At 41.6% G+C, this 144179-nt stretch overlaps 2 protein-coding genes and 1 pseudogene across 2 annotated transcripts; 1 reads left to right on the top strand and 2 right to left on the bottom strand.

Moving 5' to 3' along the window:
* Positions 1-50062: 50062 nt before the first annotated feature.
* Positions 50063-50834, bottom strand: LOC118835851 (annotated as a pseudogene).
* A 16506-nt stretch (positions 50835-67340) lies between these two features.
* LOC118836172 (zinc finger protein 2-like) lies at positions 67341-87350 on the bottom strand. The gene is made up of 5 exons (XM_036743533.1): positions 87272-87350; positions 86654-86724; positions 73342-73468; positions 72611-72706; positions 67341-69358 (listed from the first exon to the last, which is right to left on the bottom strand). The coding sequence occupies exons 2-5, from the start codon at positions 86684-86686 to the stop codon at positions 67707-67709; spliced, it is 1908 nt and encodes a 635-aa protein (XP_036599428.1). The 5' UTR covers positions 86687-86724; positions 87272-87350; the 3' UTR covers positions 67341-67706.
* A 28715-nt stretch (positions 87351-116065) lies between these two features.
* On the top strand, positions 116066-139256 carry LOC118835849 (zinc finger protein 2 homolog). The gene is made up of 5 exons (XM_036743131.1): positions 116066-116509; positions 117044-117188; positions 122096-122222; positions 123366-123461; positions 134325-139256. The coding sequence occupies exons 2-5, from the start codon at positions 117156-117158 to the stop codon at positions 136487-136489; spliced, it is 2421 nt and encodes an 806-aa protein (XP_036599026.1). The 5' UTR covers positions 116066-116509; positions 117044-117155; the 3' UTR covers positions 136490-139256.
* The last annotated feature ends 4923 nt before the right edge of the window (positions 139257-144179 follow it).

Raw genomic sequence — 144179 nt, 5'->3', positions numbered from 1 at the left:
ATGGTTCAAGTCATTATTATCCCCTGTGAAAAAATACCCTTTGTGAAAACTGACCCTCCTCCCAAAATAACTACTAGAGGGGCAAAAGGGTCTTGCTCCATTGATAGAATAAAGTCAGGAGCTAAGGTATGGGTAAAACGGAAGCCAGATGATATTCCAAAGGCTGCAGAAGTTATAGCCCATGGGAAGGACAACACTGTAACAGTTGTCTATTCAGGGGAAAATAATTACCAAATCGTACCCCTGAACCATATATTTTACCGTGAATAGGTTATAATAATAGATTCACAGACTCCACACGTATGGCTGATGCTGGTAAATGCCATAAGCCACTCAGAGGAAAGGTAACTTTGTGTGATTAACGGATGAAAACTTGTACATTTGGGGAAAGGCTGGGAGGACAATCTTAGTCTCTATCTAGAGTGGGATCCTCTTGGCTTCCTCATTATGTTCCTTTTGAAAAGAAACATTTCCCACCTGAGTTTGGCTCTGATGTTGGATCTTTGCATAACTGAAATCTCAACCAAACTTGAGATGATTTTATTTGAAGAATTATAGTCCATACTTGTCTATTCTTTTTGTCCTTTGTTTTGGCTAACCTTGTTGCTAGTTTTGTTTCCTTCAGGCTTAAGCACCCTGCACTTTCCGGTGACTGCCTAAGCATGTAGTATTCTTGGAATTCCTGCCAGCTTGTTAAAGAAATGACCTCTGGAATGGGACTTTTTGGGGGCAGGGCCATCTCTACATCCAATTTCAGCATGAAGAAGCTATGGAAAATGAGACCTTCACCCCTCACCCCAAGATTTTGAGCCCCAATCGTTCAAGGGGGGTGGAAATGATGATAGTGTTCTGTTTACTTATTTTGTGTTATCCTTGCTGTGTTGTTTTATTGTTATGATATTATTGATCCTATGTAATGGATACAAGTATTTAGGGGTGGACATTTGAATTATTAATAATTATTTTGGGGATGATTGATTGAAGAGATTATCTTGCTGGGATCTAGGGGTGGATCACATTTGAATCGTAAACCAATATTTAGGAATGTCACCAAATGATATGTTTTGCTTTATTGTGAATGATATGTTTTAGTTTCCTGCATAATTGGATCACAACGTTCTAGGATATATAATTTAATTTGAATTATGATTGAATTGTGCATCCTAGAACATTGTGAGGGGTGGAGTGTAGCCAGAATGGCCTTTGTTTTCTTTGAATGACTCAGCTTACCTCATTGAGCCTCTGGACACTGTGGCTTGCTCTTCCGGGGCAGGACCAGAACTTCCTGTGTGATGAGTCATGGGGCTGGCTGAGGGGAGGTGTTAACGGCTACACTAGGGGGAGGGGCCAAGTCAAGAACCAATCGGCCCTGGTCGTTCAGGCGGTGCTTGATGATGTCAAAAACTCTATAAGAGGGGAGAGGACAACTTGAAGATCCTCTTTTCCTTTTCCGGTTGGAGCCAGAGACAGTTACAGCGACAGTTACAGCGACAGTTACAGCTACAGTTACAGCCACAGCCACAGCTGAAGCAGGAGCTGCCAGTAGCAGAGCTGACCTACGGGAGGAAGCTGAACAAAGACTTCAGGCCAGTGGGTAATCTTATTACCATAGAGGGGGAAACATGATTTTGCTTTACGCAATCATGCTTCTCTGTAGCCTCCTGGTTACTCTTTCAAGGCGTACTTATTGGGCCTGGAAGCTTTTGATCAATATATCAAAATGGGGTTGCTGGTTCATGGGTTGGTTACTGTGGAGCCTAAATAAATGTTTTGATTCTTCTGCCTTCTACTTTGAGAGTTTCTTATATCCGGCGGTTCCGAACGTTTCAGACATGTTTATGATCCTCTTTGAGATTATAAACTCTGCCCTCCTAATACACCCCCATGTATGCTTAACCATGATACAAGAAGAGGATTTTCCTTAATGGAATAGAGTTGTAAAGGATGTTGACAAAAGTCAGTTGAAACTACAGCCCAGCGTCTCTGTGTCTCATTACATTCCATAACATAGTATATACCTGTAGAATATTAAGCAAGGTAATCTCTCTTGGGGTTAGGGTAGTGTCCTTAATGGCTAACAGGTAAGAATGTCTTGTTGACAGAGATAAGGGTATTTCTTGAGCAAACTTTTAGAGAGAACAAAGAAACCCAGGTCCTGGATCTTCATCCAGTTACTCATCAAATCAGGCTCTGGGTCTGATTGAAATTAGAAATGATATAAAATAGTATAATATTTTCCACAGAATTGTCTGTCATAGTTGATCGTTGTACAAGGCTGTTGTTACTATATACAATATTCCCCTAGTTCTGCTCACCTCACTCAGCATCAGTTCATGCAGTTCTTTCTAAGGTTTTCTGAAATCTGCTGCTCATCATAGTATACTCCATTACATTCATATACTATAATTTGTTTGGCCATTTGCTAATTGATAGGCATTCCCTCAATTTAATATTCTTGATTTCCTAGACTGCTCTTATTTTTTCCCATAATTTTAAATTCTTCCAAGAACTTGTTTTAGGTTTGTGACCATTTGAAATTTCTCTTTGAAGTGGGAGTGTTTTTTTTTTTAACTTCACTTCTTTCCTCTGAGAATGAACCTAGATCTTTTAACTCCAGCTACCTAACTGATGGTAAGCTATTTAACTTGAAAATGTTGAAAGCCAAGTACAAAGTAATTGGAGAACTGGTGTACACAGATGGCTATGCAGTCAATGCAACTTCTGAGGCTGAGATGTGACAGAGTGTGGATCCATTCTGCCACTTGTGCTAATTTTGACCTGACAGTTGACACCAAGAAAAGAAAGGAAATGGTCCTTACCCAGAGACAGCAGATTCTGGATATTCTGCAGCATGACCTCCTTGTACAGCTCTTTTTAAGAACGGTCCAAGAGGTACCACTCCTCCTCAGTGAAGTCCACAACCACATCCTTGAATGTCACCAACTCCTAAAACATCAAAAGTCACATGGTTTATAGCTGAAAGAGATCCCAGAATTCACATAGTCCAAACCTCATTAACTTAGAAGAGGAAACTGAAGCACAGAGAAAGGATTTGCCTCCAATTCATATAACTTTATCAGTGTCAGAGCCAATACTTGAAACCCAGTCATTAAGGCCCTAAAGAAAAGCATTGTCTATGTGAAGTGAGAATCATGATGGAATAATAAAAGATGGAAAAAATGTCTTACTATATAATGCTTACCCCAGTGGAATTAGGAAGAAGGCAAGTGCTCCATCAGTGAGGTATAAAAAGTTGAGGGCAGATTCTTGGTTGAGCCAAGATGGTGGAATGAAAGCAAGCATTTGCCTGACTACCCCCAAACCTTTCAAATACCTTTAAAAAAGTGACTCTGAACAAATTCTAGACTGGCAGAACTGAGAAAGAGAGAGAGAGAAAGAGAGAGAGAGAGAGAGAGAGAGAGAGGGAGAGAAGAGGAGAGAGAGAGGGAGAGAGGCAGATTTCCAGCCCAAAATAACCTGGAAGATCAACAGAAAGATCACTTGGATGAGAGAGGAGCAGAGTCAAGCACCAGCCATGGCAACAAAGACCTGACCCCAGAAAAGCTGGTGCAGGCCTCAGAGGATTGAATCACTAACAGCAGTGGTGGTGAAGAGGTTATTGTAAAAATGATGATTGTTAGGGAACCATATGTTTCTAGAGGAGACCGCTGCGGCCCCAAAATACCAACACGCCGGGTCCTGCCGAAAGAATTCGACTCAAGCCTTCTCAGCCAAGGGAAAAGAGAAAGTTTATTAGGGATTCACCATAATGGGCTGTCTTAAGAAATTCCCCCCCCCCCCTTGTGATGCCTGTTTCCACAAGCGGGCCAGATTCAACGTACTGAATTAGATTGAATCTGAGCACCTTCATGGAGGCAAGATGGAGATTATATACACAAAGATTGTAGGAGGGATGGAGGGGTGGTCTGGGGTGACTAGAGGAAGGGTTTAGGGAGGGTCTTGAGGGGAAGTCTAAGGAGGATAAGGTGGGGTCAGAGTCCAGGAACCAAGAGAATGGGATTAAGGGCAGGAAGTTCCTGAAGGAATATCAATAGTGTCAAGGTTGGGAAGTAACTGAAGGCATGCGTATCTATAGTAACAATAGAAGGCAAGGTTTAGGTAGAGATTTGGGCCTAATGATAATGTGAGGCTTATGGCCTTAGGGAAAGGCCAGATCTAGTTGGAAGATTCAAGGACAGTTCAAGGGGGCTCCCAGAGACTGTATTCCAGATTCAAGGGGGTTCCCAGAGACTGTGCCCTCATCATTCCCCCCTCAAACAAATAGGACCCAAATTCTTTTGGGGTCAGGGACAAAGATCTCAGCTTCTGAAACTGCTTCCTGCTGGCAAGGGGTGTAGATCTGTCCCCGGCTCGATGGGTCCAGTTCAAGGGGTACAAGGTCTGAGCGGTCATCTGGAAGTTGATGGCTTGGAGCCTGGAGGACACAAACCTGGCAAGGAGGTTAAGCAAACAAAACAGACAGCACAGGAGTACAGAGAAAGGACAATATCCCTGGTGGGAATTAAAGATGACTATTTCATACCTAGCTCCCCTAATCACTTGTTCTGTGTACCACACTGCTTCGGGGTTCAGGAGTGTGTAGCACATCCAAATTAGGTCAGGGGTGTCTAAGAGCAAGTCCTCAATTGGAGTGGCTGTAGCAGCCAGAGAATCTAATTGTTTTGAAAAACAGGGTTGTGGTCAAGTCCTAAGGACTGGGTTAGGATTCCCAAAGCCTGTCCTCTCCTTTCATCAGCAGAGTGAGTGAAAGGTTTTTCTAGATTAGGTAAAGCTAATGCTGGAGTGGTGGTCAGTTTGGTTTTCAAAGTCCCAAAAGCTTGTGTTGGGTAGGGGCCCCACTCTAGAGGGAGTGAGTCAGGGCCCTGAGTGCCAATTAATGGTGGTAGTCCCTCCCAAGCCTTGGGCTTAATTGGATATTGAAGGTGTGGAAAATATTATACTATTTTATATCATTTTTAATTTCAACTAGACCCAGAGCCTGAATTAATGAGTAACTGGATGAAGATCCAGGACCTGGGCTTCTTTGTTCTCTCTAAAAGTTTGCTCAGGAAATGCCCTTACCACTGTCAACAAAGCTTACCCCTGTTAGCCATTAAGGGATGAGACCCTAAACCCAAGAGAGACTACCTTGCTTAATATTAACTGACCTTTGTCAACATTCTTTCCATTAAGGAAAATTCTCTTCTTGTATCATGGTTAAACATACATGGGGGCCATAAACGTGAGGTAGTACAGGCTTGCTAAGTCTGCTAAAATAACGTATATAAGTTTTCTCATTCCTTTGTTCAGACAGCCAGAGCCTATGCTCTGACTCCTTGTACATACAAGTAAGCTAGCTTAGCTATGCTTTAAGGGAAAATAATAAACAACATGGATTTTTCTATCACCTAGCTCTGTTGTTTCCTACAACCAAATTTTCAGGTTTAACAGAGGCAATGGAGGGGAACTATGGCTGGGGTGGCAGAAGTAGCTTGCCCAGGAATTCCCTGATCCCAAACAATTGGCTCAACCCTCTCCCACACTTCTGGGGGAACATGGGGAGGTCTGGTAAACAGAAGGAAAAGGGAGTTATGAGGTTTAACTAGAGAAAATTGGCTTCCCAATTTCACCATCAGGTCCCTTCCCAACAAGGGGGCAGGGCCAGAGAAGGAGGGTTCAAATAACAGATCCTTGATGCCCATGACCTGATGGGTTGAGGGCCATGTGGGGCCAGAGCAATTAGTTAAAACAAGAGAACATAGCTGTGATAAAGTGGGTAACTTTATCTTCTGCCTCGATTTTGCCCACGGCTCGGTGAGAGAGGTGGATAAAGTGGGAGCACTGCCAAGCCCCAGGCTTTCCCCTCCTTCCGAGTCTTGAGAAGACTGGAGGACAGGGTACTGGGAGGAGGCTCTACCACTTTTCCAACCTCGGGGACAATCCTTCCTCCAATGTCCCTCCTGGTTACATGCTTGCACGGTCCTGGAGGCATGGATCCTGGAGGCTTCTTCCAGGGGGGCGCCCTAGAGGGGCACTCCTTAGACCAGTGACCCTCCTTGTGGCATTGAAAGCAGGTTTCCCCACTGCCCAAGCCAATGGGCTTCCAAGGGGGCTCCCTGGAGGGGCACTCCTTGGGTCTTTTCCTGGCTGTGGCAGCAGCCAAGAATTGAGCGTGTTCTCTGTCTCTAGCTCTTTCCCTGCGTTTTCTTTCCTCTGCTGCAACCAGGTCTCTATTGTTGAAGACTCCAAGGGCCAAACCCAGTAATTGGGCCTGAGGTGTTTGGGGTCCCATTGCCAATTTCTGCAGTTTCCTCCTAATATCTGGGGCAGACTGATTAATGGAATACATGTTAAGTATTGCCGCCCCTTCAATAGAATCAGGATCCAAATTTGTATACTTCTTAATAGCTTCTACTAGCCGGGCCTGGAAAAGAGCAGGGTTTTCCTTTTCTCCATGAGTAACTTCCCTGATTTTTTGAAAATTTATTTGCTTTTGAAATGCAGTTCTTAGGCCTTCTAACAGGCAAATTACCATATGATCTCTCTTTTCTCTATCCTCACTCCTTTGATAATTCCATCCTGGGTCACTAGTGGGAACAGCAGCTGTACCTGGGGGGTATTTTATGGGGTTATTGCTAGCCAAACTGTCCCCAAATTTTTGAGCATGTTCCCAGATTCTCCTCTTCTCCTCAGTGGTACAACAGGTAGAGAAAAGGATATGCAAATCACACCAAGAAAGTTCAAATTACAGGGACAGATCCCTAAAACCTTCAGTAAACTTAGTGGGATCTTCTGAGTATCTCCCCAGTTTTTCTTTAATTTGAATGAGATCTGAAACAGAGAATGGAACATGCACTCTCCTTGTCCCAGCAGGGGAGACAGGCACTTCCCTCAGGGGAAAAAGCCTTGAAGGCACTATGGGACCTGGAGCTTGGGGAGGGATATAGGAAGTCTTGCTTCTGGTGAGAGAGGGGCTGGGAGCTGCCGGCTGACCTAGATTAGACTGCAAGATCAGGGCATCTGCCTGGCAAGGGAGATCAGCTAGTACCCAAGGAGGGGTAGCAGTCAGAGAGGGAGATACCAAAGAGACCTGAGTGGGAGCCACCTCAGAGAGAGGGGCCAGGGGAGGAGGTACCACCTTGGGGGCAGGGCCCGAAGCTGGAACCTGAGTAGGGGTTGCCTTGGGGATAGGGCCCATAGTGGTAAATACTGCAGGGCCTGAAATAGGGGCAGGCCATGAGGCCAGAACCTGAGTAGGGGTCCCTTCAGGGGAAGGGGCCACAGAAGGAGGCACCTGAACAACACCCTTGGCTGGGACCTGAGCAGGGGTCACCAAGGGGAGTGGGGCCATGGGAGGAGATGCAGGGCAGGAGACTTGGACCATGAAGGAGGCAGGAAAAGAGGGTTGCACTACAGGAAACCAAGAGAACGAGGGGATGGCCATGGAAGGGGGAGCACAGGAAACAAAGGTGCTCCGAGGAGGTTGGGGAGCAGGAGGAAGGGCTGGGGCTGAAGCCCTGGGGGCCATAAGGAGGGGGTTATCCAAAATGTCCTATTGACCCCCATTGCCCCTGTGTGGGGGGGCTCTAGCTATGAGCATCTTACAATCTTTTCTGAGAACGGGGCTCCGAGAGAGCTCCACGAAGGTCATTATGTAAGGAATTTCTGTCCATTTTCTTTCTTGCTGACAATATAATTTTAACTGTAAAAGAGTATTATATTGTAAAGTCCAAAATAAGGCCACTCTTCATGGCCTTCTAGGCAATATTGTGGCCAAGAAGTATTGCAAAGGTATACCAGCTTTTTCTTTTTAAGTTCTTCAGAGAACTTAAATTTTTTCCAATTTTGTAAAAGACAGCCTAAGGGAAAATTTTTTGGGAATTGAGGAGGTTTGACTCATTGTGGCCTGGGGCGGGGGGCTGGAAGACCCTTCTTCTGCAAGGAGGATCTGGGGGTAAGCCTCAAAAAGGAACAAAGCAAGACAGGGAAAAATTAAACCCAAAAAGGTACCTGGGGTTTTCCCATTCCCTAGCGTTGAGAGAATTGAGAAAATTGGGGTGCACTTCCAGATAGGGCGTCCCTCCTTGTCCTCTATGCTTCAGAAGGTGTGCCTAGGTCCATGGCCTCGAACATAAACCACTGGACCGAGAATCTGAGAGTGTCAGGCTGAGTCTGAGACAGCGAGCAGCTGTCTAACCTACTGGGGACCTGGGAAGTCAGGCCCGAAAAGCACTTCCAAAATGCTTGGAGAGCGAGAAGGGGTTTGGGTTAGGGAGAGGCTTACCTTCCAGTCTTGGCTGGAGAAAAACTTGAGATGAGCAGTATTCCCGGTGCCAGGGAACCAAAAATGAAGAGGTTTTTGGTAAAAAATGATGATTGTTAGGGGAACCATATGTTTCTAGGGGTGACTGCTGCGGCCCCAAAATACCTACACACCGGGTCCTGCCAAAAGAATTTGACTCAAGCCTTCTCAGCCAAGGGAAAAGAGAAAGTTTATTAGGGATTCACCAGACTTCTCAGCCCACAGACTCCAGAGACCACTTAGAAGGTCAGTGGGAAGGGCCTGTAGGAACTGGGTAAGAGAGAAATGCAGTCCAGTACAGGGTGTGTCAATACAGCCCAGGCCCCAGCAAACTAGAAGCAGACCTTTAGAGTGACTGGAGTAGTAGAGCCAGGAGGAAGGTGAAGTGTAGCAGTCTTTTAACTTGGGAGGCTAGGGGGATTAATGGGGAAAGTCCCTGTTGCCGTGGCTGAAGGGGACCAGTACAGGATGGGAGGTGTCCCAGCAAGCCAGTGGCAAGCCTCACTTCAGCAAACTAGGGGGAGATCCTGAGCCTCAGAGTGGTGGAGCAGGGAAGCACCAACCCTAGGCACACACCAGCCACCACCAGTTCAGCTCAGCACCAGGTAAACTATCAGATCACTACAGCCTCGAGCTGCCAGCATCTGAGCCCACAGCACACAAAACCAGTAACCAAGCCCCTATCCCACAGGCAAAAAAAGCCTGAGACAGTGCCCCCTATGCCCCAAGAGCAAAGATCAACTTTAAAAGCCAGAAAAAAGGCAAATAAACATGAGCAAAAAGCAACAAAGAAAAACAATGACCATAGAAAAGTATCTTGGTGAGAGGGAAGGTCAAAATAAATTCAGGAGAGGATAACATTGACAATACCCACATCTGAAATGTCAAAGTGAAATATAAACTGCCCAAAAAGCCCAAAAAGCCTTGGAAGAGCTCAAGAAGCATTTTAATAGTCAAATAAGAGAGGTAGAAGAGAAATTGAACAATTCCTTTAAAAATACAATTGACAAAGTGGGGGGGAAAGTACACTGAAGAAAACAACTCCTTAAAAAGTAGAATTGGCCAAATGGCCAAAAGCAAGTACAAACACTAACTGAAGAAAACAATTCATTAAAAATTAAAATTGGGCGCATTTAGGGTTAGGAAGGTAATGACTCCATGAGACATCAAGAATTAGTGAAACAAAATCAAAAGGATAAAAAAAAAATGTAGAAGAAAATGTAAAATACCTCATTGGAAAAACAACTGACCTGGGAAATAGTTCCAGGAGACATAATATGAGAAATATTGGGCATTCTGAAATCCATGATCAAAATAAGAGCCTGGACAGCATCTTTCAAGAAATCATCAAGTAAAACTGCCTGGAGGTCCTAGGACCAGAGGGTAAAATAGTCATAAAAAAATCCACCAGTCACCACCAGAATGAGATCCCAAACTGAAAACACCAAAGAATATTGTAGCCAAATTACAGAATTATCAGGTCAAGGAAAATATACTGCAAGCAGTCAGAAAGAAACAATTCAAATATTGTGGAACCACAATCAGGATTACGCAGGACCTTGCAGCTTCTACATTAAAAGATCAGAGGGCGTGAAATATGATATTCTGTAAGTCAAAGGAGCTTGGATTACAGCCAAGGATCAACTCCAGCAAAATTGAGTATAATCTTTCAGGGGAGGAGATGGACATTGAATAAAATGGGGAAATTTCAGACTTCCCTGAGGAAAAGACCAGAGCTGAATGTAAAATATGGTATTCAAATACAAGACTGAAGGGAAGCATAAAAAGGTAAACAAAAAAGGGGGGGGAATCACCTTATTCAATAAGGGGAAACTGTTTACAGCCCTACATGGGAAGATGATACTTGAAAACTGTATATTCATTATGACATTTAGAAGGGATATACATAGACAGAGTGGGTGGTTTTAAGTTGACTTTGATGTGATGATAAAAAAAAACCTAATTAAAAGGTGAAAAGAGATTGTAATGGGAGAAGAGGAAGGGAGGAGGAAGAAAGGGGTAAATTACATCAGATGAAGAGGCAGGAATACCTATTATAATAGAGGGAAAGAAGGGAGAGAGATGAGCATTGTTTGAACCTTACTCTCATCAGATTTGGCTCAAGGAAGGAATAACATACTTAGTTAGGTATAGAAATCCAACTTGTCCTATAGGCAGTAGGAGAGGAAAAGGGAAAGATAAGGGAAGGGGGAATAGAAGGTAGGAAAGAAGTAGTGAAGGAAAAGGGAAAGAAAAAGGAGGGGGGCTGATAGAAAGGAGGGCAGATTGAAGAAAGTGGTGCTCACAAGCAAAACTACTGAGGAGGGAAAGGGAGAAAAGAGAAAGAAAAGCATAAATGGGGGGAGGGGAATAGGATTGAGAGAAGGACACAAATAGTAATCATAACTGAATGTGAATGAGATGAATTCTCCCATAAAATGGCAGGGGATAGCAGAATGGATAAAAACCATAATCCTACAATGTGTTGTTTACAAGAAACACATTTGAAACAGAGGGATACATAAATGGTAAAGATAAAAGGCTGGAGTAGAATTATATTATGTTTCAGCTGAAGTAAAAAAGAAGTAGAGATAGCAATCCTGATCTCAGACAAAGGAAAAGCAAAACCAGATGTAATTAAAATGTATAAGGAAGAAAACTACATCCTGCCAAAAGGCACCATAGATGATGAAGTAATATAATTACTAAATGTATATGCACCAAGTGGTATAGCATCCAGATTCTTAGAGAAGTTGAGGGAATTACAGGAAGAAACAGACAGCAAAAAAAATACTAGCGGTGGACCTCAACCTCCCCCATTCTGAACTAGAGCAATCTAATCACAAAATAAACAAGAAAGAAGTTAAGGAGGTGAATAGAAGTTAAATATGGTAGACCTCTGGAGAAAATTTATTGGAGATAAAAAGGAATATGCCTTTTTCTCAGGAGCACACAGCACCTACACAAAAATTGACCGTGTTCAAGTGTATAAAAGCCTCACAATCCAATGCAGAAAGGCAGAAATATGAAATGCATCCTTTTCAGGTCATGATGCAATAAAAGTTATATGTAATAAAGGACCACGGAAAGATAAGCTAAAAATTAATTGGAGACTAACTAATCTAATCCTAAAGAATGAGTGGGTCAAACAACAAATCATAGAACCAATAAATAATTTCATCCAAGAGAATGATTTTAATGAGACAACATACCAAAACTTAAGGGATACAGCAAAAGTGTTTCATAGGAGAAGTTTTATATCTTTAAATGCTTGCAGGAATAAACAGACAAGGAGGAGATGAATGAATTGGGTGTGCAAATAAAAAAAACTAGAAAAGGAACATATTAAAAATCCCCAATTAAATACCACATTAGAAATACTGAAAAACAAAGGAGAGATTAATAAAATAGAAATTAAGTAAACTATTGAACTAATAAATAAAAGTAAGACCTATTTTTATGGGGGAAAAACAATAACATAGATAAATCCTTGGTTAAGTTGATTTAAAAAAAGAAAGAAGAAAACCAAATTGCCAGTGTCTAAAATGAAAAGGGTGAATTCACCAACAATTAAGAGGAAATTAAAACAATAATTAGGAACTATTTTGCCCAACTGTATGCCCAAAAATTTGACAATTTTAGTGAAATGAATATTTACAAAGCTATAAATTGCCCAGATTAACAGAAAAGGAAGTAAAATACTTAAATAACCCCATCTCAGAAAAAGAAATTGAACAAACCATCAATGAATTCCCTATGAAAACATCTCCAGAACCAGATGGATTTGCAAGTAAATTCTATCAAACATTTAAAGGATAATTAATTCCAATACTATATGTACTATTTGGGAAAATAGCTGAAGAAGGGAGTCCTACCAAATTCTTTTTATGATACAAATATGGTACTGATACCTAAACTAGGAGGAGTCAAAAACAGGAAGAAAATTTTATGGCAATTTCTCTAGCAAATATAGGTGTAAAATTTTTAATAAAATATTATTAAAAAGTTTACAGTATTTTTCATGAGAATTACACTATAACCAGGTAGAATTTATACCAGGAATGCAGGGCTGGTTCAATATTAGGAAAACTATCAGCATAACTGATCATATCATAAACAAAACTAACAGAAACCATATGATTATCTAAATAGATGTAGAAAAAACTTTTGAAAAAATAGAACACCCATTCCTAATAAAAACACTAGACAGCATAGGAATAAATGGAGTCTTCCTTAAAATAATAAGTAGCATCTACCTAAAACCATCAGGAAGCATTATATGTAATGGGGGTAAGCTAGAACCATTTTCAATAAGTTCAGGAGTGAAACAAGGATATCCATTGTCACCATTGTTATTCGATATAGTGCTAGAAATGTTAGCTTTAGCAATAAGAGTAAAAAAGGAAATTGAAGGATTGAGAATAGGCAAAGAAGGTTATGAATATGAAGGATATGAACAGGCAGTTTCCAGAGGAAGAAATTAAAGATATCTATGGGCATATGAAAAAATGCTCTAAATCACTACTGATTAGAGAAATGCAAATCAAAACAACTCAGGTACCACATATCTCCTGTCAGATTGGCTAAGATGACAAAACAGGAAAATGATAAATGCTGGAGAGGATGTGGGAAAATTGGCACACTGTTACATTGTTGGTGTAGTTGTGAACTGATACAGCCATTCTGGAGAGCAAGATTGACCTATGCCCAAAGGGCTATAAAAATGTGCATTCCCTTTGACCCAGCAATACCACTTCTAGGGTTGTATCCCAAAGAGATCACACAAGAGGGAAATGGACCTGTATGTACAAAAATATTTATAGCAGCTCTTTTTGTGCTGGCAAAGAACTGGAAATCAAGGGGATGCCCATCAATTGGGGAATGGCTAAACAAGTTGTGGTATATGAATGTGGTGGAATACTACTGTGCTATAAGAAATGGGGAAGATACAGACTTCATAATAATCTGGAAAGACCTACATGATATGATGCTGAGTGAGAGGAAAAGAACCAGGAGAACATTGTACACACCCACAGACATAATGATTCTGTGATGACTAACTCTGATAGACTTGGCTCTTCTCAGCAATACAAGGTTCAAAGACAACTCCAAAGGACTCATGATGGAAAGAGTTATCTACATCCAGAAAAAGAACTATGGAGTCTAAATGCAGATTGAGGCAAACTACTTGCTCTTTTTTTTGTTTTTTCTTTTTCATGATTCATTCCATTGGTCATAATTCCTCTTTACAACTTGACTATTGTGTAAATAAATTTAATGTGAAGGTATATGTAGAAGATATATCAGATTCCATGACATTTTGGGAGGGAGGGGGACGGGGAAGGAGGGGAAGAATATCTGGAACTCAAAAACATGCAAAACTGCGTATTATAAACTAAAATTTTTTAAAAAAATCTTTAAAAAATAGGCAAAGAAGAAAGCTATCACTCTACACATGATATGATGGTATACCTAGAGAATCCTAGAGAATCAAGTAAAAAAATACTTGAAATAAACAATTTTAGCAAAGTTTCAGGATATAAATTAAACCTACATAAATCATCAGCATTTCTATATATTCCTAACAAAGCCCGACAACAAGAAATAGAAAGAGAAATTTCATTTAAAGTTAATGTATACATTATAAAATAGTTGAGAGTCTACCTGCCAAAACAAACCCAGGAACTATATGAACACAACTACAAAACACTTTCCACATAAATAAAGTCAGATGTAAATAATTGGGAAAATATCAGTTGCTCATGGGTAGGCTTAGCTAATATAATAAAAAAGACAATTCTACCTAAATTAATTTACTTATTCAGTGCCATAACAATCAAACTACCAAAAATTATTTCATGGTGCTACAAAAATAATAACAAAATTCATCTGGAAGAACAAAATGTCCAGAATATCAAGGGAATTAATGAAAAAAAATGCTAAGGAAGGTGGCCTAGCCTTATCAGATCTTCAGCTGTATTATAAAGCAGCAATCATCAATACTACTTGGTACCAGCTAAGAAACATCAGTGGAATAGGTTAGGTATACAAGACAAAGAAGTCAATGACTATGGTAATCTACTATTTGATAAATCCAAAGACCCCAGCTTCTGGGATAAGAACTCACTATTTGACAAAAACTGCTGGGAAAACTGGAAAACAGCATGGCAGAAACTGGTCACAGGCCAACATTTTTTATAGTATACCAAAATAAAGTCCCCATTTAGGTATAAAGGCTGATACTACAAGTAAACTGGGAGAGCAAGGAATACTTTGCCTGTCAGATTTATGGAGAATGGAAGAATTTATGACCAAATAAGAGAGAGAGAACATTATGAAGTACAAAGTGGATAATTTTTATTACATTTAATGAAAAGGTTTTGCACAAATAAAACCAATGCAACAAAGATTAGGAGGGAAGTAGAACACTGGGAAACAATTTTTATAACCAGTATCACTGCTAAGGACCTCATTTCTCAAATATATAGAGAACTGAGTCAAATTTATAAGAATATGAATCATAACCCAATTGATAAATGGACAAAGCACATGAACAGCCAATTCTCAGATGAAAAAATTAAAGCTATTTATAGTCATATGAAAAAAATGCTCTAAATCACCATTGATTAGAGGGATGCAAATCAAAACAACTCTCACATACCACATCATACCTGTCAGGTTGGCTAACATGACACAACAGAAAAATTATAAATGCTGAAGAATATGTGAGAAAATTGGAAGACTAATGCATTGTTGGTGGAGTTGTGAACTGATCCAACCATTCTGGAGAGCAATTTTGAAGTATGCCCAAAGAGCTATAAAAATGTACATTTTGACCCAGCCGTATCACTTCTAGGGGTGTATCCCAAAGAAATAAGACAGATGGGAAAAGGATCCACATGTTCAAAAATATTTATAGCAGTTCTTTTTGTGGTGGCCAAGAACTAAAAATTGAGGGGATGCCCATCAATTGGGGAATAGATGAACAAGTTGTGGTTTATGAATGTAATGAAATACTATTGTGTTATAAGAAATGATGAACAGGTGAACAAGCTGGCCTCAACTGAGTGGAATGAGACTGTTTCCAGCCAAGTAAAGAAAAGTTCTCTATTCTTATACTGAGATGTTGTGATGACACTGGCTATGATTTGTCATGGTCAAAAAGCATCTCCTGTTATTGCTTTATGATTGCTTGAATTGTTCAAGGAAGATATTTATTAATTGTATCATTTAATTATAGAAAAACAAAAGTAACTAAGCAGGGAAAGGAGGGTTCCTTCATTCAGTAAAAATATATTTTATGAACTGGGGTTTTCACTTTTTTATCACTTTGATTCTATTTAAAATGTCTTATCTTCTATTTATAACCTATATTTTACTTTTACCTTCCTTTATTTCTATTATTGAACTTTTGAGCAACTAAAGAATTTATTAGACTTTTCCTGATTTTTTAAATTCCCAAGAATTTACAAAATTTTCCTTTTCTCTTGGTGTTCTGAGTCATGATTCTACATTGCGTTATATTTATTCATAGTATGAACAATCATTTTAGGAGTGCCATGCTTTTATTCATTGATAACTCGTCTCTTCAATCACTTACTTGCCCTTAACAGAAGCACTCCCATACCTTTTTCCTTCCCCATCCTCCCACATTCTCTCTTCCCCACCATAGGATGAGCTCATGTTCTCCAGCATTCCACATAAGGAGAGGGTCAGCTCACACATCTCCATATTTTGCGCCTGGCTACACTACTTTGGAACTTCTCACTGACTTTGCTACCCTGTACCAGTGTCTGATGTCTTTAGCCAAAAATTTCTTCCTTTGATGTGTCGTCTTCCCCTGGAAAGTGTAAACTCCATGGGGACAGGACAGTCTTTCTTCTTTTCTATTTGAATACCCAGGCCTTAACACAGTTCATGTCATATAGAGGGCCCTTAACAAACACTTACTGACTACTGACTATCCAAACACTTTCATCTGAATATCTTGCTTTTTGTTTTGCTTTAAAAGCTCACCATGACCTAGACATCACTTATTTCTGCATTCTTCTTAAACCTTATTTACTTCTACCTTCTCTGATCCAATGACACTGGCCTCCTTTACGTACCAGGAAGAAGACACTCCATCTCTAGGCTCTGGCTATTTCCTCTGGCTCTCCAAAATGGCTGGAATTCTCTGCCTTGTCATTTAGGCATTCTGGAGTCCTTCAAGTCTCAATCAAAATCCCACCATCTATTTTTGACAGCTCCCCTTCCTTCTACTGCCTTCATTCTATTAACTATATCTAATGACTTGTCTATATCTTGTGGGTACCTACCTGTGTGTTTGTTGTCACCTCCTTAGGCTGTGAGTTCCTGTAGCAACAATTTTGCTAGCAGCTGTTGTGGAGTGTAAGACCCAACAAGACCAGCAATAAGAGCTGCGAGCATAAGTTCTTTTGATCTGCTTTACTAAGGAAAGTGACATTCTTACTTTAATCAAATACACAAATATCATTCACTTAGTTCAGGAGGAAAAGCCAGCACCCTGAACTTCAGGGCAAATGTAAACAAATTATAAACATACATTATAAACAGACCAAATACAAACCAACATTTGGGTTAGCAAAGCTGGGGGTGGGGGGCAGTTACAATGACTTGCCCAGAGTTACTTGCCACTCTTCCAGTGAGTAAGAGGCCCAATGGAAGACACCAACCTCTTGAATTTATATGTTCTGTTCAGGGTCAAAGGGCATCACAACATGCTACTCATCCATGTGACCTAAAAGTGTCACAAACATGTGACTTAAATCCACTTGGCCTAGGCTTTCCCTTGAGGCAAGGAGGTCATCAAAGACTCCTCATTTAATCATAGAAACAAAGGCCAGACTCTTCAAGGGCATTTCATTAAATAAGTGCTAAAAGAGAAAACAGTAAAAGAAAGTCCCACCTTAATTGCCAATACAGCTCCTTTAGGGCAGACACTGCTGTTTGTCTCTTTTTGCATGGTGCCTACTAAGCACGGTACCTGGCACATAGTAGGCACTTAATAAGTGGAGAGTGAATAAGTGTTTGCATTCTCTCCTTACTAGAACCTCTTCATGGGATCTTAGAGTGCCTTCTTTCCTCCATTCTCTAAGGAAGTGGGAGTCTTGGTTTTGCAAAGGCCAGCTACCTACATGGCCATTTACTCCACCCCTCCCCATCCTATCCTCCCCAGTAGTTAGCACACTCAGTCATTCCCCACACCTAGTTTCCTCACATTTTTAACCTTTCTGAATTAGCTGATCCCTTTCCTAATGACTTCAAACATACCCATCTTCCCCTTCTTTAAGGAAACCTTCCCTAAACCCTCATTGCCTTTTGAACAATCATTCTATGTCACCTCATATTCTCCACCAAACTCCTTGAAACATCTGCCTCAACTTTCTACTTTCCTCTCTCACTCACTCCTTAGTTATTCTTCAGTTATATTTCAATTGTGTCTGACTCTTCTAGATCCCATTTGAGGTTTTTTGAGCAAAGATACAAGAGTGTATTCCATTTCCTGCTTGTGGTCATTTTAGAGAGGATGAACTGAGGCAAATAGAGTTAAGTAATTTAAGTGACTCAGGAGTACACAGCTAATGAGTATCTGAGGCCAGATCTGAATTCATGAGGTTGAGTCTTCCTGATTCCAAGCCTAGTGCTCTAACACTGGGCTACCCCCTTGCTCCATAAGCCTTTACAACTACAAATTTTTCTTTTCCTGAAAGTGCTCTCTTCCAAGGTAGCATTGATGCTTTAATTACCAAATCTGATGTTCTTTTCTCAGTGTGCTTCCTAACTGACCTCTACTCCATTCAATATTCTTGACCACCCAAATTCTATAAGAAGCCCTTCTTGGTCCACTTCCTGTCTTTGATTTCCAGAAATTTATCTTATACAATGTGCCTACTGCATGCTAGGCACAAGCACTTTACAAACCTTATCTCATCTGATCCTCACACTAACTCTGTTATATAGGTCTTACTGCCACCATTTTACAGTAGAGAAAACTGAGACCAGCTCTCCAGGAAGTGCCTGAGGTAAGATGTGACCTCAGCTTTTCCAGAATCCAGGCCCAGAACTGTATCCACTGTACCTCCTAGCTTCTGATCATGGAAGTAGATATGTATGTATCTATGTATGTATCTATGTATCTATGTGTGTATGTTTGTAATTATGTACAAATTGTCTCCAGTTTTCCTTTTCATTCTTGGAATCCAAAGAGCCTAAGAGTTGCTTGGATCAGAGTAGATGCTTAACAAAATCTCATTGACTTGTTGACTTGACTAAAGCCATTGGAAAGTGAGTTCCTTGAGGGAAGGGGCTGCTCACTCTGCTTTGTATCCCCAGCACTTAGCAGAGTGCCTGGCACATAATCAATGCTTCTTGACTTATCATGAGTGAGTCCCCCAAATCATGGGGACTGGAGCCATTCTCTTATTTTCTGCATTCCAAGATCTGACAATTTCAACTGTATTCAAGGAAGGGGTCCCATTCTCAATCAAAGTTCGGGGCTATTGAAACTGTCTCAAACATAAATGCCATGTGATATTCCAGGTGAAATTTTGTAATTTTCCTAAACCACTTCATTACTTTCATTAGGCACCTTATGTCCAAGGCTGGGAAGAGTTGAGGAACTTGATGAAAAGAAAGTCCCAAAGTGTCTATCTGCTGAGTCCCCAAAGACCTGCCCAGAGAGAGAGAGAATTTACAGGCTCCTTTGTCCATTTGGAATTGTTTTTTCAAATTATCAAAACTCACAGCAACCACCAAAAAACCATGAGATTCATAATAATATAAATAATGTAAACTTATTGTGGATCAAATAAAACCAATTAAGTTGAAAGCATTTCTGAATTTTCATACATAGAAAAATCACTTTATTCATTTATCTATTTGACACTCTAAACTGATTGCATTCAAGTACCACGTTAGAGTCATTTTGATGCTCTTAATTCTTCTCTAAACATACTGCCTTAATGCCACATTTTAAGAGTATTTTTCATTAAGTTATAATCCAGGGTTAGACATCACAAGCATCCTAAGAGGAGAACACATGTGACATTAAAAGAGACCATCATATAACTTACTTTAGGACAAAAGCAGTTCCATTTGCAACCAAAATGTCAAAATATAGGGCCCACTCCTTTGAGTTGGTCTACTGCCAAAATTTTATTGTGGCAGTCTTTCTATACAGAAGCAGAAGGGTCTAAGTCCCAAAATTGTAAGCAGGGAGAATGAGAGTTGATGGACAGATGAGGGATGAGGGTCTCTCAAAGGGAAACAGTCTTTTGCGTTTTGGCCCAGGTAGAATTTGAGCCTGGGGTGGAAGTTGGTGGACTACAAGAAGGTCAAGGCAGAATAGGGGCCATTCCAATGGCCCTGGCATTATAGCTGATGGAGATCAGGAAAAGGGACAAAGAGGAAGGCAGAGGCCTGAGTTTCTGGCCCTGAGTATTAGAGGGAGGAAGAGAATGATCCTGGGGCCTCAGAACCCAGGCAGAGAGGACCTCTTAGACCCTCCCAGAAAGAGCTTGGCCCATTGAGGCCCATGGGGTTTCTTCTGTTTTGCACATGGCCTACCTTTCTAGGCAGTCTCTGCCTTGAAATTCTCCTCCTGCCAGTCCCCCTGGTAGGAAGAAGCAGCCTTTGAGTTGAGATAAGTGTCTGCTAGAAATCCAGTGCTGGACTTGGAGTTCCCAATTAGGTCTTAAGTCAAGAGGTTCAAGAGATCAGATTGCCTATCTGTACTCTAATTGACTAGCCTTCTAGGAACAAGAAGTGGCCTTTGATGGCACATTCATGCTATGACTCCTGCTTTATTCAGCCCTCTGGTGCTGACCTAGAGGCCCTGCTTTCCTGCCTGGGGAGGCCTCTCAAACAGTCCAACCCTTATCCCCTGACTGCTGCTCTCTGGCCATCTTGTTGCCACCCCTTTCCCATCTCTTTCTTCCTCTAACTCTAGGAAACACTCACACCTCTGGCACTCACATCCAGCTCTTATCACTGAGTCTTTGATATAGCAGGTGGATAAAGGTTTTCCAAAGTGCATTTTTGAGGTAACATGACTGACTCCATTGCATGCCTTACTGGCTGTTCTTATATCAATGTATCAATATACTTCTCTCAAGCTGTCAGAGAAAACTCAGGACTGACTTACTCTAATGATTTTCTGTCTAAGCCATGAAGGGCTTAGCAAATGTGAATCAACTACCTGCCTAATCAAGCAGACAGTGTTTTCTTTGGACTGGCATAAGTAGCTATGCTAAAGACCTTTCTACTGTTGTGCTGAAAAAAAGTGAGCGAGACCTGGATATAAATTTGGATGTGGATTTATTCAAGTGCACAACTGTTCAGAGTAAAGACTCAAATTGAACAGCCCCGAGCAAGGGTAGGGACAGGGTACTTAAAGGGAAAGAACACAATTTGATTTCCATGGAGATGGGAACACCAACAGTAGGACAAACTGAGGCAGGATTATTTCCATGGAGAAGGTAACACAAACAGTGGGGTCCGTGGAGATGGGAGTAAAAACAGTGGGGTGAGCTGGGGCAAGATAGAGAAACTGAGGGGGGGCAGGGCATAACATTCCCCACTTTTTTTTAAGTGTGTCAATTGCTTGACACATTCTCAGGGGATCTGTCACAGGAATCAGGGGGACTAGGATTTGCAAATCGGTAATAGAGATCCCTGATCAATAGCAGTTTAACAGAGTTTATGCGGGACTTGACAAATTGCAGAAAACGATTAATGAGGCAGGGGCCCACAACCAGAGCTATAATGAAGAGGAGGAGGGGGCCAGCCAGGGCAGACACCAGAGTAGTGAGCCAAGGGGATCTACAGAACAGGGACTGATACCAGTTCTCAGAGTTTTCCAGCTCCCTTTGTCTATTGGCAATATTTTGGCATACCAACCTCAGGCTTTCCCGCACCACCCCAGAGTTGTTAGCATTAGAAACAACAAGCCTCTCCCGGGGCCACACCCTGCTTGAGAAAAAGAAGGTCAAGGCCTCTGCAGTTCTGGAGGGCCACCTCCGCCAACGAGTCCACTTATTTTTCTAGGACTGAGACTGACTGCTCTATGTGGGAGAGGTCAGTGTTTACCTGTGCACTTAAGGCCTTATAGTTGAGATTCCCTTTGACTAGGGCTGCCATCCCAGTGGTGGCAGAGCCCACAAGCCAAAGGCCCACTAAGATGGGGGTGAGGAGCAGTATTGCTCATCTTCGATGGTAACTTATTTGCCCTTTGGGGGAAAAATAGCTCCAGCCTTCCTCACCCGGGAGGAGGGAGACTCGGGGAATTATGGCCACTGAGATGCACAGGGGGGCCCTCCAGGTGTTGTTGGTGTGTGAGGAACACAGTAGCAGAGACACACTGGGTAAGGCCATCATGACACGCCCACCAGGCTCCTGGAGGGGCCAGGAAGTAGTCTGAGCTGGAGGCCTGAATCTCCTGAGTTTGTTTGCAAATGGAGCCATAATGAGAACTGGATAAAGTGGTGTTAGATGATGTAAGGCAAAGGCCTGTTCCCTGCACATCCCCAAGGGTGAGCCGTGGTTGGTTCCACTTGCAGTTCTCCGTGTTGGAGGTAGGGGTGATGGAGGCATTTAGTGCCACCACTACATAGTAAGGAGGCTGGGGCTTAACAAAGATCCAACAATTTTTGCCCAGTATGTGGTTAGAACTGTTAAGTGTCTTATGAACAGCCGATAAAAGGGCAAGCAAGGAAATCTGATAGGTGTGGGGTTCCTGAGTAATAGGTGTTGGGGCAGGGATGGCTAGGTTCCCTACTGGGCCAATGAGATGGGGACCTGGTAAAGGCTTCTTGGTCACAGTCAGGGTCACTGTCTCTCCCAGAAACCATATGTGATCCCAAGGCATAACGATGAGACCCAGGACCCGAGAGTGCACACCTCTCCAGGCAGGGTTGAAAGGGTTTTGGACAATGAGATTGAATTTGGGGTTCCAGGGGTCAGACCTGATTGTACAGATACATAGTAATGGGTCTGAGCCCCCAATGCTGCCCCCTGGAACACACAGGGAGTCACTAGGGTCAGTTGAGTGGAGGTTGTAGGCCGTGACACAAGGGCAGGCACATGTGGTTGGGCATCCTGAAGTAGAACAGAGCAGGTAGCCTGTGTCTGCTGGTGGGTCCTCAAATGGGCTTGGCTGGGGAAAAAGGGTATTGAGGGGGTAGATGTATGACTTCAGGATTTTGGAAAGTCCAGGACTGTTTGCTCCCTGTAGTGATTACCCAAGTAGAGCTTGGTGTAAGGGGATAATAGGAGGATCAAGAAGGGGATTGGGACAGTCTTAGCTTTAGGGGGTTCTCGAGGGGCTCTGCCTTCCATCGTGCAGATGTAGCTGCTTTTGCACAGCTGTGGTGGAGCCAGACAGGAATGGACCAGAGGTTGTGTGTTTCTGGATTAGGACAGAGTCTCCAGGCTGGAAGCAGTGGAGGTGGTCAGAAGCTGGAGTAGATGGAGCTTCCTGGACAGATTTATGAAGCTGAGACTGGGTATGTTGCAGACCCTGTAGGAACTTAATGAGGGAAGCATTAATAGGAGGGGGCCGCCCAAAAAGAATTTCAAAGGGGTCAAACATAGTTTATTAGGGGTGTATTGGCTGCAGAGCAGGGCCAGAGGAAGCAGAGTGACCCAGTTCTCCTGAAACTCTTTAAGGGTGAGGTTTGCTCATTCAACCTGACCGGAGCTCTGGGGCCGTAGGCACAATACAGTTTCCATTCTGTCCCTAAAGCTGTGGCCACACCCTTAGAAACTTTGGCAACAAAGCTAGGGCCATTATCTACTTTACCTCTTGTTGTAGAAGTTCTGGGAAATTTTCCTTAATACTACTGCCTTAAAATACTGTATCTAGATTCTTATTTTTTTTTTTTGGATCATAACTTTCAAGTAGCACAACAGCACTTGTATTGGGTGTCCTTGAGTTTTTCACCACATTGTTTGCTTTTCTAATGAAATGTTTCACATTCTCTTCTGCTTTTTCATTTTTTTAGTTTTTAGTATTTCTTGGTATCTTATAACATCATTAGCTTCCTCTTGCCGAATTTTAGATTTTAAGAAGATATTTTCTTTCTTAAGCTTTTTGCTCTCTTTTTCCAATTAGTTGACTTTTTTTCAAATTTTTCTTCATTTCCTGGACTGCTCATTTTCCCCTAATTTTTCCTCAGTCACTTGTTTAATTTTCGAAGTCCTTTTTAAATTCTTCCATGAACTTTTTGGGCTTGTAACCACTTGAAATTTCTCTTTGAAGTAGGAGTGATTTATTTTAACTTCTTTCTTCCTCTGAGAATGAACCCAGATCTTTATCGCCAGCTACCTGAATAATGGCAGGTTATTTAACTTGAAAAGGCTGAAAGCCAAGACCAAAGTGGATGGAGAGGTGGTGCAGGTAGATAAGTATGAACTCAACACACCTTCTGAGGCTGAGATACAACAGAGTATTGATCCATCCTCTGCAACTTGTGCAAATTTTGGCCTGACGATTAACACCAAGAAAAGAGAGGAAATGATCCTTGCCCAGAGACAGCAGGTTCTGGACATTCTCCAGCATGACCTCCTTGTACAGTTCTTTCTGAGAATGGTCCAAGGGGCACCACTCCTCCTCAGTGAAGTCCACAACCACATCCTTGAATGTCACCAACTCCTAAACCATCAAAATCACATGATTTAGAGCTGAGAGACTCCAGAATTCATCTAGCCCAACCCTCATCAACTTAGAAGAGAAAAATGAAGCACAGAAAACTCATATAGTCTTTATGAGTGTCAGAGCCAACACTTGAAACTAGTCAGTCAGAGCCCAGTGGAGTATTGGGAAAAGCATTGTATATTTGAAATGAGAATCATGTTGAAGTAATAAAACCTGGAAAAAATGTCTTACTATAAAACGATTCTCTCAATGGAATTAGGGGGAAGATATATACTCTGTCAGTGAGGTATAAGAATCTGTGGAGAAAGAAAGTGATGTGACATACCTGTCCTAAGTGACAAATGATGAAAATTCTATAAAGAATTTGTGACAACCTACTGAGTACTGTGTATTCTTGGGGGTGGGAGAAATTGAACAGTGATCACTGAGGAAAGGATGAAGAAAAAGTAGTGTTCTGGTAAATATCCTAAAAGTCTGAAATAAATTCTTAACTAGATGAAAGTATGAAAAGAATTCCAAAGAGAGATTACTTACAATCTGACCTCAAATGAGTGGCATGAAACTGTTTCTAGCCAAGTGAAGAAATGTTCTTTATTCTTTACTAAAGGGTTCAGATGTCACTGGCTATGAAGTGTCTAGTTCAGAAACATCTGCTGTCATTTTTTTATGATTTCTTGTAATTGTTCATTGAATGTATTCATTCATTTTTACTGTTAACTACAGATCATATGGGTAAAGGATGGTTACTTCACCCAGTAAAAAATATATTTTATGAGCTGAGGTCAGAGATTGAACTAATGCATGAGAAAGATACTGACACTATGAAAAATAAATTATTTCAACATGCTGCAAGAACTCTAGAACACTGAGGATCAAGAATCAAGAGAATGAGTCAAGAAACAGACTGATGGATATCATATAAGAGAGCGGCAACATCTGTAAATCCTTTGATACTTGGGAGGGCTCATCTATTTATCCAACCTGCTACACGAAGAAAACATCTTTGGCCAATTTACTTGGCATTTGATGCTTTATCATTTAATTTTCTTCTATTTCTAGCAGAATAATTTGATTCACTCTTTTAGAAGTTCTAGTATTTTAGAGCAATTGTCTTTCATGTAGATAAAGATATCTTCACTTTTTGGTCATTTTCCATTTTATTTAAAACATCTGATTTATATTCTATTTGTAATCTGTGTTTTATTTTAGCTTCCTTTTTTCTATTATTGAACTTCTGAGCAATTAAAGAATTTATTAGAGTTTTCCTGATTTTTTTGGATTCCCAAGAATTTACAGAAGTTCCCTTTTTGCTTGGTTCTCTGACTTTTCATTGCGTTGTAATTATTTATAGGATGCACACTCACTATAGTAAGGCCATGGTTCTCATTTTTAAAATTAATCTCTTGAATTCCTAACTTGTTCTTAACAGAAGCCCTTCCATATCTCTTTCCTTGCCCATCCTCCCACATTCTCTCTTCCCCACCATGGGGTGAGCTCATGTGCTTCCAAACTTCCACATAAGGAGAGGGTCAACTCACACATCTCCATATTTTGCACCTGGCTGAACTACTTTGGAACTTCTCATGTCTCAGTGTCTGGTGTCTTTTGCCCAAAATCTCTTCTTTTGGTATGTTGTCTTCCCCTTGAAAGTGAAAACTCCATGGAGATGGGACAGTTTTCTTTTTTCTTTTAGTCCCCAAGCCTTAACACAGTGCATGGCACATAGAAGGTGCCTCATAAATGCTAATTGACTAGTGACTAAGCAAACACTTTCATATGAGTATCTTGCTTTTTATTTTGCTTTACAAGCCCATCATGACCTAGACCTCATTTACTGTATATATGTAGGCATGTTTGTATTTACCAACTGTCTCCTCTTTTCCTTTTCCATTGGTGGAATTCTAAGACCCTATAAGTTGTTTGGATCACACCAGATGCCCAATAAAGTTCATTGACTTGTTGACTTGACTAGACCCACTAGAACGTGAGCTCCTTGAAGGGAGGGACTGCCTCACCTTGCTTTGCACCCCCAGAACTTAGCACAGTGCCTGGCATACAATCAGTATGACCACCAATGAGTCCCCAGATCCTGAAGATTGGAGCCATTCTCTTATTTTTGCATTTTAAGACCTACTAATGTCAATGTTATTCAAGGAATTGAATCAAGGCTGGGAGCTCTTCAGAGTGCCTTGGCTCAAATGGGTAAATGCTATGCAGGATATTCCAGGTGGAATTTTATAATTTTTGTAAAGCACTTCATTATTCTCTTAAGGTAACTCCTTTCCAGGGCTGATAAGATATTATGACCTTGCCCAAAATAAAGTCCTGAGATATCTACCTGCTAAATCCCCAAAGAACTTCCCACATAAGGAGAATTTAAAGACTCCTTTGTAATTTTCTGAAATAGAAACTTGTTATTATCATTAATTTTAAACCATGCCATGATTCTTGCTTCACTTGGCTCTCTAGAGCCCATATAGATGCTGCCTATCAATCTTGGGGAGACCACTTAACCAGCCCAACCCTTGTCCCCCTACTGCTGCTCTCTGGTCACTTCCTCTCAATCTCTTTCTTCCTTTAACTTTGAGACATACAGTCACATCTTTTCCATTCATATACCCCAACTCTGACCACTGAGCCTCTTATATAGAAAGTAGGTAATGATTTTCAAAAGAGAATTTTTTAAAAACCATAAGTGATTCTATTTGATGCTATACTGGATATTATGTAAACGTACTCAATGTCACCTTCAGTACTTTTTTCCCCCTTTCTTGAAGAAAATTCCTAGACTCACTGTCCAGTTAGTCTGTTGGAGAAAGCACAAAGGGCTTGCCCAATGTTAACTACCTGAATAATCAAAGAGCCACTGTTTTCTTTGGACTGGTGTAAGTAGCAGTGCTAAAGACCTTTGTAACAGATCTTTCTAACTCTAAATTTTCATTTTTTTTCCTTTTGCTAAAAATGTATCTTTTCCTATCTCTGTGCCCTAACAGGATCTGGGTTGTATGGGAAAGTTTCAGGGTCCCTGTCCCATGACCCCATCATTTACCCCCTCAAACAAATGGGACCCAAAATCTTTTGGGGGAAGGGGCGAAGGTCTCAGTTTCTGAAATTGCTTGTTGCTGGTAAGAGCCAAGTCCCTGCCTGGAGGGGTTCCCAAAGACGAGTTTGACTGAAACTGAGCATAAGACCTCAGAGCTGAGGAATTCCTCAACACTAGACATTGCTTCTCCTTTGCACCCCAGTGCAGGATCTGGAACATACAGATGAGGAAACTGAGGCTAAGAGATCAAGTGACCTGACAGCTAATGGGTATCTGAGGCAGGGTTTGAACTCAGGTCTAGCTGACTGAGGGCCAGAACTACCCACTGCACCACCCAGCTACTTCCCTTCATGGAGATGATGGAGTTAGCTACAAAAAAGCTGGCCCAGGACTAAGGGAAAGTCACCCCCTGGGGGACGGAGGTGGGCAGGGAGAAAAGGAGGCCAGAGCAGATCAGAGGAAGGACTTTCTAAGGACTTATAGATCCCCTGGTTATGAGTCCAACAGGCAGGAGAAGAACCAGGACAGAAGATAATCTCCAAGGACAAGTGTTTATCCAATAGATGGGGAAGGTTGACTATAACAATTGCTATACAGAAGTCATGGAAAAGCCAATGAAAAGGCTATGGCAGGGATGGGAGAACACTTTCATGTTATTAATTTAGCTATTATCAAATAAGGCCACATTCAAGAAACTTCAATTAAATATACTTAATATATATATTATTTTGTAAATATCTAGCTGTTATGTACTTAATAATTTCAAAAAATGGAAACTATTTATTAATTTTAAAGCTAACTAAGGCTAATTTTAAAGCTAACTAAGTTCCCCACCCTTAGCCTAGGATCTTTAGAAATAAGAAGACCATTGCTTTTAGCTGTCCAAAAGATTTGCAGGAGGTAGAGAAGGGAGCAGGAGATGGGAAAAGGAGAGACCATCCAGTACAGGGAGTGGGAAAAATGATTTTTCTTAGTAATCATTATCTTGCAGACTCAGTTTCCCCTTTCCCCTTCTCCCAAAGTTTAGTTTCTTTTTTAGAAAGACATTAAGAGCTAATGTAAAGGGTCTATTCTAAAAGCCAGTGAAAGGGCTAGGGGATGGGAAAAGGAGAGATCATGCAGTACAGAGAATGTGAAAAATTGTTGGTTTTAGGGGTGCTCAGGACCCCAAAATCCTGACATGCCAGATCTTGCCTGAATGAATTCGACCTAAGCCTTCTTATAGCCAAAGAAAAACAAAGTTTATCAAAGATCCACCATATTGAGCAGACTCTTAGGAAATCTCCCCATTGGCTAGACTTAAGAAATCTCAGAATTGGCTAGACTCTTATGGAATCTGAGCCTTTGTGACTCTCATATTGATAAGCTGCCAGATGGAATCTGAGCATCTTTATGGAGGCAAGACGGATCTTTTACACAGAAAGATTGTGAGAGGGATCGAGGGGTGGTTCTGGGGTGATGGGAGGAGGGGTTTAGGGTGAGTCTTGAGGAGGAGGAGTCTAAGGAGGATCTCAATGGGACTGGGGTGACTGGAGGGAATGGGGTGAGGTCAGACTCCAGTAACCAAGAGAATGGGATTAAGGGTGGGAAGTAGCTAAAGGCTACCTGGGATAACAGACAATGGAGGGCTAGGCTAGCTTATGGGTTAACAGATCTGGGCATGAAAAGCCAGATCAAATGGGCAGATTCAGGGAGAATTCAAGGTGGAGGGTTCCCAGGACTTATGGACAAATGGGACTCATTCTTTTGGGGTAAGGAGAAAAGGTCTGTGCTTGGGCCTGTACCCACCAAAATGATTTTTCTTAGTAATCATTATCTTGGAGACTCAGAGCCTCCCCCTTTCTTGCAAAGTTCAGTTTCTTCTTCAGAAGGACATTTAAGATCTAATGTAAAGAGTCTATTCCTGCTCATTGTGTTACCCAGACAGGTTGGGGGATAAGGTTGATTCCTCCCTATTGTCAAGGCAGGTGATATGGAAATTCATGTCTCTTTGACCAAGATTAAGTGACCTAAGTAAAGTACCCCAAGACACTCATTTTAATATAACCCACCTTCCAGTGTGTTAACCAATCGGAGTTGATTGGTACCCCTTGGGAACAGCTATGCTTCCAAGTATACATAAACTCTGTACCTCCAACCTCAAATCAAGCCACTTATGGATTGGCTCCCTTAGAGAAGCCCAGTTCTGGACTACAACTCCCATGCAATGTACATTGTCAGGTTTGAGAGAAATTTAAAAAAAGGACCCAACCCAATTTTGTTTGTCTTTTTTTTGTTACAATTTTTTTTGGAGGGGGGAAGGTAGGACAATTGAGGTTAAATGACTTGCCCAAGGTCACACAGCTATTGTGTCAAGTGTCTGAGGCCAGATTGGAACTCAGGTCCTCCTGACTCTAGAGCCAGTGCTCTACTCACTGCACCACCTAGCTGCCCCTTGCTTGTCTTTCTTAGATCAAACTCTGCCAGGTTGAAATGAACTTTTTCTAGGAAATTACCCGTGAAAAGGGGGAAAGAGGATAGTTTGAAGACGAGAAGGTTAAGTGAAGGTCTTTTAAAAGTGGGGGAGATCTGGGCATTTCATGATTTCAGTTAGCAGTACAGTGCATTGAGGGCTGAAAGGAAGTTGTGGTTAAGTTATTTTGCAGTCTGATCTGCCTCTTCCTAACTCCATTTGGGGCTTTCTTGGCAAAGGTACTGGAGTGGTTTGCCATTTCCTTCTCCAATTTGTTTGACAGATGAGGAAACTGAGGCAAACAGTGTTAAGTCATTAATTATAGTGTCTGAGGCCAGATCTGACCTCAGGAAAATGAATCTTCCAGTCTCTAGGCCTGGTGCTCTATCCACCCTGACACCTGCCTGCCCTGCACCATGGAAGATCTGAGTTCAGTCTCCATCAAGACAGTTATGTTCACTCTGGGTAAGTTACTTGACATTCCTCTGTAATAACATGGCCTTTGTCACAAAAAATGGTGCTTTTAAAAAAAACCTGTGCCCAGAATAAATGGGATATTGCATCATCTAATCCAACCCCCTAATTCCACTAATTGGAAAATGAGGCTATAAGACTGAATACAAATGTGTCGCAGACCTCTCCATGCTTCTTTGATTATTCCCCCTTCCAGGCACAGGCTCCACTCACTGGCCTTTCTGTCCCATCCCCACCCTCCAGCAAACAGTTCCCAAGCTCTGCTCCCTTCAGCCTGGAAGGCTCTTCCCTTCTCCCATGGGCCTTAGTGTCCTTCAAGATGGTGCTCAAATACCCACTTCTGCAGGCCTGCCCTGGATTCTTCCTCCATCCCCAGCAGTTAGTGCCTTCCTCTCAGAGGTTACCTTCCATGTGCCTCCTCTCTCTACTAGGAGCTTGACCTAAGGAATTATTTACAGGTTATGAATGGAGAGCCAGACTGACAAATCAGGAAGACCTGAGTCCAAGCCCTGCCTCAGACCAGACTGGCAGAGACACCTTCAGCAAGTCACTGAGAAGAGACTAATGACCTGGAATATTTCTAAGATCGAGGCCAGTTCTGATATTCAGAGATCTGGGATCATCTCCCAGGAGACAGGGCACTCCACCCCAGAAATCTCTCCAATATTTATAACTTATGTGGCAACCCCCACATCAACCTATTAGAGTATAAACTCCCTGAGGGCAAGGAGAGGTTTTTTATTTTTGGCAATAAATATAAAGCTCAGTGTCCACACAGATGAAGTTGTAGGGCCCCTCTTGTGAAATTTTCCACACAGAGGACTTGACAACTTAAAGGTTGCTGACATAGGGTCTGTGACAGTCTTGTGAAATAAGTTTCTGCACAGATGGAGCCATAGAGCCTCTCTGTGAAACAAGTTTCCATAGAGAGGGCCCTGACCTTGTGACAGTGCAAGGGTTGCTGAGATAAGAAAAAGACCTTAAAAAGAACCTGACCACTCAAAGGGAGGCTCAGAAGCCTTGCCTTGGTCAGCAACATAATAATTAACATGGCATATAGGGAATGATGTAACCACGGACCAATCCTGACCAAGAGGGGAAGGGGTTGGCTAGGTGGGGCACTAGTCCCATAAAAGCTCAATTTTTGCTTCTGTAAGACACATTTTTCCTTTCTGAGGATTTGTGCCTGCTTCTTGAGAACTGAAAGGGGAAACCCTTCAGCCTCTTGAATAAAATGCTTGAGATGCCAACTTCAGAATTGAGTCAGGGGTCTTCTATATATTAGGCAGAAACTGGAAGTTGCTAACCATCTGGCTGGAGGAACAGATCAGTTGACCAGTTGACCAGAAACAAAAGGAAACTCAGAAAAGACTCAGAGTGGGAGAAAGTGAGGGGGTAGGTTTGGGACTGGACAAATTCTGGGTAGTACCATTAGTTTTCTAAAGGTTTTAAAAGTCATTATCCTATCAAATCCCCCAACCAAGAGCAGAAGGGAAAAGGGAGGGGCTCCTTTGTATTTTACTGGAGAAAACTGGGCTTTCTGGACTGGGCAGAACTTGGGTGAATGCTACGGGGAACCAAAGGAATACCTGGGGACAGCCTTTAGGGGCCTTCCTTAGTTTCCAGTCTCTTTTGGTCACTCTACCAAGAAGAGAAGCAGGGGTAGGAATGAAGGCCCAGAAAAGGGCAGGGGAAATGGAATTCCAGAATCCTTGAGCTGGTGGGTAGGGGTGAGGAATAACAAATGCTAATCCAGTTGAGTGGAGGAAAGGTCAGAGGTGGGAGAAGGGGTGATAGCCCAACCCCCATACTCCTATTCCATCTGCCTTATGGGGGTCAGCAATCAAAATGAGTTGGAGTTTCTGGAAGTCTGTGCCTCTAGTTAGGTAGGAGGGCAGATCTGTACTCTGGATCTCAAATCCCTAGTGACCACTGTGAGCCCAAGCCAAGACCTTTGCCCTTTACCCAAAAAATGTGGTTCCCATTTGCTTATGGGCCTTGGAATCTCTCCTTTGAACTTTCCCCTGAACTTTCTTTGAATTTTTCCACGCAGTCAAGTCTCCAGCATTTCCCCTGGTCATCTACCCACTGCAGTAATCTTTTTATTGGAGCCAAAGCTCACAATCTCTCAATTCTCTGGTTAACTTTAACCTAGACCAGCCCTTGGTTGTCTGTTACCTCCAGGTCATTCCAGCTACTTCCCACCCTTGATCCTATCTAGACCCCATTCTCCCTTGGCCACATGATCCAATTCCTAGCCTTTCTTTGTTACCTCTCAGTCATCCCAGACTACTTGGCCACTCCTAAATCCTTCCCATAGTCTTTCTGTATATAAGATACATCTTGCCTCCATTACAGTGCTCAGATTCCATAAGTGTTTGACCAATGCACAGATTCCTTAAGAGTCTGGCCAATACGATGGATTTTTCAAATCTCATCCACCCTCTCCAGTGTTCTAATAAACCTTGTCATTAGCTGAAAGATTGCTTGGGTCAAATTCAATCAAGATAGGATCCGCATGCTACTTTGGGGTCCCAGCACCCCTAAACCTCAACTCTAGTTCTTCTTACAAATCCTAACATCTAATAATTAGACTTGAATAAATGACCTTTCATTCATTCATTCACTGGGAGAGGTATAAGGAAGTGAGAACCAAGTTCCAGGTCCCCAGTCATTGAAGAAGTAGCCACAGATTCTCTGCCTCTGGGGACCCCAGTCCCTGCCCACTGGAAGCTTAGAAGTAAAGCTGAGCAGGGACAGAAAGGGGACATAGCACCAAGGTTCTTAGATTGTTAGATTAAGAAAGAACTTCAGAGATCATCCACTTCCATGCCCCCCTCAGCCAATAAGGCTGAACAGGCCAATCAAATAATAAACATTAATTAAGCACCTACCAACTAGGTGGTAGAGTAGACAAGAGTGCTTGGCCTGGAGTCAGGAAGACCCAAGTTCAAATACAACTTCTGACACTATCTGTGTGACCCTGGGTGAGTCACTTAACCCTATTTGCCTCAGTTTCCCCATCAGTAAAATGAGATGGAGATAGCAAACCATTCTAGTATTTTTTCCAAGAAGGCCCAAAAAAAGGCCAAAGAGTCAGACATGACTGAAAACCTCTAAAATTACAACAACAAAAAGCATCTATTAAGTGCTAGGCCAACAAGGCTTCTTAGAGCAGTTTTTGACAATGGGCCATGGATGAGGGAGGGGAGGAGGGGATTTTATGTTTGTTCATTTAAAGATTCTATGAGAAAATGACTAGGGGGCCAGAGCCTGTCCCTGAGAGAAGGGCAGAGCATAGAAGAGTGGAGAATGAAAAGTTCCCACAGGAATCTAGTTAGCCTGGTGAAATTGGAGCAGGGAAGAAAGTCAGTGGTTGGATGAGGATTCATTCAGGTCCCCAAAATATGTTGGAAGGATCCTCCCAATTGAGCCTGGGCCCCAGCATGGGCTATGGTGCTGTCCAAGGTAGGAGAGCAGCAGGGAACCAGGAAACTGAGTGGGGACTGATGGTCATTTAATTATTTTATTGCATTTTTGCAACTTCAGTCAGGGCCAGAGCCTGAACTAATGATCAACTAGAAGAAGAGTCTGGCCCTAACAGCATCTTTGTTCCCTGAGTTTGCCCAGGGAATACCTCTTCCTATGTCAACAAGGCCACATCGGGCTGACTTAAGAGCATTCTTTCCTCTGTCTAAGGCCATTAAGGATGAGACCTTTTACCTGAGAAAACTATCTTGAATAATGTGACTTTTTCTTATCTTAATATTTTATGGGCATATACTATGTTATGGAATGTTAATGGTAAATTAAACACAGAGATCCTGGGTTGTAATTCCAGTTGACACTTTGTCAACTCTCTTATCTTATTGTATTTACAGCCTATTCCATTAAGGAAAATCCTTGTCTTGTGTCATGGTTGAACATACATGGGGATCATAAAATTGAGTAATGCAGACATGCTGAATTGTGACTGTTCTAAAACTATTTAAACCTTCTCATTTTTCTGTTCAGGCAGTCAGACTTTGTCTGGCTCCATACATGTATGTCTGCTAATTTTAAGGGAATAAGTGAATAAGCAATATAAAATTTCTATCATCTAGCTTGTTTGCCTTCATGAACCAAACTTTAAGGTCAACAGTTATGGTGCTGTGGACTCAGATGGAAATGATGGAACCGGGACAAAGAACTGCAGCCCAAACTCGCCAATGCTAGACTTAGGTGCCTCAGGATTCATTTTTCCTGGAGTCTTAACCTTGACGAGGTGGGGTAAGTTGTCCTTATTCCCAGCTTCCAAAAACACTTCCACTAGTTTGGTTGAAGTCTGAAATTGCCTTTAAGCTAGATCTGGGGGCAGGGATCTGCAGTAAAACACTCTGTCCAGATCCCCTGGAAATACTGATCAATCTAGGAACTTAGCTATGGGTCAATCAAAAACTAAAATTAGAAATCCAGTTAGTCAAACAGGTGATATAAAAATCACCCCCCCCCCCCAGAATGGCAGTCTAAACACCCACAATTCATAGCCGAACTTGCCTCTCAGCTCGCCCAGACCCTGGCAACACAGGCTGAAGAAGACCTAGTAGCAAAGAGGGAAATCTGAACTAAAAGGGATCAGGTTTACACTATGCAGCTCCAGCATCCAACAGCTCCTATCCCAACCCCACACACCAATTCTAGCAAGGTAAGAGACCATAAACTGGTATCTGTCATTATTGCAAGAAACCGGAGCATTGGAAATCTGAATGTAAAATCCATCTCAAGGTTTCAGAAAACTGGAAACACCAGAGGCATCAACTCCCCCCACCATACCCCAAAGACCATAGACCTGCTCTGAGCAAAAGTTGCAGAATCTGACCCCCATCCACTCCATCCCCATCAGATCTTAGATCCTTGCAAAGTCCCCAAAACCCCCTTTCCTCGGAATAATGATAGCCAATTCATGATGAGGAGTTTCTAGAAAACCTCTAATTCCCTTTCTGTTGTTAAATTCTGAGCCCAATTTGTGTCTTGTCCTGCTAATTGTCAATTTGTCTTTCAGTATGTGTGTGTGTGTGTGTGTGTGTGTGTGTGTGTGTGTGCTGTGAAATGAGTCTATTACCTTGTAAAATTTGAAATTCATGCAGCCAGAGACTTCAATGGCTCTAGCTAGGGAAACAAAGACTCTTTTCCTTGTAATTTCTGGTCTGGTCAACCTGGAATTGCAATGGAAATAGAGCTAAAACATTTCAGCAGATTCTGGGATTAATCATTAAAAATTTTTGGAAACTGATTAGTTGGAATTTGGGAGAGAACTCCTGAGACTGTAGATCACTCCAGGAGCTCATTTGTGCTAAAACACCTCCTCCCAATCCTGATCACTTATCATTCCCCACTCTCTCCCCAGAGTTGAGGGAATCTTTTCCTTTAGATTTAAATGCAAAAAAAGTTTTTCAGGAGTGAACACAAAAGTGAAGTTTACTTGGGTAAAAGTTAGAATCTAATATTAAGATCTTTCACCCTGTTGTCCTGTCTCTGACCAAACCAGGGCTGCAATAAACATTAGAGCAGCTAAAACAAACTCCTTTCATCCCAGATCAGATTAAGAGAAGAGAATGCAGGAAAAATGTAGGGAAAACTTAAATCACCCTTCCCCACCTGACAAAAGGAGAGGGGTAGAAATTCACAGACTGGCAGTACCTTGATAGTCCTGTGCCCCTGAGTACCTTGTGACCCATCCTTTTTGGCAAAGCTTGGAGATGTCACCCAGGTCCTATGCATTTCACCCATTCTGTCCCCAGCAGCTGCAAACTGCCCTAGGCTCAGTACATTCTGCAGTTGTGGGGAAAGGGCAAGATAGATGAATTTGAACTATGGCTAGCAATCCCTAAGCTCTGCCTCCAAGAATTGTCATCACTGAGAAACCAGCCTCTGCTCTAGGTAAACTCCACACTTCTCTGTTCCAATTGCAAAACTGTATTTTATCTCTGTTTGACCTGTTTCCTGACTTACAAAGGGAAAAATAAAAATGGTTGTTGTTATGGGATGAAAATGATGCAATGATTTCAAAATGCTTAAAATCGTAACTGGCGTATGTTAGAAACTACATTTTTTTTTTTGTAATTTTTAACTTTGAAGTGGCTTTTAAATACCCAAAGTAATAAGTTGAATAATTTCTATATGTGGTAATCTGGAAATGCAACTGAAGTTTATTGTTTCTGTATTTCTAAAATTGCATTGTATTGCTAAAATTCTCTTAGATTGTGAAATTTGAGAAGCAAATTTAATCTGATTTTGATATATATATATATATAAATTGGGCTTTTTAAAAGGGATGTGATAAAAATTTGATGATTTGGAAATGTTATAATTGTTTATAACAAGTAATAATTAATAATACTGATATGTACTATGAGAACAGACTTTCCATGTGAAATCTTGTCTATTATGAGAATATATGTGGTGGTTTAAAGTTATAGTTTCAAATGATGAGATTAAAGATTCTCTGTGCAAGGAGATTTAGAAATGCATTTACCTAAATTGGTAATGGGTTGTTTCAACTTTTGAATACATAATAATATTTTGGGCATTGTTACATCTCTAAATTGTGTAATTTGGCAAACAGATGTATCAGCAATATTGAAAAAAAGAAAAAAGGCAACTCTTCTTGTGTTATATTAAGATGTTAGATTAAGAAAAAATGGGGATGTGATTTTCAAGCCTGTTTCATCTAAGAAAAGGCTTGGTAAACTTTGTTATTGTGATAAGGCTAATTTAATTGGGTATGTTCCTTTTAACTTATAGAAACTAAGTGTCCTCCCCATTACAACATCTTTTTGACTAAGGAAATTTGTAATACCTAGGAATTCTGTATAACACTTTGAGAATGTGGACATTTTGCACCAACTTAGTTAATGAATTCCAGTGTTTAAAGGTTTATTTTGCTTTAAGGAGAAAGAGATTTCTATCATTTTAAAACTTTCCAAATAATTTTCTTCAGAAAAGTTTAATAATGTTCCTTTTCACATCAGGATAAATTTTAAACCATTTTCAAGGAAGGGGAAATGATTCTAGAAATGTTTTGAAAAATCTCTTGTGGAACTTTTAGAAGGCCTGCTCTGAATTTGTAATCATTCCATGGCCTAAGCAAGAGTTCAAAATTAGGGTTTGAGCTTATCATATGTGTATAAGATTTAATTCCTGGAATGTCCCTTTCCTTCAGAATGAGTAAACAAGGCCATCAATCCATCAATCTGTGAAGTTAGTCATTAACCTCTTTGCTTTCTTTAAGCTGGAATGGGATTTCAATACAGACAGTTATGTCAGTAAAAAGTACTAATTTATGAGCAATTTTGTCTTATGGTTGAAACATAAAGGAAGGCTGAATAATGGGTTTGAGAGATTTCGAAAGGTAAATAAAGGTTTGATTGGAAATATGAAAGGCAGATAAGAAGGTTTAGGGACAAATGGAGATTAGCCCCTCCTGTCTCCCTAGAAAGTTGTTCTGGATCCACTTGGAGATGGCTTAAGTAAGTTGAGAGAGTGTGAGAAAGTATTTTAGAAGACAGAAAAATTATGTAGCTTGATTTGATAATTTATGCTCAATGAAATTTGAGATAGTCTTTGTTGGCAATCAAAATGGGCTCTTAGCACTCAGTTCAAACAAGTGCCCTTGAAGAGTTTGGCCTTTATTTCCTTCATTAAATTAGGAGTCCTTGATGACCCCCTTGCCTCAAGGGAAAGCCTAGTTTACATGGGTTTGAGTGACATGTTTGGGACATCAGACCACGTGGGTTTAAGTCACATCTTTGTGACAATTTTAGGTCACGTGGGTGAGTCGTATGTGTGACTCACTCTTGATGCTGAAAATGATATAAAACCAGGGGTTGGCTTTCTCTTTTTTGGAGCTCTGACCCACAGCCATGGTGGCATGCATGACTCTGGGCCAGCCCTTGCTGTGAGTTCCTGGGCTGAGCTTAGATGTTGGTAACTATGAATTGTATTTGGCTTGTCTGTCGATGCTCGTAAATTGTTTGTATTTGTGCTGAAGTTCAGGGTGCTGGCTTTTCCCCCTGAACTAAGTGAATGATATTTGTATGCTGGATTAATGCAAACTTGTTAACCCCTTAACATTGCTTTCCTTAGTAAAGCAGATCAAAAGAACCTGAGCTTGCAGCATTCTGTGAGCTGGTTGTTGTTGATTTTACACTCCCCACAGCAGCTGCTAGTCAAATTGTTGCAACTCAGTCCTATCTGAAGGATATTTACTTGCTGTTTAAGATATTATGGGACTACAATTTAATATTGTTTTAAGCTCTGATTACAGGAATAGGTCTCATAAAGCCAATAGTAGAATGGCATACACTACAGGCTGAGAACTTCTAAAGGGGTGTCTGTGCCTGGGAAAACTTTTGAAGACGACCTTGGACATGGCCTACGTAGGGTCTTCTTGACTCTATTTTCCAATTTTTCTTTTTCCTTTCTGAAAAGGAAAATTACTCCTAAGCCCTGCTTTCAGCACCTGGTGACTATATGATTGGCTATCAGATATGACTCATGTCTGGAATCAAACAGAGCTAAGGAAGTTCTTTCCTTCTGTTAAGATATATGACATTGTCCCTCTTTTCTTTCACAGCAAATTTATATTATCAAGAAAATTTGTAAATACAATGCTAAATCTATTAGATAATAAATAGATATTGGAATATCTCTGAGTTATTATAATAGGATACAGGAATGAATAGCTTACAGTTTTAACCTGTGTTCATGGCCAAATAAAAATTAAAATAATATAGAGATAACATCCTCCAAAAGGAGGAAATGATTAGACAAAGTAATAAGGCAAAGATGCAATGTGACTGATGTTTAATAAAAAAAGGATAGCAAATTTTGAGGAAAAGCAATAGGATCAGATTGATTTTTCTAAGAATTATATACAGATGTATATGACTGACCTCCAAAATTTATCATATTTTGGTAATAAGATCTCAAATGTGGATTTTTGCACAAAATTGTATAAGATAGTAGTACAAGTTAAATTATTTCTCCTTGATTAAAGTATCTGTCTGATAATTTTAAAAGGAAGATGAGCTAATTTTATGGTTGGACCTCCACATTTTAAAGGATTCTTATACCAGGTACAAGATTTAGGTAAGGATAGAAACAGCAGATAATAAAATATAAACTGAAATACTCTGAAGTTTCAAAAATGGAGAACCAAATTTAAGTGATTGTACTAAGTTATATTATGTAAAAATTATCTGGGAATTTCTAGATCTGAACCAGAGAAGCAGAACTCTCTTTTAGAACTGTCCTAAGAAAAAAGCCTTTTTGTCAAAGAAATGATATCTAGGGACCAGATAACTACAAACAGGCATCTGGAATTCAAAAAAAGTGCTGCTTAAATGGACGTTGGGAATAGGTAACTGGGATACAAGGTATTTAATGTTGGTTAACATTGTTAATAATGATTGCATTACTTTGTATGGTTCATGTTTAAGTTTTCTTGGTTATCTAATGTGTAAGTGTAAAACATGTGACATGCAAATTTCCCCCTCTCAATACCAGTCTATTGCAAACCATCTAAGTGGTTTGGTCTGTACCTGACTCAATGTCATTGAGCAATTTTGTGAATTGTGAGAAAAACTTTATTGTATTTGTTTAAACTCAGTCCTGTGTGCCTGGGATTATCAAATTTGTAGGGAAGAAGGGGGTCTGGGTAAGTGGGGAGTATAGTAGGCTAAAATGCTTTGTCTCCTAACAGGCATAGAATAAGATCTCTGGGGAGTCCCAAATCTGATTCAGTCTAGGGCAGGGGCGCATCTTGCATCAGATCCCCAGCTCAAAGGAAGGAGGGGTCTTTGCTTAAAGACATCTCTGTATTATTGGGGCAGGGGCAGCAGCACTGACCCCAGGACACCTAACTAACCCAGTCTGGGTAAAGGGAACTTTGGACACTTGGCCCTCCTCCCACCTCACCTCCACACACCTGGGCTGGGAGGTGGGGCAATTATCAAAATCATATGTGTTCTGGGAGCCCCTGTCAGGTCTGACTACTCCTATAGCTGCCAACTTGTGGATATGGACTCCTTGATCCCTCAGTCACATCTAAAGATTGCCCTTGCTCCTGAGGGGACATCTGAGCCCATAGGAGACCTTGCCCTCTGGTTTCAAGGGGGCCTGAAAAAGATGACATCAGATGTAGACAGCTTTTTTTCCCAAGAGTCTGGAACAGACCTGAACGAAGAACTGCTACCTATATCTTTGATATCTTTAGCTTATTTTACTTAGTTGCTCTATTTTTTCCCATTATTCTCCCTACCCTGATCCCCCTTGCAACTTGCTCCCTCTGCTTGTTTATAATTAGTTTATAATTACTGCCCATCTCTGGGGATGTCCAACCACAGGAAGAAAAAAACCAAACCTGAAATGACCTAGATAAGGATTTTTTAGAACTGTGCTCCTGAGGAAGATAGAGGTGTTTCCATATCTTCTTTGGTCTATAGGTGAAGTTTTCAGCTTGCCTTTGACCAAAAGGAGGAAATGATAATCATTTAATTATTTAATATCATTTTTGTAACTTCGGTCAGGGCCAGAACCTGAACTAATGATCAACTAGAAGAAGAGCCTGGCCCTAACAGCATCTTTGTTCCCTGAGTTTGCCCAGAGAATGCCTCTTCCTATGTCAACAAGGCCACATCAGGCTGACTTAAGAGCATTCTTTCCTCTGTCTAAGGCCATTAAGGATGAGACCTTTTACCTGAGAAAACTATCTTGAATAATGTGACTTTTTCTTATCTTAATATTTTATGGGCATATACTATGTTATGGAATGTTGATGGTAAATTAAACACAGAGATCCTGGGTTGTAATTCCAGTTGACACTTCATCAACTCTCTTATCTTATTGTATTTACAACCTGTTCCATTAAGGAAAATCCTTGTCTTGTGTCATGGTTGAACATACATGGGGATCATAAAATTGAGTAACACAGACATGCTGAATTGAGGCTGTTCTAAAACTATTTAAACCTTCTCATTTCTCTGTTCAGGCAGTCAGACTTTGTCTGGCTCCATACATGTATGTCTGCTAACTTTAAGGGAATAAATTAATAAATAATATTAAATATCTATCACCTAGCTTGTTTGCCTTCTTCAACCAAACTTTAAGGTCAACAGGACAGAGATGGTTTCCCAGGCTGGAGTCCATTCTTCAAGTGCCTAGCTCTCAAAGGACCCTGGCTAGAGCCAGAAGGGGCCTCAGAGCTGCAGGCCCTCATTTTGCCTGCAGGAAAAAGGCTCAGAATGATCAGTGACTGGCCTAGGGTCACAGGAGCATTAAGGAACAGCCAGGATTCCAGCCTGGGTCAGAGATTTGCACCAGTAGGGAATTCCAAGATCATTTTTTGACATCCTTCCAAAGCTAAACTCCCTGATTTTTTTTTCCGAGCTGATTTCCACATCACAGGAATATGGGTATATTGGAAACCTAAAAAGGGCTTGGTTCAAGGTCACCAAGTCCAGCTCCCCCCCATTTTACAGAGGAGAACACTAAGGTACAGTGACTCGGGACTTGAGACAAAAAGTATTCTGAAAAATGCTTCTTCATTTCCTGGTCCTGAGGTGGTCTATCTACCAAAGGAGGTGGGGGGAGGGCAGATAGCTGTGGGGCTACCCAGAGGGTTTGGGAGGGCATTGGGGGGTCACCAGAGACCCAAACACTTACTTTCCCTGGCCAAAGATCTGAGTCCTTTGATGTCTTCTCCATCTGGCTAGAGAGCTGAATGAAGACAGAATGACTGCTCCCTGGAATCTGTCCTACAGCCTTCCATAGCTCCAACTATTTGTATCTCTTCTCCCTCTACCCCTTGCCTTACTAGCCAGACAAGGTTAAATTTGGCTCTTCCCTGCCCAACCTCCTCCCGGCCCAGGTATGTGGGGGTGAGGTGGGGGGGAGGGCCAAGTGTCCAAAGTTCCCTTTACCCAGCCTGGGTTAGTTAGGTGTCCCGGGGTCAGTGCTGCCACCCCTGCCACAATAATACAGAGATGTCTCTAAGCAAAGACCCCTCCTTCCTTTGAGCTGGGGATCTGATCCAAGACCCACCCCTGCCCCAGACTGAATCAGATTTGGGACTACCCAGAGATCTTATTTATTCTATGCCTGTTAGGAGACAAAGGATTTTAGCCTGCTACACTCCCCACTTACCCAGACCCCCTTCTTCCCTACAAAATAATATGAATTATAATCATTCACATCTATACTCCACATTAAGATTTCTCAATCAACTTTCAACACAACACCATCACCTCACACTGGACTATTAAAATAGCTTGGGGGGTAGGGTGCGGTGGGGTGGGAGAGGGGATCTGCCTGCCTCAAGTCTCTCCCCATTCTGCTCCTGCCCCAAAGTCATTTTCCTGAAGTGCAGGTCTGACCATGTCACCCCCCTCTCCCACTCAATGAATTCCAGTGGCATAACTTAGCCCTCTCCTGCCTTTCCCAGTTTTTCTCCCTGGTATTAAGAAATATAGCACAGCAGAGAATGAAAGAAAACTTGCAAGGAAGCAAAGAACAGATGGACAGCTCTGAACACAATGTATAGTATTTATCATATAGACTTTCTTGAAATGGAAATCTATTGTATATTTTAAATCTGAAGGGGTGGTGAGACCTGGGCCCTTAAAAGGAAAGGACAAGAAAGCGCCCCGGTCCCTGAATTTTCCCATACATTTTGGCAGTCCAGATCACTGGCACCTCCTCCAAAGGCCACTGGCCCACCCCAGCCCAGCTAGATCACCCACTTAGCCTACTTGACGTTCCTTTCACTGTTGCACCTGGCCCAGCCCACACTACTTACCACATCTTAATCCCATCCAGATCCTTTCACTGTCCTTTTTGTGTATAAACATCAGCACCACCCTCATCAAATTACAGGTTCACTAGGAACCCAGCCCACTTCTATTGGTGTTACAATAAGTCCTAATACTTTGACTGGAAGACAGTTTGAGTGCTTGAATTCATTCCAAGCAGACCCTCCTATACCCTGACATATCAGGGTTCCCAGCACCCCAAACCCAGTCAAATCCTCTCTCGTGTTCTCCTGTGCACATGATAATGGTTTTTTTTCTTTTCTTATTTAGAATTTTTTTAATATTTAATATTTAAGTTTATAATTTTTTTTCTTTCCTTACTGTGTATTTCAATTTTGGTATTTAAGTATATAAAAATATTTTTTAAAAAAGAAAAGGAAGCAAGTTTCCCTTGGGTAAAATCTGGGACTCTCTGTCTCGCTCTATCTCTCTGATTGTGTCTCTGTTTTTCTTTCTCCCTCTCACTTTTTCTGTTGAATTATCCATAGTTTTGGCCAAATGAATTTTTTTATCATGATTTGTGTTATGTCATTTGTTTAAGTTATCCTCAGCCTTGGGCAATCTATTCAAAAAATTTATCCCCACCCAAATCTGAGTGAGCACAACGGCTATCCCACCTGGGTAGAGTCTAAGGAAGAAAGTTCAATCTCAGTGTTGGTATTGTCCTTCAAGAGACTGAACTTTTAAAATCAGGACTTTAGAAAAAGGAGGTGGGTCTGGATCTCCTGAAATCATTGGTTACTGTATTAGGAGGGCAGAGTTTATAATCTCAAAGAGGATCATAAACATGTCTGAAACGTTCGGAACCGCCGGATATAAGAAACTCTCAAAGTAGAAGGCAAAAGAATCAAAACATATATTTAGGCTCCACAGTAACCAACCCATGAACCAGCAACCCCATTTTGATATATTGATCAAAAGCTTCCAGGCCCAATAAGTACGCCTTGAAAGAGTAACCAGGAGGCTACAGAGAAGCATGATTGCATAAAGCAAAATCATGCTTCCCCCTCTATGGTAAAAAGATTACCCACTGGCCTGAAGTCTTTGTTCAGCTTCCTCCCGTAGGTCAGCTCTGCTACTGGCAGCTCCTGCTTCGGCTGTGGCTGTGGCTATAGCAGCCTCTGGCTCCAACGGGAGCTGCTTTTAACCATCCAGCTTCTGCGGGGGTGTAAGGTACGCCGGGGAAAGCACAGGTTCTTTCAATCTGCTTAAGCAAGGTGAAGGGGTTGACCGGGAAAGCACAGGTTCTTTCCATCAGCTTAAGCAAGGGAAGCAAGGTTAAGGGGCCGACAAGCTTACTCCAGTCCAACATACAAACAGCATTCAGTTCAGAGGAAAAAGCCAAACTAGTCAAGGGCACTTGTTGACTAAGTGCTAAGGAGCCCATTTTTGGTTGCCAATACACTCCACCCCTTGTTATAGGATACATAATCTAATCAGCCATGTATCCTAGAACATACATCGTGATCCAATTACAAAGGAAACTAAAACATATCATTCATTATAAAGCAAAACATATCATTTGGTGACATTCCTAAATATTGGTTTACGATTCAAATGTGATCCACCCCTAGGTCCCAGCAAGATAATCTCTTCAATCAATCATCCCCAAAATAATTATTAATAATTCAAATGTCCACCCCTAGATCCTTGTATCCATTACATAGGATCAATAATATAATAATAAAACAACATAGCAAAGATAACACAAAATAAGTAAACATAGAACACTATCATCATTCCCACCCCCCCTTGAATGATTGGGGCTCGAAATCTTGGGGTAAGGGGTGAAGGTCTCATTTTCTATAGCTTCTTCTTGCTGAAATTGGATGTAGAGATGGCCCTGCCCCCAAAAAGTCCCATTCCAGAGGTCAGTTCTTTCAGCGAGCTGGCAGGAATTCCAAGAACACTACATGCTTAGGCAGTTACTGGAAAGTGCAGGGTACTTAAGCCTAAAGGAGACAGAACTAGCAACAAAATTAACCAAAACAAAGAACAAAAAGAGTAGGCAAGTATGGGCTATTATCCTTCAGATAAAATCATCCAATATCAGAAGCCAAACTCAGGTGGGAAATGTTTCTTTTCAAAAGGAACATAATGAGGAAGCCAAGAGGATCCCACCCTAGATAGAGACTAAGATTGTCCTCTCAGCCTTTCCCCAGATGTACAAGGAAACACAATGGGAAAACTAAACTAAGAGGATCCCATCCTAGGTAGAGACTAGGATTGTCCTCCCAGCCTTTCCCCAGATGTACAAGTTTTCATCCGTTAATCACACAAGGTCACCTTCAGTCTGAGTGGCTTGTGGGCTTGCAGGAGCAGTTCTTATTTCCCTATTTCTCCTGTTATCAAGTCCTCTATACATTCTGTATAATTCATTGGTTGGAATGCCATCTATCATTTCAAAACCTACCCCTGCTCTCAATAGAGCAGTAAACATTTCTTTCCTTGTTACTCTCCTTTGGCGCCAAGTTTGCTGGTTATTCACCCTTCTCTCTCGAGGAGATCTATCCCTTCCCCAGTCACCTAAGTCATGTAACTGTAAAATCTTATTTATCACTGTTGTAAGACGGCTCCCTACTTCTCCAAGTAATAAATTCAAAATTAGTTGTTTATAAGCAGGGGGAGCAGTCCTAATTATTAAATTCCTATGAGGCAGTCCCATTGGATCATTGTAATATTTGTCTGCGGTTCCTATCATAATGGCAGTCTTCATCACCTCCTCCTTTAGTCTCATGATACAATCTCTAAGTGAATACCAGGGTCTGTGCTCAGTGGGCCACATAGAATCAGTAGCATATCTCTTATTGCATCCCACAGCGGCTAATGCCAACAGAGTAGTCCTGCTATCACCATCTCCTTGCTGATGATGTTCCCTAAAAGCTTGTTGAACTAGAGGATCATGGCTGATACCTATGAATCTCATACAGTCTGTCCTATCTACTGATATTCCACTGGCACCTTGATCACTGAGTCTTACCATCCAAGATATCAATGGTTCTCCTATTCTTTGGCTGAATCTACTCAAAATATCTGTGACCTCTTGCGGTGAGAAATCTTCCTGAATTTCCCTTGTAAATGAATCTTCACCTCGGGTTTCTGTCTTCCTCCTTTGTATGGGTCGAGCCCTTGTCTGATCATTTAACCATCTCCTATTCTCTGTGTGAGGCACATCCTGAACCCCAGTAGTGTTTTGTGCCTCAGCCCCTAACATTGTCTCATTCTCCCCCCACTCACTTCCTCTGCCACCATGGCTAGGACGAAGCAGGCAGTCAGGCTCTTTCTGGGCTGGGTTGAAATGCACTCTGGGCTTTTTTGGTCTCCTGTTGCTCTTAGCCACATTAGTAGAAAAGTTCTCATTTGAGTCAGTTTGGTCTCCTGCTATCTGAGATTCCCCTTCTTCCTGTGGGGTAGGAGTGCCCCCATGTCTTTCACTTAATCTCAATCTTTCGTATACTAGCCGGTAGGCTGATAACACTATCCAGCTTTGCCTAGATAGTGATGCCCCTGACTGAATCCCAACTTCTCGTAAACACTTTTCCAAATCCCTAGGATCTCCTCTCCGTAGCCTTGGTTCCCAGTTTTCACAGGGTCCAGCTTTTTTAGCCAATTCTTTTGCTAGGGAGGAATAAAATGGATCCTCCCATCCTGGGATATTCATCTCTTCCTCTGGAATTGTTCTGCTTCTAAATAGAGATCTTATACCTAGCGATCCCATCCTCGTCGCCAAATGTATTAGGAGGGCAGAGTTTATAATCTCAAAGAGGATCATAAACATGTCTGAAACGTTCGGAACCGCCGGATATAAGAAACTCTCAAAGTAGAAGGCAAAAGAATCAAAACATATATTTAGGCTCCACAGTAACCAACCCATGAACCAGCAACCCCATTTTGATATATTGATCAAAAGCTTCCAGGCCCAATAAGTACGCCTTGAAAGAGTAACCAGGAGGCTACAGAGAAGCATGATTGCATAAAGCAAAATCATGCTTCCCCCTCTATGGTAAAAAGATTACCCACTGGCCTGAAGTCTTTGTTCAGCTTCCTCCCGTAGGTCAGCTCTGCTACTGGCAGCTCCTGCTTCAGCTGTGGCTGTGGCTATAGCAGCCTCTGGCTCCAACGGGAGCTGCTTTTAACCATCCAGCTTCTGCGGGGGTGTAAGGTACGCCGGGGAAAGCACAGGTTCTTTCAATCTGCTTAAGCAAGGTGAAGGGGTTGACCGGGAAAGCACAGGTTCTTTCCATCAGCTTAAGCAAGGGAAGCAAGGTGAAGGGGCCGACAAGCTTACTCCAGTCCAACATACAAACAGCATTCAGTTCAGAGGAAAAAGCCAAACTAGTCAAGGGCACTTGTTGACTAAGTGCTAAGGAGCCCATTTTTGGTTGCCAATACAGTTACTAATAATCATTTCTCTCATTTCACAGGTCCTTCGTAGTTGATTTGAGTACTTATATTATTCAGAATGACTTAGTTGTTCACAGTTCTTTGAACAATATTGCTGTTGCTGTACAGAGTGTTCTCTTAGTTTTCTGCTTTTCTTGTAATCTTGGCTACATTTGGCTTTATTTATACAAACTTTTTAAAATTTAATATAACCAAAATTATCCATTTTATACCTCACAATGTTCTCTATCTTTTGTTTATTCATAAATTGTTTTCCTATCCATATGTCTGGTGGGTAATACATTCCATGTTCTTCTGATTTTCATGATATCTTTTTAAATATATTTTATTTGCCCTCCAACCAAGTTAAATTTTTTTAACATTTTAAAAAGTTTGGAGTTCTAAATCCTATCCCTCCCTCTCTTCCTTCTCTCCCCACTCCCTGAGATGGGAAGCAATCAGATATAGCTTATACATGTGCAATCATGTAAAACATTTCCTTATTGGTCATGTTGTACAGGAGACTTGAATTAAAGAAAAAGAAAGAAAGTGTAAAATAGCATGCTTTCAGTCTATATTCAGACAATATATAGTCATAAATAGTTATGATTCATCATTAGGGATTGTCTTATATCATTGTATTGCTGAGAATAGCACAGTTCTTCATTGGAGAATATTGCTTTTACTGTGTACAGCATTCTCTCCATTCTGTTTACTTCACTCAACATTAGTTCCTACAAGTCTTTCCTGGGTTTTCTGAAATCATCCTGCTTGTCATTTCTTGTAGCACAGTAATATTCCATTACAGTCATATACCACAGCTCATTTAGCTATTCCCCAATTGATCGGCATCCTTTCAGTTTTCAACTCTTACCCACCACAAAAAGAGCTGCTATAAATATTTTTGTATAAATAGGACCTTCCCCCACACAACACAATTTTTTTTTATGTCTTTGGGATATAGACCTAGTACTGGCATTTCAGGATCAAAAGGTATGCACAGTTTTACAGCCCTTTGGGCATAGTTCCAAATTGCTCTCCAGAATGGTTGTTACATCAGTTCACAACTCCAGCAGCAGTGCGTTAGTGTCCCAGTTTTCCCCATATCACCTACAACATTCATCATTGTTCTTTTTTGTAATATTAGCCAATCTGATAGGTCTGAGGTGGTACCTCAGAGTTGTTTTATTTTGCATTTCTCTAATCAATAGTGATTTCGAGGATTTTTTCAAATGACTATAGATAGCTTCTATTTCTTTGTCTGAAAACTGCCTGTTCATATCCTTTGACTATTTATTAATTGAGGAAATGTTGTGCTGAAAAAAATTGAGCGAGACCTGGATATAAATTTAGATGTGGTTCATTGAAGCAGGTGACTGACTGTTCAGAGTAATTACTCAAATTGAACAGCCCCAGTGAAGGAAGAGAAAGTGTACTTAAAAGGAAAGAACACAATTAGATTTCCATGGAGATGGGGATACAAACAGTGGGACAAGCTGAGGCAGGATTATTTCCGTGGAGAAGGGAACACGAACAGTGGGGTCCATGGAGATGGGAGTACAAACAGTGGGGTGAGCTGGGACAAGGAGAAACTGGAGGGGCGGGGCAGGGCATAACAGAATGACATGGATTTTTTATGAATTAGACTTAGCTCTCTATATATTGGTATGAGATACTTGTTGCAAATTTTTTTCCTCAGCTTTCTATACCTTTATTTCTAGGTCATATATCCATTTTGACCATATCTTGGTAAATGGTCTAAGATATTGATCAATGCCCAATTTCTGCCAAACTGGTTACTATGATTTGTTCTTTGGCCTAATTAGAATTAAGTTAGTTTCAAATTAATTTTTAATTCTTTCTTCAAAGGATTTGAATACATGTTGAATATACATTTTATTGAATATATTTGAATATTGAATATATATTTTGAATATTTGTTGAACATATATTTATTGAATAATTGAATATAGTCCATATATATTCATTGAATTTATTGAAAATATATTGTTGCATTGCAGTTAGCAAAGGATGTGTTTAATATTTCTGCTTTAAGGTATTTGTGGGATTTTTAGGCCCAATACAATGTTAATTTTTGTAAATCTGTGTATTTAAAAATGTACTATTATCTTTTCTTTACTTCCCCCCCCCATCTCCATCACTACCTAATATATCCTTTCCAAGTCATCCCCTTTAAAAGAAAAGTATAGTCAAACAAAACATATTGACTCATAGGCCATGTCTGAAAATACATCCCATTCTACTCTTCCAGTCCATCACCTCTTTTTTTTTTTAACAGAAACATTATTTGTTTGTATAAAATTAACAAAAACCAGCTGGGCTACATATTACTTCTTTTCCTGAATGGATATCTGGGCAACAGCCTTCCGTCCTCCATCTGCAGCATCAGGGGAGGTTGGTGGATCCCATCTGATGATACATTCAACCAGTTCTTCTGCTCTGGTTGTACAGTAGTTACTTGGGAAAACTTGCACCTCTGCTTTTTTGGGCTTTTCACCACCTTCCTCTTGATTGAATAGATCTATTTTAATCTGAGTACCCAAAGGATCTCCATTGCTTGAATCCTCAATCCTTTCATCCCTATGAGGGCCCCCACAAACCAAGCCTCAACCAGGAACAACAGAGGGCCTTTTTGGGGGGGCTTGGATCTAGGTCTCCAAGGACAGGACTGGTTACAGTCTTCTCAAACAAGCTGGTTACTTATGGTGTCCTCAGGATGTAGGTGAGGCAGGCCAAGAGTGGAGAAAAGACCACCATCACCTCTTTACCAAGAGATAGGAGGTACTCTTCACCATCACCTTGGTTTTTGATTTTCTTTTACCTCAGACAGTCTCTAGTCCTCTTCCCTTAGGCCTGTAGCAACTCAAAGATTGGAGAAGTCTTCTTGCCCAGGAACCATCTCTGTTAACATCTCAGACAAGACTTTTGTGTTTCCTCCGACAACATCAAGTTCACTCCGCAGCCTGGCAATGTGTTCTAAGTTGGCAGTGATTGGCCCAGTCACATTCAAAGATGGGGCCTGAGGAAGTGCGTATGGTATAAGAGAAGGTGCAGAAGAGGATGTTGAGCTCATTCTTTGCTGGGAATTGTGACCTATGCATAAGTCGCTGCTGGATCCACTTTAGGGATACTCTGCTATGGTGTATGTATTAGAGACAGGGAGTCTAAGTCTGCCATGGGAAATTCAATCCCTTTTCTTTTCAGTTCTTCATAAATATGTACCACTCCAGTGAGATCAGGACTACTCTGGAATGCATCAGCCCAAGCCTGAATCAAACCTACTGCTTTGCCCTGGACAATAGTATGAGGATTGTTCTTAGCAGGAGATGATTTTCACAAGGACATCATCTGTGAAATCATGGTTTGTCACAAGGCTGTGAAATCAATGGCTGCAGTTCTTGACACAAGTCTCTAGCAGTGTTAATGCCAACATCACTTCTCTGTAGTTTCTGTTTCTCTTCAACCTACTCTTCAGGGCCTGTACATCATCCTTGGGATTGTCTTCTGTCTCACTGATGATATCACAGATCTTTATATTAAATGTCCAGTCCTTGCTCTGTAGGGATTCATCTGTAGCCTTTTTGAAGGCACTGTTCCACCAGGGTGCTGAATGGGTTCCCCAGGAGAAACTCCATCTTGTGATGACAGCACCATAGGCAGTGGAGGCTCCAACTAACCTGCTGGCTGCCACAATTGCAACCACCCCCTACAGCTCTCTTGGCCTGAGATTTTACTATTTTCCTTCTCAGCCTCTTTTTACCCTATCCCTGTCCCTTTTCCTCTCATTCCTTATTTTATCTGCCCATCTAAAATTCCCTCCATTTATTCAGCCCAGGCTTCTAATCTTAGTCTATACCCTCTTCTAAAAGTCTTTCCCCCACCATATTCACCCATTTTCTTACCTCTCTAGAAGTTCAGAAGACTTTTAAACCTCTTTAGAGGTTTATGTATATTGTGTATATATATATATACACACATATATATATATATATACATACATACATATATTTATGTATGTGGGTGTGGGTATATGTGTGTGTGTGTTGTTTCCTCCTTGATCCAGATGAGATCTCCACCTCCACCTGCTTCCTCTATATTAGTTTTAAAAATTTTTAAATTTTTTTAAAGGGTCCAGAGCCAATACTGGAAACCATAGTCATTAAGGACCCAATGCACTATTGAGAAAAGCACTTTATTTTTGAAGTTAAAATCATGTTGGAATAAGTTGTACAAATGGCTTACTATGGAATGCTTCTCCACATGAAAGCAGGGAGGCATTATGTACTTTATCACTCAGGTATGAGAATCTGTGGCATGAAAGAGAGAATATGATGTGAAAGTCCTCTTCATCAGAAGTGTTGTGAGTGATATGTTAAGAAAATTCTATGATGAGTGTGTGAGAAGCTGGCAAGAACTCTGTATTCTGGAGGAAAGTGTTAAGTGTGATCACTGAAGGGAAAAAAAAGAAAAAGCAGCCATCTAATTAATTTCCTAAAAGGTGGAAATAAAATGTTATTTAGGTGAAAACATTATTAAAATCCATCACTTTCCTTCTTTATTTGGGGGGTGGGGTGGAGAGTGCGAAGGTGAACAATCCTATTCTTCATCTCCCACACATTTCTATTCTCTCTTACCCAAAATCTAAAAAGATTGTAACAAAAGTACATAGTCAAGAAAAATAAATTTCCACACTCTCTACTTCCCAAAATGTACTTTTAAATGTACATTTCATATCCATCACTTCTTGGTCAGGAGGCAGGTTACACAGATCATTGTAACTCCCCTACTATTGTTGATCACAATAATCAGAAGTGTGACATCTTCCAAACATGTTGGCCTTCACGATGTCGTGATCATCATCAATAACTCCCTGCAGTCTTCAGGAGTTCATCCAACTCTTCCAAGTTCCACTAAAGCTGCCAATGTCTTTTCATGACATTAGTGGTTCATCACTCACATACTAAAATTTGTTTAGCTGTTCTTTATATAGATGCATACAATCAAGCTCTATTTTTTTCTATACCTTGGACGTGAGGCCTTTCTGAGGCAAACTTGCTGCAAATCATCTTCCCAGTTAATTGCTTCCCTTTAAATTTTAGATACATTGGTGGGGGGTTAGGTTGTGATTTTTAAAAATGGCTGTTTTCTTTTCTGTGATCCTCTCTGTCCCTTGTTTGGTGATGAACTCTTTCACTATTCAGAAATGTCTCTTTTTCTTGGGAGGAAGAGAGTCAGAAAAAAGCAACAGCAATGATCAGTTATTACTGAAAATTTGTGTATCTCATGACTGTCTGTTTACCCAAACACAATAAAACTTCATGGATGTGCCCTCCACGCAAACACTTGTATTTAATAGACTATGTCACTGCAAGGAGAAGAAACAGAGAGGATACGACTGTGATGAAGGTGATGTGTGGCTCAGAGTGTTGAACTGATCATAGCTCTAAAGCTTCTCTAACCTAAATATTTGCAATCTACAAAAGTGGTTGCCCCAAGACAAAATGACTGCCAGAAGACTTAATGTCAAGAGATTAGAGTGCTTCTCTGAGCAGGAACAGTTCTTGCTAACTTGGAGGGAAAGCTGAGCCAACACATCTTTGGCAACAGAAGAGCTGAAAGGGAGTGGGTAGCTTTCAGAGATTAGGTATATAGCACTGTAATTACTCATCTGGGTCAGAGCACTCACAAACATAAAGATTGGTTGATAAATGATGGAGAAATTCAGAAGCCAAAAAATGAAAAATGAGAACTCGACAGAGTTTACCAGAAGAATAGTTCATCCATCTCTAAAAAGGGAATGTTTAACTCCATCAAAAGTGCAGTGCTAGCAAAGCTTAGAGAGTTGCAGGATTCTTGGGTCAGTAAGAAGGCAGATGAAATTCAGTTTTACACTGATAGTGACAATCCAAAGTGCTTTTAAGATGCCCTGAAAAGTTATTTGTGGGCTGAAGATCTGTGGCATATCTCAACTACCCAATACTGATAGAGCCCACTGATTAATGGTAAGGACATGATTCTAAAGAGATGGTCTGAACACTTCCATAGTGTTCTCAAGAGATCGTTATCAATCAATGCTGAAGCCATTAACTGTATACCTCAAATGGAAGTCAATTCCTCTCTAGCTGAATTTACAACTGAAGAAGAGATTTTGAATGCCATTAGGCTCATTTCATATGGCAAAGCACCTGGTACTGATTCTATTCCAACTGAGATTTACAAAGTAAGGGGGTCCACTGCTCATACAAAAGCTCATTGAAATCTTCTGGGTTATATAGCAAGAGGAGGTTATCCCCCAAGAGTTCAAGTATGCCTCCATTGTCTATCTCTATAAGGGTAAAGGAAATAGATTGTCCTGTGACAATCACAGGGAGATCTCTCTCTTAGTCACTGCTGGCAAGATTCTTGCCAGAGTCCTCCTTAATGGGGTAATCCTTCACCTGGAAGATGGTCATCTACCTGAGAGCCACTGTGCTTTAGAAAGGACCCAAGAAACAGTTGATACGGTGTTTGCTGTCCAACAATTCCAGGAGAAATACCAAGAGCAGAACAGAGATCTATATACAAAAACCATCATTTTGATTGAGGTCCTTGATACTGTCAGTTGTAAGGGTTTGTGGAAAATTATGGCAAAATTTGGTTGCCCAGAGAAGTTCATCAGTATTGCATGTCAATTTTGTGATGGCGTGCTTGCCTGGGTTCTGGTTAACGGACAATGCACTTACGCTTTCCCAATCACCAATGGAATGAAGCAGGGCTGTATAATTGACCCCATGTTTTTTAGCATGATGTTTTCAACAATGTTGTCAGATGCCTATAATGAGGACAAAAATAGCATCAAAGTCAGCTACCACACAAATGGTAAAGTATTTAACTTGACAAGGCTACAAGCCAAGACTAAAGTGGAGGGAAAGTTGGTGCATGATTTATTTGTTTGCAGATGAGTGTTCACTCAATGAAACCTCTGAAGCTGAGATGCAACAAAGTATTGATCAGTTGTCTGCTGCTTGTGCTAATTTTGGCCTAACAATTAACACCAAGAAAACATAGGTTCTCCACCAGTGAGCACTGGGTCATCCATATGCAGAGCCATCAGTTCTAGCAAATGGAGAAATTTTGAATACTGTGGATAAGTTCGCTTACTTTGGCAGTATGCTTTCCAGGGATGTACACGTTGATAATGAGGTTGATGCACACATTGCCAGAGCTAGCTCAGTGTCTGGGAGGTTCTGAAGGAAAATGTGGAGGAGAAGATGCATTAGACTGATTGCCAAACTGAAAGTCTAGAGGGTGGTGGTGCTGACCTCATTGTTGTATACCTGTGAAACCTGGATCTCCTTTTCCATTTGGCTAATTCTGCCTTTTAAGGCATTCTTCTCCTCATTCGCTTTTTGGAGGTCCTTTGCCATTTGGGTTGGTCTATTTTTAAGGTGTTATTTTCTTCAGTATTTTTTGGGTTTCCTTAGCAGGTTGTTGACTTGTTTTTCATGATTTTCTTCCATCACTCTCATTTCTCTTCCTAATTTTTTCTCTGTGGGGAGCCAGCTATGTCCTGTTGAGGCCTCTTAGACCTCTGCAAGGCAGGGTCAATTGAAAATGGGTCTATTCATGGCAAGGCCAGTTTTAGGATAAGAAGACTTGGCAAAGAAAACCTGCCTTTGTAGCTGACTGCCCACATGGGTGATGACAGAAATGTTTCAGTCTGGTTATCTACATGCGAGAGAACATAAATGTTTCAGTTTGGTTAGCCTTGAGGAAAAATAGTGCCCCACTCCTAGGAACAAGGAGATAAAAAACTTAACCAATGCTTCATTGTGCTCTTCTTTGAAGCCTAGATGACTCAGCAATTAACCTGTATAAAATACTGTCAGTAACTCCATTAAAGTCAGTCTATAGCATGACTATATGACTCGCCTAGCTCCATGTCTTTGTCTTTTTGTGTTCATTACTCCATCATGTATTTCTGCCACTGCTGGCACATTCCTCTACTTCTTTTATATGCTTTTCCAAATCTTTTTGAGCTCTTCCATGGCCTGAGACCATTTTCTTGGAGGCTTTTGATGTAGGATATTTGCCTTTGTTGACTTCTTTTGGCTGTATGTTTTGATCTTCTTTGTCACCACAGAAAGATTCTATAGTCTTAGTCCTTTTTCACTGCTTGCTCATGTTCCCAGACAATTACTTGACTTTTGAGCTTTTTCTCAGGGTATGACTGCTTTCAGATTGTAGAGTGCTTTGTTCCAAGCTTCAGGGGATTTACGCTGCTGTTTTCAGAGGTACTTCTATTCTGAGGTGGTAGGATGCACCACAAAGCTCTGCCATGCCAGTGCTCCTCCTCCCCCAAGAACCGCCAACCAGGACTGCAACCCAGATCCAAGCAGGGCAAACCAAGAGAACCTTGCCTCAGCACCAGCAAAGCAATCTCTGCACTCCCACTCTGATCAGCCACTTGATTCCTCCCACCGTGTGGGCCTGGGCCTGGAAACAGCCTCTGCTGCTGCTCCGTCAGCCACTGCTGCAGTCACAGCCACTGCTGTAGCCACCTCTGCAGCCAGACCATGCACTTCCCTCACCCAGATCCAGCAATCTTCCCACTGACCTGCTCTGCTGACTTTGGTGTTTGTGGGTTGAGAAGTCTGGTAACTGCCACAGTTCAGTGATTCAGGGCCCTAAGGCCTGCTCCACCCTCTATGCCATGCCTGGTCTGCCCTGGCACAGCCCACATTGGGCTTTGCTACACTCCCACCACGGTCTGATACACCCTTTCCAGCAACCATCCAGGCTATCTTGGGCTGGAGACTTGCTTCCCTCTGTTATTTCGTGGGTTCTGTAGCTCTAGAATTTGTTTAGAGTCATTTTTACAGGTGTTTGGAGGGATTTGGGGGAGAGCTTAAATGAGTCCCCCACCCCCTCCAAAGTAATTTTTTTAAAAACTTTACCTACTTTGATATCAGAGTCCCAGATTTTTCTCAAAATGAAGTCACCAGGACCGTCATTCTTCAATCTAAGGTGGCAAGACTCTCCCACAAAAATGTTCAGGTTTGCGGTAATCTCATATACTTCAAACCTGGTCACTGCATCTAAAGAAACAAACAAACATATACATACACATTCACACACACACACACACATACACACACGCACACACACACACACACACAAATATATCCTCTTCCCTCAGGTGGCACAAAGGAAACTGATTTTTTTCTTTTCTTTCTCCAGTTAAAGAGTTTTCAAACTTAAACAGGCAGAATCAATCATTTGAAAATGGCATTAGGTCACATTCGCAGTATGATTTAAGTTGCAACGAGCCACCAACACAGACACTTGCTGGCACTATGACCCTGGAACAGTTACAACTTCTGCCTGCCTCTGTTTCCTCAATGATAAAATGGAGCTAAAACAGTATCTTTAAGCACTGTTGAGAGAATCGAATGGGATCATGTCCATAAAGCACTTTCGCCAGTAACTGGTACATGGCAAGCACTGTATGAATACTACTTGTTATTGATTTTGTTAGTTTTGTTAAATCAACTTGTGCAGAAGCAAATCAAAGACAGGTTTTGTCCGGTGCTGAAACAAATACACACAAACCTTTGTTCAGAGAAAAAAGTCCAGTTTTGAATCAATTTTATATATTATGTTTTGTTCAACATCTTCCAAGTTGCAACTTATTTGATTAGAAAATGCTATTCCTAATCCACAAGATGGGGCAGGGGGTGGGAAGAGAGAGAAACTAAGAAAGAAAAAAATTTCCATTGAAGTCCTGCATGTAATAGTAAACATGAGGCTTTATTGGATTTAAAAAAAATTCTTCCAGAGAGCCCCATATTAAATTTTTGATTCTAATATAAGATAAAATTTTATGTTATATAATTATACAGTGGAATGAAAGTATTAAATTGAAACTTTGGGTACAAAAATCATCTAGGTCATTCTTGAATGTATGTAATGCATAAATTTAAAAGAATATTATGAGTAGAAGATTAAATGGTTTGGGGCTTTACAACACAAATTTGTTCATGAAACAAGTTCTAAGAACAAAAGATTTAGGGAACTACTGCTCTGAAGTCTTGATTCATTGCATTGATCAGTGTTGCTATAATATGAACTCTTCTCCTGGTTCTGCTCACTTCTTTCAACACCAGTTCAGACAATTCTTCCCAGGTTTCTCTGACACTATGCCTTTCATCATTTCTTATGGCTCCATAATCTTCCATTCTATTTTCAGACCATCATTTGTTCAGTCTTTTCCCAACACATTCGCACCATATTTGGTTCCAGATCTTTGCAACAACAAAAACCAGCAACCAATCCTCATTCCTCTTGATCTTTCTGCAGCCTTTTACACCATCACCTCCTTTTCCTCTCTAGGTTTTGGTGACAATACTTTCTCCTGCTTCCCATCCTAGGATGTCCAAAACCAAACTCATTATCTTTCCCCCAACCTTCCCATCTTCTTACTTTTGTATTACTATCCTGAGCACCACCTTCCCCATTGTCCAGGCTCATAACCTAGAAGCTACCTACTCCTTGTCATCTTTCACTCTCATATGCTCCTATCTTATATTCAATGTTGTGTCCCAATAGTGCCACTTTCTTGGTTCAGATTCTCCAATCATTCACATCTGAGCTATTGCAAGAATCTTCTGGTTGGCATCACTGCTTCAATTCTCTTCCCCTTCCATTCAATCCTCCACCCAGCAGTAAATTCATCTTTCTAAAATGCACTTCTTTTCATGTCACTGTCTAATCAATAAACTACATTGGCTACCACCAGGATCAAATATAAAACCATTTGTTTCACTGTTAAAACTCTTCACCATCTGCCCTCACCCTAATTTTCTAGCCTTCTTTCATCTTATTCACCTTCCATATGTGCAACAATCCAATGATACAAGCCTATTTTTTTCTTTCTTGAATAGGACAATCCATCTACTTCTTATTTTTTTTTTCTGGTTGCCCCTCATGCCTCAATTGCTCACTCTGGCTTCCCTGAAGTCCTATCTAAAACCCCACATTTGACAATAAATCTCTGGTCCTCCTTAACCTTTGGGCTTCCCTCTCTTGATTAGCTCCAATTTTTCATGGATATAATGGGTTGCTACCTAGTTATTTGGATGTTGTCTTCCCCATTGTAAACTCCTTGAGAGCAGATATTGTCCTTTGCTTTTCTGTGTATCACTGCTGTTTAGCATTGGGTCTGGCACCTAGTAGGTACTTAATAAATGCCTGTTGAGTTGAAGAAAATCTAGGAAAGTGTTCATATTGGACAGCCTCAGACTTTTTTGAAAAAAAATTATTTCCAGAAGTTCTATGTCCCAAAGTTCCAAATAATGGTTTCTTACTGGATCGTACATTTATCACTGGAAGAGATCTGAAAGGTCATGGAGTCCAACAATCCCATTTTACAGATGGGTGAAAGAATTGAGGGTATTAGAACAGCAAGAGGGAGAGGAAATTGAGTGAACCACACTGACTTCATCTTGTGACTCAATTCTAGATCTAGCAAGGTTCCCTTTTGATTCAATTATGTGTCTAGTCCAATTTCTGACTTGTGAGAAAACATTTTTCAATTGTGAGAAAAGCTTATTGCATCGTTTGAACCTAGTCCTATGTGGCTGGGAAGCTGGACCACCTCTACCCGCTGCCTAGAGAACTTTTACTAAGGACCTAAATTATGCAGAGGGTACTACCTGGCACAGTGGATAGAATGCCAGCCCTGGAGTCAGGAGGACCTGAGTCCAAATCTGACCTCAGATATTTACTAGCTGTGTGACCCCAGGCAAGTCACATAATACTATTTGCCTCAGTTTCCTCATCTGTAAAAATGAGCTAGAGAAGAAAATGGCAAACCAATCCAGTATCTTTGGTACAAAAATCCTAAATGGGGTCACAGAGAGTCAGACATGACTAAAATCACACAACAAGAAACCTGACGATAAACTTGGCAAGATCCAAAGATTGATGTGAGGGGTTTCCTCACAATTATACATCTCAAACAACCCATATACCTTATCTAAAAACTGGCCTCATTGTGGTCAGTCAGTTATTGTTTCCATGTTTCTTTAATTGTATAAAGACACACTTAGGAGAAAAATGACATCTCTTCCTGATTTCAGGGAATAGCACCTGTTTGTTCTCTCCTTCCCAACTTAGAAAGTCTCTAATCTTTCCTTTAATTAGAAATCAGATTATCTAATTATGTAGGTTCATTAATTGTTTTCTTTTAATTAAGTGGTCTTATTAGGTTAATTTTTTAATGCATAAAAACCATCTGTTCTGTCATCAGGGTCTACTGCCAAGCTGAAGAGGCCTGGTTCCAATTTGTTATGCAATTGACAAGCACTGTTTAATAATTTGATATGCTCAGAAGGAACCTTTGTTTCCTTAATTATTTCAGATTTCAGATGAGGAAACAGAGGCTCAGACTCATGACTTAATGAGTATCACATTGCTAAAAAGTATCTAAAAAGGAATTCCAAGTCAAGTCTTCCTGTCCCCATGTCTAGCATTCCCTTCACTGAAACACATAAATGCCTCAGGATAAAAGGCCTCATACATCTGCTTTCATCTCACTCACCTGGACATGAGTTCCTTTGGCTGTTTTGCTCCAAAATCCATAGTGCTTCCTCTTCCTGAAAGTAGGAGGTCAGATTTTCTCTGGCCACTGGAAGCCCTAGGCATGGGGAATATGAAAGAGATGAGGATGGAAAGAAATTTAAATTTGGTTCTCTTTAAGGAAAAGGGACATGCAATTGAGGACCACAGGATGGTTCCCAGAATTCTTCAAGGATGATTTCCATGGTTGGGATCTTTGGAAAAGGGGATAATGGGATCATGCAGTCAATTAGCAATCAGAAAATTCCATCTTTGTTCGCCTCTTTCATAGAAAGATGAACTTCCATAAGTTCTGTTACATTGAAATAAGAGGTAGCTGGTAGTATAGTGGTAAGAGCCCTGGGTCAGATGTCAGCAAGTCTTGACTTCAAATCCAGTCTCAAACACTCAGTAGCTATGTGCCCCTGGGCAAATGACTTCACCCTCTCTGCCTCAGTTTCCTTAAACATAAAATAGGGGAAATGATAGTACCAAATTCACAGAGACGTTGTCAGGATCAAATGAGAAAACATGCATACATTCCCTAGTACAGTGCCTGAAACATAGTAGGTATGTATAAATGCTTATTCCATTTTCTTTTCTCACCAACTGTGCTGGAATTTGAGGGAACAATGAGGGATAAATAAGGACGAACTTGCTATACCTGGCAGCATATACTAGGCAGCACTAAGAGCAATGAACTACCAATTTAGTCTTGTTAACAAGAACTTTCTAAAGTCTAGCCCCATCCCAAAGAATAACAGAGTGCCTCAGCAAGTAGAGGATCCCCTACACTACCTATCTTCAAGGGAAATGTACATGAGCAATTGTCAGAGATTTTGTAGACAAAGTTAGACTAGATATAACTGCTAAGATTAGCTTCAAGTCTGAAATTCTGTAACACTGGTTTGATTTTTGACCTGAAGCTGATATTGGAAATTGGAAAGAGACAATTTCAGGAACAAGAAAAGAAAGTGTCAGCTTCTCGACACACAATTCAAAAATCTTTTATAAGAAAACCAGGCAACAGGAGGACCCTGTGGAGAGACCAGCACTTTTGCCTTTGGAATAATAGATAAAGGCTCAAACCCTGCAAGGTTGGCTGGTTGTTGTTCATTATCGAAGAAGACCAAAATAGCATCACCATGTTGGAGTCAAGATACAGTGTGTCCAACTGTGACTGATCAGACAAATATGAGTTCAGGAGGCTCTACCATAGTTCAGGCAGAAACAGTCCACATGAACATTTGAAGTAGAGATGTCTCTAAATTTGTGCATTTCATGTTTCTTTTGAACTACTTCAATTCTGCTTTGTTCATAGAGCATAGCACCCTCTTTGATATGGACATGCCATGCTGGGCAGACCTTTGCTAGTGTCTCCTATGTCATACAGTCAATTCCAAAGTTCTTCAGAGAGACCTTCTGTCACTTCTTCTGACCTCTATGTGAGTGCTTGCCTTGTGTGAGTTCTTCATAAAAGTCTCTTAGACAAATGTATGTTTGGCAATCGAACAACATGGCCAGCCCATTTGAGTTGTACCTTCTCAAGTAGAGTTTAAATCCTTGGCAGTTTAGCTCAAGAAAAGATTTCAAAACAACAGCAGAGGAAGAAAATAAATAAAGTGAAGCTTCTATCCACATTTAGACTCAATAAGTTCTTTCTCTAGCGGCAGATAGCATTTTTCATCATGAGTCCTTTGGAATGGTCTGGGGTCATTGTACTGCAGAAAATTGCTAAGTCATTCACAGTTGATCATTGTACAACATTGTTGTCACTGTGTACAATGTTCTCCTAGTTCTGTTCTCTTTATTTTGCATCAATTCATTTAAGGCTTTCCAGGTTTCTCTGAAATCATCCTGCTTGTTACAGAGAGACCATTTTGAACTCAAATTAAAAAAAAAAACTAAATGAAACAGAACTAAAACCAAACACTTCCTAACAATGAGGGCTGTGTGAAAGTGAAATGAGCTGTTACAAGTTTTAAGTAGAGGTTTAGCAAGGTATTAGGGGTATCAGCAGGACTAGGTTTGGGCTCCTGATTGGTGAAAGCCTTAACAAAGCCACAGTGACCAGGATAAGACCTTTTGTGTCTGGACATCTACTCAACAGCCCTGGCCTTGATGCCTGGGTTATCAATTCTTTCTTGGCCAACACAAATAGAGCTGCTGTAATTTTTTTTTGGAACAAGATATAATAGCAGTATCACTAGATCAAAGAATATGCAGTTTAATAGATTTGAAAGCATAGTTTCAACTGCTTTCCAGAATGGTATATTAGGAAGGCAGAATTTATGATTTCAAAGAGAATCTCATATGTGCCTAAAAGGTCTGGAACCGCAGGATATAAGGAATTCTCTAGGCAGAAGGCAGGAGAATTAAAGCGTGTATTTACACTCCACAATAACAAGCCCACAAACCAGCGTCCCCATTTTGATATTTTCATCAAAAGCTTCCAGGCCCAATAAGTCCGCCTTACAAGGGTAACCAGGAGGCCACAGAGAAGCGAGATGGTATAAGGCAAAATCGTATACATGCTTCCCCTCTACGGTAAGAAGATTACCCACTAGCCTCCAGTCAGCTCTGCTACCGGCAGCTCAGCTTCAGCTGTAGGCGTCTCTGGCTCCAACTGGAAAAGGAAAGGAGGATCTTCAAGCTGTCCTCTCCCCTCTTATAGAGTTTTTGACATCATCAAGCGCCGCCTGAACGACCAGGGCCGATTGGTTCTTGACTTGGCCCCTCCCCCTAGCATAGACCAGGTTAACACACCTCCCTTCAGCCAGCCCCACGACTCATCACACAGGAAGCTCTCCGATCCCTGGCATGGTCGCTGGGCCTCCCGCCCCGGAAGAGCAAGCCCCAGCGTCCAGGGAAGCTCAACGAGGCAAGCTGAGTCATTCAAAGAAAACAAAGTCCATTCTGGCTACAAATGGCTGCACCAGTTCACAGCTTCAATAACAGTGCATTGATGTGGCTACTTTCCCACAATCCTCCCAGCATTTGTTATCTTCCCTTTTTGTCCACTTTGCCAACCTGATCTATGTGGTGTAGTACCTCAGAGTTTAATTTGCGTTTCTTTAATTAGTAGAGAATTTTTCATGCAGCTTTTAATACCTTGGATTTTGTCCTCTGAAGAGTGCCTATTCATAGCTTTCACCATTTGCCAATTTTGAAATATCTCTTATTCTTATAGATGTGAATCAATTTTCCAAATTTCATAGAAATGAGACACTTATTAGAGGAATTTGCTACCAAGATTTTCTCCCTAATTTCTTTCCTCTCTTCAAATTTTTAATTGCCTTGATTTTGTTTGTGCAAAAACTTTTAAATTTTATGTAATCAAAATTGTCCATTTTGCTTCTTCTGAGCATGTCTACATCTTTCCCTATCAATAGACCTAACAGGCAATTTCTTCCATGCTCCTCTAATTTGTTTAAGATGTTATCCTTTATGTCTAAATCATATACCTATTTGGAGATTGTCTTCAGATATGTTGTAGGATGTTGGTCTATACCTATTTTCTGCCAGAATATTTCGTAATTCTCCAAACATGGATATTCAATTGTGAGTTCTATCTTCAGTAGCTGGAACCTTTGAATTGATAAAACTCTCAGCTATTCTGCTTATTTACTTCTCCATATTGTATATTTAATCTGTACAACTGATTGACCCTTTTCTTTTTTACCCTGAAGTCAAATTGTTTTGATGATTGTCTTTGTCATGGAGTTTGGGATCCGGGAGTACTTCTAGCTGCTTTTCCTACACATTTTTTTCATTAGTCCTCTTGATATTTTCCATCTTTTCTTCTCCCAGTGAATTTTGTTCCTATTTCTTCTGGCTCTATGAAATAATCCTTTGGTAGTTTGAGGCTGAATAAGTATATCAGGTAGCATTTCTCTTATTCACAGCTAGGTGGATAGGAGGCTGTTGCTTACATTAAGTAAATTTATGTAGCATTGCTATTGTTCACAGCTAGGTAGACAGCATGTTAGGCCTGGAGTCAGCAAGACCTTGTTCAAATGCAGCTTTCAAACACTTCCTAGGTGTGTGTCATGAGCAAGTCATGTGACTTCCATCTCAGTTTCTCAAATGGTAAATCAGAAATAATAGCACCTAACTCACAGGACTGATGTGAGAATCAAATTAGGTATCTGTAAATCACAATGCCTGGCACATAATTGGTGCTTAATAAATGCATGTTTCACGATAATGATATTAGCTTGGTCTATTCCTGAGCCAATGACATCTTCAATTATTTAGGTCGATTTTTATTTGTGTAAAGAGTTGGAGTAATTTTGTCTGGGCAGGTCAACTTCCAAGCATTTTCTACCATGTATAGTTATTTTGAGAGGAATTTCTATTTCTATTCCTGTAGAATTGTATTGGTAATATACAGAAATGCCAGTAATTTGTGTAGGTTTATTTTTTAAATTGCCACTTTGCTGAAGTTTTTCATCATGATATTTCACTTTTAATTTTGGCATATGTGGCTGGTTTTCCAGTTTACAACAAGTTTTCCTAAGTCCTGACAAAAAGTCTGTTTGATTTTTTTTGGTTTGTTTGTTTGCTTGAGAAGGCAGGGCAATTGGGGTTAAGTGACTTACTCAAGGTCACAGAGCAAAAAGTGTGTCAAGTGTCTGAGGCCAGATTTGAACTCATGAAAATGAGTCTTCCCGAATTTAGGCCTCACATGCTAAACATTGTGGCACCTGATTGCCCTGATAATATTATAATTCATCAATTTCCCTCTATTATTCTGGGATTTGGGGGGAGGTGGGGAGAGAGGCGATCTTATTCCTAGTCCCCCTCACACTGCTAACTTCACCTACCCAAAATTGAAAAAAAAATCAACAAAATACTTGTAATGAAAGCATATACTCAAGGAAAAATATTTCACACTGTCAATTTCCCAAAATGTACTTTTTATTCTACATCTTGTATCTGTTATCTCTTAGTCAAAAGGCAAGTTGCACAGATCTTGAGAAGTTCCTGGTATAATGATCACAAAAATATGAGGTATGACATCTTGCCAAGTTGCTGACTTTCACAATGTTGTTATTGTCAGTTATCCATTGTAGTCTGCATTAGTTCATACAATTCTTCCTGGGTTTCATTAAAATTGCCTGTATTTTGAGGTTTATTATTATTTCATAACACTCACATACTACAATTCCTTCAGCTGTCGCCCTGTTGTATGACATGACATCTTGCATTCAAGTTCTTTGGAAAGGAGCTGCTATCAATATGTTTGTGCACTTGGGTCCTTTACAACAATGTGCCCTCTACTGGTATCACTGAGTCAGACCATACCCAATTTTGTGATTTGTGGAGGATTTCACTGCTTCACCACCAGTAAATTAATTTTCTCTCAGCCTTTCCAACACCGTTTTTGGTCATCTTTGTCAATTGTGTGGCAGAGAGGTGGAGCCAGAGAGCTAATTTAATTTGCATTTATATAATTATTGATTTACAGCATTTATGCTTAAGCTTGTTTATTTTTGATTAATTTATTTTCTCCTCCACTGATCTGCCCTCTCCCAGGTGAAAAAATAAATTAAAAACTCCTATAACAAATACACAATTGAGGAAATAAATTCCCTACATCTGTGCTTCTCATTTTCTTGTTGCCTATCTGGATCTGAAAATCTTTCTAATTGTTAGTCATTTGGAGTAGTGACTATAGATGGAGAATATTTTTTTCCCCAAAGAATGGTTGGTAATTTGCATTTCTTCCTTTCAAAATTTGACTATTCTTAGCTTTTGATCATATGTCTATTGTTTTCATTCTTCATATATTTTATAAGCAGTTGTTGGTTTTTTATATGCCTTTGACATGAGGTCTTTATGAAGGAAACTTACTGCAAACTTGTTTTTCCAGTTAATTGCTTCTTTCAATATTTAGAGGTACTGTTATTTTTATGTGATGCAAACTGCCAATTTTATTTTGTGTCCCTCTGTGTCTTGTTTGGAGATGAATTCTTCTACTATCCATAACTGAACCTCCTTCCTGGTTCCTCTAGTATCTTTAAGATGATCTTTTATGTCTGAAGTCATGAATTTATTAGGAGCTAATCTTAGTCAAAAGTGTGAGATGCTGGTCCATATCTATTTTCTGCCAGACTACTTTACAGTGTTTCCAGCATTTTATTGTGCTTAGTAAGTATGGGCCCCATAGTGGAAGTTTTTGGATTGAATAAACACAAGGTTACTATACTAATTTTGTTTCATATACTACAAACCTGATTTATTTTTAAGTATGACAAAATAGTTAGGATGACTACCACTTTCTTGTATAACTTCATATTTGGTCCTACTAGGCTTCCTTCCTGGAATATTGGAAGAAGCTGTGGGAAAGAGACATATGATCATACTTTTGATGAGAACACATAGCATTGGAAGGGACAATAGAAGCCACTGATGCCAACCTCCTCATTTTAGAGATGAGCAAAGTGAGGTACAGAGAGGTTGTTCCTTGCCCAGACTAACAGAGCTAGGGAGCATCTGAGTCCACATTTGAACTCGAGTTTTCCCCAAGTCTAAATCAGTGTCCTACCCATTACAATTAATGTCTTCCTCTATTCTGTTCTGAATATCAATTTGAATGAAAAGAGAAGCAACTAAACTGTCAGTATGTTTCAGCCTACTGATTTTACTATAATTCTTATGATCCAAGGAATAATAATCATTGAAAAAGCTAGCATGTCCATAGTGATTGAAGTCTTGAAAAGCATTTTACAAATGGCACTTGGTTAATTGTTTATATCAACACTGGGAATTAGGTATTCTTATTATCCCCATTCTACAAATGAGGAAACTAAGGCAGGAATAGGTTAAATGACTTGTCCAAGGTCATACAGGTGGTAAGTGCCGGAAACTAAAATGGAATTCAAGTCTGGAAGCTCTAAGCACATCACTTCATTCACTGCACCACCTAGCTGCTTACAAAAGGTATTACAGAAATAAATATTCAACATCTACCAAAATATTTATATGAGGACTCTTTATGTCAGTAAACAATAGGAAACAAAGTGAGTACCAATCAGCTGGGGAACAGCTGGAGAAATTATAGCATATGAATGCAATGAAATATTGAGGAGTGATGACAAACATTAAGATTTCAGAGAAAAATTCATTATGTCTATAGGGTTTTATGGACACTATGAAATTCGAGATGTTTAATGAGGTCTTTTCTGCTGAGAGGTCCAATGTAATCTGTGCTTCAGCAAGAAGCCTTTCCTTGCTAATTAGATATGTAAGTTTTATCTTTACTATGATTCTCCAATGTAGTCAACTATGAGATCTAGGGAAAGCCCTTCCTACAACCATTGCTTTTATATTCCTTCATTACAGAATGAATATTGTTGTCTACTGATGGTCCTCCTCCAGAGAAAAGCACATTCCCCTTGAGCATATCTGTAAGGCTTCTCTCTACTAGAAACTCTCTGATATAAAGTAAGAGATGATCTCTGGTTGAAAGTCTTCCCACATTGAATTAATATGGAGCTGGTCATCAGAACTAATTTTATAACATTGAACAAGCTCTGAACTCCATTTAGATGTTTTCCTTTATTAATGACAGTGACAAGACATCTATGTAATATGAATTCTTGAGAAATAAGAGATGATTGTTGCCTGAAGGCTTTACAATTAGGAATACAATCCTAAGGTTTCTCTGTAGTGTGGATTGTCTTGTTAAATAAGTTAAGTGTTAACTAAAAGTTCAGCCACATTCATGACACTCATGAAGCTTCTCTCCAGTGTGATTTCTCTGCTGTGCAGCAAGAGTAGAACTCCTTGTGAAAGTCTTTTGTTTACATTCACATGTTTTCTCAAAAACAATTCAGATTCTCTTATGGTTAGAAAAATTGGAGCTCTCTTTGAAAGCTGTTCTTCTGATTACATTCAAAAGGCTTCTACCCCATGTGGATTTTTTTATGTCTAGCAAGATTGCCCTTCATTGTGAATGCCTTTCCACAGTGGTTGCATTCATAAGGTTTTGCTCCACTGTGGATTTTCTCATGATCAGCAAGACTATAGCTCTTTATGAAGGCCTTTCCGCATTGTTTACATTCAAAAGGTTTCTCTCCAGTGTGGATTCTCTGATGTGCAGCTAGACTGGAACTTTGTGTGAAAGCCTTTCCACACTGTTTACATTCAAAGGGTTTCTCTCCAGTGTGGATTCTCTCATGTCTAGCAAGATTGCCTTTCACTGTGAAAGCCTTTCCACAATGATTACATTTATAAGGTTTCTCTCCACTGTGTATTTTCTCGTGATCAGCAAGACTGCAGCTCTTTGTGAAAGCCTTTCCACACTTTTTACATTCAAAAGGTTTCTCTCCAGTGTGGATTCTATGATGTGCAACAAGGTTGGAGCTCTGTCTGAAAGCCTTTCCACATTGATTACATTCATAAAGCTTCTCCCCAGTGTGGATTCTCTGATGTGCAACAAGATTGGAGCTCTGTCTGAAAGCCTTTCCACACTGATCACATTCATAAGGTTTCTCTCCAGTGTGGATCTTCTCATGATCAGTAAGGCTGAAGCGGAATCTAAAAACCTTCCCACACTGTTTACATAGATAAGGTTTCTCTCCAGTGTGGATTCTCTGATGTTTAACAAGACTGGAGCCATATGTGAAAGTTTTTACACATAGATTACATTCATAAGGTTTCTCTCCAGTGTGAATTCTCTGATGTACAGCAAGATGGGAGTTAAATTGGAAAGCCTTTCCACACTGATTACATTCATAAGGTTTCTCTCCACTGTGGGTTTTCTGATGTAGAGAAAGATGCAGCACCTGGCTGAAAGCCTTTCCACAGTGATTACAATAGAAAGATTTCTCTCCAGTGTGGATTCTCTGATGGCCAATAAGGAGTGATCTGTAGCAGAAAGCCTTCCCACTTTCATTACATTTATAAAAGGTCATTCCAGTATCAATCTTTTGATGTCTAATAAGATCTGAGTTCCAATCAAAGGTCTTTTCACACTGATTATGTGGTTTCAGTACAGTATGAAATCTAGGATGGTAAGGAAGTGGTGTGTGATGGGATACAGTTGGTTCATATTCATTATATTCATTAGACTTCTCTCTTATGTGAATTTTCTGATAAGTAATAAGTTTAGAGTTCTGACTCAAGGCCTTCCCACCTTTACTTCCATAAAGCATTTCTCCAGTATCACTTTTCTGATGTCTAATGAGGTCTGAACTCCAGCTGAAGGCCATTGCCCATGGATTACCTTGATCCATTTGCATTTCAGTATGCTTCTCATGGGACCGAAAAAGCTCTACTTGTTCAGGAAAGCATTTGCTAAGTTCAGCATCCTGAAAACAGTCATTTCCTGAGGTCATTTCCTTACAGTGATTTAGAACTGAAGACTGTCTGAATCTCTTCCCAGTTTTTTCAAATTCACAGTGAATCTTTGGATTTTTATCCACCTTCATATCTGAGTCACAGATTTCTCTCAAATCAAAGTCATAGGCACCATCACTCATGAGTCTTTGCTGGCCAGATTCTTCCACAAAAATTCTCAGCTTTGTAGTCATTTCATTTACTCCAAACATGGTCTCTGCAAATGAAGAAAACAAACAATCATATATACACAGAAGACACACACCTAAATATGTGTTCTTTTTTCAGATGGCAAAAAGCATATTTAGATTTATGTTTTGTTTCCCTACTTAAAAAGAAAACTTTTCAAACTTAAACAGGCATAATCGACCTTTGGAAATGCCATTTGGTCACAACCCTAAGACAGTTTAATTTAGAAAAAGTTTCATATACAATAACATTGGCTCCTCACAACAAATGTGTGACACAAGAAGGCCCAGCATTCTCATTAACCTTCACAACTCAGTTCATGAGCTCTGAATGACTGAGCTGCAGCTGAGACTAGAACCAGAATTCTGTGACTGAGCATGCTCTTTGCACAGTACTAGACAGCTTTTCTTCATCACACTTTCTTTCTTCAAATGCCTCTTGTTGATTATACTTATAATTTTGTCAGTCTCAGGTCAACTTCTGCTATTCTGTACTGATCAGTTTGGATGCACTAACCCTTGGTCATTCCTGATCAATTTCATATGCTAAGCTGAGAAACAGGTTTACTGTTTTTAACTCCCAGGCAATAATATTCAGTGTTATATCCAACTTTTCTTATACTCTATTTAGATCCAAAGATATGACGCCACTTGCTGCACATAAACTAAATATTCCTCTTAGTTCATTATTTATCGTATATTATGTCTCATGCTACATCTTGAGTCCATGATCCTTCTGTCAGGAAGTAGACAGCATAATTCACTATTGGTCCTCTGACACCATGGCCCATTTAATGGCATCCTATGCTGTAAAGAATTGCCCAGTTTCAGGGGCAGCTAGGTGGCACAGTGAGTACAGCACCGGCCCTGGAGTCAGGAGGACTTGAGTTCAAAGCCAGCATCAGATACTTGACACACTAACTAGCTGTGTGACCTTGGGCAAGTCACTTAACCCTAACTGCCCTGCCCTACTGCCCCCCCACCAAAAAAAGAATTGCCCAGTTTTTTCCCCTGGACAACAAGCATGTGCATGTTTGTGGCACAATAGATTTGTACAGTGACTTCAAACTATCATGATTAGGCATAAAATGACTTTAGTATTCATGCAGTTTTTACATTAATCATGGAGCACTTCTAAGTGTAACATACTATTTGGGTCTCTCAACCTGTCCTCTAATTGTTTTCATACTGCCATAAAATTTTTATACACATGTACGAATCTACTCCCAGTTTTTTAAAAACTGCACTAGAATACCTGCCTCATTCCACGGCTACCTTATGATCTTATTCAATCAGTGTTGTAATCATCACATCAAGAAGTTACAAATGTTTGCCTTCTTCCAGTGCAGAAGGTAGGGTTTTTGAAAAACATAATCACTAGGCATTAGCACTACAATCCATATCGAAACCATCAATGGACCATCACACACATTCTACAGAAACATTCCTTCCATTGCCTCTCATCACTGTGCTAAGGCTATTTTCTGATTTGAACTTCTCTCTGGCTTAGGCTGTTCTTCTATCTGGCAGATTTTCAATGGAATGGCTTGACAACCCAGGTGCATCATTGCATAGATTTTCTGTGAGAGTGTGGTCAGTGTGCTAGTGGTAGAAAGAAGAGTTAGGTCTGAAGAGTTCTTTCCTTATGAAGGTTGTTTTACATATACATAAATTTGTCTTTAAAAAAACAAAGCAAATATGCAATTTAATCTCAAGTACATTTACCTTTAAAATATCACTTGTCATCAGCCAAGAGAAATAAATATTTTATATAACAACCACTCATTTATTTGTTGAGTGGTTTGGGGGCTAAAAGAAAATTTCTATCTCTAAACATGAGAGGTTATCCCCAAGGAGTCCATCTCCATAAATGTAAAGGAAATAGAAATTTGTCCTGTTGGGCAAGTCACTTAAATGTTGACTGCCTTGTTTTCCTCAACTGTAAAATGGAGATAAAAACAGTATCTATCTCTCAGCATTGCTGTGAACATCAAATGAAATCATCTCTTTAAAGCACTTAGCCCAGTAAGGCTTACAAAGCAGGCACTAGAGAAATACTAGTTATAATTGTCATTTTGATTTTTATTGTATTATTTGCATGTATTTTGTTATGTATTATGTATTTCATTGTATTATTTGTAAACAATGTATTATTATTAAATTGATGCGGAACCAAAATAGAGACTGGCTTTGTCAGGTGTTGAACAAATACTGCAAACTTCTGTTCAGAGAAAAAAGTCCAACTTTGAAATTAACTTCATATATTATGTTCTGTTCAAACTTTTCAAAATTGTAATTTATTTGATTAAAAATACTATACCTATTCACTAAAATCTATAAAATAAATCTGAATTGAAGTAATAGTAAGCATGTAATCTTAGTGGATTGAAAAAGAACATTCTTACAGAAAGTCCCACAGTAAATTTTTATAATTGAAAGTAGAATAGAAAGTAGAATAATTTATTAATTTGGATCTTTGTGGGGCAAAAGTTATCCAGGTCATTATAGTAAGCACTTGATATATAAATTTAAAATATGAAGAATAGAACAAATGACTGGAGGTAGGCAGGGCTTCACAACATTCTTTTTGGTCTGGAAAGGAGTTCTCAGAACAAAAGATTTGGGAAACTACTGTTTTGGAGTCATGGTTGTTCATTGCATTGATAAATGTTGCTACAATATAAACTACTCTCCTGGTTCTGCCCACTTCTCCCTCCATCAGTTCAAACAATTCTTCCCAGGTTTCTGTGACACTGTACATTTCATCATAACCTTAAGATATATCTTAAGAATTGTATTCTTAGACTCTCAGTTCTTCAGTCATTTCCCAATACATGGGCACCATCTTGTTTCCAAATCTTTGCAAGAATAAAAAACAGCAGCTATAACTTTGTGTCATGCAAATAGGTCTTTTTCCTCTTTATGTGATTCCTTTAGTTATATACATGTTATTGGGTTCTCTTTTGTTCTCATTGTTACCCTCCTGTTTTTATGGGTGGATTCATATAACACATGTTCATTATGATAATTATAGGATCATAACTTTACACTGAAAGGGAACTGGAAGGTCATGAAGTCCAACCCCTTCTTCCTTATCATAGATGAGGAAACAGAGGCTCAGGGGTTCAATCACTTGTGAAGGATCCACTGTTGAAATGTGTCTAAAAACAAATTCCAAGTCACTTGTTCCTGCCCTGAAGTCTAGAACTCCCTTCACTACAACACATAGAAGAAGCCTCTTGTGATTAAAGCCCTCATATACTTGCTTTCATCTCACTCACCTGGACAGGAGTTCCTTAGGTCTTTTTGCTCTAGCATTCCTGGTGCATCCCCTTGCTCCAAAGGAGAGATCAAATCTTCCCTAGGAACTAGAAGTCCTATGCATATGAATAAGGAAAGGATGAGAACAGAGAGAAATGTATAATTCAATCTTTAGGGAAAGAGAATATGCATGCAAAGACCACCAAATGGTTCCCAGGAGTAGTCAAAGATGGTTTTCACTGTACTGGTTTTGGGGATCTTTGAAGGAGGGTTGTGATCATGCAGCTCATTTGGAATCAGAAAATTCCACCTTTATTCACCTCTTTCACAAAAGGATGGGTATGTTCCATTATTTCTGTTATATAGAAATTGGAGGCAGTTGGTAGTGTTGTGGTAAGAGGTCTGAACCTGGAGTCAGAAAGACTAGTTCAAATCAGCCTCGGACAGCTGGTAGCCATGTGCTCCTGGGCAAATAATGTTTGCCTCAATAATCTCAACTATGAAATGCAGATAAGAGTACAAAATTCACTGGGCTACTGTGAGGATCAAATGATAATGATTATACAGTACTTTGCTGAGCTTCAAACTCAGAGCAGGTATATAAAAATGCTAATCCACTTCCCTTCCCACCATCTGGGTTGGAATTTGAGGGAAGAATGAAGGAATAAGGATAAACTTGCTCTAGTAGGCAGGATTAAGCAATGACCTACCAACTTAGTACCTCAGAGTTACCAGAGGAAAAGGTCCTTACCCACGGAGAGCAGGTTCTGGACATTATCCAGCATGACCTCCTTGTACAGCTCTTTCTGAGAATGGTCCAACAGGCACCATTCCTCCTCAGTGAAGTCCACAGCCACATCCTGGAATGTTACCAACTCCTAAACCATGAAAAGTCATATGACTTAGAGCTGAAAGACTCCAGAATTCATCTAGTCCAACCCTCATCAACTTAGAGGAGGAAACTGAAGCCCAGAGAAGGGGTTTATCCAAAACTCAAATAACCTTTATGAGTGTTAGAGCCAACACTTGAAACCATAGTCAATAACAAACCAATGGAATGTTGAGAAAAGCATTTTATATTTGAAATGAGAATCATGTTGGAATAATAAAAGCTGGAGAAATGTCTTCTGACTACAGGACCAGGGAGAAAGTATGTGCTCTATCAGTGAGGTATAAGAATCTGTGAAGAAAGAGAGAAGGTGGTGTGAAATTTCTCTTCACCAGAAGTATCTTAAGTGATATGTTAAGAAAATTCTACAAGTAGTTTGTGAGAAGCTGGCAAGTACTGTGTATTCTGGGTGGGGTGGGTGGCAGGGGGGAAGGAATATTACCAGTGATCACTGAAGAGGGAGTAAAGAAAAATCTACTTAAATTTCTTCAAAAGCTGAAATAGTCTTATCTAGATGAAAGCAAGAAATGAATTCTTAAGAGATGTTACTCACAATCTGGTCTGGCCTGGGTGGTATGAGACTTTGTTTCCAGTCAAGTGAAGAGTAATCTAGAGTAATATTGAGAGCTTGAGGTAACGTTGGGCATGATGTGTCATAGCCAAAAAAAAAAAATCTTATGTCTTTGCTTTATGATTACTTTCGTTGCTAATGGAATATATTAGTTTATTTTAGTATTTAGTTGTATAGAAATAAGAGTAACTATGATGAGGAAAGGAAGGCTCCTTCATTTATTAAAAATGTAATATTTTATTAACTGAGATTAGAGATTGACAATTAGTTTATAAAAAATAAAATATCAAAAAATACCCTTAGAACTCCAAAACATTTGGGACCAAGAGTCAACAAAATGAGTTGAGGCAGACTGATGGATAACATACATAAAAGTGGCCACATCAGCAAATATCTTGATACTTGGAAGGGGTCATTTATTTTTCCCACTTGCTCATGTAAAACTCATGTTTGACTAATGCTTTTAGTATGTTGGATTCTTCCATTTCATGTTTTTCCATTCCTAGTAGAATCATATGATTCACTTTTTCAGATGTCCTATTGTTTTGGAGCAATCCCCTTTCATGTGGACAAAAATCTTCACTTTGTCATCACTCTGATTTCTTCCGTAAAACACTGTATTTATGTTCTACTTGTAATTCAAATTTCACTTCTAGCTTCCTTTACTCCTGTTTTTGAACTTCTGAATAATTAAAGTATTACTTATTTCCTACTTTTTGAGATTCCCAAGAATTTACAAAACTTTCCTTTTCAGTCACGATTCCTTATTACATTATTTACTGTGATCAATGACTACAAGAAGGCTGATCTTTTATTGAGAATTCATCTATAACAGAATCCCTAACTTGCCCTCAAAAGCTCTTCCAAACCTCTTTGCTTCTCCATCATCCCAAATGCTTTCTTCACCATCATGGGGTGAGGTCATGTACTCCCAAACTTTCTTTGAAGGAGAGGGTCAGCTCATACATCTCCCCATTTCTCACTTGGCTACACTACTTCAGAATTTCTAACTGGCCTCTCCACCATGTCACAGGCACTTGGTGTCTTCTGATCCCATTACTCTTCCTTTTGTGTGTTGTCTTCCCCTTGAAAGTGTAAACTTCTTGGGGAAAAGGACAGTCTTTCTTTCTTCTATTTTTGTAATTGAATGTGCAGGCACATAACAGGGGCTCAGTAAGTGCTTACTGAGTGTTGAATACCCAAACAGTCTCATCTGAGGATCTTACTTTTTATTTTAACAGCTCAGCATGACCTAGACATCATCAACTTTTTCAGTCTTCTTACACATTACTTCCACCTACCAACTCTTGGATCCAATGACACTGGCCTCCTTGTTATGCCAGGAAGAAGACACTCCATCTCTAGGCTCTGGGCATTTTCTCTGGCTCTCCAGAATGGCTGAGAATTCTCTGCCTCCTCATTTTGGCCTCCTGTATCCTTTCAAGTCTCAACTAAAATCCCAACTTCTACAAGAACCTTTTCCTACATCTTCTTTATTCTAGCGCCTTTCTTCTTTTAATTACATCCCATTTTGTACAGCCCTCCCTCACTTAACTCCAATTCACTTGCATGTCATGGCATCACCTCCCTGATGTCATGGTCCTCTTCCTCTTCGAGAATGAAGGAGAAACAGCATTGACCTGTCTATAACTTGCTTGTGTGCTTGTTGTCTCCCACATTGGACTGTGAGTTCAAGGGCAGACACTGTTGTTTGCCTCATTTTGCATGCCCACCACTGGTAGAAAGAAGGCACTTGATAAGCGTAAAGTGAATAACTGCCTACATTGTCTCTTTCTCAGAACCTCTTCCCATGATCTTGCAGCCATTCTTTAAGAAAGTGGGAGCCTTGTCTTTGCAACCATCTACAAGGGCATTTGGTCCCAGCCTGTCTTGTCCTCTCCAGCAATTTGCACCCTTGACCATCCCCACTGTTCTCTCAATTTTTTAACCTTTTTATATCAGCTTGTTCCTTTCCTACTGACTTTAAACATATCTGTCTCCCCCATTCTTAAGGAAATCTTCACTAAACCCACCCCACCCCTTGAGCTCCTTCTATCTCATCTCTTCTTAGCCAAACTCCTTGAACAATCTGCCTCTTTCCTCTTTCACTCATTCCTTAACTCCTTACAAATTGGCTTTCTTCCTCTCTCCTAAAAGTGCTCTCTCCAAACATATGATTGAACTCCTAATTGCCAAATCTGATGGTCTTTTCTTGGTCTGTATCCTAAATGACCTCTCTTCTTCAGACAACACTGCTGACCACCCTCTCCTCCAGGATCCTCACTCCTTTGTGAGTTTTCTCTCCTGCTTTACCTCCTACAAGTCTGACCATGCTTTTTCAGTCTCTTTCGATGGCCAAGCAACCACATCACAACCCAGAATTGTACATGTTCCCCCAGGGTTCTGTTCTGGCCTCTTTGCTCTTCTTCATTTTAGATTGACTGAATTATCACCTCTGCAGGTCACTGCCACATCTCTATAATCAGCCTCAGCTCAGTGAAGCTCCCATTGGACTCCATCACATCAGCCAAGCATCTGGGGACATCTGGACTTTGTTGTGACTGTGGGAAATCAGGAGATCATGGAGCAAAACCAACAGCCTGAGCCTTTAGTCCCTTGAGCCAAGTAAGCCTGGAGGAGGGTCTCAGTACCTTTTTAAGGGAAAATATCCAACTTCTTGTGTCAGAAGTTAAAAGAGAGGCACTTAGGTGGCAGAGGATTAAGCCAGGCCAGGACTAGAATCAGAAAGACCCAAGTTCATCTCCAACCTTGGAAAAGTACTAGATGTTTGACCCTCAGTAAATCACTTACTCTGTTTGCTTCAGGGGAGAGCTTGGCCAAAAGAAACAGAGGAGGAGGGAGAACTTGTATGTAGGGGGAGGTGAGCCAGGCAAGCAAAAAGAGAGCAAAGGCATGATGCCTATGGATAGGGACCAATGAGTGAAGTGGTTTTCCTTGTCAACAGTAATGAGGAACCTAAAAAAACACAGAAAGCAGAGAAGCAACTGGGCAGGGGAGGAAGGAGTTAGTGCCCAAGATGAAAAAGTGCCGCTGATACACTTCAAAACACAGAAGAGAGCAGAGCACTGTGGTTACTACTGTATTCCATTTTTGTAAAGAAACAATCCCTAGGTAAGAGAGATGGCCAGCCTCAAAGACAATCCTCCATGTCAATAGAGATGGCCACACTGGCTGATGCTGGTCAGGTCTGTGGATGGGCTGCAGTCAACTGGGCTAGGGGTTTCTGGGTCCCTTCTGCCTCCAGGCTCCCTGCTTGGGCCAGGCCTTGGTCCTCTGAAGGCTGAGCTAAAGAGGAACAAGGAACATAGAAGGGGAAATGTTTCTCCTCCTTTTCCTCCTGGGCTGGAAAGTGGTCTACATGGATTTATAGAGCATTGTATGGTTTGTCCTTCGTTCTCAAAGAGGACCATGGCATCAGGGAAATGATGACATGACTTACAATTGGCTTTGAGTGAGGAAGGGCTCACTTTCTCCCCCAGAGCCATCTGGGTCCAGTGGCCAGATATCGATTGAGATGACTGGAGATGGCCCAGGATGCAGGACTCACTTATAGAGCATGAAGTCCCAGAGGAGTTACAAAGCCAGTGGTCCTGCCCTCGAGGAATAAATTCCAACCAAAAGAAAGGGCAGCAGGCAGGGTCAGGATAGCAAAAGGTCTAAAAACAAAGACTATTTCCCACCCTCATTTATCTCTTCTCTTCAGTCCCGCTCTCCTTGCCCATCCTCCAACAAAGACCCAAAAAGGAGGCCTTGGGATCCCAGATGGGATGAGAACAGTTAGAGCCTCATTTACCCCTAAGACCTCTCCCTCCAAGTAATACTATGAGTGAGATATGAAGGTTGGGCAACTGTGACCCAATGGTAAAGGTGGTGATGGTATCCTAGGACTTTTGGGATGTGATGGGAGACCTGGACAAGTAGCAGCCCCCAGGAACCAGACCTCAGAAGGGGGCCTGCTCCTGAAATAACTAGAGGACATTCTCCAAAAGGACAGACAGGGAAGATAAGGCCCAATGGAAAGGGCAGCCAGCAAAAGCAGCGGGCAGTGAGGGATCCTCACTCAGATCTACCAGAGACTTGAACATGCAAATACCTTCCAGAAGACAGAGATCTCGGCACCAGGGAAAGAAGGCAGGGAAATCTCAGCTCCAAGTGCTCTGGTTTTAAGCCAGCCTACTTTGGGTGGGTCCTCCTAGTCCCCAAAGTCCAGCCTTGCCTCACCACAGAGGCCCCCCAAATCAGAACTTTCTTCCAGTGGCAACCAGGGCCAGGGCCTGAGGAGCCCCAAGCCCTGTTTTCCACTATACAGGATCCAATTGCCACTGGAATGACCCTTCTTCTGCCCCAGACTCTTCCCAATCTTCCAAACTCCACGCCAGGGCTTGAATTCTTCCTGGGCTTTCAGCCACCAGGCTGCTCACCCCTGAGAGCTCCTCCTCCCCCATCATTCTCCTCCATGTTCTCAGCATCCAGTGACACTGGCCTCCTTCCTGTTCTCATAGGTGACTATCTTCTGACAGCATTTTCACTGGCTTCCCCCCCTCCTCCCCAATGCCTTCCCTGCTGTCCTCCCTTGTCTCAGCCTCTGGGTTTCACTAACTTCCTTCATGTCTCAACTAAAATCCCATCTTCTACAAGAAGCCTTTCTTGGTCTACCTCCTCTGTTTGATTTCCTGAAACTTGCCTTAGACATATTCTATATGTAGGAAACAAGGAAAAAACCATGTATTGAATACCTACTATGTGCCAGACACAAGTGCTTTACAAATATTATCTCCGCTGATCCTTACTACTGCCTTAGAATTAGAAAGGTAGGCCAATGGAACAGAATAGATATACAATACACAGTAGTAAATGATTATTGTGACCTTGTGTTTAACAAACATAAAGATTTAAGCTCTGGAGATAAGAATAGATGAAGCGAAAGTTGTTGGGAAAACTAGAATGCAGTTTGGCAGAAACTGGATACAGACCAGTAGCCTACACCATGTACTAAGATAAGGTCACAATGGATGCATGATTTAGGTATAAAGGGAGATATATTAAGAAAATTAGGAGAACACAGAACATATCACCTATCGTACTTACAGATAGAAGAATTTATGAATAAACAATAGAGAGCAGTGAGGTGTAAAATGGATAATTTTGATTAAATTACAAATTTACAAATAAATTTACAGATAAATCCAATGTAACCAAAAATACAAGGAAAACAGAAAATCAGGGGAAAATTTTTATCAGAAGTTTCTTAGATATAGGTCTCATATCTTAAATACATAGAGAACTGTTAAATTTATAAGAATATGAGTCATTCCCCAATTGATGAATAGTCAAGGGATATGAACAGGCAGTTTTTGATGAAGAAATCAAAACTATATATAGTCATATAAAAAATGCTCTGAATCATTATTGATTAGAGAAATGCAAATTAAAACAACTTTGAGATATCATCTGATACCTATCACATTGCTAAAATGATAGAAGGGGAAAATGATAAATGTTGGATGGCATTTGGAAAAACTGCGACACTAAATTCACTGCTGTTGGAACTGTGAACTGATCCAACCATTCTGGAGAGCAATCTGGAATTATGCCCCAAAAGTTCTAAAACTGTAAATACCCTTTGACCCAGCAATATCACTACTAGGTCGCTTTCCCAAGGTGATTGGGGAAAAGGAAAAGAACCTGTATGTTCTAAAATAGTTATGGCAGCAGTCTTTGTGGGGGCAAAGAAATGGAAATTGAAGGGATCTCTATCAGTTGGGGAATGGCTAATCAAGTTGTATTATATAATTGTGATGGAATACTACTGTGCTGTAAGAAATGATGAGCTGCCTGAGTTTAGAAAAACATGGAAAAATTTGTGGCAAATAATGACAAGTGAAATGAGCAGAACCAAGAGAACATTACATAAAAAGAACAGTTGTGAATAACCAAGTTATTCTGAGTACTATAAATACTCAAATCAATTAACAAGAACCTATGAAGATGCTATCCATCTCCAGAGAAACAACTGATAAATAGCAGTATGCATAGTATGATTTTACATATATTTATAAATCTATGTCAAATGCTGGCCTTCTCTACTGAGGGGTAGGAAGAGATAGAATTCAGAACTAAAAATGTAACAAAAAGTTAAATTAATATAATGACCTTTTCTTAATCATCTTCCTTCTTGAACTTTAGGCTGGCTTTGACGCTATCATTTTGTTTTCCTAGACACTCTCTTATCTCTAGCTCCTCTGGGACACTATTCCCTCCTCTCCATCTAATAGATGCTTCCTTTGCTGGATCTTCGTCCAGGTCAATGCCACCATGAGGAGCTTATGGGGCTCAGTCCTGGGCCCTCTGCTTTTCTTCCTCTTTATGGTTTCAGAACAGAGCCCAGGACAGAGCCTTGGCTAAGCCACAATGAATAGGGTAACCTATAACAGAAAAGATTATTAAATATTCAATTACAAGGGAGATCCAAGATTTTTTCTCTTTCCTATTTCCTGGTTCTAAGCTCAGTCGTTCAAGGACTTTGCTGATAGATGAGATTGCCGGAGGCAGGTGTGGTCTAGGAAGGAGAAGAGTCACACCAGACTGAAAAGGCTCAGTTAAGATTGAAAGGTAAAGAGAATCTAATCTAGGTGAATCAGGCCATTTCTACTCACAGGTTGGGAGTGGAAGTAGACTCCTTTTGTCTAGATTTTCCTGATTGGTAGTGGTCCTTTGCTCTTGAAGAGGACAAAATGACATCAGTATGCTAGAGTCAAGTTTCAGTGTCTGCCTGTGGCCGATCAGACCAATATGAGATCAGAATGTTCTACTACAGGTCAGGCACAAATAGTCCATGTGAATATTTGGGGTGGATTCTCTAAGTTTGCACATCTTGCATTTCTCTTCAGCTATTTCAGGTCTGCTTTGCTCATGGAGCACAGGACCTTCTCCGATGTGGGCATGCCATGTTGAGCCATCCTGTGCCAGTGTCTCCCATGTCACACAATCAGTTTCAAAGTTAAGAGAGACCTTGAAAGTGTCCTTGTATCACTTCACCTAGTGAGCGCTCGCCCTATGTGAATTCTCCATAAAATAGCCTTTTTGGTAAGCATATGTTTTGCATTAGAACAATGTGGCCAGCCCATTGGAGTTGAGCTCTCTGAAGGAGAGTGAATGCTTGGCAGTTTAGTTGAGAAAGGACCTCAGTGTCTGGTACCTTAACCTCCAGGTGATCTTCAGAATCCTCCTAAGACAATTCAAATGGAAGCGATAGGAAGGGGTGGTCTGAGTAAAGACTCTTGGTCTAAGACTGAGGAACATGAAGTCATGTCTCCTAGTCCCTCATTAGAATAAGCCCAACTCCCATCATAACATTCATTCTTTTATTACTTGTTAACCAGAGTTGATTTCCACCTTCTGGGAACACCCACTCTCCAAGGGTATTTAAACATGAGTGAGCTTCCTTGATTCTTCTTTGGTTTACCAAAGAAAGCCAATAACCACATTATTATCGGCTAGGTATAATTAATAAAATTATCAATTACCCAGAAACTGTGTCTCTCACATCACACCCACATGAAGATCCACCGAAGGAGACTGAGATAGAGTGGACAGATAGGCAGGTGGAGATCTAAAAGTGAGCAGCACCACAAAATACTAGAGGGAAGAGGATGTGAAAGAGGTGGGTAACATCACCAAAGGCTACAGAGTAGTCCGAAAGGATGAGCAAACACCATTAGATTTGGTAATTACAAGATCACCGGTCTGTTGGCAGAAAGCAGAGGAATGATGAGGGCTGAAGCCAGCTGGCAGTGAAACAGACAGGGAGAGGAAGAGTTATACATTGTCATCGATGTCCTTTTAAAAGCCTTTAGCTAAAGGGAGGAGATCAAAGAGATCAACTGAGGAAACATTTGTATGTAGCACAGTTATTGGGATAGCGTGGTGGCACAGAGATCGAGTGCTACGCCTTGAGTTAGACCTGAGCTCAAATCTGACCGCACACACTTACTAGCTGCATGACCCATGCAAGTCACTTAACCATACTTGCTACGTTTCCTCATCTGTAAAATGAGCTGGAGAGGGAAATGGCAAACCACCACAGTATCTTTGCCAAGAAAACCTCAAATGAGGTCAGGAAGGGTCACGCACAACTACAACTCAACAAAATTATCTACTGGGAAGGGGCCAGAAGAGAGACAGACTGAAGATTAGTGCTAAGGGGTTCAAATATGGGGCCTTCTGCTGGAGAAGAGGAGGATGGAATATAGAGAGCTTTGCCTTGGCAAGAGGGAGAACATCTTCCTGTGAGACATGGCTACAGGAGGAGTAATTTGCAGAACAGTTCTGATAGGAGATGGGGGATGAAGAGAGAAGAGGCAAGCCTTGGTCAATGGGTTCCACTTTTTTTTTTAGAAGACTTGAGTAGGTGGTAGCAAGATCAAGGGCATGAACAGGTTCCTGAGCAGCTCTGGTGAAGTGGAGGAGCAGGTGATGGGAAGTGAGGAGAGTGTGGACCTGGAAAGTTAACATGCTGGAGGGAGCATCTCTATGTAATGTTGAGGTGCAGAGTAAAACTCTGGGCCTGGCACTGATATAATTGAGGAAGAAAGGAGAATATCACAGCTGCCAGAAATGGGATTGGGAGAAAAATATGGACTAATGAAACTCCCAGGAGGAGTGCACTGGTAATGGTGGTAGGAGAATGTGGAGATGAGCATCAAGCTGGCACTGGGGAAATGTGATGATGTTTCTTTTGTACCCAAGATCTGAGCTAGTGACAAGGTATGTGTTCACACACATCCCTCAGCTGCTTCCTGACTGCTCATGGTGGCTGCTTCTCCCATTGGCGGCTTCTGACCTGAGCATCCACGCTGGGGAACGGTCCAGCCCTCCTCTGACTACATCTGCACCCCTCAGCTGCCTCCTGACCCCAGTCCTGGTGGCCCATTCTCTCATTTGGGGAAGGGCCTCATTCCCCAGAGCCACCAGGCCTCACAAGAGCTCTTCCTTGTCTTCCCCTTTTCACCTGTCCTTCCAGGTGTTCTCACCCCTACCCCACCGCCTCCACTCCCCACCTGCTTCTCCCTCCACCTCAGAATGCATCTTCCTCAAGAACAGAGACTGTATTTCTTTGTCTTGGCATATACATCCCTCCCACAGTGACTGGCACACAGTAAGCACTTAATAAATGCTCAGACTGAGGTCAAAGCCACTCCCTTTGGGCCTCTGGAGGTCAGCAGCAATGTCAAAGTGACTGTATTTCTCTGCCAGTACAAAAATCTGTCCCTAGGGTCCCTCAGAAAAGGCGTCCTAATGACGACATCCTGAGCCCTCCCCCTCTCCCAGACTGCAGTGGGGGCCCTGGGGACCCCTCCCCCAGGGGCCACACTGGACAAGGCTGAGGCCCCGGCCCAAGGTCTTCTGACTCCAGCAGGACTTCAGGGCCCTGGGACACCCTAGGACAACACCCTGGGGGGGGGGGGCTGCTCCCCCTCCTCGTACAATAAAGGAAGCTGGGGATGGGTGGTTGGGGGAGGGGCTCCCCAAGGAGTGGAATCACCCCAAAGGCCAGCCCCGCTCCTCTCCCTGCACCGCCCCCGAAGCAGCTGCTCCGAGGAAGGGGCCCCACGGAATCTCCGCCCCTCCCCACAAAGTGCACGGGGCAGCCAGGGCCCCAAGGGAAAAGCCCACGCCAAGCGGGGGGGGGGGGCCCGCGGGAGCTTCCGTCACACGCGGAAGCATAAGCACCGGCCCCTACCTCTCTTGCACACGCCCCCACAATCACAATTAGGACACACTCACCAGCCCCTCCCCTCTATCACACACGCACGTGCACCCTTCCGCGGACACTGCCACGCTAACTAAGCCGAACTGGGTCCCCCTGTGTTGGGGAGAGGGGAGGGGGGAGAGGGGAGGGGGGGAGAGGGGAGAGGGGGAGAGGGGAGGGGGGGAGAGGGGAGAGGGCAGACGGGGCCCTCCCTGGGAGCCGGGGCTGCGCCTGCGCACTGACTACCTCCTTGCCTCCCCTCCCCCAACCTCTAATCCTCAGGGGAAGCTGCGCCTGCACACCCAGGGATTCCCAGCGTGCCCTGGGGCTGAGCCGTGGCTGCATCAGGAGGAGGGGGCGTAACATCGCGGCGCAGGGACTCTGGGATACGGCCCCTTCTCACTCCCCTCTCTTTCCGGATCAGAGCAGTCTTTGTGGGGCTTGTGACGTCATTCACCTTCAGGCCCCGGGTAGGGGTGTTCTCCCACGCCCCCTTTTCTGCTTCCGGGTCTGGGCGGTCCTCCTTTAGAGGGTAAGCGTCGGGAGGGCAGGACCCAGCCTACTGCACGAAGTAGGCGCCCAATGTGTGCTTACTGTGCCAGTGAGCCCCAGAGGTCCCTGAGAGGTGCTGCTGTGATCATCCCATTCTTACAGAAAAGGAAACTGAGGCAGAGGCTAACAACTGACTGGAGAAAGGTGGGGGATCAGTTCTTTCCTTTTGGACCTTTGGAAAAGACTCCAACGACCCTTTTTTGGGGGGCAGCAGGGGGAGCCGCCCCCGCAGAGAGAAACCCTTTTTCTAGTCAGAGGAATCTGGTGGCTCAGGGGACAGAATCAGGGCCTGGAACAGGGAAGATCTGAGTTCAAATTTGGGCTCAGACGCTCAGTACATGGGTGACCCTGGGCAAGGCACTTCACCTCTGTTGACTCAGTTTCCCCAACTGTGAAGTAAAGATAATAAGCCCGCCCCCCTTCTAGGTTGTGAAGACTGTCCATAGTGGACTGTGGGGAAAACCAACCTTACGCCATTTTGTTTCATGGGGCCTTGAATGTCTCCTTCAGAGCTGCCCCCAGCCCCATGTTACAAAGGAGGCCATGGCAGGGTTCCAGGACCTCACCCCCTTCCCTTCATCCTATAAATCAGGCAAGGAGCAGCAGCTCCACCAAGCTAATGGCCAAGGGACTGATAAAGATAGTACCCTCTTTGTTGTTCAGGCTTTTCGTGCCTGATTGACTTTTACTGCCCGACCCTATTGGAGGTTTTTGGCAAAGTTACTAGAATGACTTGCCCTTCTCTTCTCCAGCTCGTTTTTAGGGCTGAGCAAACTGGGGCAGATAGGGTTAAGCGACTGGCTCGGGTCACACAGCTAGTAAGTGTCTGAACTCAGGTTTTTCTAACTCTGGACCTGGCTCTATCCAGCGTCCCACCTACCTGCTAAGGGCCTCTGAACAGTGGAAGCATCCTCTTTCATTTGTAAAAAGGTCCCCCTTTTACCCATTTTCTTGCCTAAGGACCCCTCCACCTGCATTTACCAAAACTCCTCTGTCTAGAAGAAGGAAAAAAACACAGATACATATACACATATGTACACACATAGACATTCACATGGGCCGCTAAAGTAGCGCCCTGCATACAGCACTGGACTTAGAATCCTCTACATGAGTTAAAATCTGGCCTTCCTAGCTGTGTGACCCTGGGCAAGTCACTTAGCCCTGTTTGCCTCAGTTTCCTCATCTGTAAAATGAGGTAGAGAAGGAAATGGCAAACCACTCTAGTATCTTTGCCAGGAGAACCCCAGGTGAAGTTACAGAGAATGAGACACGACTTAAAAAAAGACTCAACCACAAAAATTCACCTATATGCACATATGTGTATAAACATACACATGAATATATGTGTATATACATATATACGTAAACATAAGCACATACATGTACATACACATGAATACATAATATAAAATCTCTGAAACTGCGGAACCTGTGTCCATCACCTACTGATGATGTGGGTCACACTCTTGAGTGGATAAAAAACAACTGCCATGTACCTGTCTGTCTCTAACCTGTGCTCCCTCATTTTGGCTGTCCCTAGCAAGGACCCTGACAATTTTCATAACAGGATCAAATGGGACAATATTTCTAAGGCTTCTGGCACACAGCAGATACCACATGACCAGCCCCAAACCCTTTCCAGTTTTCTTACACCTTGATCCTCTTCTCTCTGACCCACAGACACTGGCCTCCTGGCTGATCTTTGACCAAGACCCTCCATCCTCTGACCCTGTGCCCTTCCAGTGGCTTTCTGTGATGCATGAAATGTTTTTCCTCTTCATCTGGGCCTCCTGGCCTCCTTCAAAACTCTGCTAAAATCTCACTTTCTGAAAACAAGCTTTTCCTGGTCCCTGAAACTGCTAAAGCCTTCCGTCCCAGGGTGCCCCCATTTATACTACACAGAGCAGGTTGTCTCCCCCCATTAGACTGAGCTCCTTGAGGGCAGCACTGTTTTTTCTTTTGTTTGTGAAAGAATTGATTTTATTTTGTTTCTCAGGTGGATACTTTGTATCTATAGAACAGTTCCTGACACAGAGTAACCTCTTTCTAAATACTTATTGACTTGGCCTAAGAAGTGGTAATTGGGAGGGATTCAGAGAGACCTGGGAAGGCTTGTGTGGCCTGAGGCAGAAGGACATGAGCAGAACCAGGAGGACAATTTCTACTCTGCTGACAACACTGCAAAAGACAACCTAAGTCTCACAGGATGAAGCTTCCTTGGCTCTCTTGGATTCCAGGTTTGCTGATGCTGGTCAGGTCTGTGAATGGACTACACTCACCTGGGATGAGGGTTTCTGGGTCCCAGGGGCCATTCCCTCTGTCTCCAGGCTTTGATCCTCTGCAGACTGACCTGGGAAGGGACAAGGATAGCAGAGGAGGAAGACTTTGTCTTTGTCTTCTCTTCCTAAGCTGGACACTGACTTGTCCAGAATTAGAGAGAGGTCTCAGAGGAGTTACTTGGCTCTGCAATCAGGAGAGTGACCCCACCACCGGAGGGCAGGAGGGACTTCAGGTTTGGAAATGAACTTGGTCTAAACAGGAAAAAGACTTGCCACCCTCTCTAACTCCTTCCCTTTGGCCTCGTGCCCCTCCCCTATCCTCATATAGAGACCTAGGAGGTAGAAGGGGCTTAGGATCCCAGATGGGGTGAGACCAGGCAGAGCCTCAATGACTCCTGACTCAGAAATCTCCCCCCAAATGATACTATGATATGTGACAGTGATGCTGGCCAAGTAACAGGGGCAGGGAGCAGCTCCAGAAGCCCAACCTGGGTGGGAGGCCTGTTCCTGACATACCTGGAGGACACTCTAGAGGAGGACAGATGGGGAAGATGAGGTCCAATGGAAAAGGAATTCAGCACAAGTCGGGTGCAGCAAGGGGTCCTCACTCAGACCTACCTTGGACCTACACATGCAAAGCTGGTTTCCAAAAGGCAGAGAGATCTCAGCTCCAAGGGAAGAAAGCAGAGAAATTTCAGGGCCAAGGGAAAGCAAAATGATCTCAGATCCAAGGGAGGAACACAAAGCAACTCGAACTCCAAGTGGCTGTTTTCAGCCACGCACTCTGGTAGGGTCCTCACCCTACCCAAGCCCTGCAGCCCCCAGAAAGGGTCTTTTCTTCCAATCACACCCAGAATCCAAACCTGAGGCCCCTCCTTTCCTCTCCTTCCCAAGTCCAGCCCTCCATCACGTGGCATGTCTTGGCCACTGAAATGACTCCCGTCTTCCCCTCTCTCCTTCTTTCCTCCCCTCCATCCACCCAGGCCTCAAAGCTCCACCCCAGAGATGGAATTCCTACTGGGCCTCCCAGATGGGTCATCTATGAGATGTTCCCTTCCCCCATTCTTCCACTACCTCTCTCCCTCTTTCCGTAATCCTGGGACTCAGACTCTCCTCTTTCTCACCAAAATTTCTTGTCCGGCTTCTAGCTCTCCTCCTGCTACACCTATCTTCTCCCTCAAAAGGATATGCCCAGCCTCCATCGCTCCTGTTTCTCCCAGGCATTCTCCTCACCTGATTCCCTCCCCCCCCCCCCCCCCCCCCCCCCCCCCGCCCCGGCCGTCAGGTAAGTGTCCTTTGTCCTTCCTTTTAATCTAAATGCTGTTAAATATTTAATGGGGATATATCTTGTTTTAAATTAGAAATTAAAAATAATGAGGTTCTTGCGATAATAGCAAAATCCTCCCAAAGGATCCTTGTCTGTGAAGTTCCTTGGGACTTTCTACACAAGGCTGAGTCATAAGATCATAGAGCGTGTTGTGAAGTTTGAGGTACAGGGACCCCTTCCTAGGAAAGTGAAGAAATTTACAAATTCAACTTTAAAGAGAAAGCGAGTTTCATTTACGATCATTTCAAAGATCATGAAATTATATCTGTTAATAAGTAGTATGTAGTAAAGATACATTTTTGATAGTAAGAATAACCACTGTGCTTTGAGCTGTAATTAGTGAAGTGTTGCTATTTGACGGAAAGTTTCTTGGGACTTTGGTCTGCCTGTATTCTAAGTTTTGATTTCAGATATTTATCTGATACCTCTCATAAGGCCACTAGTCCATCATTCAAGGGAAATGCCATGTGCTCCTGCAGTCCGAGGTCTGTTGTAAGTGGATGTCTGTCTCTGGGAAAGTTGAGGAAATGACCTTACCAAGGTGAAGGTAGGAAACTCTTGACTTAGTTTCCCCGACATTGGTAAGCAAGAGGTTTTCCCACACAGGTGTATCTGAGCCAGGCTGTGATGCCTTGAGGCTCATAGTGAGCCTTTCTGTAGAGCCAATTGGCTGTTGACTCTTAACTCATAGCTGAAATCAAACGGAACCAAAAAGCAGTATTGATGCTGCTGTGTCCCTCCTGTTTTCCTCTTGTAGCAAATGCCATCGATAAGCACAAGTGTATAATGATGTCTCATTTCTTCAGTATAATAAACATAGAGGCTTCAGACACTTACTAGCCATGTGACCCTGGGCAAGTCACTTAATCGTGATTGCCACCAAAAAAAAAATAGGAAAAAAACCCTACTAACTTTTGACTGAATTGCAGGGAGGAATCATTTAAAATTGTTGTTTGGATTATACATAATAGAGACTGAGGCCTTACGAATTTAGTTTATAGGAGATAGCTACCACCGCATCCTTTCCTTATGTTAATATGATCATAATATCCTGCTGAGGGCAGGGATGATTGGAATCAGATTTAGATTTGTTGTTGTTGTTCAGTTGTGACCCCACTTGGGGTTTCCTTGGCAGAGATACTGGAATGCTTTGCCATTTCCTTCTGAAGGTCATTTTGCAGATGAGGAACTGAAGCAAGCAGTTAAGTGATTTTCCCAGGGTCACACAGCTAGTAAGCATCTGAGGCAAGATTTGAACTCAGGAAGAAGTCTTCCTGACTCCAGGCCTGGCATTCTATCCACTGTGCCATCTAGTGGCAGATTTAGATAAAGACAGGATAAAAAGGAATAAAGATGAATGAATGTGAAATTTTTTGAGATTAAATGGAGCAGGAAACGGTCTGGTGTTTTAGGAACTGGTGACATTCAAGGATGTGACTGTTGGCTTCACCTGGGAGGAGTAGGAGCTGCTGGACTCTAGTCAGAAGGCCCTGTGTACAGATGTGATGCTGGAGAACTATAGAAACTTGGTCTCCTTGGGTAAGGACAACTTCTTCCTTTAAAAAACATGGATTTTTTTTAATCAATATCTTTTCTTTTTACATTATCTAGATTTCACTATGCATCCCTCTGTGTCCCCCTTTCCAGATAGCCATCCCTTATAATAAAGAATTTTTTAAAAGAGGAAAATAATTGGCAAAATTGATTGAGACCTTCAAAAAAATCAAATTTTATATGCAGTTTCCCACACCTGTGGATCCCAACCTCTGCAAAGGCCTAGAAAGAGGAGATGCCTTCTCCAGCTTCTTATTTGAGGCCAAGTTTGTTTGTTGTGTTTTTATAACATTTTGTGTCATTTGTTTTGTCTTAGTCTTTCTCTCCAGTTACATTGTTGTCATTGCGTAGACTGTTTTCTTGGCTCTGCATCAGTTCCTGGTAATCTTTCCATGCTTCTTTATATTATCATAATTGTTGTTTCTCATAGCATGGTGACTTTCTGTTACATTCACATACCACAGCTGGTTTAGCTTCATTTTCTGACTTAGAATCTGCCTCCTTAGAATTGTATTGCCTCCTATGAGGTGTCCAAAGTGTATAGGCCAGCTGTGGAGTGGCAAGCAAAGACCAGACGTCTGTGATGCTTCAAGAGGAAGAGACAGGCCATTGTTTTCCGCTGTTTCCAGATGAAGGGTCTTGACATTGTACAACTAGTACTTGTCACAACTTGACCCTCACAGGACCTTCCCCAAGGCTTTACATTCCCTGTCCTCTGTTCCCCAACATCATTCACTCTGTCCCAGTTATCTCAGTGCAAGTGCCTGAGGATGAGGTTTCCAGTCAGTTCCTCAGGTGTTATCAAGTATCTGGCAAGGATGACTTCAGCCTTTGGACTCACCGTATACCTGGGGGGTACAATCTATCCCAATTTCTTGTCATTTTGATTCTTCCAAGATGATGATGTTCTTTGATTAGAATTCACACACATACACACTCACATTGGGAATATTTTATATACAATGTATATATATATATATACACACAGAATATATATGTGTATATATATATGTTATAAGCAAAATAAATTCCCAAATTGAGACTATATGTAGGTGTGTGTGTATATATATATATATAACATATTTACATATAATAATATAAATATGTAATATACATAGATAAAATATATGCACATGTTTTATTTATATATTATACACTCTGTGGGTGTATTTCCAATGTGAGGTTTCTTTTATTCAGCTATGCATGGTTTTTGTAAAAAGGTATTGTTTTTCTTGCTTTCTCAATGTATGTGGGGTGGGGGAGTGGACAGGAGATAGAAAGGAAGATGGGAAGGAGGGGAAGATCTTCCTTTGAAAAAATAAATTTAATTTAAAATTTAAAAGAGACCTTTTCTTCAGTTAAGTAACATTTCTGAGGTGCTATGTGCCCAGCCCTGGGTTTAAAGGACCCCAGCCAGGCCAAGAATGTCTGAGCCTGTGACATAAACCTTTTCCCTCTGGTGATTATTTCCAGCTTATCCAGTCTATAGATTGTATGGATCTGGTTGTTTACATGTTGGGTCCCCTATCAGATCTCTCCTTTGCCTTCCCTGATAACCCCAGCACAGTGCCAGCTCATAGTAGGTGCTTAATCAATGTTTATTGAGTGACTCATTGTTTGCCTGAATCAGTAACTTCCCTGGCTTTTTCCCATTATACCTCCCTCTGTCTCTGAGAAACTCTTATTTGTAAAGCTTCCCCTGGTGTTCAGCAATTCTCCTCACTCCTCCTGCCTCCCTCCCTTTAAGGACACCATTCCCAGGATCATTTCCTAGTGGTCACATTAGTCTCTTACATCTCCGTTTCTTTTCTTTTGCTTGTCATGATCCCTGGTTTGCCCTATCCTTTTATTTTTCTTGCTGAAACTAGATTGATTTTTGTGCAAACACACAAACAGACTGGATGCATTGTGAAGAGAATACAAAATACTTGGGAATGATTTCCTTCAGCTAGTTGCATGGGTGTCAAGTCTCCATTGCTGAGCACTGCCTCCCTCCTTCACCATCATGGAGGTGATGCTCAGCCTCTGCCAGGGGAAGCCTGGACATTGAAGGACCACAGGCAGGCAGCCTGGTGGTGGGTTGAGAACTCCCCCATAGAGAATGCTCAGAGAGATGAATGGTAGGGGAAGCAAGGTACTGGAGGAGACATTGGTACATTCAAATAACAGCAAATATTGCCTCAAACAGAATCAGGCATGTTCTCCAAAAATGCACTTTCTGCACTGGTACCTGCCTTACTACTGGGTCAGATCAGTGACTAATGGAGAGTCATTCTGAAGTGGCCGCATGTTTTAATTTTGTGGGACAGCGTGGGTGGTCCTGCAGGAGAGGGCAGTGGGCTACAGTGATGGTATCTCCTCCTTACAAGTGGGTGGTACCAGTGGCTATGCATGCTCACCTTCCCCAGCTCCTCATTTGAAACGAGGGCCAATCAAAATACTTAGGGAGGGGCTGAGGTGGCACTAAGCCCACCTCCCTATGATTGCCAGATCCAATTAAAATACCAGTATGGAAGATGCTTACTCCTGTCTTATGAAAGAGGTGCTCCCTTGGAATCTTGGGCCCAGCAACCAGCTCACCAACACTTACCTCATTGCTATGTTAGTATCCCACTTTTAAACTTTCTCCTGAGTTTTGTCTCTTTTATCAGGGCAAAGACCTAAACATTTTCCTTTTAACATTGCTTGACAGCCCCAGCATTGTGTGTTGGGGATATCTATGCAAAAGATGTGATTATGCTTCTCAGAGTTAAAGGAAGAAAGAGATGGAGGGGGCCATGACGTCAAGACGGCCAGAGCAGCAGTTGTGGGATATGGGTTGGGCTGGTGGTGAAGAACTCTTCACAGTCAAGAGAGCAGATCCTCTGGGTGGGTGCTTGAGACCCCAAGACACCGACACACCGGGTCCTGCTGAATGAATTCCACTCAAGCTTTCTCAGCCAAGGGAAAAGACAAAGTTTATTAAGGATTGGCCATAATGGGTTGTCTTAAGAAATCTCACCATTTGTGTCCAAGCGGGTCAGATTCAATCTACTGAGCCCTCCATGGAGGCAAGGTGGATCTAATATACAGAAAGATTGCGCGAGGGATTGAGGGGTGGTCAAGTAGTCTGGGGTGACTAGAGGAGGGGTTTAGGGAGGATCTTGAGGAGGAGTCTAAGGAGGATCTCCATGGGACTGGGGTGACTAGAGCTCAAGATTCCAGGAACCAAGAGAATGGGATTTTGATGGGATCAAGGGTGGAAAGCAGCAGGACAGTAAGGGCTAGGCTAGGTAGAGATCTGGGCCTAGATAATGAAAGGCTGATGGCCTTGGTCAAGGGCAGATGTAGTGGAAATTTTCAAGGGTGTTCCCAGAGACTGTACCTTCATCAATGGGGTGCCATCCCCACCTTTACATTTGGATCACAGGTGCCCGACCTTCCTATCTCACCCATAGTATCAGGTGGAGGCAGAGCTCTGGGTGTGAGGTCATTGAGGGTCTTACTGGTCTCATCCCATCTGGGATCCCAAGCCCCTTCTGCCTCTTGGGTCTCTGTATGAGCATGAGGGAGGGGCAGAGGGAAGGAGTTAGGGAAGGTGGCAAATAGTCTTCTTTTTCAGACCTACTTTTACTAAACTGTTGCCCTGTTTTGGTGGTGGAGTCTCTCCCTTGAGGGTAGGGCCTGGGGCTTTGTAATTCCTCTGAGATCTCACCCTCTATAATTCCAGGTAGGCCAGAGTCCAGCCTAGGAAGAGAAGGCATAGATAAAGTTTCCCCCCACTGCCATCCTTGTCCTCCCCCACCCCCAGTACAGCCTGTAAAGTAGCAAGTCCTGGACCTGGAGAGCTTGGAGGCAGAGTGAATGGCCCCTGGGACCCAGAGACCCTCATCCCAGATGGGCACAGTCCATCCACAGACCTGACCAGCATCAGCAAACCTGGAATCCAAGAGAACCAAGGAAGCTTTATTCTGTTAGACTTAGGTTGTCCTTTGCAGTGCTGTCAGCAGAGCAGAAATTGTCCTCCTGGTTCTGCTCATTTCCTCCTGCCTCAGGCCACACAAGCCCTTCCCAGGTCTCTCTGAATCCCTCTTATTTAACATTTCTGAGGTTAAGTCAGAAAGTGAGATTTTAGCTGAGATGTGAAGGAAGCCTGGAGGCTCAGGTGAGGAGGAGGACATCCCTGTGGTCAGGGGATGGAGGGTCGTGGCCAAGAGGCCAGTGTCTCTGGGTCAGAGAGGAGGTGGAGGGAGGAAGGTGTAAGAAGACTGAAAGGGGTTGGGGCTGGTCATGTGGTGTCTGCTGTGTGCCCCAAGCCTTATAAATACTGTCTCATTTGATCCAGCTGCCTGACGGGATCCTTGCTCTGGACAGCCAGAGTAAGGCAGCACGAGGTGCAGCCAGCCTGACAGGTGCATGGCAGTGCTTTTATGGTGGGACCCACATCCTCAGGAGGTGATGGACACTTGGGTCCTTAATTCCAGACGTCATATATTTTGTGTGTGTCTGTGTGTGTGTGTTTTCCTCCTGAGCTTCTTGACCCAGAGAGAGGACAGAGGACTTTTGGGTAACAGGAAGTAGGGTCCTCAGGCAACAAAAGAAATAGAAAAGTGACCATTTTTTTAAACACAGAGGACGCCTGGGCTGTTCAAAGGCCCTTGGCAGGAAGTGGTGCGCTGACCCTTCCTGACCCCATTTGGAGTTTTCTGGAGGGGCCAGCCATTCCTACTCCCTCCTCATTTTACAGCTGGGGAAACTGAGGCCAACAGGTTTAGCGACTTGTCCAGGGTAACCCGTGTACTGAGTGTTTGAGGCCACATCTTCCTGGCTCCAGGCCCCCTTTCTGTCCCCGAGCCAGGTTTTCCCTCCTGAGTGGGGTTCCCCCTGCTGCCCACAAAGAAAAGGGTCGTTGGAGTCTTTTCCCAAAGGCCCAGAAGGAAAGAACCGATTCCCCCACCTTCCACCAGTCAGCTGTTAGCCTCTGCCTCAGTTTCCTTCTCTGTAAGAACTGGATGATCACAGCAGCACCTCTCAAGGTCCTCTGGGGATCATTGGGGCAGTAGGCACACATTGGGCGCCTACTGTGTGCAGGACGGGCCCCGCCCTCCAGTCGCTTACACTCTAAAGGAGGACCACGCAGACCCGGAATCAGAAAAGGGAGTGGGGGTGAATGTCAACCTCAGGCCTCGCAGAGAATGACGTCACGCACCCCCTTCCCCTCCCCACTCTTCTGCCGGCGGACTAGAGGGCCCAGAGGGAGGCTGTCTTCCATGTCCCAGAATGCCTGCGCCGTGACGTCACGCCCCCTTCTCCCTCTCCCCGGCTCCCCTGTGCCTGCAGAGCCCCAGGGCATGCTGGGAATCCGGGGGTGCGCCCGCCAAGCCTTTTCCAGGCACCGGCTGGTTGGTTCTGCTCTTCGGTCGTGGGGGAGGGTCGCGGCGCGGAGACAGTGAGTGCGCACGCGCGGCCCCGGCTCTCTCCGCGGGAGGGTGCGCCTGCGCAGGGGCTGAGTGTGGGGTTGCGCGTGCATGGGTGTGTCACTGGGAAACGGGCGAGTGTGCGGGAGTGCAGATGTGCTGTGGGGAGGGGGCGTTGTCTGAGTGGCGTATGTGTGTGTTTGTCCCCGAACGTGATTGCTTGTGCAGGTGTGTGAAAGAGGGGTTGGTGAGGGCGTGCACGGCACGTTTATCCGAATGTGATTGCGTGTGCAAGTGTGTGTGACAGGGCAGGGGCTGGGGGCTGGGGAGTGTGTGCATAATGGCCGAGTTGTGTGTGACTGCAGCTGTGTGGGTCGTTGATCCGGTTCCTTCAGGTTTTTCCCTATCAGAACTCAGCAGCCAAGGTGGCGTCTGAAAGTCTAGGAGGAGAAATGGGATGGGAGAAGGAGAGACCCTTGCCAGAGCAGAGAACAAATAGCTCACAGGAAGTTCATTATCTTCTAACATGGGGGGGGGGCGGAGGAAGGGCATGCCTTCCCAAAATTACAAGGCCGAATCCCAAAACCTGTCCATTAGACATACCCTGTGAAGTCTTCCCAATTATCCATCCCATGCACCGGGGACAGAGCTCTTGGGTGGCAATGGTTGGAGCCTAGTCTTGTATAATTCTGATGTTGAATAGCTTGCCTTGGGTCGGAACAGATACCATTGTGTTACTTCGGTGATTCTGCCCCAGGACTGCTCTTCTCACCCTTCCCCATTTCTTCTAAGGGATTCCTGCCCACAGAAGTACACGTGATGATCGCCTGAATTAAACTTACCCATTCCCACCCACATGAGTGCACTGACACGCCAGATGTTGACCTTTAACCCCTCCGTGGCCTGTCTGACCACATGCAGCCTGCCTTGGCTTCTAGCTCTCCCATTCCAGGCTCCTGTGCAGTATTGATCTTTACAGCATGGGGCTTTGCTTTCGTTGCCCAATGCATCCACAGCTGAGCTTCCCTCTGCCTTTGGCCCAGCCGTTTCGTTCTTTCTGGAGTTACTTGTACTTGTCCTCTGCTCTTCCCCAGTAGTGGATTGTCTTTGAGGCTGGCCATCTCTCTTACTTATGGATTGTTTCTTTACAAAAACTGATATAAAATTGAATACAGTAGTAACCACACTGCCCTGCACTCTTCTCTGTTTTGAAGTGTATCAGTGGCACTAACCACCCTCAGTCTCCCCGCCCCCCCCAAATGCTGCCCTCTGTGTGTGTTTTTTAGGTTCTCCCTCATTACAACTGACTGACAAGGGCGATCACTTCACTCATTAGTCCCTCTCTATAGGCATCATGGCTTTGTTCTCTTCTTGCCTGCCTAGCCTACCTCTCCATACACACACACATCCTCCCCCCCTACTCTGTTTCTTGTGGCCAGGCTCTCCCCTGTAGCAACTGAAGGTCAAGGAAAACCCCTTCACACTGAATCTTGTCTAGACAGGCCTGGAGCAGAGGCCTAAAGACTTCCCCGCCCTTGTCCTTGACTGTGTTGTCTTCAGAGCAGAAATTGTCCTCCTGGTCCTGGGCATAAACTCTGCCTCGGCTCACACAAGTCTTCCCAGGAATCTCTGAATCCCCTCGTTTACCATTTCTTAGGTCAAGTCAATAAGCATTAGAAAGTGGCTCCTCTGTGCCTGGTCCTGTTCTAGGTCTTGAGAATCAGTCAGTGCCACAAGTCAAGGCTTGATTTTCTAGACAGAAGAAAGTGACGACCATGATGAACACAAACCTTAGAGGTGTGTTGTTTTATAGTTGTTTCTTCTCAGGAAGCTGGGTGTTCAGCCTTTACTAGCACACTGCTGCCTGGCTCCCTCCTACTTTGGAGGCACCTACCTTGTGTTTGTGTGCTATAGGGATCCCAACAGACCCCCTTCCTCCCTCATGTGAGGGCATCAGGAAAGCTGCTCCTCTCTTGTGGTCTGGACAAGAGGAGATAAGAGGCAAAGCATGGAAGAAGTGGAGAGAAGGGCACTGGTAGCCCACTAGTGGAAACAAAAGGGGAAAGGGGCAAATAGCAGGGATGGGGAGAGAGAATGGCCACATAGAGATCTAGGTCCCAGGCCCAAGGTCAGCTTTGGAGAATAATTGAGAATGAAAAATGAGGAAAAGGTTTGATAAAATGACCCAGTCCATCATCCATTGTATCTGATGGGACTCCTCTGTGCCAGCAGCGGATTAGTTGTGAGGGGGAAAGCTACAGATAATGGAATGATCCCTGCTTACATTCTAATAGAGGACACTACAAGTACCCCTAAAGATAAATACAACATCAATATAACAGTACAGATTTGATAATTCAATCATTGTGAGATGGAGAGGAGCAGAGGGCCCTGAACAGAACCTTGGGGAAAATGTCCATGAGTTTGTCATGTTTCTAGGTTATCAAAGGAGACTGGAAAAGTGATCAGATTTATAGGAGGTAAAGAAGCCACTGAAGAAGAGGTTTTAAGATGAAGAGAATGTAAGCAATTATTCAATAAGCATTTATTAAGTGCCTACTGTATGCCTGTGCTAAGGTCTGAGGATTCAAATACAAAAAAGGTAAGACTGTCCTCAGGGCATTTACATTTTCAAGGGAAAGACTATACACAAAGGGGAATGGGCAGAAGACACCAGACACTCAGATGTAGTGGAAAAGTTCGTCAGAAATCACAAAGTAGCTCAGCCAGGGGAGAAATAGGGAGATGTCTGAGCTGGGTCTGCTCGGTAAATGGAGGCTTGCAGCTTTTGGCCGCAGAGTTGAACCAGAAACACAGAGGAGCATGAAGATGTGTAGTATGATGTCACCAGATCATCCCAATAATGAGCTTCCTAGGCCATGGGGGAGAAGTCCCAACATGGTACACCTAAGTAATCAGAACGCTTGAGCCGAGCTTCCCCATTAAGTGGAGGTCCGGAGTTCTTGGCCCTATCCCATGTTGGTGAAGTATGAATGAGGGACAATGGAGAAGGAAGAAGGTTGGGAAGAGCTTCAGTGGGAGCAAGTTCGAGATTTCAATTATCGATTAATTATCAGTTATTAAAAGTACAGCCTTCCTATATTGATTATTCATACTATGAATAAATACAATGCCATGAAGAGTTGTGGTTCAAGAGACCCCAGGGAAAAGCAAAGTTGTATAAATTCTTGGGAATCTAAAAAATTAGGACACAACTAATATATTCTTTGTTCAAACGTTCAATAATAGAAATAAAGGAAGCTACAAGTGAAATATAGATTACAAATAGAACAGAAATCATGGTTTGAAGAACAAATCAAAGTGGTGAAAAAGTGAAGAGAGTTTTACTACAAGAGAATTGCTTCAAAGTAACAGAACTTCTGAAAATGTGAATCATATCATTGTGCTAGAAATGGAAGAGCATCAAATGCCAAGTGCCTTGGCCGAAGTCCGGTTCTACATGTCCAGATTGCAACAATAGATGACCACTCCCAAGTCTCAAAGGATGTACAGATGTGGCCCTTCTCTTGTATGTTAGCCATTAGTCTGCCTCTTACGTCATTCCCTTAACTGTTGATTGCCAGTGATCTAGAGTTTTAGGAGTCTATTGAGATAATTTATTCCTCATAAATATTCTGTCAATGTCATTCTTGCGAATTAGCTCTATCTGCAGCCCCAGTTAAAAAAGATAATACATATCTACATCATAGTTACTCATTTCTATATAATTAAACATGAAAATTAAAGAATAGGTGCCATTAACAAGTGAAAGCAATCATAAAGACAGAAGCTGTTTTGGCTGTGTTACATCATACCTAGTGTCACCTCAAGCCTTCAGTAAAATGACAGATAATTCTTCACTTGACTGGAAATAGTCCCACACCACTCAGTTCAGCCCGGATTGTGAGTACTATCTCTTTTTTTTTTCCTCTGCAGTCAATCAACCAATCAATATGCTTTTATTAAGCACCTACTATATGCCAGGCACTACGGATTCAGAAAAAGCCATAGTCTAATGGGGAAGACAATGATGCAAGCAAGCTATGAACAGTACGCCACTCTAGAGAATGGTTACAACAGCTTTGAAGGAAAACCTAGCTTAGATTAACTTAAGTGGAGGCAGGGGTGGGTATTTTTCTATCACTGCACTCCATTGACAACACCCCCTTTGGTGGGAAGGTTGTGATACGGAGCTCAGCACTCATTTGCAGTATTCCAATTCTCTTCTCTGTGAATAATGTCTCTTAAGAGCCCTCTTCATGCCTTCATCTAAATAAGACCATTTCAGGCTTTCAGGAAATTAACTGGAACCTTTCTTCCCTTGGCTCGCTCCTCAGTGATGACGAGTAATGTTTTTTCCCAGAATACACAGTACTTGTCAGCTTCTCACAAACTCTTCATAGAATTTTCTTAAGACAATCCCTTATGACACTTCTGATGTGGAGGAATTTCACATCTCCTTCTCTCTTTCTCCTCCACAGATTCTCATACCTCACTGGTAGAGCACGTACTTGTTTCTTGATTTCATAGGAGAACCATTTCACATTAAGACATTTCTCCAACTTTTATTATTCCAACATGCTTCTCATTTCAAATACACAATGCTTTTCTCAATATTCTGTTGGTCTCTTAATGACTATGTTTGCACATATTGACTCTGACCCTAATAAAGATATTATAAGTTTTGGGCAAATCCCTTCTGTGCTTGAGCTTCCTTCTGTAAGTTGATGAGAGTAGACTAGATGAATTCTGATTTCAGCTCTAAATCATGTGACTTTTGATGAGTTAGGAGTCAGTGAAATTCAAGGATGTGACTGTGGACTTCACTGAGGGGTGGTGTCTCTTGGACCATTCTCAGAAAGAGTTGCACAAGGAGGTCATGCTAGAGAATATCCAGAATCTGCTGTCCCTGGGTAAGGAGCATTTTCTCTGATAAGTCTGAATCTGCTATCAAAGCAGTGTCTTCATTCCCTTCTACTATGCAGAGGTAAAAGGCAAATGTGCTGATCTCTCCACAGAGTCCTCCTCTCACCTGGTTTTCCTATGAAAGGTCTTTGAATTATGTGATGGGAAGCTGGGATTTTCTCTTGTTGCTCCTGAAGTTGTCTCTTTTATTTTATGTAGCTTCAGGTCAGAAATCAATCCAGTATTAGAGAATGTCAGATTCAGAGCTAATCTTAGAGGTTATATCTAGGGTCTAGATATTTAGAGGGACTAGAATTTAAAAAGGTCTTCTTGTTAACAAGCATCAGTTGGTAGCTCATTGTTGCTAAGCCTGCCCAGTGTTGTGTATGAAATTCAACAATAAGGTAAACTGAGGCAGTTCTCTGTGCAAGACTAACTATTAGCAGGAGCATGCTGGCATGCTCTGCCTCTGGCCAAAGATCCCAAGCAGACTATCAGCTCCCCTTTTGTAGGCTTTGGGGAATACAGAACAACGAGCAGAACAGGGAGATGGCATCATGGGCTTGAGGACAACATGATAGGGTACAGAGCTGAGGCACAGGGAACAATGTGATTGGTTGGAAGTCTGGTAATGAAGGGCTAGCAACACTCCCCTCCTTCTTCCAGAGGTGGAGTCATTTGCCCAGGAGCACACAGCTCCTGAGTGTCTGCGACTGGATTTGGAATCCAGCCTTCCTGACTCCAGGTCCAGGGCTCTTACCACTGCACTACCAGCTGCCTCCAATTTCTAAATAATGGAAGCTATGGAGTGTGCCCATCCTTCTGTGAAAGCGATGAATAAAGATGGAATTATCTAATTCCCAACTGGCTGCATGATGCCCCCGCCAAAGATCCGAACAATCAATATCATGGACACCATCCCTGAAGAGTCCCAAGAACCCTCCTGTGGTCCTTGCTTATATGTCCCTTTTCCCTAAAAATGACTGAAGTATGAATTTCTCTCCATACTCATGTCTTCCTTGCTCCCCATGCCCAAGGCTTCCAGTTCTCAGAGAAGGTCTGATCTGTTTCCAGGAAGGGGAAGCACCGTGGATTCTGGAACCAAAAGGCCCAAGGAACTTTTGTCTAGGTGTGTGAGATGAAAGGCAGTGTGTAAGGGCTGTTTACAAGGGATTTCTGTGTTCTAATGAAGGGAGTGCTGGCCTTGAGAACAGGAAGACCTCACATGGAATTCCTTTTTAGATACTTTTTAACAAAGTGATCCTGGGCAAGTCACTGAAACTCTGAGCCTCAGTTTCCCCATCTGTAAAATGAGGTGGTTGGATCCCATGGCTTTTCAGTTCCCTTCCAGCCAAGAGGAGGATTTCATATTTGATCCTCATGATGAAGAGTTTATATTTGATCCTGGTAATAGTTAGACTATGGAGTTTATCAAGTAGTCAGTGAAATAAAGCTAAGTGCATTTTAGGAGGATGAATTTGACAGCTGGGTAGAGGACTGAGTGGCTGGGGGAGAGTGAGGCCAACCAGAAGACTCTTGCAATAATACCCCAGGTGGGAGATGATTGTGGACTGAAGCGAGAAAGTGGCAAAATTGGGAGACAAAGAGATGTGGGTGAGAGATATTACAAAGGCAGAAACAATAAGACTTCTCACAAGGTTGAATTGGAGGTGTGAATGTGTGAGAGACGAAGAGATGATGAAGAGGGAACATGGATTCTAGGTTCTGAGGTCAGACGATTGGAAGGGTGGTGCCCTGCATAGCAATAGGAAAGTAAGAAGAGGGAAAGGTTGGGGGAAAGATAATGAATTTAGTTTTGGACATCCTGGGAAAACCAGGAGAAACGTTGTCACCAGGGCAGCTAGGTGACACAGTGGGTAGAGTGCTGGCCCTGGAGTCAGGAGGACCTGAATTCAAATTTAGCCTCACACACTAGCCGTGTGATCTTGGGCAAGTCACTTAACCCTGATTACCACTGGGGGGTGGGGAGTATTGTCACCAAACCCTAGAGAGAAGAGAATATCAAGGAAAGGGGGATGATTGTGTCATGGCTGCATTTAGGGTTAGGTGAAGGATGAGCACTGAGGAAAAACCAGTGCAGTAGCAATTAAGAGATGATTGGTAACTGCAGAGAGCAGTTTGAGCTGAACAATGATACTGGAAGCTGGAGTTTAGAGTCTGGAAGAGAGTAAGAGGGAAAAGGTTGGAAACACCACTCAGAGATGAACCTCTCCAGGCGTTTGTGATGAATGGAAAGAAAGACAGACAGACAGAAAGACAGACTCTATCTAGTGGGTGTGAATGGACCACATGAGGCTGTTTTCATTGTTTTATTTGTGGCCGCATGGAAGGAGCCAGTGAACAATCAGAGAATGAAAATTAGAGAAAAATTGGGGATGACATTGAAGGGAAGAAGCTGGGAGAGAAGATGGGATGGACTGGGCCGATTTCTGCATGTAAAGGTGTTTGCCTTTGCAACTAGAGGGCCACTTCTTCATGTGACACCAGGACAAAGAGGATAAGAAGGCATCTGATTTATACAAGATAGGAGATGAGAAAATTCTTGGGAAGTATCCAACAATTTTAGAAAAATAGGAGGCCAAATCAGCTGAGAGTGTTGGGGAAGCAAATCAAATAAGAGAAGGAATGAAAAGGTCTGGAAAAGCTGCTGCAGTGACTGGGATAGGAAGTCAGTTAGGGAGATGTAAAAAAAATTCCTTGGCACAGTGAGCGCCCTGCTGAGATCATGTAATCTAAATTTGTAGTGAACCAGACAGCCCTGTTTCCTAATTTTTGCTATCTCTATTCAACCCCATGTGGGTAGGAATGAAGTCCATTGCCTTCCTGGAAGTAGTAACCCTGGGCTGAGACCTAACAGAAGTCTCGAACAGAGGTACTGTGACCCAGGTAGAAAGTGTCGGAGGCTGGATTTGAACCCAAGTCTTCCTGACTCAAGCCATAGTGCTCTGTCCACTGTGCCACCTGGCTGTCTTATGGTGGAAAATAATTTTGTACCATACAGGAAGCTTCAAATAGGGAGAAGAATGGATAAGAGACTTTTAAGATAGTGTTCCAGCTAGTCATCTGGGATTGGTCTAGATGGAAGACAAGGTGGGTGAGAAGTGGAGTCATACCATTTCAATGATCAGTTATTAGTGTTGATTCCATTCCCTTCCACCACTAAGGACTGAAGAAGGGGCAAAGAGGAAAGATCAGAGGGTATCATGGAGACAACCTAATTAATTCTTATAATAAAATGTGCATGGGAAGAATGCCCCTGTAGAAACAGGAGGGTAGCAGAATTCATTAAAAAGCAGAACCAGACCACATGTTGTATATGTAAAAGAACCTTGGCATAAAGATTCACAAAGCATTAAAAATGTAAGAACGGTATTCTGCAATGCCTTTTGGAACCATGCTCCTAGACTCATTCAGCTCTGTGCCCTTTGATCCTATGACATCCACTAAACTCTAGACCCATATATTAAAGAGATCATAGAAAGAGGAAAAATTTGTGTAAATTTGCATTTACACAATACAAAATTACAGCTGCTGTTTGTTGTCGTGGCAAAGATCTGGAAACAAAGATGATGCCCATGATTGGGAAATGACTGAAGAAATGATGATCTAAGAAGATAATGGAAAATTATTGAGCCATAAGAATGGTGAAAGGCAGTGTTGGAGAAACCCATGAAGAACTCTCTGAACTGATGTAGGGAGAAGTGAAGTGAGTAGAACCAAAAGAAGAGTTTATTCTTTAGCAACATTGATCCATGCAATGAACAAATATACTCCAGAGCAGGAGTTCCTCCCCAACATTTTTTTTTTCAGAATTCCTTACAGGAACAAATGTAAATTATGTAGCGAAGCTCCCTACTGATTTAATACACTACTCATATATTTTTAAAATTTATGCATTTTTATTTTATGAATGAGGAATTTTTTAAATGAGAATGGCCTTGAAAACTTTTGCCCCCAAAGTTACAAATTAATACTTTCATTTCCCTGTGTAATTACATGTAATTTTATTCCACTTTCTATTATAAAATTTTAATATGAGACTTTCTGGAAGATTTTTTAAAAAAACACTATTTTACAAGAACATTACCTCCAAGACTTCAATGTCAATTTATTTATTTTAAAGACTTTTGTTGAATAGGAATGGAATTTTTAATCAGATAAATTACCACTTGGAAGATGTCCAACTTAATGTAATACATGAAATTCATTTCTAAGTTGAACTTCATTGCAGTATTTTGTTCATAACTCAGAAACACCATCTTCAGTTTGGAACTGCATCAAGTTAATTTAATAATCATAACAAAAAGAATAATAAATAATATTTATACAATGCCTGTTATGTGCCAGTTACTGGGCCACCTGGTTTAGAGACATGATCTCATTTGATCCTCACAAAAATGCTTAAGGGTAATCTCCATTTTACCACTGAGGCAACAGAATCAGGCAGAGGTTATGACTTGCTCAGGGTCATGGTGCTAGCAAGTGTTGGAGATGGCACTTGAACTTGGGTCTTCCTTACTGCTAAGTCCAGTTTTCTTTTCAATTTGCTACTACCTATCTTTGGATTTTTGACTAGATTACAGAGAAAATGCTCTATCATACATTGGACAAGGTAGAAAATTGGGGGTGGGGGTGGAATTTTATGAGCTGTCTTGTTGAAAGATGGAAATCGATATTTGTTTTTAGCCCTCAAACTGGTCAACAAAATGAATGACTAGTAGCTGTATAAAAGATGTATTTTTCTATTGGCTAATGACAAGTAGTACATTAAGTGGATAAAAACAACCTTTATAAGGAAAGACCTGTCAGACCTAACTTTCTTCTGTCTGCTACTAGCACACTGGCTACACTCTCTCAGAAACTCTATGGAATGACTGGCCTGTGTTGCCCAGCTGTTTCCTTGAAAATCCAAACGATGGAAGAATAGTAACATAAACAGAAAATAAATTCAAATCAGAAAGTAACCTTAACATTGCAATGAGAAGCAACCTAATGTCTGTTTTTGTAGAATGTGTGTGATGATCCATGATACTTCTAAAATATTTTCAAAAAGCCTGTCATCTACACTGGAAGAACACAAACATTTATAACATCCGGATATAGTAATTGTAGCACTAATGAGATAAGATTACAAGGTAACCTTGGAATGAGGCAACTACTCCAGTACAGTGTACAGAAAGCAAATGGGAGCTTGTGCATTTCTCTGACCATCCACTGACAATTGATTTGCACTTGTATGTAAAACCTTTCTAATACTTTGGAAACAATTTGATGTCAGGTTGAGAAATTGAAAGAATGTTTTGTACTTTTGTACTGTTGCAGCTTGATAAACTGCATGAACACCAAAAACCATTGTACACCATGACATTTTGGAATCAATGAAGATAAATTTTAGAAAATACATGGATAATGGCTGTCCTAAAGAAGTGATGTGCCAAAACAGAATGTGTTACAATTCAAGACAATTAAAAAATGTTAAAAAAAATAAAAAGGTTTGGAAGTCATGTTTTAGTCCCACACAAGGAAACAGAAAAAATTACTTTGAGGGATTCACTAGGGAAATCATTATACTTGGTAACTTAATAGATAATTAAATATTATGGATGTTTATTATATGTGCAGAAAAGAGCAAAATAGCCATTGTTCTTAATAGAATATAAGAAAAGTTGCATGTAACATTGAATATTATTACATGACAGTTAAAAAAGAAGAAACCTATTTCTCAACAGTGCGTGGAATGTATAAAGAATGACCATATGATAGTGCATCAAAACTGATAAGTACAAAAAAGCAAGACCACCAGAAATTGAAAAAATAAGTAAAAGAAAAGGCATTTGGAGAAAATATTGAAAGTGCAATGAAGAAAAGCCATCTAGTGCTGTGGAAGGAGTATAAATAATCATAGCATTTGAGTTCCACATACAGGGATATGGTCAGGTCACTTAGCCATTCCGAGCTCATGACCTGAGCTGTGAAGGCAGGACATGTAGGTTATGATGCCCTTAGAGACTTTCCAAGGGATCTGGTGATTGCTGCAAGGAAAATAGAGAATTTCCTCCTACTTTCTTTGTTTGAATGATTTTAGGTCTTTCACTCAGTCATTCAAAGTTCATGGTCTGAGTTGTGAAGTGTAATGAGAATCCTACCCTGACTATGTCCTAGGTCTGTTGTGAAGATGCAATGTTATTGTAGGTGAAGCTCTTTGTAAATTAAATCATATGGTAGATGTGAGGTAATGGCATTTTCAAATGATTGAATCTGCCTCTTCTGGTTTGAAAATTCTTTTTGACTGGGAAAATAGAATATAGATCAGTTTCCTTTCCGCCATTGGAGGGAAGATGATATATTTATCAGTGTGTGTGTGTTTGTGTAATATGTTTGTTTCTGCAGATTCAGTGACCAGGTTTGAGGTGAAGGAGAATACTACAAACTCAAACATTTCTGTGGAAGAATCTGGCCAGCTACAATCCATGAGTGATAGTCCCTATGACTTTAATATGAAAGACATCCCTGATATCAGGGTAGACAAAAATCTAAACAATCTCTGTGAATTTAATGAACTTGGAAAGAGCTTCACACAGTATTCAATCCAAAATCACTGCAAGAAAATGACCCCAAGGAATGAATGTTTTCACTACGGTAGAGATAGGAAATGCTCTACTGAACAGGCAGAACTTATTCAATCCTATGAGAAAACTCTTAGTAAACAAGAGAAAGTGACCTTCAGCTTGAGTTCAGACCTCACTGGACATCAGAAAAGTTACACTGGCAAAAAGCTTTATATATGTAGCAAAGGAAGAAAAGCCTTTCAGTGAGAACTCTAAGCCATCAGAAAATTCACACTCAAAATAAACCTGATGAATGCAATGAAAGTGGAGCAACCTTAACCAATCACCCATCTCTTCCTTACCATTCTAGATTTCATACTGGAAGGAAGACACATGCATGTAATCAGTATGGGAAGGCCTTTCATTGGAATTCAGATCTTGGTAGACATGAGAAGATTCATACTGGAGAGAAGCCTTATAAATGTAATGAATGTGAGAAGGCCTTTTGCTATAGATCACAGCTTATTGGCCATCAGAGAATTCACACTGGAGAAAAACCTTATGAATGTAATGAATATGGGAAGGCCTTCTGCTACAAATCAGTCCTTATTGGCCATCAGAGAATTCACAGTGAAGAGAAACCTTATGAATGTAAAAAAAAGTGGAAATAATTTCTGATGGAGCATCAGTCTTGTTATGCACGAGAGAATTCACACCGGTGAGAAACCTTATGAATGTAATCAATGTGGAAAGACTTTCCACCAGAACTGCAATCTTGCTGTACATCAGAGAATCCACACTGAAAAGAAACTATCTTGCTGCACATCAGAGAATGCACACAGGAGAGAAACCTTATGAATGTAATCAGTGTGGAAAAGCTTTCACTCAGCGCGCCAATCTTTCTCTACAAAAGAGAATCCACACAAAAAACAATCTTTATGGATGTTAATCAGTATGAAAATGATTCCCCATAGAAGATTCTGGGAAGATGGCAGAGTAGATCAGAAAACCCCAAGCTCTCAAGATTTTTTCCCACGAAAGAGATGAAGTAGAGCCTCAGGATGAATATTGAGTAGTAAAAATAAATAAGAGTAGGTGCAGAATGGGGGCTCCTCCTTGGATAATCAGAGAAGATCTGAAGAAAAGTCCCAGGATGAGGTTTGGTCCCTGTGAAGAGTAAACACCCCCAGGCCAGATCTTGGGTCTGCTTAAACAACAAGAGACAAGTCCTGGGGTTAGCTCGGTTGGGAGGCTGCCTCAGCCCCAGATGCAGGAACTTTTACCCGCAGGACGGTGAGGGGTGTTGGGTTCCTGAGCTGGGGAAGCTCAGAGCAGGGAACTTCTGCTGACGAGGAACACCAGACTCAGTTGTGCTGCAGCAATGAGGAAGGGGTGAGAAGCAACCAGCACATAACAGGTGAGTACAGAAGTGGTGGGGCAGGGAGGCTGCTGGCTATGGGCATTTCTGGGAGGGTGGATGGCTTGGTTCCAGTTCCAGGCCCCGGGGGGAGAACTGAAGGAAGATCTGAAGCCGGAGGCACCATACCCCAGGACTAGAGGTGATTATAAAAAGTAAGTTACTGTGTAGCCTAACATCTCACACTATAGACTAGGGTTATCCAACCGTAGGTTTTTATTGAAACAATAGACAATATACTTTGATTTGCCATTTTAGTGAGAGCTCTGCCATAGCTCTCAGCTTCGGTTACTGAAGCACGTATGTAAATTTCTATGCTTGTATGCAGGGCCGCATAAATTGCACTGGGGCTGCATTTTGGCCGCATTTTACACAGCCCTGCTGTAGACCAAAATTAGTTACTAATGAATTTGTAAGTTAGATATTAAAAATAACCTCAAATAAGTTAAAGGAGCCATGAAGAGACATTTCTGAATAGTGGGAGAGTTCATTACCAAGCAAGGGACAGAGAAGATCACAGAAAAAAAAAATGGTCAATTTTCATCACAAAAACACCCAAAGCTTCTAAAGTTTAAAGGCAAGCAATTAACTGGGAAAAGATATATGCAGCAAGTTTCCCTCATAAAAGCCTCATGTCCAAGGTATATAAAGGAAATCCTGATTATATGCGCCTATGTAAAGAATGGCTGAACAAATTTTGGCATATGAATGACGGAACACAAATATGCTGTGAAAAGACACATGGAAGCTTCAGCGACACCTTGGAAGAGTTGTATGAACTCCTGCAGACTGCAGGATGTCATGACATTGGTGATAATCACAACATTGGGAAGGCTGCCAACTTTGAAAGACGTCCTATCTCTGATTATTGGAACGATCAACTGCCGTAGCAGGGGAGGTTCAAATATTTGGGCAGCCTAGCTCGGGATCAGAGGTGATGGATACAAAGTGTACATTGAAAAGTACATTCTGGGAAGTGGACAGCATGAGAATTGATTTTGCTTGATTATGCTTTCATTACCATTGGTTTTTTGTCAGTTTTGGGTAGGAGAGAATAGTAGTTTGAGGAGGACCAACAATAGGATTTTTTCCCTCAATTTCCACCCACCAAAAAATAACTAAGGAAGTTGATGGATTTTAATAATATATGCAATAGAACAGAAGGAAGTCCAGAAGGAATGAGGATAGCTTTGAAAGTGCCGTGTTGAATTTTTTAATTACTGAAAAGGAAAACTCACACTATGCATATTAGAACTTTTTCCATGTGCGATCCTTTTTGTTTTATGGTGTATAAAATCTTCATTTTTTCATGTTTGCCAATTTCAAAATAAAAAATTTAAATGTCGATCATCTCCTTCACCAATTTTGAAGACGGGCCAACAAATGGCAAACTTATCTTAACAACTTTCTCTTTTTAACACTAAGGAACGTGTTTTCTGGCCTCAGGACTTTGCATGACTTCCTCTCCTTTTAGTTCTCATCTGTTGGCAATGGCTCCCACACAGGAGTGTTGGTTCTCTCCATATTTTGCATATAAATGGCTTTTCTTGAAGATTTTCCAGGTAATACTTGATATATATCCACCACTCTACGATGTCTCTTCTAATTTGACCTTTGTTTATTTTTTGGTTTTGCTATTGTTCACTCTCAGACCCCATTTGGGGTTTTTCTTGGCAGAGATCCTAGAGTGGTTTGCCATTTTCTTCTCTAGATTATTTTCCAGATGAGGAAACTGAGGCAAACAGGGTGAAGTGACTTGCCCAGGTCACACAGGTAGGAAGTGGCTGAGGCTGCATTTGAACTCCCAGTGATGCACCAAGACAAGTGCCCACCTGTGTTTTCTTCGTTTTTTTTTCCTTAATTAGCATGAATGTCACGTGCCTCCTCCCCCCCCCCCACCCCCCTTAAACCGAGGAGAGACAACAGAGACCACACCATTCCTGCGTTGCCCACCTACCCTCCAGGGGGTTGGCACCATAGTCATTCTCACTAACCCATGCAGGGTCCAGGGGTCTTCTGGCGCCACGGCGGGGGCGGGGCTGAGGTGGAGGAGGGGATTTCTCACCTGGAAGCCAGAGCCGCGCCTGCGCACTGACTCCTCCTGCACTTAGCTCCCCCACCATACTCTCGCCCTCTCCGCCCCCAGCACAAAGGGCGGAACAAACCATCCAGACCCTTGGGAAGTTGCGCATGCGCACTTCAACATTCCCAGCATGTCCCGGGGCTCTGCGGCGGTCCCAGGAGGAGGGGCTGAGGTGAGTGACGTCAAGGTGCAGACTCCCTCCCTCCCCGCACCTGGTGGCCGCGTGCTGAGCCGCGAGGCCCTGGAGGGCGTCGGGTTCTTTCAGCTCGTTCGTTCGTTCAAAAGAGCACCAAAGGGTGCCTGGGGCGCTGCGTCCAAGGCCCCTTCTGCCGCATAAATGCCAGCTGTCCCCGTGGCCCTCGTTCTCACGGCCATACTATACCTGGAACTGACGAGGATTTTCAAGTCAGAAGGAATTGAGCAGCCCCTTGTCTAGCCCCTGTCTGCAGCCCTGCCTCCCCTCCCTGCCATACAACCCTGGCACGCTGCTCCCCCTCCTCCGGGCCTGGCAGCCCCTCTGCTCACCACTCACGGGCACTGTGGCAGCAGCCTCCTTTGGGGTCTCCCTGCCTCCAGTCTCTTCCCTGCGCACCCAGGGTGCCCTGTCTCCTGACTGGGGGGATTCCTGCTGTATTTCAAATCGCTGACTTTACATGGCCCAGGCGGGGAGAGAACAGAATCCCATCTTCCCCGGCAAGAACTGCTGGTAGGGATCTACATCCTTCTGCACTTCTGGCCCCAGCTCCTGGATTTCTGTGCATTCTCTCCAGTTGTCTGCAACTTTGACCACTTCGAAGCCTCCAGGGTCGCGTCCAATTTTTAGCCCAGGCAACAGTCAGCCTCATTTTAATTCCAGTAAAGTGTCCCTACTTTTTAAAGGGTAATACATTAACACCTTGTCTTACCTGATTACATCCTGTGACTATATCAGCCTAGCGGGGGAGTTCAATTATCTACCCCTTACACAACTAAATATAGATTGTATGCAAGATCAGTAAGTACAGTCCTGAGGGTGACACTAACAATTGGGAAAAATCCGTAAATGACAGTTGATCTGGGTTTTGATGGACCTTGGGGTTGCAAGCAAGGTAGGTGAGGAAGGAATGCATTTAGTCAGGACTGACGGCTCATGCAAAGGCAGGGCACACAGGGGGATGGCAGGTTGTGTGTATGGGGAATAGACCAGTTTGGCTAGAATGTAGAGTGCAGGAGGGGAGGTGATGTGTCACTGCCCTGGAAGGCTGGGCTGGAGTCCAACAGTGAGGGATTTTACATACAAAACACAGAAAAGAGCTTGGACAGTTTGTAATTTTTAAAGACTTTTAAAAATTAAATTAAAAACTTACATTAAGAAGAGAAAAAGAAACATTATAAACTTAAATACAAAATAAGAAAAATAAAAGCACTGCCATTTGCACAGCAGAATATGAGGATTCAAAATATACATTAACAAATTTTATGTCAAGAAAGCCTATATAATAAATACTATGCATTGTGTTGGGAGCTGTCCCTCTTTGCTTTCTTGTAAGTTTCCTTTTGTTCTCTGCTGTTCATTTTTTACTTTTTTCTACTCTCCCCCCTTCTTCTAACTGCCCCCCTGCAGAAGATTAGCCAGAGATACATACACACACGTGTACACACGCACACGAACAAACACATATATACATACACACATATACATACACACACATATACATATATATACCTAAATCCATATATACGCACAAAGATGTGTATGTATGTATGTATATGTACACCCATCCATCCATCCACACACACATATATATGTGTGTATATATACTTAGATATCTATAATCATACTCATATATAGACACATTCATATATATCTATGGAAGACCATATTATACCTCTTTATCATCTGTTTCTCTGAAGGTGGATAACCTCTTCCTTCATAAGTCCAAGCCTTTCCATATTTTCCCAAGGCCACCAGCTGGTCATTTCCTATACCACTGCAATATTCTAACCATATATTAACTAAATATATTTTGAATTTTTAATATAGTCCAAAATGACGTTGATAAATATGGCTGACACATAGTGTAGTTTCCCTGTTTTTCTCTTTTGATTAAATCTATTTTAGCCTTAACTTTGTATAAGATCATGATTACAACCCTGCTCCTTTTCCCTTAACAAACTCTATTCCTGATATTTATTTTATATTTGCACATATTCCTTATTTCCTATACCTTCTGACTCCTCTACTTTACTTCTACCTACAGTACCTTGCCATCCTATTACTCCAAGGATCTGCCCCTTATCCTCCCATTCCCATTAATCTTCTAAATCCCCCTTTATCGTATTCCCTCACCCTCCCCAAGCTTGGACTTTAGGTGAGGGGGGAGGATGGAGTGGAGAGTGTGGTGGAGAAAGCGGCCCAGAGAGTGGGGAAGGAGAGTGAACATGGCTGGCCGGAGCCCTTTCCTTAAAATGGAAGTTCTGGGAGAAACTGACCGATCAGAACATGGCCACAGTGGGGAGAGAGACCTTCCAGGCTGAGAAGGCTGATGGGGATGGTGGATCAAGAAGTCTGGTGTATGGTGGAGAGAGAAGTCTAGGGAGTTAGGAGGAGAGCCTGGAGAGGAGTTAAGGAGAGGGAAGAGCTGAGGATGACTTCTGGCTTGGGAAGCTGTGACTGGAATGATGCAATTCTGAAAGAAAACCAGACAGGGCCCGAGGCTGCTGCTTTCCTTCCTGGGATACCTGTCAGGCCAAGCTCAACTTGTGGCTGCTGAAGGGCCTTCAAAGAGAAACACTGTTAGAGCAAGTAAAATATCACGAGGGAGGATCACATCCATCCCAGGCTGGCCATGCTCTTTCCAAGCTGTGAGGAAATGATGCTTCAAGAGTCTGTGCCTTTGCTCCTGATGGCGCTTTGCCAGCATCACCAGCCCCATCACTCCTGTCTCTTACACAAGTATTTAGTGAACAGCTCTGGCTGATGAACCCCGGCACTGTCCAGCCCTGTAGGGGTGAACCTCTGGGAACATACTCAGGAGGTGCTCAGAGCGTGGGCATCCACATCAGGCCACAGTTGCGGGGGGGCATCTACGACGATGAATTCCGTCTTCATTGTCTCATTCAGGATGCTCTAGAACGCCAGCACCCATGCTGGGTATTAGGAAGACAGAGACAGAAATCAGAAAGTGTCAGTGGAAGGAAATCCCTGCTTCTTGGGAAGGAGAGCTTGGCATCAAAACTGCAGTGTGTCACAAATCATGGACAGCTCTTCCAGGTCTAATATTTTATTAATAAACCTCAGGCAAAATTTTAATTTAAAAAAATTACCATCTCTTATGATGCTGGCATTGTAGAGGAGGCTAATCCTGAATGAGTGGTATGAATATAGTCTCCCCTAATATTCTAAGCTCCCTAAACCTGCTCTAACTCATGACCTCCCCTGTTTTTCTTGAGAAGAGCTGAGGGACCAGATTGGGCTGGAACTGGGGCCAGGAGTTGGAGGGTCACTGCTGCCAAATATCTACCTACAGTAATGCAGAAATTAACAGGGTAAAAACCACGGTTTTATGAATATGCTCAAGCACAGGTTCAGGCCTCAGAGAAAATGCAAACCATCTCGAGGATTCTGCCCAGGCTTTTTAGCGGCAAAATTCCATCAGAGTGACAGAGAAATCCTTCATTTCAATATTGCAGTCTTGTGCATTCCCCTTAGGCCATAGAATGTCAAGAAAAGATAGCCCTGTAATCCCATACCTCCTTCAATGTCATAAAAGTTGAACACACTTCCTTAAACAGATCATAATCTCTTCCTAAGGAAACAATCCTGCTCAAACAAACTGTAGGTAAATTAAGTCAGGTTACAGATTATGCTACAGTTAATAAGCTGTATTGAGAAGGATTTACATTGTAGCCAGGGAGTCAGGAACAGTTGAGATTCTTCCTCCAATTTCTTCTCGAAGGAATACTTTATGTTCTCAGTGAATATTTACATTTCATGAGACAAGTTTTGGCCAGAAGAGGTTAATATTAACCAAAAGTTGTAAGGGAAATAAAAGGACATTTGAAAATTCCCGAAGTGATAATAAGTTACATTTATATAGTGCCTACTATGTGCCAGGCACAGTGCCAAGAGCTTTACTATTATAATCTCATCTGAGCCTCGAAACAACCCTGGGAGATGAGTTATTATTATTATTATATATTATTATATTATCCCCATTTTACAGATGAGGAAATGGAGGAACACAGGTAAAGTGACTTGTCCAGGGTAACACAGCTAGTACGTGTCTGAAGCCAGATTTGAACATAGGTCTTGCTGACTCCTGGTCCAGCACTCTATCTCCTGTGCCACCTAGATCCCCTTAATAGATGAAAAGAAGGATGATGAGGGGATACTTCCAGACTTTAAAGTCTTTTGTAAAAGAGCAGTCATCAGAACCATCTGGAATTACTTAAAACACAGAGAGCCAGATAAGTGGAAAAGACTAGACAAGGAAACTTCAGTGTATGATAAGGTAGAAAGCACATATTTCCTAGGGAAAATCTTCTGATTTGCTAAAATCTGCTGGGAAAGCAGGAAAACAGTCTGTTCCAAAGTAGGCTTAGACCAACACCTTCCACCACACTCTACAATACATTCAAAATGTATATGCATCCTTAATATTCAAGGTCATACTATAAAAACGTGAGAAGAGAAACAGATCGCAAAGCTCTCCCAGACACAGGAAGGAGATGTGACTTTAGCCAAACAGGAGCCAGAGGCCAGGACAAAAGACAGAAGGGTCCCTGTGATTAGTTGGCACTGAAAAGCTCCTGAACAGACACCATGGAGGGATCTAAGAGAAAAGGGAAAGGGTTATATGGGAAAAAGCTTTGTAACAAGATTCCTCTGAAAAGGGTTTGGTGACCAAGATACAGAAACCATTTTGATAGGTACGTGTGTAGGACGTGTGCATGTATGTGCTTATAAACACACATGTGAGTATACAGACATACAATGCCTACTCACTGTTTTGGCTTCATTTTTATCCCCAGCCTTGCCCTGTCCTCTCCAGTTGAGGTAACAAAGAACGAAGATGAAAGCCCACTCTGCCCCCTTACCTGGATGGTGTGTGTCAGTCTATGCCCTAAGGCCCCACTCCCCCAGCCCAGTAACTTTTTTATACAAATTGCAGGTCCCTGTCAACCACTCCCCTTCCCAATATAAGGTCCAGGAAGGTGGACCTTTTGTCAAAAAAAAAAAAAAAAAGGTCAAGAAGGCTCTTTCAGGATCCTGTCCATGGTTTTTGAGCTGCCTCTGCCTCCAACAGGAACCCCACATCCAGTCCTTCTCTGGCCTCTGTTCTGGCTTCCTGCCATCCTTCTGCCCCTCTCCCCTTCCCATTAGGACCCAAGTTTTGAGGGGTGGAGAGGGATATAGTGGGACCTCCCAGAGGAAGGACTTCAATTGCTCCACCTGGTAGCAGCCAAGACCCTGCTCTTAGAGGGAGATGTGGAGATCTGTGTAAATGAGTAGAAGAGAGAAGATTTATAACATGTGCTGTAACATGTGCTGTGGGACCCAGGTGTCCTGACTTCCTGCCTCAGCACCCCTGTAGGATCCAGCTGTCTTCCAGTGAGAGAATGTCCCTTAAGGAAGAATAATGAGATAGAGGGAAAGGACCCCTTAGTGTGGGCTTGGGGTGTGGCAGGTCAAGAATGGAGACAGGCCAAGGTGGTAAATGTGTCCAGACTGGAGGAGAGTTAAGTTGGGGTGGGCAAGTCTGGGCTCCAAGCTTCAGGGAGGTCAGGGATCCTGAGGGAATGAGGGCATGAGGAGAGAGGATTGGCTGAGAGAGCCAGGAGGGATGGAGAGTGGGCATATCCTTGTGAGGAAGAAGATAGGTGTAGCAGGGGAGAGCTGGAAGCAGACCAGGTGATTCTGCTGAGGAGGAGGGTCTGAGTCCCAGAGCAGGGTAAGGGAAGGAGATAAAGAAGTGGAGGGCTGGGGAAGGAGGAACTGTCAGAGATGACCAGGCTGGTAGGAGGGGCCCAGATGGAATTCGAGCCCTGGGGTGGAGTCTGGAGGCCTGGGAGGAGGCGAGAGGGGAAGAAGGGGGCCATTCCAGTGGCCAAAGCATTCCACGTGACAGAGGGCAGGGCTTGGGGAGGAGAAGCAGGCAGGGGCCTGAGCTTCTGGGCCTGGGTGTGATTGGAGGAAAGGGCCCATCCTGGGGGCCTCAGGGGCTGGGCAGGGTGGGGCTTTGGGGACTAGGAGGACCCTCCCAGAGTGGGCTGCCTGAAAACAGGAACTTGAAACTGAAATCCCTCTGCCTTCTTCCCCTTTGAGCTTAAATCTTTCTGTTTTCTTCCCTCAGAACTGAGATCACTCTGCCTTCTTCCTTTGTACCTGAGATCTCTCTGCCTTCCCATCTCTCTGCCTTCTTCCCCTTTGAGCTGAAATCTTTCTGTTTTCTTCCCTCTAAGCTGAGATCTCTCTGCCTTCCCTGGATCTCAGATCTCTCTGCCTCCCCGGAGCTGAGATCTGTCTGCCTTCTTCTCTCAGAGCTGAGATTACTCTGCTTTCTTCCTTTGGAGCTGAGATTTCTCTGCCTTCTGAAAACCAGCTTTGTGCGTGCAGGTCCCAGGTAGGTCTCAGGGAGGACCTCTCCCCACGCCCCGCCTCTGCTGACTGTCGTTCCATTGGGCCCATCCCCATCTGACCTCCTGGAGAGTATCCGGCAGCTCTGCCAGGAGCAGACCTCCCTTCCAGGACTCGCTCCGGGGCTGCTTCCTGCCCCTGCTTCATGTCCAGGCTCCCTTCATATTCCAAAGGTCCTGGGTGCCATCCTCAGTTTCACCATTGGGCAGCTGCCCCACCTTCCTATGTCACCGGTAATATCAGTGGGAGAGAGAGCTCTCACTCGGGAGTCACTGAGGCTCTTCCTGGTCTCGTCCCATCTGGGTTCCTAAGCCCCTTCTGTCTGTTGGGTCTCAGTAGGAGGATGGGGGAAGGGCATGAGGCCATAGAGGAGAAGTTAGAGAGCGTGTCAAGTTCTCTTCCTGTTCAGATCAATTTCATTTCCAAGGCTGACCCTCCCTGCTGCCCTCCTCAGGTGGTGGACTCTCTCCCTGAGGGCAGGGCCAGGTAACTCCTCTGAGACCTCACTTTCTAATTCCAGGTAGGTCAGCATCCAGTCTAGGAAGAGAAGACAAATACAAAGTCTCCTCCCCTGTCATCTTTGTCCATCCCCCGATCAGTTTGCAGAGGACCAAAGCCTGGAGGCAGAGGGAATGGCCCCTGGGACCCAGAGACCCTCATCCCAGGTGAGTGCAGTCCATCCACAGACCTGACCAGCATCAGCAAATGTGGAATCATAGAAAGCCAAGGAAGCTCTATGCTGTTAGACATAGGATGTCCTTTGTAGTGCTGTCAGCAGAACAGAGATTGTCCTCCTGGTTCTGCTCATTTCATCCTGCCTCAGGACACACATGTCTTCCCAGATCTCTCTGAATTCTTCCCATTTGTCATTTCTTAGGTCAAGTCAATAAACATATAGAATGTAGCTCCTCCGTGCTAAGCACTGTGTTAACCTACAGGGGATGCAAGGAAGGTAAAGAAAAATCAGTCCTGCCCTCAAGAAGATCATAGTCTAATGGGAAGAAAACATGTGAGCATTTGTGTCCAACCAACCTCTCTACAGTATGTATGGGAGGCACCCTAAGAAGGAAGCCCTAATAGTTTAAGGGACCAGGAAAAGCTTTTTTCAGAAGATGAGATTTTAGCTGACATGTGAAAGAAACCAGGAGACCCAGGTGAGGTTAGGGAGGACATTCTAAGCATGAGAGACAGCCATTGGGAAGACACAGAGTCAGGAGATGCAGGGTCTGGAACAAGGATCATCCAGGAGGCCAGTATCCCTGGGTCAGAGAGGAAGTGGAGGGGAGGAAGGTGTAAGAAGACTGGAAAGGGGGTTGGGACTGGTTCATGAGGAGTCTGCTGTGTGCTACAAGCCTTAGAAATATTAAATAATTAGATTCTGTTGGGAGAATTGTCAAGGTCTTTGCTAGGGATGGCCAGAATAAGGGAGCACAGCATGCAGCCAGACAGCTACTTGGCAGTTGTTTTATCCACTCAAGAGTGATGGACACTTGGTTCCTTCAATCCCAGAGGTCAAATATTATGTATGTATGTATTTAGATCTTCCCCATCCATTGATGGGGCCATGTGACCTGCTTATGGCACAGGTTGCCTAGGTCACACGTGGTGGGAGGAGCTTGCTAAACAAGTGGAACAGGAAGGGTGGAGCAGGAAATGCTGGGGCTAGAACAGCAGGAGGGAGAAGGCAGGAAAGGAGTGAAATAGGATTTGTGAGTGTGTTTGTGGGAATGCTTTGGGATGGAGTGGCTCCCTGCTGTGATAATGTGTGCTAACTTCTTAGTTGTTATGATGCATTGGACTTACTGGTTTTGGGATTGGGTTCTCTGGTGTCTGAAGAAATGTTTTTCTTCTGCCTTCCATGTGGAGAGTTTTTAATATTTTGCAACTGAGAACTATGCTGGCATACTCATAGCAACAGCACCCGCTGTGAACAGTGCCTTGGCAATAAATGTATATATGTGTGTGCATCTGTATATGTACATATGTATGTGTATATATGTGTCTGTATGCCTATCTGTCCTTTTTTGCTAATTCCCTAAGCAAGGAAGAAACAGAAAAGGTACATTTGAAAAAAAAAAAAAAGAAAGAAAGAGGATGCTTCCCCTGTTCAAAGGCCTTTAATGTGTAGGTCTTTTCCAGAGAAAATGTTATGGATGCTGTCTTTGCTGGCATAACCAGGAAGCCAGTGTCACTGTATTAAAGAGACCCAGTGGTGGGAAGGAAGGTGTAAGAAAACTGAAAAAGCAGGTGATGTCTAGATCATGATGGTTGTTGGATGCACGAGGGTTTTGTATTTGATGCTGGAGGTGAGGGAGCCACTGGAGTTTATAGAGTAGGGTAGTAACATGGTAGGTCCAGCAATTTGGGCACTTCACTCTGTTGGCTAAGTGGAAGATCCATTGGAGTGGAGAGTATCTTGTAGCAGACTGACCCACCAGCAGCCAGTTGTAAAAGTCCAGGGATGAGGAGATGAGGGCCTGCAGTATCAGCAGAGAAGGGGATGTATTGGAGAGATATTGTAAAAGTGACATCGACAATATTGGCAAGAGGTTGGATAAAGGGGGATGAGAGATAGAAGTCAAGCAGGACACCTCAGTTATGAGTTTGAGGGACTGGGAAGATGGTGTTGCCCTTGACAGTAATAAGGAAGGTGGAGGTGGTGGAGGGAAAGATGATGAGTTCCATCTTGGATATCTTGAGTTTAAGATATCTGTTCAAGATGTCTGAAAGGTATTTGGGAGGAGAGGTAGCTCAGTTTGAATGACCTTAATTTTCAAAGCAAAATAAGAGGCAAGACACTTAGAGGAGAGTGTTTGGGTAGTCAATGGTCAGTCAACACTTATTAAGTGCCTACTGTGTACCAGGCATTGTCTTGAACACTGGGGAGCCAAATACAGAAGAAAGATAGTCCCTGCCCTCCAGTAGCTTACACTCTAAGTGACAGATACAGCACAGAAAAGGAAGCTGAAAAGGGGGCCAGGAGAACACCCTAAAACTCAAGACCTGGTGGAGAATTGTCACAAGTCCCCACTTAGTGCTCTAATCCCAGACTGAGAGGAAACTGGGAAGGGAGACAGCCATTTCGCAGAGTGCCTGTGCTGTGACCTCAAGCCCTGTCTGGGCCCCTCCTGGTATTATTTCTAGAAGATGTTGTAGGTCTTCATAAAATTGATCAACTGTGGCCTCTTCAGCATCAGTGGTTGGAGCATAGTCTTGTACCACTGTGATGTTGAACAGTTTGCCTTGGGTTGGAACAGATATCATTCTGTCATTTTAGAGATTCTTCCCCAGAATTGCTTTTCTCACCCTTGTATTGACTATGAGGGCTACTCCATTTCTTTTAAGGGATTCCTGCCTGCAGTACTGGATGATGATCTGAATTAAATTCACCCATTCCCACCCATTTAAGTTCACTGACATCCCAGATGTTGACCTTTAATCTCTCCATCTCCTGTCTGATCACATCCAGCTTGCCTTGGCTCTTAGCTCTCCCATTCCAGGCTCCTGTGCAATATTGATCTTTACAGCACGGGACTGCTTTCATTACCTGATGTATCCACATCTGAGCTTCCCTTTGGCTTTGGCCCAGCCATTTCGTTCTTTCTGGAGCTGCTTGTACTTGTCCTCTGCTCTTCCCCAGTAGCATGCTGGGCACCTTCTGGCCTAAGAGGCTCATCTTCCAGTGTCTTTTAACATTTTAATACTGTCCTTGGGGTTTTCTTGGCAAAGATACTGGAGTGGTTTGCCATTTCCTTCCCTAGCGGGACAACTTTTGTCATAACTCTACACTATGACCTGTCCGTCTTGGGTAACCCTGCATGGCATAGATAGAGTACCAAGGCTGATGAGATGTTACAAGATGACAAGGTTATCATCGTAATAAGCTTGTCGGGGCATGATGGAGAAGTCTGACAGAGAAGTTCCAAGATAGTGGAGCCAGGTGAGAAATGAGATGTGTGAGCTGAGTTCTTTGCTTAAATGAAGGTTTGGAGTTCACGGCATCACCCCATAGTGGTGAAGGATGGATGTGGGAAGATGAAGAAGGAAGGAGGGTGGGAAGAGCTTCTGGTGGGAGTAAGTTAGAGAATCAATAAGAGATCAGTTATTTATCAATAAAAGGACTGCCTTCTTATAGTGACTGCCCACACCAAGCGTAAATGCTGTACAGAGAAGAATCATGATTTGCAAAAACCTAAAGAAAAGGAAAGGTTTATAAATTCTTGGGAATCTCAAGATGTGTAGGAAAAACCCAATAAATTCTTTGATTTTTCAAAATTGAATAATAGCAATAAAGGAAGTTAAAGGAAAAGTGAGGATCACAATAAGAGTATAAATCAGATGTCTTGAAGAAATCCAAGTGGTGAAAAAATGAAAAAACAATTTTATCCACACGATAGAAAATATTAATAATAGAACCAAATAACAGAATTATTGGATAAGGGGTGAGGGGCAGATATAGGATTCAAGGAGGACACTTACCTTATAAGTTTGAGGGACTCCAAAGTGATAGAACCTCTGAAAAAGTGAATCATATCAGTCTACTAGAAATGGAAGAAAATAAAATGGAAGAGCATCAGAAATCAAGTGCAATAGCCGAACACATGGTCTACATGTAGCAGGTTGGAACATTAGATGACTGCTCCCAAGTGTCAAAGGATTTGCAGATGTGGCCTCCCTCTTGTGGCCATCAGATCTGCTTCTTAACTCATTCTCCTGACCCTTGATCCCCAACATTCTATAGTTCTAGGGGTCTATTTAAATAATTTATTCCTCATAAATTTTTTGTCAGTCTTTCTTGGAAATCAGTTCATCAGAGTTAGCCCACCATAGTTACTCATTTCTATGTAACTAATAATGAAAACTAAGGAATAGGTGCCACTAACAAGTGAAAGCAATCATAAAGCAAAGACAGAAGCTATTTTGGCTATGACACATCATACCTAGTGTCACCTCAAGCCTTCAATAAAACAATAGATAACTCTTCTTCACTTTGACTTGGAAAGAGTTCCATGTAATTCAATTCAGCCCAGATGGTGAGTACTATCTTTATGAATCCTCTTCATGCTTTCATCTCATTGAGACTTTATTTCCACCTTTTAGGAAATTAACTAGATAATTGCTTTTCCTTTGCTCCTTCTTCAGTGATCACAGATAAGATTTTCTCCCAATAATATACTTAACTTGCCAGCTTCTCTCAAACTCTTCATGGAATTTTTTTTAACATTTCACTTACGACACTTCTGATGAAGAAGAATTTTATAACACATTTTCTTTTTCTCCTACATAGATTCTCATCCTTCATCAGTAGAGTACATACCTTCTCCCTGATTCCAGAGGAGAAGCATTTGGTATTAAGACATTTCTCTAGCTCTTGCTTATCCAACATGATTCTCACTTCAAATTGGGCTCTCAATGAGTATGGTTTCTAGTGTTGGCTCTGACGCTCATAAAGTATGAGTTTTGGTCACATCCCTTCTGTGCTTCAGTTTCTTCAAGTAAGTTGGTAAAGATTGGGCTAGATGAATTCTGGAGTCTCATTCAGCTCTAAAACTTGTGACTTTTGATGATTTAGGCATTGGTGACATTCCAGGATGTGGCTGTGGATTTCACCCTGGAGGAGTGGGGCCTTTTGGACCATTCTCAGAAAGAGTTGTACAAGGAGGTCATGCTGGAGAATGTACAGAACCTGCTGTTCCTGGGTAAGGACCATTTTCTCAGGCAACTGAATCAGTCATCAAAGCAATATCTTCATTCCTTCCCTAGTGTATAGGATTTGAGCCTTATCAGTTATTTGAAAAGCAAATGTGCTGGTCTCTCCACAGGGTCCTCCTGCTGCCTCGTTTTCCTATGAAAGGTCTTTGAATTATGTGATGGGAACTGGGACTTTCCTTTGTTGCTGCTGAAATTATCTCTTTTTATTTTATGCATCTTCAGGTCAAAACTTGAACCAAGTTACAGAACCTCAGACTTAGAGCTAATCTCAGGGGTTATCTAGGCTACCCTCTACTAGACATGATTTTTGTCTACCAAATCTCTGAAGGTCTCTCATGCAGCTTTTCCTTGACAATGGGCAGTGAAGGAAACCCTCTACCTTTCAAGGCAACCCCTTCCTCTTTGGGATGGGTCTAGAATTTAGAAAGATCTTCTTGTTAACAATCATCAATTGGTAGCTCATTGTTCCACACACAGTGTTGTGTGTAAAATTCAACAATAAGGTAAACTGAGGCAGTTCTCTGAACCAGATAGCCTTCATTAGCAGGGGCATGCTGTCTGCCAATAATAGGGTTCATGGCTCTGCTTCTGGCCAGAGATCCCAAGCAGACAGTTGACTCCCTTTTAATAGGTTTTGAGGAATACGGAACAAAGAGCAGAACAGGGAGATGGTATCATGGAGTTGAGGACATCATTGGGTACAGAGCTGAGTCACAGGGAACAATGTGATTGGTTGGAATGAAGGGCTAGCAACACTCCCCTCCTTGTATCTGCAAGGTCTTAGAGATAACAGCCCAGAAATTTTGGATGGAACACCAGACATCCTTAAAGGATGACATAGGGGTCCTAAAGATATGCCAGAGTAAAGCATGAGGGGCAGGCAGAGAAAACCTGAAGTCAGGAAATGGAGTGTCCTGGTCAAGGAAAAAAAAGAGAGACAAGTACCACTGATTATTGCACATGTGGAAGGGAAGTTGGGTGAAAGAAGACTGGGGAGATGTTCAAATGCATCGCTTGAGGACAGCTAAATTCTTGGAGGCAAGAATGGATCTGTGATTAGGCCATTAGATCATAATTAGAAATTATGAATTTCTCTCCATCTTCATGCTTTCTATATTCCCCATGCCCAGGGTTTCCAGTTCCCAGAGAAGATCTAATCTCCTATGTCCAGAGAGGGGAAGCGCCATGGATTCTGGAGCCAAAAGGCCCAAGGAAGTTTTGTCCAGGTGAGTGAGACAGAAGCAGATGTATGAGATCTTTTATCATGAGGCACTTGTTTATGTTGTGGTGAAGGGAGTGCTGGCCTTGGGGACAGGAAGACCTCACATGGAATTCCTTTTTAGATACTTTTTTTGGGGGGGAGGGATTTTTTTTTTTAGAGGGAAACCAAGGCAATTGGGGTTGACTTGCCCAAGGTCACACAGCTAGTAAGTATCAAGTGTCTGAGGCCGTATTTGAACTTGGGCCTTCTGACTCCGGAGCTAGTGCTCTACTCACTATGCCACCTACCTGCCCCCAGATACTTTTTAACAAAGTGATCCCGGGCAAGTCACTGAAACTCTGAGCCTCAGTTTCCCCATCTTTAAATTGAGGTAGTTGGACTCCATGGCCTTTCAGTTCCCTTTCAGTGATAAATCTACGATCCTGTGAGAAGTCTGTTTGGAACTTTGGGACATTGAACTGTCTTGAAAGCATCCAGAAAGGGCTGAGGCTATTTATTATAAACACTTTCCAAGATTTTGTTCTAGTCAACAAGCATTTATTAAGTACCTACTACATTCCAGACCCTGTGTTAAGCACTAGGAATACAAAGAAAGGCAGGGGACAAGCCCTCCTCTCAAAGACTTCACAGTCTAGTGGCAAGACAACATGGAAACAACTATGTACAGACCTACTACATCCACGATAAACTAGAGCTAATCTAGAGAGGGAAGGCACTAAGGCTAAGGAGGACTGGAGAAGACTTATTGTAGAATGAGGGGTTTTAGGTGGGACATCAGGGAAGCCAGAGTGAGCACAAGGGGCAGCCAGAGGAAACACAGAGGCAGGAGACGGAGTGTCCTGGTCAAGGAACAAAGAGGAGGCCTGTGCCACTGATTGTTGCCTGTGTGGATGAGGAGTAAGGTGAAAAGACTGGGGAAGCAGGAGAAGGGCTGATGATGAAGGGTTTTAACAGCCAAGCAGAGGATTCTGTATTTGATCCTGGGGATAGGGAGCCAAGGGAGTTTATGGATTAGGCAGTGCCATTATCAGAAGTGCCTTTTAGGAAGATGAATTTGATACGTAATGTTTCAACAATCCGGCTAGCAGCTGTTGTGGGGGGTAAAAGACCAACACAAGCCCAGCAACAAGAATGCTACCAGCATGTTGCAAAAGTACAGGTTCTTTTGATCTGCTTTAGTAAGGAAAGCAAAGTTAAGGGGTTGACAAGCTTACTTTAATTCAGCATACAAATACAATTCACTTAGTTCAGGGGAAAAAGTCAGTACCCTGAACTTCGGAACAAATACAAACAAAGTACAAACATTGACAGACAGACCTTGTCTGATTCAAATCCCAATACATAGTTACCAGAGTTTAACAAAGTCTCAGCATTTGGGTTTACGAGCTGGAGGGCTTCTTAGCTACAGCTGCCTGGAGTCTCCACATGCCACCAAGAGTGAGAGCCCTGCACAAATAGCTCTGTCTTTTCTTCTTATACTGTTTCAGACGTCATCAAACGTCATCTGAATGACCAGAACTTAGGCTCCTATGATTGATTCTGGAGTTAGCACCTCCCCTTAGTTAGCCCCACCTTGGGTGCCACCTTAGTTACCAATCCATACCCTCATAGGTTTTACACCTAATAGGGGTTTGGGTCTGGGGCTTAGCACCTAGTAAGACTCAATGAAATATACTGATTTACTCAAAGGAAACAAAAGCCAAACTCTTCAAGGGCACTTGGTTTAACTAAGTGCTAAGAGACCATTTTGCTTACCAACACACCTAGGTGGAACATTGAGTGTATAGGGGAGAGAATTGATGCAGTGAAGCCAACCAAAAGACTTGCAGTAATATCTCAGGTGTGAGGTGACTGGTTACTGAACCAAGAAAGTGGCAATGTTGGGAGACAAGGGGATGTATGGGGGAGATGTTACAAAGGCAGAATCAGTACGACTTTCCATAAGGTTGAATTGGGGTTGTGGGGTGTGAGTGTGTGAGAGATAATGAGGAATCTCTAGGTTATGATCGCAGACAATTGGGAGAGTGGTTCCCTGGAGAGCAATAGGAAAATAAGAAGTGGGGAAGGTTAGGAGAAAGATAATGAATTTAGTTTTGGACATCCTGGGAGAAGCAGGAGAAAGTATTATCACCAAAACCTAGACAGGAGAGAGTATCAAGGAAAAGAGGGTGTGTCATAGGCTGCAGAGGGGTCAAAAAGGATGAAGATAGAGAAAAAAACATTAGATGTAGCAATTGAGAGATTATTGGTAAGTTTGCAGAGAGCAGTTTGAGCTGAACAATGAAATTGAAAGCTGGAGTACAGAGTTTGGAAGAGAATACCAGGAAAAGATTTGGAAATGCCACTTTTAGATGGCCCTCTCCAGGTCTTTAGCCGTGAATGGAAGGAAAGATAGGGACTGTATTTAGTGGGTTTGAATGGACTATGTGAGCCTTTTATCAGGATCAGGGAGAAATCATTTTTTTATGGCACTAGAGAAAGAGCCAGTAAACAAGGAGAGATTGAAAATCAGAGAATAATGAGGATGACATAGGAGGAAAAATCTGCGGGAGAAGATGGGATGGACTGGGATCATTTTTGCATATAAAGGAGCTTGCCTTGGGAACTAGAAAGGCCACCTCTTCATGTGTGACCAGGAAAAAGGAGGAAAAGAAGGCATCTACTTTATGTGCGATGAGAGAATTCTTGTTAAGTGTCCAATTAGTTTTAGAAAAATACGAATCCAAGCTGAGTGACTGGGGTGAAGCAAATCAAACATGAGAATTGGGGAGGAATGAAAAGATGTAGAAAAAATCTGTTGTGGTGAGTGGGATAGGGAGTCAATGAGGGAGACATAAAAGGATTTTGTCCTTACAGTGAGGGCCCAGAGGAGATCGCATAATCTAAATTTGTTGTGGGCCCAGACAGCCCAATTTCATGATTTTCTCTGTTTCCATTCAGTACCATGTGGGTAGAAATGAAGAGTACTGCCTTGTAGGAATGCATTAGAAAGTAGAACCAGCAGCATGTCATGTATAAGAAATACCTTTTAAACAAACATTCACACAGTATTAAAATGAAAGGATAACATTTTGTAATACCTTTTGCAACCATGTGCCTAAACTCTCTCCACTCTGTGCCCTTTGACCCCATAATAATCACTAGTCCTGTAAACTAAAAGGATCCCAGAAAGATGAAAAAGATCCATTTCAACACAAAATTACAGCTGCTGTTTTTGTTGTTGCAAAGATCTGGATGACAAATGTTGGAGGAGACAATACCCATATACTGGGAAATGACTGAAGAAATGATGGTCTAAGAATATAAAGGAAATTTATTGAGCCATAAGAAATGATGGAAGGCACAGTGTGAGAGAAACCTGCAAAAAATTGTCTGAACTGATATAGAGAGAAGTGAGCAGACCTAGGAGAGTTTGTTCTGTAGCAATATTGATCGATGCCATGAAAAGCCATAACATCAGAGCAGTAGTTCTCCAAACCTTTGGTTTTTAGGACTCGTTCAGGAACAAATATAAATTGTATTGCAAAACTCCCAATAATTTAATCTATTACTTAGAATATTCTTTTATAGTTATGCATTTTTATTTTATTCATTTGTTACTTAATGAGAATGATCTAGAAAACTTTTGCACCCAAAGTTCCAAATTGATACTTTTATTTCACTGTATAATTGTAAAATATAAAATTTTATTCAACTTCAAATTAAAAATTTTTTAATTAATTTTTTAAAAATAATATTTTTTCAATTACATGTAAAGATAATTTTTAACATTATTTTTTTAAAAAATTTTGAGTTCTTACTTTTCTACTTCTCCCTCAATTCCCCTCTCCCTGAAACAGTAAGCAATTTGATATAGATTATACATGTATAATCACTGAAAACATATTTCCATATTGGTCATGTTGTGAAAAAAGATAGATAAAAAGACAAAAAAACCACGCAAAAAAATCAAAAAAGTGAAAATCGTGTGCTTCTATCTGCATTCACACTCTATTAGTTCTTTCTCTGGATATGGATTGTGTTTTTCATGAGCCCTTTGGAATTGTCTTGGATGATGGTATTTCTGAGTATAGCTAAGTCACTCACAGTTGATCATATGATATTGCTGCTACTGTGTACAATGTTCTCCTGGTTCTACTCAATTTATTTTCAAGCCGTTTGTGTAAGTCTTTCCAGGTTTTTCAGGAGTCATCATGACCATTGTTTCTTACAGCACAATAGTATTCCATTGCAATCATATAATACAACTTATTCAGCCATTGCCCATTTGATGGATATCTTCTCAATTTTGAAGTTTTTGTCAAAAATATTTTTGTACAATTAGGTCCTTTTCCCTTTTTCTTTTTAAAACATCTTTAAGATGCAGACATAGTGGTGGTATTGCTGAATCAAAGGGTATGCACAGTTTTATAGCCCTTTGGGCGTAGTTACAAATTGCTTGCTAGAGTGGTTGGATCTGTTCACAACTCCTTTCACAGTGCATTAGTGTCCCAATTTTCCCACATCCCCTCTAACATTTATCATTTTCCTTTTCTGTCATTTTAGCCAATCTGATAGATGGGAAGCAGTACCTCAGAGTTATTTTAATTTGCATTTCTCTAAACAATAGTGATTTAGAGCGTTTTTTCATATGAGTATAGAAAGCTTTGATTTCTTCTTTTGAAAACTGCCTATTCATATCTTTTGACCATTTATCAATTGAAGAGTGACTCGTATCCCTATAAATTTGACTCAGTTATCTTCATATTTGAGAAATGAGAACTTCATCAGAGACACTTGCTATAAAAATTGTTTCACAGATTTCTGCTTTCCTTCTAATCTTGGTTGCATTGCTATTGTTTGTGCAAAACCTTTTTAATTTATTGTAATCAAAATTATCCATTTTACGTCTCATAATACTCTTTATCTCTTGTTTGGTCATAAATTCTTCCCTTCTCCATAGCTCTGACAGGTAAACTATTAACTGCTCTCCTAATTTGCTTATGGTATTACCCTTTATGTCTCAATCACATACCCATTTTGATCTTATCTTTGAATACAGAGTAAGATGTTGACCTGTAGCTAGTTTCTGCCATATTGTGTTCCAGTTTTTGCAGCAGTTTTTGTCAAATTGTGAGTTTTTGTCGCCAAAGCTTTGATCTTTTTGTTTATTAAATACTGAATTACTATTGCTAAAGGATTCAATAAAATTAAATTGCTTATATCCCTGCACAGGAAGGTTATATTTATTTATTTTTTTACTTTTTAAAAAAAATATTGATTTTTTGTTTTCAACATTCACTTTCATAAGTTTTAAATTTTTCTCCCACTCCCACTCCCCAAGGTGGCATGTAATCTGATATAGGCTCTACATATACATTCCTATTAAACTTATTTTCATATCAGTCATGTCGTATAGAAGAATTAGAACAAATGGGAGGAACCATGAGACAGAAAAACATAAAACAAAACAGAACACAAAAAAGAAAATAGTAGGCTTTTCATTCTGCATTCAGACTCCATATTTCTATTTCTGGATGTGGATGGCATTTTCCATCATGAGTCTTTTGGAATTGTTTTAGGTCCTTGCATTGCTGAGAAGAGCTAAGTCTATCAAAGTCAGTCGTTGCACACTGTGGCTATAACTGTGTACAATGTTCTCCTGTTTCTGCTCCCCTCACTCAGCATCCATTCATATAAGGCTTTCCAGGTTTTTTTTTAAATCCACCAGCTCATCCTTTCTTACAGCACAATAGCATTCCATTACATTCATATACCACAAGTTGTTCAGCCATTCCCTAGTGGATGGACATCCCCTCAATTTCCTGTTCTTGGCCACCACAAAAAGAGCTGCTATAAATATTTTTGTACGTGTCATCCTTTTCCCCTTTTTATGATCTCTTTGGGATATAGCCCTAGAAGTGGTATTGCTGGGTCAAAGGGTATACAAATTTTTATAGCCCTTTAGGCATAGTTCCAAATTCCTCTTCAGAATGGTTGGATCAGTTCCCAATGCCACCAACAGTCAATTAATGTTCCAATTTTCCCACATCTTCTCCAACATTTATCATTTTCTTGTTTTGTCATGTTAGCCAATCTGATAGGTGTGATGAGGTACCTCAGATTGTTTTGATTTGCATTTCTCTAATCAATAGTGACTTAGAGCATTTTCTCATATGACTATAGTTAGTTTTAGTTTCTTCATCTGAAAACTGTTCATATCCGTTGACCATTTATCAATTGGGGAATGACTTGTATTCTTATAAATTTGACTCAGTTCTCTGTATATTTTAGAAATGAGGCCTTGTTCACAGACACTAGCTGTAAAAATTCTTCCCCAGTTTTCTGTCTCTCTCCTAATCTTGGCTGCATTGGCTTAGTGTAAAAGCATTTCAATTTAATGTAATAAAAATTATCCATTTTGCATTTCACAATGTTCTCTATCTCCTTTTTGTCACAAATTCCCCCATTCTCCATAAATCTGACAGATAAACTATTCCTTGCACACCTAATTTGTTTATACTATCAGGCTTTATATCTAAATTGTGTACCCATTTGGACTTTATTTTGATGTGGTCTATGCCCAGTTTCTGCCATACTATATTCCAGTTTTCCCAGCAGTTTTCATCAAATAGTGAGTTCTTATCCCAGAAGCTAGGGTCTTTGGGTTTATCAAACAGTGGATTACTATAATCATTGACTACTGTGTCTTATATACCTAAGCTATTCCACTGATCTACCCCTCTATTTCTTAGCCAGTACCAAGTAGTTTTGATGATTGATGCTTTATAATACAATTTAAGATCTGATATGGCTAGGCCATGGAAGGTGATATTTATAACTCTTAAGAACTGTATTGCTATTAGGGTAGTTAGAAGGAGTAGAGATACTCAGAAGGTATAAGTTGACTGACTGGATGTTATTAACAAAAACAAAACAAAATTAAGGGATGAGAAAGAAGATTGCATTGGGCGAAGAAGGAATAAGGTGGTAGAATGGGGTAAATTTTCTCACATGAAGAAGGACAAAAGACATTACAGTAGAGGGAAAGATGAGGGAGTGGACATTTCTTAAGCCTTACTCTTATTTGAATTGGCTCAAAGAGGGAATAATATACACATCCAATTGGGCATAGAAATCTATCTTAACCTGTAGGCAAGTAGGTGAGGAGGGCAGATTGAAGGAGGTGGTGGTCAGAAAGAAAACACTGCTGAGGAGGGATGGGTAAAAGGAGAGAGAGGAGGATAAATAGGGGGAAAGAGGGTGAAGGGAGAAACACAGTAATCATAATTGTGAATGGAATTGGATGGCAGAATGGATTAAAAACCAGGATCCAATAATATGTTGTTTACAAGAACCACATTTGAAGCAGAGAGAAACAGTAAAAAGCTGGAGCAGAATCTGTTATGCTTCAGTTACAGTAAAAAAAAAAAGCAGGGGTAGTAATTTTTTTATCTCAAAATAGATCCAATTAAAAGAGATAAGAAAGGAAACTACATCTTGCTAAAAGGTATCATAGACAATGAAGTAATTTCAGTACTATATCTATATATCTCTATCTATCTGTCTGTCTATCTCTCTGTCTGTCTATCTGTAACAAATGGTATAGCATCCAAGTTTTTAAAGGAAAAGTTAAATGAGTTACAGGAGGTACAGGAGGAAATAAAGAGTAAAATGATACTAGTGGGGGACCTCAATTTTCCCCTCTCAGAACTAGATAAATCTAATCATAAAATAAACAAGAAGGAAATTAAGGAAGTAGCATGTTAGAAATGTTAGCTATGATAGACCTCTGGGGAAATTTGAGGAGATTATAGCAATATATTACAAGGATCATATACTATAAGCAGGTAGGATTTATAGCAGGAATGCAGGGCTGGTTCAATATTAGGAAAACTATTTGCATAATTGACCATAGCAATAAGAAAACTGACAGAAATCATATAATTATCTCTGTAGATGCAGAAAAAGCTTTTGACAAAATACAGCATCCAGTTCCTATTAAAAACCTTAGGGAGCATAGGAATAACTGGAGCTCTCCTTAAAATGATAAGTAGTATCTATCTAAAACCATCAGCAAGCATTATCTGTAATGAGAATAAGCTAAAAGTCTTCTTAATAAGATTAGGGGTGAAGGAAGGATGCCCATTATCACCACTATTACTCAGTATTGTACTAGAAATGTTAGCTATAGCAATAAGAGGAGAAAAATAAATTGAAGGAATTAGAATAGGCAATTGTTGGGGTCCTCTCACCCCTGGTAGTCCTTGACCAGCAAGGACCTGTCTCAGGATGCAATGATTGAGGCGGGAGCCAAGAATGGATGGAAGGAACTCCGATTTATTCAGGTTAGAAGCAAACTTTTATATCTTTGGTTACGTAGGCATTAGGGCCGCCCTGGTTCCACCTACTCTCCTCCCCTTCTCCTCCCGAATTCACCTGAAGTTCCCTGTGGTCAGGCAAGTCCAGACAAAGAACTGGAAGTGCCATGTGGTCAGGCAAGTCCAGACAAAGAACTGGAATTGCCACGTAGGCAACAAAGGTGAGACCCTTCCTCCTGACTCCATCCTGTTCCTCCCATATTGCAGAGCCCCAAGTTTACCTCAGCAGGCCCTGGATGCAGAGGTCTGAGGAGGGCAGGGGTCAGCTCTAACTCACCCCATTATGACCAGTCAGGAAACAAAATCATTACTCTTTGCAGAAGATATGGTGGTATACTTAGAGAATCTTAAAGAATCAACTAAAAACTAGTTGAAACAATTATCAATTTTAGCAAAATTGCAGGATATAAAATAAATCCACACAAATCACCATTATTTTTGTGTATTACCAACAAAGTCCAGCAGCAAGAGATAGAGAAATTCCATTTAAAATAACTATGAACAATATAAAATACATGGGAGTCTGCCTGCCAAGAGAAAGCCAGGAACTATCTAAACATATAAAAATACTTTTCACACAAATAAAGTCAGATCCAAACAACTGGAAAAATATGAATTGCTCATGCGTAGGCTAAGCCAACATATTACAAATGACAATTTCACCTAAATTAATTAATTTACCCAGTGCCATACCAGTAAAAGTACCAAAAACTTATTGTATAGAGCTAAAAAAAATCATAACAAAATTCCTCTGGAAGAACAGAAGGTCACGAATATCAAAGGAACTAATGAAAACAAAAGTGCAGGAAGGTAGTCTAGCCAAACCAGATCTAAAACTGTAATATAAATTAGTAATTGTCAAAGCAATCTGGTCCTGGCTAAGAAATAGAGTGGTGGATCAGTGGAATAGATTAGGTACACAAGACACCATAGTAAATGACCAGTCATCTAGTGTTTGATAAATCCAGAGACCCCAGCTTTTGGGAGAAGAACTCACTAAATTACAAAAACTTAATATGGGGCTTTCTAGAATAAATTTTTTGTAAAATCTAATAAGAGCTCATGTTTACTATTACTTGCAAGACTTCATTGTAAATTTATTTTATAGATTTTGTTGAATAGGAATAACATTTTTAATCAAAGCACTTACAACTTGGAATGTGTACAACAAAACATAATTGTGAAATTCATTTCAAAGGTGCACTTTTTTCAAGTTGATTGAATAATAATAACAACAAAACCAATAATAATTAGCATTTATATAGTGCCTGATGTATGTCTGTTACTAGGCTTAGTGCTTTATAGACATTATCTAATTTGATCTTCACAACTATGCTTAAAGATGGATACTGATATTATCTCAATTTTACAATTGAGGAAACAGAAGTAGGTTGTGACTTGCTCAGAGTCACCATGCTAGCAAGTGTCTGAGATGGAATTTGAACTGAGGTCTTCCTGACTGCTAAATCCAAGCCTCTATTCAATGTGCTCTCTGCTGTCTTTTGATTTATAAGGATAATACAGTGAAAATGTTCCCCTACACATAGATGAGGTAGAAAATGGGAAAGCATTTTACAAGTTCTTTTGCTGAAAGGTAGAAGTCCATATTTTGTTTTTGGCCCCCCCAAAAGTCAACAAAATAAATGGCTAGTTGAAGAATTTTCAAACCTGAATAGGCAGAATAAATCATTTGAATATGCCATTAGCTCAGACCCACAGTATGCCATCAGCTTACATCCTGCAGTCCCAGAAACTCAAGCTCTGTGTCTATTTATACTCCTTCCACAGCATTAGATGGTGTTGCAGCATTTGACTTTAAATGCTTTCTTCAAATCCCTTTTTTAAAATTTTACTTTTTATTTTGTCAGTCTCAGGTAATTTTCCTGGTGTTTTTGTGCTGATCAGATTTGCTGTACGATCATGTGGTCATTCTTTATCAATTTCATATACTGTTGAGAAATAGGTTTCTTCTTTTTAACTGTCATGTAATACTATTGAGTGCTACATCCACCTTTTCTTGTATTCTGTTAAGGCTGATAGATATTTTGCTATTTGCTGAGCATATGCTAAACATTCACATTATTTCGTTATTTATTAAATCACTAAGTATAATCATTTTCCTGGTGTACCCTTTTAAATCTATTTTTTTCCTGTTTTCATGTCTCAGACCACAACATGACTATCAACCATTTTTAAAAAATTTCCCCGGGATATAATACATTCTGTTTTGGCCCATCACCTCTTTAGGACAGTCACTATCCATTTATTTTCTAAAATTTCTCTTCATTGACTCCAAAATGTCATAATCAGGCCCACAATGGTTTTGGTGTTCATGCAGTGATTATATCAAATTGTGCCCTTCTGACAAAGTGCCAAAAATTCTTTCGATTTTTTAACCTGACATTAATCTTCTTTTTGCCTGGAGAAATAGAATAAAATTTAGTTTCCTTTTTGCCATTTGAGGGAAAATTATATATTTATGTGTGTATGTTTGTTTGTTTCCTCAGATGCAGTAACCAGGTTTAAAGTGAATGAGACTACTACCAACCTGAGCATTTCTGTGGAAGAAGCTGGCCAGCTACGATTCATGAACAATGGCCCCTGTGACTTCAGTGTGAGAGAAATCTGTGACTCTGATATCAACGTAGATAAAAATCCACAGAATCCTGATGAATTTGATAAAGTTGGAAAGACCTTGATACAACATTCAGGCCTAAATCATTGTAAGATATTGACCCCAAGGAATGACTGTTCCCAGTACAAATTCTTTACTGAACAGGCAGAGCTTATTCAGTCCCATGAGAAGCCTCCTGAAATGCAAAGGTATCAAGAGAAGGTGGCCTTCAGCTTGAGTTCAGACCTCACTGGACATCAGAAAAGTTATACTGGCAAAGAGCTTTACCTATGTAATGAAGGGAAAAAGGCCTTCAGTGAGGACTCTAAGCTTATGACTCATCAGAAAATCCACATTACAAAGGAGCCTTACGAATATAATGAATGTGAAGCAACCTTATCCCATCACTCATCTCTTCCTTACCATCCGACATTTCATACTGGAATGAAAACATATGAATGTAATAAGTGTGGGAAGGCCTTTCATTTGAACTCAGATCTTGTTAGACATCAGAAGATTCATACTGGAGAGAAACCTTATAAATGCAATGAATGTGGGAAGGCCTTTGGCTATAAATCACGCCTTATTGGTCATCAAAGAATTCACACTGGAGAAAAACCTTATAAATGTAATGAATGTGGGAAAGCCTTCTGCTACAAATCAGTCCTTATTGGCCATCAGAGAATTCACAGTGGAGAGAAACCTTATGAATGTAAAAAATGTGGAAATACTTTCCGATGGAGCATCAGTCTTGCTATACATGAGAGAATTCACACTGGTGAGAAACCTTATGAGTGTAATCAATGTGGAAAGACTTTCCACCAGAACTGTAATCTTGCTGTGCATCAGAGAATTCATACTGGGAAAAAACCTTATGAATGTAATCAATGTGGGAAAGCCTTCTGCTCCAGATCAAGCTTTTTGCACCATCAGAGAATTCACACTGGTGAGAAACCTTATGAATGTAATCAGTGTGGAAAGACTTTCCAACAGAACTGCAGTCTTACTGCCCACCAGAGAATTCACACTGGAGAGAAACCTTACAAATGTAATCAATGTGGGAAGGCCTTTTGCTCCAGATCAAGCTTTTTACACCATCAGAAAATTCACACTGGAGAGAAACCTTATGAATGCAATAAATGTGGGAAGGCTTTCCAACGCAACTCTGATCTTGCTGCACATCAGAGAATTCACACTGGAGAGAAACCTTATGAATGTAATCAATGTGGAAAGGCTTTCAGATACCTCTCCAGTCTTGCTAAACATAAGAGAATCCATACTGGAGAGAAACTTTATGAATGTAATCAATGTGAAATGGCTTTTACAAACCACTCAAGTCTTTCTACACACCAGAGAACCCATACTGCAGAGAAACCTTATGAATGTAATCAATGTGGAAAGACTTTCCGACAGAGCTCCAATCTTATTGCACATCAGAGGACCCACACTGGAAAGAAACCTTATAAATGTAATGAATGTGGAAAGACTTTCCGAAAGAAGTCCCATCTTGCTGCCCATCAGACAATCCACACTGGAGAGAAACCTTATGAATGTAATCAATGTGGAAAGGCTTTTACAAGAAGGTCCAGTCTCATTACACATCAGAGAACCCACACTGGTGAGAAACCTTATGAATGTAATCAATGTGGAAAGGCTTTCACTCAGCGCTCCAATCTTTCCGTACATCAAAGAATCCACACAAAAGAGAATCCTTATGAACATGATCAATGTCGAAAGACTTTCCAATGGGACTTCAATATTGCTGCTTATCAGAGAGTCTACAATGAAAAGAACCCTTATGAATGTAATCAATGTGGAAAGGCTTTTACAAGGAGGTCCAGTCTTGCTGCCCATCAGAGAATCCACACTGGAGAGAAACCTTTTGAATGTAATCAGTGTGGAAAGGCTTTCACTCAGAGCTCTAATCTTTCTGTACACCAGAGAATCCACACAAAAGAAAATCCTTATGAACATAGTGAATGTGGAAAGGCTGTCCTGTGGAACTCCAATATTCCTGCACATCAATCAGAGAATTCACACTGGAAAGAACCCTTATGAACATAATCAATGTTGAAAGGTTTTGGGATTTAATTACAATCTAGCTGAACATCAGAGAATCCACACTGCTAAGAAACTATCTGAATGTAATCAGCATGGAAAGGCTGTAGTCTTGGTGAATATCTGAGAATCCACAGTACAAGGAAGCTTTATGAGTGTCATGAATGTGGTGGAGCCTTTAGTTACCACTCTGAGTTTATTGAACATGATGGAATCCACACTGGAAAGAAACCTGACAAATATAGTCAATGTGGTAAAACTTTCAGGCAACATTCATCTCTTTTTTACCATCAGAAAATTCATGCCAGATAGAAAACTTATCATTGTAATGAATGAGGAAAGGCATCTAAATGAAGTACAGAGCTTGTTTAACATCAGAAGAATCATTCTGAGGAGAAGCTTTATGAATTCTATGTTAGAAGGCCTTCAGCCCAAGATCATCTCTTACTTTGTATCAGAGGATTCAGGATGGAGAGAAGACTTATGGATGTTCATAAAGGGGACATGCTTTTCTCTGGAAGAGGGAGATCAGTAGACAACAATATTTATAGTGGAATGATGGCTTATAGAAATGAAGGTTGTGGGAAAGACTTCCTTCACTTAGAGCTCCTACTTGACTGGATGTGGGAAAAATCTTAGAGATAAAACTCTTGGATCTAATTAATAAGAGAAGGTCTTTTGCTGCAGGACAGACTTCATTAGACCTCCCAATATGAGAGACTTTATTAGACATCCCAGATTTCATACTATGCATAAAGTCTTATAAATGTAGTGAATTTTTCTCTGAAATCCTGGTGTTTGTCATTACCTCTCATTATTTCATGACATTTATATGCTGTACTTTCTCCAGCCATTCCCCAATTAATTGGTACTCACTTTGTTTCCTGTTGTTTGCTGGTACAAAAAGTCTTCATATAAATATTTTGGTATCTGTTATACTTGTATTTCTGCCATGCTTTCTTTGAGCATTTAGGTAACCCAATAGATAGAGTGCTGTGCTTCAAACCATGAGACCCAAGTTCAAATTTGGTATCTGAAACTTACTATATATTTATTACCCTAGGCAAATCACCTAACCTATTACTGCCTTGGTTTCTCCATCTTTAGAATCAGGATAATAAGTGTACCTACCTTCCAAGGTTGATGTGAGCATCAAATGAGACCATATTTCTAAAACACTCTCCTAGACTTAAATCACTATGGAAGTGGTAGGTTTTTTAATGCTTACTATTCCTTGTGTCCTAAATGTCATAGTGGAGTCAGTAGGCTTAAACATCTGGACAGTTTAGACACTTACTTCAAATTGACATTAAGAACAGTGTAGATGAAGACAATACTTGGAAAGCATTGCTCTAGATTTGGAGTCAGGAAGTTTTGGTTTCAAATCCTGACTAAAGTACTCTCTAGTTCTGTAACTCTGGACAAGGAACAACCTTTCTGTGTTTACTTTACTCGTCTCTAAAATGAGATTGGCTCCAGCTGCTGTAGTTCCTTCCAAATCTAAAGATGTGTTCTTCTCACAAGTACATTCATTCATTTCTTTCCACAGCCTCTTCCAATATTCTAGAAAGTAGGCCTAGCAAGACCAAATCTGAAACCATACTAGAAATCTGTTGTCATCCAAACTGTTTTGTCCTACTTAAAAATAAAGATCTTGAGAAACTGAAGAGATCAGGTGTGTAATATACAAAAGATAATGAGTGTAGTAACTACATGTTCAATCAATCCAAAGACCTCCACTATGGAGCCAGGACTTACTAACCACTACAAAGTGCTGGAAACACTGAAAAGTAGTCTGGCAGAAAATAGGTATAGACCAACATCTTAAACTGTGTACCAAGATTAGCTCCTAATGAATTCATTACTTAGATATAAAAGGTCACCTCAAGTAAATTAAAGGAGCCAAGAAGAAGAGACATTTCTGAATAGTGGGAGAGTTCATCACCAAACAAGGGACGGAGAGCATCACAGAAAAGAAAGAGGCCAGTTTTTGTAATACAAAAAGCCCAGTACATCTAAAATTTAAAGGGAAGCAATTAACTGGGAAAAGATTTGCAGCAAGCTTCCTTCATAAAGGCTCCATGTCCAAGGTATATAAAGAAGAAATTCTGATCACATGCAGCTATGTAAAGAATGGCTGAATAAATTTTGGCATATGAATGGTGAAACATAAAAAGACACATGGAAGCTTCAATGGAATCTCGGAAGTGTTGGATGAACTCCTGCAGGCTGCAGGGAGTCATTGATGATAATCACAACATTGTGATTATCTTTGTTTTAGCTTTGGAAGATGTCACACCTCTGATTGTTGTAACGATCAACCAGTACAGCAGGGGAGATACAAAGATCCGTTCAGCCTGTCTCCTGATCCAGAGCTGATGGATATGAGATATACATTAAAAAGTACATTTTGGGAAATAGTGTGGGAATTGATTTTGCTTGACTGTGCTTTCGTTACCATTTTTTTTTTCAATTTTGGATAGCAGAAAATAGTAATGTGAGGGGGACTATGAATAAGATTTTTCTCCCCACAGTCTCCATCCACCAAAAAATAATAAAGGGAATTGATGAATTTTAATAATATATCCAGTAGAACAGAAGGAAGTCCAGAAGGAATAAGAATAGCTTTGAAAGTGCCATGTTGACTTTTTTAATTACTGAACAGGAAAATCAAGCTATGCACATTAGAACTTGTTTCATGTGCAATCCTCTTTATCTGTTTTATGGGGTCTATAAAATATTCATTTCATTTTATGTTTGTGAATTTAAAAATAAAAAAACTTAAATATGGTTTCCTTTTTCACTAATTTTGAAGGCATACCAAGAAATGGCAAAATTATCTTAATATGACTTTCTCTTTTTATCAATGCTTTGGAATATATTTTCATTTGTCATTTATGGTTGTCATGACTTTGGAAAACTTCCTGTCCTTTTAGCTCTCATCTATTGGCAATGGCTCCTGGTACACATGGGTGTTGGTTCTCTCTATATCTTGGGTATAAATGGCTTTTTTTGATCATTTGCTAGTTACATTTGATATATTCTCCACTTTACAATTTCTCTTCTGATTTAATCTTCATTTTTTTTTGTTTTTGTTGTTCAGTCATTGCAGTTATATCCAACTCTTTGTGAACCTATTTGGCAATATTTTGGGCAAAAGTACTAGAATGATTTGTCATTTCCTTCTCTAGCTCATTGTCCAGATGAGGAACTGAAGCAAACTGGGTTAAGTGACTTGCCCAGGGTCATATACCTATTAAGTGCCTGAGGCTGGATTTGAACTCTTGTAGATAAGTTTTCCTGATTCCAAGCACAGTGCTCCCACCATGCCACCTAGCTGCCCATTTATTTTACTAAAACATTTAAACTTTATGTCATTAGAATTATCTATTTAAAAAAATTTATTATCTTAGATCAAGAATTCGCCTAGCCACAGTGTTTTCTTCTTTTTGTAAATAAACAGAAATTCCACATACTCATCCTGCCCACCTGAAATTGAGAAAGGAAAACAAAACCCATATTACAAAAATGTACAGTCAAGGACAACATTGCTGTGATGTCCATGTTCAAAAAAATGTCTTGCTCTGCACCCTAAGGTCTTCATCTCTTAGGAGGAGGTGGGCAGTCTATTTCATCATATATCTTCTGAAGTTGCAGTTTAACATTGCATTAATTAGAGTTTTTCAGTCAATTTTTTTACAGTATTTCTCTTATATAAATTGTTCTGCTGGTTCTGCTCACTGTACTTTGTATAAGATTTTACAAATCTTCCCAGATTTCTGTGAAATCATCTCCTTCATATTTTCTGAAAGTTATAGTCAGTTAAATTCATAAGCACATACTTGTTCAGCCATCCCCAATTGATGGGCCCCTCAGTTTTAATTCTTTACCACTGCAAAAAGAGATATAAATGTTTTTGAACATCCTCTAATTTGTTATGATTGAGACTAAATCCTCCCTTAATCTCCCCTTTCTCTTATTCCCCCTTCTACCTTTTGATTTCTGTTTTCATGTTTAGTGAAACACATTTATATACCCAAATATCTGTGTGTGTGTGTTCTTTCTGCCTTTGATCAGTTTCATTAAGAGTAAAGTTCAAATGTGAGCCACTTCCTCCACCTGATCCTTCTTTGTTATATAGACATCCACCTACCTACCCATCTTAATTATGTGAGATAACTTTGCCTAACTTTCTCTTCCCCCCTTCCCTGTGCACTCTATTCCTCTTTCACTTTACATTCTCTAAGATCATCAAGACATGATGGACTCAGTCTCAGACCTTCTAATTACCCTTGTCTCCCAAGTTTCAGAGGGAACACCTGTATCATCTTCCCATATTAGAATGTAAGCAGTTTATCTTTGTTTAGTGCTTTGTGATTTTTATTTGAATTTCCTTTTTATATTTCTCTTGACCCCTGTTTTTGAACTTCAGAGTTTTTATGCTGCCCTGGTTTTTTCTTCAGCAATGGTTGGAAGCCCTCTATTTCATTAAAGGCGCATTTTCTCTCTTTGTACGATTATTCTTATTTTTGTTCAGTAAGTTATTCTTGGTTATGAGCCAATATTCTGTGTCTTCTAGAATGTTTCAAGTTCTCTACTCCTTTGTAGTGATGGCTGCTAAATTATGAGTGATCCTGACCATTGCTTCTCAGTGTTTGAATTATTTCTATATTCCTGCAGTATTTGGATAGAATAGCCTTGCGAGTTTTTTAGTTTTTGTTTGTTTGTTTGTTTTCCTGGAAGTGATTTGTGGATTTATTTCCATTTCCACTTTGGCCTCACATTCTAAAGAAACCTGGGCAGTTCTTTTGAAAAAGTTTCTTGAAATAGGATGTCTGGGGTCTTTTTCTAGTCATGGTTTTAAGGTGGTAGTAGTAATTGGTGGTGATGGTGGTAGTAGTAGTAGTAGTAACAAAAGTAGTAACAATATTTAGAGAGAAAATATGTTATCTACCATACCTTTAGCTACTGGGAAAATTCTAGGACATCTATTTGCTATTTTTGAAGGCCTACAAGCTGACCAGCTATAGTTCCACAAGATATGTTGTCCATCCTGGCCTGTCCTTGTACAATTAATTAGGGGCTTATCTCACTCCTAGAAGCCAGAGTCTGCTATCTCTGGCCCACTGTCAATGGCCTCAGGATACCAGTGGATCCCATGAAACAAGTTTAGTTGTTCAGTCACTTTTCAGTCATGTCCGACTATTTGTGACCCCATTTGGGTTTTGTTTTTTTGGGGGGGGGGAGGGTTTGGGCAAAGATATTGGAGTGATTTGCCATTTCTTTCTCCAGCTCATTTTACAGATGGGGAAACTGAAGCAAATGAGTTTAAGTGACTTGCCCAGGGTGACACAGCTAGTAAGTGTCTAAGGCCAGATTTGAACTCAGAAGGATGAGTCCTTCCTGACTCCATAAAACAATTGATGTTTTTTAATTGTCAGAGAGGGGCTTGATTAGCCTTACCTGAATGCCAGCCTAACTTTCTCAGTATAACCAATCATAATATTCCACAACTACCAAGATCCCTTCTTTCTTATGTGTCAGTAAAGGTCCCCTACTTCTCACTGTGGTTGCTGACTTTACTGTGGTTGCCATTGTGACCCACTTTGTTAACAGTCATACACATCCCTGTACTTCAGTTTAACTCCATTTCAAACATGATACAACCAATCTCCTTCAGAAGGTAAGCCCCAGGAACATAGTAAATATCTTTGCTTTTGCTTTGTGTCCCCTAGGTTTTTGTATCTTCATTAGCACTGTGCTAGAAACAAGGAAGCTCTTCATAAATGTTTTCCATTCTGAAAAGGATATCCAAACTGTATGCCACACTCCCATGTCCTGATTCCTTATCCCCTTCCTCTCAACACTTCTACCCCAAAGTTTCATCCCAACTTCACTGATTTCTTGCACTGTGCCCCTTGGAATGCCTGTTCCATTGTCAGCAAGTTCTTTTGATCTTAAATCTATGCCTTTCCCACTCCTTCCATCTCCTAGCTCTAACTGAAAACTGGCTTTCCCCCAGTGGCACAGCCTCCCTGGTTGCCCTTTTAAGTACTAACTGTGCCTTCACTCATTCTCCTTGGCTCACTGCTGGAGGCAGGGCAGTTGGACTGCTCCTTGCTTCCCACTGACACCTCCAGGTACTCTCTGTTCCTCCATCACTCAATGATAACATGAATGTTTAGTATATGTGCAGCAAATGGCATAATATCTTTGGACATGAATAGAAAAGAAGAAAAATTGAGCACGACACCGAAAAATGACTACCGTAACTTAAAGAAATATCTATTTCTCAGCTTAGCAACTGACATTTATGGAGACTAGCCATGTGATAGTGCATCCAAACTGGCAAATACAGAACAGCAGGAAGCTGTGCTGAGATCAGCAAGATCATCAAGAAAACACAAGTTCTCCACCAGCCAGCACCATGCCATCCATACGTAGAACCATCAGTAATAGCAAATAGAGACATACTGAATGCTGTGGATAAGTCCACTTACCTTGGCAGTATGATTTATGTGTTGATGAGGAGGTTAATGCATATACTGTCAGAGCTAGCTCAGCATTTGGGAGGCTCCAAAGGAAAGTATGGGAGAGAAGAGGTATTAGACTGACTACCAAACTGAAGGTCTACAGAGCCACTGTGCAGACTTCATTGTTGTATGTTTGTGAAACCTGGGCAGTCTACTAGTGCCATGCTAGGAAACTAAGTTGCTTCCATAAGAATTGTCTTAAGAAGATTCTGAAGATCACCTGGAAGGATAAGGTACTAGACACTAAGGTCCTTTCTGGAGCTAAACTGCCAAGCATGCAAACTCTACTACAAAGAGCACAACTCCAATGGGCTGCCACATTGTTTGAATGCCAAACATACATTTGCCTAAAAGACTATTTTATGGAGAACTCGTACAAGGCAAATGCTCACATGGAGGTCAGGAGAAGAAATACAAGGACACTCTCAAGGTCTCTCTGAAGAATTTTGGATTTGACTGTGTGTCCTGGGAGACAATGGCAAAGGACTGCCCATATGGTATGCCCACATCAAAGAATGTACCATGCTTTACGAGCAAAGCGGACACACAGGCAGACACGATATACGTTGACTTCAACACAATGATGTCATTTTGGTCCTCTTTCACAATGAAGAACAAGAACCAACCAAGTATGTACTGTAAAGCTATCTACTAAGAAGGAGCCAGTAGATAAGGAGAGACTGAAGATTAGTGACAGCAACAGGATAAAAGATGGGAGAATCTGTTGGAGAAGGCAGGATGAGATGGGATTATTTGTGCATATAGAGAGGTTTGCCTCAGCAAGGGGGAGAGCTACTTCTTCCTGTGAAGGAAAAAAAATCAGTCCCTGACCTCAAGGAGATCACATTCTAATGTGGAAGAAGATATGAGCATCTCTGCCCAAACAAACCCTATAAAGCATAGGTGGGAGGTACTCTGAGATGGCAGGCTCTAGCAATTGCAGGGACCAGGACAAATTTGTGTTCAGAAGGTGAGATTCAGGGAAGCCAGGAAGCCCAGGTGAGGAGGGAGAATATCCCAAGGATGAGGCACAGCCGTTGGAAAGGCACAGGGTTAGGAGATCAAGGGTGTTGGTTAAGGATCAGCCAGGAGGCCCAGGTGAGGAGGGAGAATATCCCAAGGATGAGGCACAGCCATTGGAAAGGCACAGGGTTAGG

The sequence above is a fragment of the Trichosurus vulpecula genome, chromosome 2, assembly GCF_011100635.1.
Source record: "Trichosurus vulpecula isolate mTriVul1 chromosome 2, mTriVul1.pri, whole genome shotgun sequence".
Taxonomy (NCBI): Eukaryota; Metazoa; Chordata; class Mammalia; order Diprotodontia; family Phalangeridae; genus Trichosurus; species Trichosurus vulpecula.
This window is presented reverse-complemented; position numbering and strand designations above follow the sequence as displayed.

Excerpts from the sequence above, each read along its gene's own strand:
- LOC118835849 (XM_036743131.1), top strand. The coding sequence starts at position 117,156 with ATGGCCCCTGGGACCCAGAGACCCTCATCCCAG. Across the intron at positions 122,223-123,365 it reads ACAGAACCTGCTGTTCCTGG|GGTTTCCAGTTCCCAGAGAA; the intron begins GTAAGGACCATT and ends CCCCATGCCCAG. Across the intron at positions 123,462-134,324 it reads CCCAAGGAAGTTTTGTCCAG|ATGCAGTAACCAGGTTTAAA; the intron begins GTGAGTGAGACA and ends TTGTTTCCTCAG.
- LOC118836172 (XM_036743533.1), bottom strand. The coding sequence starts at position 86,686 with ATGGCCCCTGGGACCCAGAAACCCTCATCCCAG. Across the intron at positions 73,469-86,653 it reads CCCAGAAACCCTCATCCCAG|GAGTTGGTAACATTCCAGGA; the intron begins GTGAGTGTAGTC and ends TTCATGGTTTAG. Across the intron at positions 69,359-72,610 it reads CCTAAGGAACTCCTGTCCAG|AGACCATGTTTGGAGTAAAT; the intron begins GTGAGTGAGATG and ends CTTCATTTGCAG.